Source organism: Agelaius tricolor, unplaced genomic scaffold (genome assembly GCF_023055355.1).
Source record: "Agelaius tricolor isolate 1412-34295 unplaced genomic scaffold, bAgeTri1.0.p SCAF_24, whole genome shotgun sequence".
Taxonomy (NCBI): Eukaryota; Metazoa; Chordata; class Aves; order Passeriformes; family Icteridae; genus Agelaius; species Agelaius tricolor.
The window spans coordinates 10,935,135-11,045,043 of NW_027269284.1; the positions used below are offsets into that span (position 1 = coordinate 10,935,135).

Genomic DNA, 109,909 nt, shown 5'->3' on the forward strand with positions numbered 1-109,909 from the left:
AGCCTGACCTCTGAATTTGAGAAACATCTAGTAGGCCAGGTTTAAAAAGAGTGTGAGAGAATGCAGATGAAATGTTAGACCACAAAAACACTCTGTGCTCAATGGCAAGCAGTAAGTCCTGCCTGGTAAATTTCTCCTTCCTTACACAACTTTTTCAGTGCTAACTAAACTACAAAATAAGTCTCAAGCAGAGGATTTTTTTTGGGGGGAGATTTTTGAACTTAGATTATATGTCATTGTGGTGATGTTCACAGGGGTCCCAGGATGAGAGAAGATACGAGGATCTGACTCCATGTTTCAGAATGCTTGATTTATTATTTTATGATATGTATATATATTATTAAAACTATACTAAAAGAATAGAAGAGGATTTCATCAGAAGGCTAGCTAAGAATAGGAAAGAATGGAATGATAACAAAATCCTGTGACTGACCAGTGAGTCTGAAACAGCTGGACTGTGATTGGCCATTAATTAGAAACAATCACAGGAGACCAATCACAGATCCACCTGTTGCATTCCACAGCAGCAGATAACCATTGTTTACATTTTGTTTCTGAGGCCTCTCAGCTTCTCAGGAGAAAAAATCCTAAGGAAAGAATTTTTCATAAAACATGTCTGTGACATGTCATTATATGATGCCTCCTTTTCTTGTGTATACACAGTAACCATCCTCCCATAAAAATGGCAGGTTATGTTTTGTACAGATTTAATGCTCTTTAATCAAAATAAATAAAAAAGCCAATCAAAATAAATTAAAAAATTAAATCAAAATAACCACAGTAATGCCTTCCAAAGTAAAGCACTAATTTTATTTTTTTTAATATGGTTCAGGAGTAAAATGACAGATATGTCTGCCCTGAACAAATCCAAACAAAGCCCTGAGTGGTCACCTACACCTTCTGTAAAAAAAAGTGATCCTGGTTTGCAAGAGACCAAGAGCAGCTCTGAGCTGCAGGATAATTATTGCAAGAAATAACAATTAATAGTCTTCCAATTTCACTAGGCTGGGTTGGTTAACATCCTCTTCCCAAAATATATATATATATTTTTTTTTTTTTTTTTTTTAATAGCATATCATTTACATCAAGTAGAATGGTACCACGGCACTGTCTGGTACTGGCCAAGGGACCAATGCTTACCCATCCCCTCAGCACCCTGGCTATGGTATTTGTGAGCAGTAGCTATGGATGGGTGTCTGCTGCTTGTGGAATATCCTTGGCTCAGCACTGGTGTCACAGTTTCCACCTGCTCCTCAAAGCCACAGGGGTTCCTGCTCCTCTCCAGCTCTGCCAGGTTTATGGCAGCATTAGGACTGTCAAACCTTATTTGCTATTCCCACTCAAACACCCACTTCATTAAACACCTACAGGTTGGCATTGGTAATTATGATGATACAGGAAAGATCCTCTTTCAAGGTCATTTTCTGTTGATGTCTCGCTGACAAAAGCTCAGGAAATACTAAATTGACATGACAGACTGTATTTGATTTTGGAAACACAACAGCAAAATACATTTTTTTCCAGTCAGGCAGTGATATTCTCACTGCAGAGTGGCTGCAGGGATGGGGCTTTTTATACTCCTTACATAAAAATTCATTCTCTTCCATCTGACTCCATCCACCTACTAATCTTTTGAATTTTCTCTCTTGCTCAGCTTTTCCTTCAAGCCAGTTAGAAACAGCAGTTCTTAGTGCTCCTTCCCAGTGCTGTAACTCCTCCTTTTTTCTGGTTCCAGCTGCACAAACTCAGATGGAAGTTTCCTCCTACCAATGTTTGCTCCACTTCCTTCTCAAATATGCCACATTGCAACGTGGTGTTTTAACAAACCCTCCAAACTGCAGACAGCACTCCCAGTCTGGTGGCAGCTTTGAGAACTGTCATGTTTCTGGTGTGAAACAACTCTCACAGAAATACTGCCAAGCAAGGGGAATAATCCTTAATGCAACAGAGCTGTCCTCATGGCATAAAGCACCAGTACTAATCCATGATCTGATCTAATCTAGGTGTTTAGAAGCATCTCAAGCTGCCACTTTCCCTTTATGACAGTCTTACACATTCCTCCAGACCTCCAACACACTGTTAGAAGAGCACAAAGGTTGCAACACGGTTTGATTTAAATTTACCCTATAGTGACTCCTCAAAAATGCAACAGAGAAAGCAAAATCACAGTGGAATCAGAGACAATGAAAAGTTAGGAGGTTTAAATTGCAGATGTATCCGTTCCAAGCAACAAAATCCTTGTGGCAACAGAGTCAAATTTCTATTTTCTCTTGGGAGAAGTAAATTTAAAAATAGTTTCTGACAAGAGGAAGCCTACAGAGCTAGTGACTGGCACATCCCCACATTTTGCCTCAGGCAGCAGTGCAAGGAAAGCAGAGTGAGAGTGAGCATGAGCACACGTGGTCAGAACTGTAATACCTGGACTGTAGAATGGCACATGGGCAATTCCCACAGGGAACTGCAGTGTTCCAAAGCAAACAATGCAAAAGGCAAAGAATGAGGGGAGAGCTCAGGGTCAACCTGTAGAAAGTGCTCCCTGCTTAATCCATGTGGGACTGTGTTCAGCTAGACTAATGCTATTTTTAACACACACACACACACACCCTGCATAAACTTTGTTGTTTGATTTCACTGGCTGGAAAAATAGTGTTTTTAAGTCTTCTAGTATATGTGCACTACAAGAAAAGAAAGGTGAAAAAAATCCCAACTTGCTCTCCAGTGCAGCTGATTTTTTTTAAACTGGTTGGTTAAGGTAGTAAAAAAGTTTTTTGTAACATTAAATGACTATTGAGAGAAACGTGTATCTTTTGAGACTCACACAGACACTGTAATGGGCTGCCCCTTTTGTTTGAAGAGGGTCTGTAACTCTGGCCAGAAACACTCTCTCATTTGAACTCAGGTTGAAAGCAGTTCAGGAAGGTGCAGGGACTAAGTAAAGGAAGCCAGCAAGTGAAGCCCCAAATTGTAGTGTATGGTGGTTAACACAATAAGAGATGTAACAACTAGTTTTGAATTCTTGGGGGGCAAAAAACACCTTAAAAAGACAGAAGAATACTATTTTTTCCAAACTTCAAATTTTCACAGAATGTCATGTATCTGTAGCAAGCAGTTTGAAATGCCACAACTATTCAAAGCACCAAAGCAGATACAGGCCACTCTAAGCAACGTTTCTGTCCTGTAAGTCTATTTATTCCATTAATCAGCCAATGTCTTATACTCATTCAAGTACAAGACAACTTACTGGTGTACTGATTGCATTTATTTTATAGTGCAGCTCTTCTTGTGATGGCATCCCCTTTAGCATTGCAAAGATACCTGGAATAGATGGAACTACTGAAAATCCTTAGAAAGACAAAATCATCAAGCAGTGTAAAACAATTTCTCTTTATTCACAACTTGATCTTCGCCTTCATTTTACAAATAATCTGCTGTGCAAAATAGTTTATAAAATACTAAAAAAAAGCTTTTATTGTAAAAAAATAAAGTTTCTAGATATACAGTTACTTCGCACTATCACAAATATTGCCCAGTATTTAACATTTAAATTCAATGTCACAATACTCAGGTCTTGTAACCCAATGACCCTACTGGTAAGAAAGCCACTACTGAAACTCAGGTTCCCTAGGGATAGGTTAAGCATTTTCCTCCTGTCATATCTACACCATCACACAGCTCTGATCACCCATGACTGGAGCTGTATCCATATCATGAACTTAGACACTGGCCATCCTTTCCTCAATTATTAGGTAAAAAAATTCCAAGTTAAATGGTAAATTTAGTCGGCAGCAAATTTTAGTAAATCTTGGCAATAACACAGGAGCTACACAGTGCAGTCACAGAACAACAAAGGTCCCCAACAGTGCATTTAAACTTTGCTGAGAAGCAGTGTAAATAAAGGCAGCCTACATGTGGTTCTGGGAACGAGCACTCTGATTCCTGTCACTGTCCAAGCGACCTGGCCTAAAAACTCTCTGTGCTCTCTCTGTGCTGCAGTGCAATCGCAACCACGTTAGCAAGAAACGCCTCTGAGAAGTTTTGGTACAGTCAGCTGAGCCCTCATTGCTCCAATTCACTTTCATTTTGCAGGGTTTTCATGGCCAAGCCCCAGAGGGTCATGCTGGAGAAGAAGGGGCCCTCGTTACTCTTGTAGGCGGCAGAGGAGGCGCGGCTGCCCAGGGGCTCGGCGCAGGGCCCGTCCAGGCCGGGCACGGAGGGGCGGATCAGGGCAATGCCCTCGGCCTGCAGGGGCTCCTCTGCTGCAGACACATCCACCTCTGGGTAAGCGTATGCTGGGGGCGCTGCTGGGGCCTGCTGGGCCTGGCCTTTCAGCGCTTTGGCAGAATCCACGGCGAGTTTCTCTGGGTTTGCCGAGTCGTGGTGCTGGATCATGGATCGCAGTTTACAGTAAGAATCCGCCGAACTGTCGAATTCAGGGGAGTTTCCAGCGGGATTAACGGGAAATTTAACAGACACTGGTAACAACGTAACAGACATCTCTGGGCCAAAGGAGTCCGAGCTCTGGGACTTGTCAAGGTCGGGCGTTTCAATCCCCGGTGTGAGCTCCTCGGAGGCGCGGCAGTGCATCTTGCTGTGCCGCCGCAGCACGGCCGAGCGCGTGAAGCACTTGTTGCACGTCTCGCAGGTGTAGGGCTTCTCCCCCGTGTGCGTCCGCACGTGCCGGCGCAGGTCACCAGAGCCCGCAAAACACTTCCCTGCAAGGGACCAGGGACACGTTCAGATATTGCTCTCAGCACAAGGGAGTACACGTGTTTTAGTCTTGGCATTTCTGCTGCTCAGAGTGACCCCAAGATACGTACAAGTCTCTTTTCCCAGCCCTGCAGTTGAAGAAGGAGTAAGGATTCTTCATTTCTCTAGTTCTCAAGGTTGTTTATTATTTCTTATCTATGACATTCCTTCTCTGGCCTGCCAAGGTCTGTTCAGCAGGTCAGACAGAGGCACACTGACCACCCTCGGAGGCAGTGTTGTCTTTTATACTAAAAACTACATGTACAAATTATTTACAATAATTTCCTATCACCTATGTTAGACAGTTTGTCTCTACCCTAAACCAATCCAAAAGTGTCACCATCACAGCAGAAGATGGAGGCCAAGAAGAAGAAGAAGAAGAAGGAGAAAGGCTGGACACACCCAGATTCCTCCATCTTGCCTCCTGAACCCCCATTCTAAAAACCCCAAAATTCTACATTTTCACCCTGTGATAAATTCATTATCATTCTACTTAAACTTTCGTGGCTTGCAGAGCCTCATATAAAGTTGGTAATTTTTTCTATGGATCAAAATCAAAGGCACAGGTGGTCTTGGGCTCTGTGCCAAGGTCTCTGAGCCCCCTGGCAGGGTCTCGAGTCCTTCAGGGCAGTCAGAGGAATTTCCTGGGTTCTGACATTTTAATTACAGAAACTATCAAGCAATAAGGTATCATATGTCCCATCATTTATCTAGAACAGGTTCAAACAAGTTTCATATATTTTTACAATTCCACTAACTTGTTTCTTCTTCTTGATCTGATTTTCTAACTTTTCTAACTTGTGTTTCCCAATGAATGGTTTTAGTTTTTGTCTCCAGAGACAGGAATATCCATTAGAACTTGAAAGCTGTGAGTGCTCTCAGTTTGTCTCAATCTTAACAGAGAAAAAAAAAAAATTAAACTATCAATTTAATTTGTCTGGAAAAACAGTATACTGATAAGCTTCTAAATATATTTTTCCAGTGAGAGCTGCATCATAGAAAGAAATGGTTTGTTCATTACCAAGGAACTACTCTCAAACTGGTGACAAAGTTAGCTTTTCTGTTTACTTTAGTCTAACATAATGCAGCAGTCCTTTTTTACATTCTGGCCAGAGAATGTGTGAGAAGTGTAATTTTTTATTGCTGTAAACATTAGAACACAGAAAAATATTCAACTGTTGGTCTATCTTCAAAGCTACAGACTCAAATAAGCTCAATCATCATATTGCTAAGAAAAGAGTCTGAAGCTGAACCAAGGCAAAGTGTAGGACAACAAGCAGAAAAAGAGAGAATTAATTTCCAGAATTGCCACATGATTCAGACACTTCACATTCTTTAAAATAGTAGAAGTAAACTTGTGATTTTTATCTCATTTATTTTGCAAGGACCAACTAAAATGAACCATTTTAAATGACTGCCCAATACAACTGCAGTCTCAATTTTCAGCAGCATACTGTTCATTTTGCTGCACAGATTTCTCTTCAGAACAGCCATTAAACATAATGATAAGATTAAAAATTACTGGAGTAATAGATCTGGATGTTTTGCATAGTGTGAATGATTTCTTAATGCTTCACCAGATCCTCTTTGCGCAAATCAAAAATATTCAAAAGACCACTACAAGACAAAATGAAAACAAGTCTGTTAATGGCAGCAACACAACTGTTTTTACTTTTGTATCCTGTGTATCTATTTCCTCATTCTGATGCAAGGCCTCCTGATAATATTGGCTTTTTCTTGTGCCTTAAGACAGTGCAAATAAAACATACTGCAGCTGGATTTGAACATAGGAAGCTACCCTCCTCTGAAACTGATTCCTCAGAACATGAATGAAATTCTGTCAAAATAACACATAATGGCAAAAAAATACTGTGCAGGATGCTAAGTAACCTATGAGATCAAGATATACCTGATCAAAAGCCATTTTCAGACCTCCTGGCAGTATGGCCTATCTAACAGATTTTGAAAATTGGTGTTCTGAAATATTGATCACGTTTTGATTTTATTCCAGAGGCTGAAGCAAAGTAGCAAAAGGTTGTTATTATCAAACTCTGTGGGTGAATGGAGTTAAAATCAAATGGTATGCAATTGGAAGAAAAGACCCCATCAATAGCCAAATGATGTCAAACCTAACTTCCCATCAGAATGGACTATTCTGAAAATAAACCTATTTTGAAGCAGCTACTCTGAGCATGTCTGTAGCAAACAAGTTAGCAAACACACACAATGTTGATTCTTCTTACTTCCTTTCTCTAATTTTCAATTGAAATTCTCTTTTAAACTTACAAGAAATAGAGGAGTTTATTACATCAAATGAAAGACTTAGAAGCATGCAAGACAGAAAATTTTGTGACTGACTTTCACAACGTGGTATTTCAACTTTAAACAGTTTTGATTAATTGTTACTCTGCTGACAAAGAAACTTTTGCTCATCATTTGGAAAGCAAAGACAAAATCAAGCAATGCACAGTGAACCTTACCACAGGCTGAACAGCTGTATGGTCTCTCTCCAGTGTGCCTTATCCTGTGCTTGACCAATTTTCGTTGCATATTGAATGACTTCCCACATTCATCACAGGTGAATACTTTATCTGCTGTATGGGTCTTTTTGTGCTCCTTTAAATTACTGAAGTTGCTGAAACCTGGAAAAATATGACAGGCTCTGAGATTAAAATGATTCCTCACTTTTCAGTCAAAAAGCCTGAGACAGAAGCTTTGGTTCTTACACACCTCTGCCACAGATATCACACAGGTGAGGTTTTTCTCCAGAATGAATAATTATGTGACGCTGAACATCACCAGAAGCAGCAAATCTGTAAGACAACACAGAAACCCAATCAGTGTCTTTATAAAGCCCTTACTTCCCTAAACTATCATAGGGAAATTGGCTTGAATGAATGCCTGATGTTCTGAACACAGACTATGGCCTAAAATACAGATAAACTGATGCAATTAAGAAAACATTTTTAAACTGGCAATGTCCAATTAAATTTATGCTAGGAAAAAACCTCCAAAAATATTTTTACCATTAATGTTACTAATTCATTCTGCATTTTATGCAATTCCTGCATTAGTGTATTTTCGGTCACCTCTCAGCTAGCAGAATCATTTAATGTTTTGCTTAAATTTGCCGAATTTCCCATACTTCAGAATTCCATAAAACATAAAAGTATCACCAAATAATGACAAAAATGTGAGGGAAAGGTACAAACCCACATGATTTATTGTGACTCACACCATTCAAAATACACAAAAAAATACACAACACAATACATATAACACAACAAAATACACTCCATGCTATTCTTATCTTCATACCAATACACAAAAAATTTAGACCACAAGCTCTGGTGACACTGATTATCTTACAACAAGTCAATTGCAAACATTTATGTATTTTAATCCCATCAGCACACATTTAAACCAGCATCTTCTGAACAAAACTGAGCAGCATGCTGCCTTAGCTCTTGGCTTGTAGTTTATCATGAAGATCAGCAGAAAACATGAACAAATTCTTTCATGTTAAGTTTACTAAGATGAACAATTCTACTCACCTTTTGCCACAGATTTCACAAATGTATGGCTTCTCACCAGAATGTCGACGTAAATGTGTCTGGAGATTACCTGCCTGAAGGGAGAGCAATTTAAACATTTAAATATTTAAATTCAGCTTGCCTGTTGCTGTATACAGATAAAAAAAATAATGATGGGAACTATGAGCCTGGCTTTTTATTCCTACTTCTAAGGCAGTGAGGACTACAAAGCATGTATGAACTCAGGCACTCTTATCTAGTAAAGACAGACTACCATGTACTTCAAATTGTTTATGTATGCAATTATCCATTGACAAGAAGAGAAATAGGGAAAAAAAATAAAAACAAGAAGCCTGAAATCAAATGATAAGAAAAAAAAAAGACCTATAATTGAAAGCAGATCCAATTTGAAGATTATACTATCTAGAATGCAGTGAAAAAGAAAACTTACTAACTTACTAGCAATATGGTTCATCTCAGTCTCAATTTCCCTGTGCTACAAATAAAATATTGTTACACAAGGATGTCTGAATTCACCTACCAGGTGGTTAAAAAGAAAAGAATAGGGTGACCATTTTTCTATCCATAAAATACTCAGATGGTCCAAACCTGAAATTATTTACTCATACCAAAATAAAATAGAATAAGAACTACAGAAAAGAACAAATGGGACTACTGCTAACAGTTGTATTACATCTTTCCTCTCTCAGTCCTCTAAAAATCATGCTAGTCTAGCCAGCAAGCCAGACAATGACTAGATAAAATCTTCTTACTGAGTCCAACTTTTTAAAAAATGTTTTAAAGCCACTAGTCCTTGTCAATGGCTACTCCACTGAGTCCAGCTCTCAAAGCACAAGACACACCTTGTAGAAAAGCTGCAGATGTTCCATACATGGTGCACACTTCCACAGTCAGTTTTTAAACCTTTCTGATTGATAATTGCCTGGGTTTTATTTATCTAAGGAAACATCAAGTCCTTTACATCGGGAAAGAAAATTTGGGATGCAAAGATTATCATGTCCTCATCAGTCACAGAAAGATAATAAAAATTAGACCCAGACAAATTCCTTCTGACTCATTAGATAATAAATTACCTGTTATAATCTATCACTGTTATCAGACTGTATAATATCCCAGAACTCCAGTACTACAGACACACACACACACACACATACACACATACAGAGGACAGCATTGAATGGATCAGTGTGGGAACCCTGAAAGAGCTTTCTTTAATCCCTGTACACTTTTTCAAATGGTGTCACTGAACAATTGTTTTCTAAGGCAAAACTTTCTAATACTGAAATCTACTTGAAGAGAGGCATTAGATACTTATTTCTGGGGAAGAAGAAGATGAATCATGGAATAATTTTTGCTTTTCAAAGACAAGGGATTTTATGTCACAGTGCATTTTACAAAAACATACAGAAAAAGAGACAGAACCTTTACTTCTGTCCATGTCACAAACAAACCCTATCATGGGCATTTGAAAGTTATTCCAGATAAAGACAAAGGGTGAATTTGAAGTGCAACAGCTATTTCCCACAAGGCATATATAGTAAGAATAAAAACATTTTACAGAAAGCAGCAAGTAGATCCATTTCTTTATTACAAGTATATGTCCTTTCCTCCTAATGAGGGCAAAGCTTGTTACTATCTGTGCTAAGACAAAAAATGGTAAAAACATCAATAGCTTGTATTCTTTCTTAAGCTTTAAAGCTGGCACACAACCTTGGTTAAAACATCACATGCCATCCCAATGGGAAAAAACCTAAGGGGACTTCTGCTTGCATTTCAGTGCAAGAAAAAAAATGCTCAGAAGAATCCTCTAAATGGTTGCAGAGACCTCCTCCCAAATTTGGAGACCACAGAGATACACCAGACTTAGTCCTTTTGTAAATGGCAAGCTTTCAAAGTGAAGCACCTTATGCAGGTGGGCCCCCAAAAGAATCTCTGCAGGAGGAGGTGAAACACAATACCCTGGATCACCAGCCAGAGAGGGTTCACATCACAACAAGCTGTGTACAAGCAATATGGGAAGATGAAGGCTTGGAAGTAAAAAAAGGAATGTTTTCCTCAAAAAATCAAAGACTTTTATGGCTGTTTGCTCCCAACTATGAGTTCCCACATCAATTTCCCCTACTTCTTTCATTTTCTGCTCCACATTCCAACACACAGCCCATCAGCTTCATTCAGCAGGGGCAGACATCCCACCAGGCCTAACAGCTGTACTGTCTCAAAAGCACAGAACATGAAGGCTTAAATAAGAAAAGTGTTTCTATTTCTGTGCCTGCAGACAGAGAAGATAAAGGACAAGATTGGAGATGGTATTTTAAGCAAAAAGTAGATAATTATCCTTGCATCTTACTTTCTGGTGAGTGGAATCTTATTTGCAGGACTCAAAAGCAAGTCCCTCAGCAATGTGCAAGACCCCTTTCTGAGCAGAGAAAGAGCTGCAGCCCAGAGGCTCTATGCTGAATGTGTAGGGATTGTCCATGAACACGTGTCTGCCTGCCCCTTCAGGCAAGTCAGGTCACAGGGAGGGAAGGGAAGCTGTTTGGGAGGGTTTAATTAAAAGGCAGAAATTTCCAGCTTTGTCAGGAGTTTTGTTTGTTTCTGTAATTAAAGCATATTGCATGAGAAGTGTGTCATGCCTGTCAAACACTGTGTGACACTTCCCCCCTCTTCCCCCACTGTAGTAGTACAAAATACCACTCTATTTGCCAAAAGTACTTTTAATGGAATTTGAAATATCCCTGTTTTTCTTTTAATAACTAGAAGTTCAGCCATCAAAATGAATGAAAATGCTGCTCTTTGCCTAGAAATAACCATGCCCAGTTTTGCTGAAAATTGCCCAATAAGCATGATGAAACAGTATTGTTCACTGGATGCAGTCTTATAATCATATTTGGCAGCAAGGTGGAGGACACAAAGGCATCAGATTCATGGGTCAAACAAGGCCCATGGTGGGCTGTGAAACTGAAGCAAGAGCAGCACAACCAGTGGTGTGTGGGTAGGCAAAAAGCACATAGCTCTAATTCCTAAACCAGCACCCATAAGAAATGCCAAAGCTATTCAACAATAATTATGTAATCTCAGTATAAAAATATGCACCTGTTTATTGTCTGCTGTTCTTACATGTGCAGCTCTCAACCACGAAATCAGAAAGGAAATAGACCTTTTGGAAATGTGAGACAACTAGGCACCAAATTTGTAGAAATACAAATTAATTGTTGTATCCAGCATAGGAAGTAAACACTGGAGGGCAAATAAAGCAGCTAAAGCTTAGGGCCTGTATGTAAGTATGGAATTTCACAAGAAGTTTTTTCTAAATCATAGCTGAGTTTTGTCACTTCTGGCAGGTGGTGGTTTCTTTCTCACTGAAACAAACTGAGCCCACTTATATGGATTTAAATTCTTTTTATCTGACTCAAGTCTACTTAATAATTTATGCCATTTAGGAAGATGAAACTGTATTGTGAATACAACATTACATAAAACTTGAATCTGCACTTTTTTCAGACACTGTAAAAATGCTATTCACAACATACCTTTAAGCATAAAGCAAAAGAACAGTTTGGAAATTAATGTTCTTTGTATTTCAAATATAGCTGTGGCTCTGTATACTTAAACATTCATTTGAATGTAAAACACATATCACATCTACGGAGAGCAGACAGAATCAAAGACATCTAAAACATTCAACATCTTGTTTTCATATAAGACATTTTAATAATTTATTCCTAGAGTGAATTGTGTCTTTGAACAAAAAAAAATCTGATCTTAAACCCAAAACTTTTAGAATCAACACAGAGATGCATTTCAAGTGTAAGTACCAAAATATATAAAATATTCCCACCTGTGAGAAGTGTTTCCCACAAATGTTACATTCAAAAGGTTTCTCACCTAAAAGAAGAAACATAGCAATAATTCTAATAGTTGCAGTGGAACAGAAATGTTTAAAATTGGTATACTTCCTTTTAAAACACGTAATGTAATAGTAAAAAATATCCCCAAAAGGATACTTACCCATCTATTTAAGGGGAAATTCAAGAGGGAAACACAGCTTTTACCACTGAGTTTGTAAGCAGACTTGCTCAGAATTTATCTTTCAAAACAAGCAGAAGAGTTTTGATATGAATGGGTGCAGGTTTTAATCTTTTTAAAATACTTTTGATTCTAAATGAAAGGAGTATCATAACACCAGGAAAAACAGAATAGAAGACAAGGCCCAGCAACAACAGTGATGGGAAGGGGACTTTTTTTTTCACTTGCACAGAGACACATTCTTAAAAAGGAGGAATAAAGGGAAGCTAATTTGGAAGACTTGTGTTTCCTGATTTTAATGTCTACCATGTATCTCTGCTCAGCACATAGCCATTCAGTTCCAGAAAATATATATTTGCCTTCAAATTCTCATCCTATATAGAAGTACCTGAAGATTACCTAAGTATTTTGCTCCAAAATTCTGAATTTGTACTTGTAAAACTGTTGTCCTTGAATCTCTAAAAACAGATTAGCAACTTTAGTAAAAACTGATGCAGTCCACTTTAGCTTTCCAAAATAACTTGACTCTCAATCTAGAATGTGACTGTACAACACTTCAATTCTCTCATTAATTTAAGACAAATATGTTTTTGGAATAACTTTTTCTCCTCTATAGTATTTCATATAAGTGTTTTTCAATTTCCCCTGCTTAATTCCTGGTTTCCTAGTTTGTACACTGTTGATAAAATTATAGAATTCATCTTTTAGAATTTTAAAAACAAAAATGATTAAATTCCATTCATTCAATAGCAGTCACACTTATCATCATCTTTCATGAGTTTAACTGCACATTTAAAGGACATTTGTGCAGGGCAATAAAACTAGTGTAAATCCATATGATTTTGAAAACAGAATATTTCCAAAGGGAAAAAAGAGATCTTAAGCTATGTTTCATCTTGATCATGATTAAAAAAATCTGTACAAAGACTTTTATTTACTTCTTTAATTTTAATTTTCCTTACTTCATAGAAGACCTCTTGGCTTCTCTTCCATTAAGTATTCTTTACATCAATATTTTTCCTCCATCCTTGGAAATGTTACAAGCAACATCTACCACATCCAGGTGTGGGAATTCCATTTCCCTTTCCTCCTGCCAAATACAGATGAAGTTCTTCCAACATATTTTAGGATCAAGGACTAAATGCAATTCTCTTTAGATTTAAGACACAGAGTAAACATACAGTTATGTTGCTTCACAGATTGCAACCTTGCAGTTAGTCTGACAGCTTGAGGCTTTACCTACTTTGTCTGCTTAATGAAGAATGGAAATCTTGCAGTTTTAAGAGCTTTCTTTCAATTAAAGAAAAAAATTATGAAACCAGTAAATCAACTATAAAGTCACTCAACTCTAAAGAGCCCTGAGGCTTGATTTCATTACGATTTTAAACTTGCAAAACACTAAAAATTCTGATACTGACAACACAAATGTAAATGAAACCAACAGGAAGCCAGATGTGTAGCAACTGGGAAGGATTCTAAAAGCCATAAAAGCATCAAGATAATATGAAATGGAGGATAAAAAAAAACAATAGCAAGAAATTTTTGCAGAAATTACCTCGACAAAAAAGAAGTCACTGGAGACCAAAATAATAGTATCTGAACAGGAATCCATTCTGAGATGACTAGAGGGAGAGGGAAGGAACTGGAGGCTCAAAATTCTCCAAACAATTATTGTAGGCTGCATGCAGCCTCATTCTAACTGTACTGATGTACAAAGAATTGGAGGTTTTCCCCCCAAGATAAAGATAAAACAAACAGGGGTTTTTTGAAAAAGAAACATCAAATGACTTTTTGGGCAACAATTTTGCACCTGCATAGAATTCCAAACCACTGGGCTTATCAAGTAACTAATTGCTCCAATTGCTCAGGTACAGTGAGGCAATTAGCCTCATTGTACCTGAGGGTGTATTAGTGCAGCTAATAAGCTGAAGATTATTCTGCTCTGCCTATCACTGGTGAGACCATATCTGGATCCTTCAGAAAAGAAGGCACACAGGAAATCTGAAATCTTACTGCTGGCTACAGGCTTGGGAGGGCAGATGCAAGCAGGTTGTTCCTGGTACACAGTCTTAGGACAAGAGGCAACAGATGCAAGTTTGATCATGACAAATTCAATTAGATATATGAAAAGAATCTTTTACTCCACGAGGGTGGTCAGACACTGGGAGTGATTGTCTGGATAAGTTGTGGAACCTCTGTCTCAGGAGGTGTCCAAAATTTTCACTACACAAGGTCATGAAGAAAACAACCCGATCTAATTTGATGTGCCTTGAGCAGGAGACTGGAGCAGATTACCTCAGGAGACCCATGCCAATTTAAATTATTCTATGATTCTACAACTGTCAATAAATTCCAAACCAAAAACCTCATCTGAGAACACCAGGATTGTATCCTTCTTGTTCAACACCCTGCAAGAAGACAAAGTACACAATAGTGGGATACATGGCTGGATCAACAGCAATAGAGAAAAACTGGGGAAAAGTAGTAACTGAATACAATTTAGACAGTGCTTAATCCAGGGGACTTTACTTTTAACCCTTGGCCTGGCTTGTGCTTTCTACCTTCTGTTTCATCCTATCTTGTTCAACATTCTGCAAGAAGAGGTGAAGATAAAGTACACAACAGTGACCAAAGCAGTGTTGTGTCAGCTCCAGAGGAGAAAGGCATGAAGGCAGAAGTGGTGTTCCTGATGAGATCACAAAGGTGAGGAGCTGTACTCACTAAGGCAAGGAATGCTGAAGTTGCTTAAGCCAAACTCAGAATGAAAAGGTTGAGGATCAACAATGTATTGTATTACATGGCAGTGCTACTCTGTTCCTGCTGCATTCCATCCTGCCAAGAGTTCTTTCCATGGGCGCGAGTTTGTTTTGGGTTGCTCTTTTGAGATGTTCCCTGAAAATACATAAAATACCTCAACAAAACCACTGGATGTTTCTGGACAGGTATGGTCTATATGAGATAGACTTGCTTCCTTTTTTTCAGACAAGTCAATATAATAATAAAGAACAAATTACAACATTCAGTCAAAATCAACCAAAGTCAGTGCAGTAAGCTCTGTTCAGAGATTCCTTTAAATGTCCATGATAATAATACAAATAAAACAGTCAGACATGCCAGCACAATGACTGTAGAACACAGTTTGGCTGCCTTCACATAGAAAGCTCATCAATGCACCCATGCTAACCTGTTAATTCTTTAGTGTTCAGGGGCAGAGAATTTCACATGTGCTTTTTCTTGACAACCAGACCACCACAGCACTTGTGTTTAAAGAATTGTCATTTTTGGGTTAAAAACAGGTTTGTCACTGTGACATGTCCATTTCAGCTTCCTCCATCTCTTCAGCAAAGCTGTACTGGGAGGGCTTTCAGTGAGCCCTGTAAGACTTAAATGCCTGCTAACCCTTCTGCTTAGCTCTAGAAAATTAATGCTTTTGAATAAAGTGATAGCTAGCAACCTGCTATGCTTTCTGAAGTGGCAGAAGAATAGAAATGGCTTTTAGCATACACTTCTATTACTTAACTACCAGTGTACCTAACAGTAACTATACAGATGTGCCCTGTACCTTCTGCTACGGGTCTTTCCAATATCAACATCCTACTCACCATCCACTGCAATTTCCCAAACACTCTTTTTGCACTAGTTGGGTATTTTAAAAAAACTTGACATGAATAACAGGGAAATAACAGGGAATAATTCCCAAAAATAACAGAAGCAAACAGACATTTCTAGTCATATCCTTGCCTCAGTTTTTCCATCCTTTGATGTGCTTATTATTTGTTAAACTTAGGCTCTTACATTTTTGTCATCTTAGCACATCCATAGAAGAATGCTAATGCTTTATTAACTAGCATTCAAGTCTGGAATTTTTGAAAACTACTGGAAGAAGATGGTATTTGGAAAGCAGCTGAGAATTCCTGAACCCTGGGGTCTCTCTAGCACAAACTGACATGTTACTGCAGTTAGCTGGGACTTTTCTAGATGCTCTTGTCACCTATCTGATCATCTGTTTTCCTGAAAAATCTAGGATATTAAAATAGACCTGATGATACCAGGTCAAACCAGATAATAAGAATACAAGGCAAAAAGAGGATCTAGGTAAGAGACATATGCAACTCTTTCACAGGAGAACAAATTTTAGAAAAAGTCTTAGCAACATGAATATACAGAAGCAGTTAAAGCCAACAACTGAGAACTTCAGGAAGCTAATGCAAAATGTTCACATTTTCATGTTCTGGGAAGATTTTTCCATTAATAAAATAGAAAAAGAAACTTTTAATTCTAAGGATCAGTTGACAAAATAAATCAATGTCTGCTAAGAGAGTTTCATATTTAGTGTCAAAATACCAATACGTGATCATTTCCAAAATGATGTTTATTTGACAAGATTGAGAGAGATGCATTTGTATATTTAATACAAGGAAAAAGAAAGGCAAAAAATATTCAACAGCTTAACCAGGAGTAATATCATCTCAAGGAGTTTGAATCAATGGTGGTTCCTGCCTGGTCAAGGTAATTCTTAAAAACTCTTCTAAAGAAGCATATCTAATAATAGGACATGCTCATTAAATTGAACAGATAAATTAAATAATTTGCAGTTAAACCACGGCTTGTTTTTCACTAGAATAAAAAGATACTTAGAAATAAATCTATGTTAGGTTTAAAAATATAACCTGTGAGTTTTTAGAACAAGGTACATTAATTCAAAATTCCCATTTACTCTGCAGCCTGCAAGAGCCTTACTCTCTAAGTAAAGACAATTAAAGTTGTTATAAGGCACATTTCTACAAGTTAAAAAAATGACTACCAAGCCAAATCACTTGTATCTTACAATGAGTATATGACCAGAGAGAACAGACATATTCTAGTATATTTATAGTATCATTTATTTGTTTACACGTTTTGTTGTCATTTGGCTTAAACATCTGGGCCACCTGACAAACTGACTAGAAATGACTCATCTAAATGCAGGACAAAACCAAAATTTTCATTGAAATTTCATTTTCATCAAATGCACATGATATTCTTTGAAAAAGCACCCAAAACCCCAAATACATAGAAATCTTTTCTACAACTCCCAGGAAAACTCGGTATTACAGTTCTTTATTTCTGTAAGATTATCCATTAAAAAAAAAAACAACAAAATAAGCCACAGCCTTTTGAAAGCAGACCCTTAACCAGCATCTCTAAATCAAGAGACACTGCAAGATATTCTGTGTAACTGAAATATTTGGTCTGCAGACCAAGTAACTGATAACTGTACCTGTATGAGACCTTTTATGTAGCTCCAAATTGCTTGGATGTTTGAAAGCCTTCCCACATAATTCACAAGTATATTGTTTCTGTGACTGAAGAGTCTGTGATTGTCCTTCTTGTTCCAAAGGACCTTGAGATCTTTCCACTTCAACAGTTTCTTCAAAATTCTCTGAATTCACTAAATCTTCAGCTTCTTTTTCATCGGTAACTCTAACATCTGTTGTGTTCGTGGTACTTTCATTTACAGGTTCAATTACTTCTGTTGTTCTACTGTCATCTCTTTGGGGCTGCTCAGGGGGCTGCTCTGTTGATTTCTGAGATCTTAGGAAATTTAACTTTTTGAGGTGCACTGCCTTTTTCAGCCGCATCTGTCTGGTGGGCTGCATAACTGTGCTCTCTGCATTTTGGTCTGGAGCAGCTTCACTTGCAGACTGAACCAGGAAGTTTGATGGTAAATGCTCAGAGGTTTCCAGAATACACTCAGAGTGATTGACAGTGCAAGAATTACTCTCCACTGTGTTTATTTCCGTGGATGTGCTGTAAGAAAAGGATGGTTCTGCTCCTCTCTCGTGGTCAGAGCAAGCGTTTTGTTTGTAGAACTGTTTGCTGTAGAAGTTGCGCAGTTTATAGTAGTAGTTTGGTTGTTTAAATGGAAGCTCTGTGCAGTTGCCATCTAAGGAATCTTGTGGTGGTTTCTGTCCATCACCTGAAGGGGTGTGCAGATGAACAGGCTGTGAGTGGTGCTCAGCCAAGCCTTTGTTAGTCTGTCTGTCAGATGAGCACTCAGGCAATAGGTTTGTCCCATAGGCATCCCCAGCACAGCTGGTATCTGTACCCAAAGTGTTCTGCAGTGAAAACACACTATTGCATGGCATGCTGGCTGCCTGCTCCACAGCTGTGGAAGACTTTAAAAAGGTGTGGCAAATGTTCAGCACATTTTGCACTTGGAGGCACTGTGCAATGTCCAGCATAGCTTGTACATTGTCCTGACTAAGATCCAGGTGGGAGGTGTACATGAAGTCCAGGATCTGGCCTATGCCACCTACGTTTTTGATGTCCAAGTGAAACACATCATTCTTCTGGCCTGAAGAATTCTGGAAAAGGGTCCTGATAAAATAAGGGAAATATTCGAACACAAACACAAATAATTCCCAAACACTTCAATAAGAAAAACATACATACATCTCAAATAGGCTGCTTGGTATGAAACAAGTTTGTACTCTAAAGATTGCTGTGTTTTTGATGATGAATTTCTCAAAACTGCTCAATTATTTGTCTTATATATTAGTCCTACATTAGTGCACTTGAAGTATAAATCAAAGAAAATGATCCTTTATCTAATTTTAATTCTGTGTTTTTTAATGTTTTCAAATAACACCCTGTGCTTGTGGTTTCTTATCCACCATTCTTCACATATTAGGTGCAGTGGTGTATTTATGGACAATTTGCAGAACTGGTTGACTCAGAATGGTTTCTCTCCTTTCATCATGGCAGATAAAAGGACATAAATTTTCTAGCAAAATGGAGAAGATAGACCTCAAAGTCAGCTAAACTCTTCTCCTCTCAACTGAGCTTGTCCATTGAACTCCATCAGTAAACCTATCAAAGGTCTTACCACTAGTTCTTTCTCCACAAATACACAAGAGGATGGCAATATTAAACAAGAAGATGGCATTATTTTCAATTTATTTTCTCCTATCAAAAAAGGTACTTTTTTTACTGGTACTGGATAAGAACCAAGTAAAAGGATAATGAAGAGTACAGGTACATAGTCCTAAAACAGCAGTACAACCAATACCTACTGAATTGTCACTGAATCCTTAAAATGCATGAATTTGCAACAGTTCTTACTGCTTGATGTAAAGTATTCTCAGCATCAGAGATGTAGTTCTTCACATGCACAAGCAGTCCTAGATTAAGTGGGTTCATACTTTCTCTCAGTCAAAAACCTTATACCAATTAAAATCCTGATACTCCCAACAGTAAACAATGACATATAAATGAGGTCAGGTCACTCATATGTAGTTGCTTTGCTACACTAAAAAATGCCCCAAACTTAATGAGATTTAGCCCACTCTTTGTGGGCTAAATCTCAGATTTGGGTTTGTTTAAAGGAGGGCATGATACCAATGAGCTCTAAATCTTAACAGAATGTAAGTCTATGCTGAAACTTTGGAAATGCAGGGGATACTCTGAAGCCAGTGCCCACATTCAAATCTTTTCATAAATCTAGACCGTCCTATCTAAATCAAAACTGGACAGATCTGGGTTGAGAGCCTAAATTAATTAGCCACTTATATCCTATTGAATTTTAATAGGAGCTGAGTTCTTAGTTCTTTTTAGCTACTTTAAAAATTTAGTCTTTGAGCATAATTGCACTTCATCAGCACCACAGCACTAGAGGAGAAAAAGGAACCTCTTATCTTTTTTCTCTGGTCATAACATAAAAGTAGGTTTCTTACAAATGAATTAGCAGTCAAGCTTTAGAGATGTTTCAAAAAACAAGTTCTAAAGACAGCCAGATCTAACAGCTTACTCATAACTAATATAAAACACTAAGCTGGGAGATCCAGCACCCTCCAAAATTTGGAGGCACAATTGAGGGCAGTACAGAAGAGTAAGAAAGCAGTGATGTGGTGCAATGGGCCATCTGTATACTTTAAAACACAGTTGCTGTCTCTGAGAATCTGAGTAAGCAGAGATTCACCAATAACTTATATAGTCACATTTTATTTAGAAAATGATTGATGAAACAAGTCCCATTATTTGGAAAGGGATAATGTTGTATAAATTCTATCCCTTATCTGGCTCTGTTCATATACTCTACTATGTTCCTTGTAAGCAGTTATCTTTTTCTGGAGAAATACTGAATGCAGGTCCATGCCAGAATCTATTATATGAAGCACTATAAGCAAGTAAGTCAAGAAGAGCATACTGTGAATACTTGACACAGCTTTATCTCTAGACAAACAATTTCCCTTTTCTCCTTATACTCCCAAGAGTTCCTGCGACCAACAGAAATAAATACCCTTCTCAGAGAAAACCTCAGCCAACAGCATTTAGCTAACTTTTTAAAGAGAAGAATTTTCTATCACATACCTGAAATATTGACTGAAAGCAGCTAACACATTCTTGTGGGCTTTGAAGCAGACACCCTTCACCACCAGCATGCAGTCACAGAGAAGCCCCTGAATGCGCTGTTCATGTAGCTGCTGCAGAAGATGACAGCTATGGCTAGCAACAGTATCCATGCTAGAAAACCACCTAAATTACCTATAATGATATAAAATGCTAAGGTGAATATTAAATTGCAAAAGTAATTTAAAATATTAAGAACATTTGTACAATTTATTTTAGCTTTCAAAGGAAGCAGACTTCAGCTTAGACCTGCAATTTGATCACTAATGCCATTTTTCTGGCTGGAGTCACAGTATTGCTCACCAACAGATACACAGCCATACACATCTGAAATACTGATTTTAACAGAGATTTGCTTACAACAAAGAGCATCTGCAAAAATCTAATGGTGCTGCCAATAAACTGGACTCCATAACCACAAAAACAATGCACCCTAATTTAGACAACTCCCACAATAATTAGATTCTAATGCAAAAGACACATTGCATGTACAAAATCAGTAGCATTTGTAGAGGAAAACCTCAGTTTCTTCATCCTCTAAACTCCAAAGGGAGAACATAGTATTAGTATTATTTCAGGCATTTGTTGCTGTTCTAGCTACAGACATTTCCACCATGGATCTGATTAATTAGACATATTAGCATAGTATTGTTTTCAATACAATGTAATATCTAAATGAAAAAAATCCCCTCTTAACAGGCTGAAAAGACAAGTCACATTCCAACACAACACATTTACATTGAATTCTATACTTCCTTTTTTTTTTCCCCTACCAAGGATGTAATGCTTCCCCTGGGCACTCGTAAACATGACAATTCCAACTATTAGGACAATCAGAATTTTTAGTCTTCTAACGAGGAATGATGGAGGAAAACCTTCCTATTCTAAGGAATGAAGCAGGAAAACCACCTTCTGTTAAGCATGCCCAGACAGTGGTCGCCCCATTCTCAAATCTCACGAATGATAAGGATTCCACATTAACTTATCCTGGTTTGCTCTGTGATTCCCTGTCTCTGACTGTATTACGTGGGTGGGGGCTATTATATTGTGCTTTTTCTCTATGAATGCTTATCATGTTTTGACCAGGCTTTAAAATAAAGAAAGCACATCAATTTGCTTTCCCTGTGAACATCTCCCATCACGGCATCCTGCAATTACTGTGACAGTGAAGTGCCTCTCATCCATCAGGTGCGTGTGTCCCCACAGAGCCGGCGGGCAGGGGGAGCCGCTCCCGAGCGGGAACCCCGGGCACAGCCGCTATTTACGGCTAAGCTCGGCTCAGCCTCGCCAGGTGGAGCCCAGGCTGGAGGTGCCGCACGGAGGAGAGGACAGAGGGAGGGTTTGCCTCACTGCGGGCCGGCTCTGCCCGGGGACGGCGCGGGCTCGGGGCCGCTGGCGGGCTCGGGGCCGGGGCTGCGGCGGGAGAAGCCCCCGGACACACAGCCCCGGGAGGGGGAGAACGCGGCGCGGCCTGGTACGGGCGCGACAGCAGCCCAAGGGCAGGAGCCGAACCGAGCCGGCCCGGCCCTGCCCAGCCCAGCGCTTACCGGCTCCGGCCACCTCCCAGCTCCATCCCCGCCAGCGGCCGCTTCCGCCGCCGCTACCGCTCCCTCCCCTTCCCCTTCCCGTTCCGGTGCGCGGGGCGGCGGCAGCGCAGGCGCGGGGCGGCGAGGCCGGAGGGGCCGGTGCGGCACGTGCCGCGCGGGGCGGCGGCGGAGGCGGCCGCTGCTGAGGTGCGGGGGAACGGGAGTTGGAATGGGAGCGGGAATGGGAGCGGCACGGCACGGCACGGCAGCAGCCGGCTGCCGCCCAGGAGCTCGGCTGACGGCCACGCCGGGCTTCCCAAGCCGTGTGGCCCGGCCACCCCTCAGCGCTACCGCTCGGTGGGGCCCGGCCGAGACGGGTGTGCAGCTGCGGGGAGCGGGATGGAGCAGCGCGGTCCCGCAGGGGAAGGGAGCGGGACGGGGAACGCCGCCTGCGCGTATCGGCTTGGGGCGGTACGGGGGTCACCGGTGCCGTCGTTGGCGTGGTGGGTGTGGGAGTTACCGGTGGTTTCTCCGTTCGGGTGATGGGTAGGGGGGTTACCGGTTCTCTGTTGGTGTGGCGGATGCAGGGATTGCTGGCTCCCGGGTACTGCTCTCCCCTGCGCTCACGGAGGGCATCAGGGGGAAAGAGCTCTTGAACGTTCTGCACCGGGCTGCTCACCCTGGCCGTCAGTGGGTGCACGGGTGTGTTTCGCTTCGGCCCTCCAGGTGTTTCTTTCAAGCTGTGAATTAAGATAATCGTCTTCTTGTATTCCTAGAGTTGTGCTTTTGTGGGAAGGAAGAGGCTCCTGACCACTCGCCAACATGGTAGTTTTCACATGCAATGCGTGTGGAGAAGCCGTGAAGAAGGCACAGGTTGAAAAGCATGTGAACATCTGCAGAAACTGTCAGTGCCTGTCTTGCATGGATTGTGGCAAGGATTTCTGGTATGTAAAGAATGGGAAATAACCTTGCTCACTCTGCAGACTCACTTGCTCACTCTTGTCACAAATGCAAGAGATGCAAGTCAGAAATTCTCACTGAAAGCTGTAGCACGACAGAAATGTCTGTGGTCTTAGAAGCATGTACTTTAAGCACATCACATTTTAATAATTTAAGTGTTGACAGTAATAATATTAAAATGATCCATTCATTTAAATAATCTATTACTTTAGCTTGTTGGTTGGCTAAGTGTTGCATAGTTGGAGGAGTGAAGCATTTCAATGACCTGTGGTTAAAAATCTCTTATGTTCAGGGGTGACGACTATAAGGAACACATCAAGTGTGTAAGTGAAGACCAGAAATATGGTGGGAAAGGCTTTGAAGCCAAAGCTAGCAAAGGAGATGCTAAACAGCAGGAGTGGATTCAGGTATGGTTTGTACTGCATACACCTACAGTAACTGTTGTCTGTAATTATCAAAGACAGAAAAGGGCCTGTACTGGCTCAAGCCAGAGATCTGTTTTTACCAATATCCCCAGCTGTCTTCTGGCATTTCCTTGATAAGTCTGTGTTTATCCTAGTAAGAAATGTGTCTTTTGTTTTGAATCTATCTCTTACTGGTTTGATTTAGTGTAATGTTCCCAACTGCATACAAAGAGACATTGGTAGTTTTCCATTTTTTCATGCCATTTATGCTTTTGTAGGTCTCTGTCAGGCACTCCTCCCCGTCTCATATTCTTTGTTCAAGGCTCAAAAATCCTACCCTGCTCAGTTGTTCTTCATGTGTAAATTAGATCTTTGGTCTTCTAAAATCTTCCCACTCTACTGTATGTTTGTGAAATGCTGTTCAAGATACAAGAGAACCATAGATTTACCACATGTCATGATTATATTTTCTGTGTCCTTTATTCCTTTCTGTTTTTTGTCAGTTAATCTACTTTTGAGTGGTTTTTATGTTTGGTTTTTTAACACTTCTGCTGATCATTGTGCTGGCATTTTCATGCAATTGGCTATTTTAACCCTGAAATATTGTATCTAAGCTCCAATGGTCAACTAAAGCCTGCCATTTTAGATGTGAAATTAGGATTGTTTTCCTTCCTTCTTGCTTTATGTGAATTTGTGTTGGATGTATTTCACCTTTTTATTAACTAGTTGCTCTTTTTCTTAAGATCTTTCTGGAATCCTCATAGTCCTCATCCTGAATAGCTTCATATCATTGGGAAAATTTTCTGTCCTCTTGTCAGATATTTTGTAAACATGTTGAACAGAAGAAGCTCCAGCATGGATAGAAATATCTCCTACTCTTTCTGTCTTTCACAAGAATCTACTCTCTTATGGCTTTACTGCAAAGGTTTTTGGAAGGACCTCAAACACATTTAAAACCCCATTAGTAGGAAGTTAGATCACATTTATCTATGGAATTGTTATTTCTATCAAGTAGAACACATGCTAAGAAGTTGCTAAGCTGTATGTATGCTTGAAGGTGTGATGAATAGAGTCAGAGATGAGTGCTCTTGTTGAGATTGAGCACTGTTGAGGACATTTGTAAAGGCAGCATGATGTGAGTGTTGCTTATGAGCGTGGGTACCCTGCCTCAATAGTAAGTGATTCCTATGTAGAAGGATGAGGAATTAGCAGTTACTTTCTGCTGACAGTCTTAACATATTCACAAAGCCTTTCAGTCACCAGATCTTCAGCAGTACAGGAAGGCTCTGCAGTGTCCAGTGGCTGCACTCTCTAAGTACTGCAGAGCCCAGAGCCTTTTCCCCCCACAAGCAAGCAGTGCTGTTCAAGGGGCTGCCATGAGACCCTGGTCTAATCTCTTCTGTCGTGCTGACACCCATAGCACAGGAATATCCAGAGCTGTCATATAGGGATAAATGCTTGTTGAAGCTGGCACTCTTGCCAGGAGAAATGCATGTCAGCTGTGGCATCAAAAGTAAGCCTGATTTTTCTAATTAACTTCAAAACCAAAAAGTTGCTTTTCTTAATGCAGGTCTTTTTCATGCTGCAAGAATCCCTTTTGTGATACAGTTACTTTAGTTTGAAATGTTTTTATTACAGTTTGTAACTTATTAATCAGAAAGCACTGGTGAGCAGTCCTGCTTACCTCTGCTTACTACATTTATACATAGGTATAAATGTTTATGTAGATAATTTTGACACATTTAACAAGCTATGATAGAGCCAAAGGTCAGTGTTTTTCTCATGTTTTTTGAGCATTTCTTATGAGCAGACTATACCAGCTACAGGTGCTGGGTGATTTCTGCCCAGTGTATTTCAGACTTGCACACCTGACATGTACCATTTGCTCCTTATGCTGCTTTGCTGATTTAATTCTGTTTTTCTTCATTCAGAAAATTCATGAGGTGATGAAGAAGCCCAACATAAGTCCCAAAGTGCGGAACATTCTGGAGCAAATACGTGCCTTTGATAACATTCCAAGAAAAAAAGTAAAGTTTCAGGTATGTTTTAATAAGGCTTTGCAGTTATCTGTGCAGTGAACACAAAAATAGACTTTTTTAGGGAACGCCACTCTCTTTTAACAAAGGTCGGACAAATTGCTTATTTGGGCATTTGTATAGATTGTGTAATAGCTGAATTTCAAATAGGCAGTGTGTGTAAAATTTGCTTTAAATGACTCTTGGTCTGCCAGTTGAATTAGGTAGTAAGCCAGATACTTACCTTTTAAGCTTAATCTCCATATGTAGGTTTGTTCTGTTTTCAATACCTTTCTTTTTTGACTATTTGCTATTTCTATTGAATGCCCAAATTCTTATACATACTTTTAAAGATTTCTTATTTCTTTGGCTTTGGTTTTTCTTCCTGAAGGCAAGGTCCTGTTTTGAGAGTTTTCCTGTTACTCAGTGTTCTGACAGACTCTCCTGCTCTGCATGCTTCACTAAAGTAAATTACAGATGCCAAGAATTTACTGTGGCTAAAGAATTTCATCAAAAGTGAATAATTACTCAAAAAGGGGCCTTTTTTCCCCCCACCTCTGTTCTGTGCATCAGATTGTGAGGCTGAGAGGAGATCAAGCTTGCTTCCAAAGCACTCAAATAGAACTTAATAGAGCTGTGGTGAAATTGCTGCTAGCAAGCTGAAGGTTAGACTATTTCCCTACAGGATTAATGTTGTGAGCAGGAAAACTAGTATTTTCCAGAAGCCTCTCTTTTTGATAAGATACATTGCAGTGAAAGATCAAATTTTTTTCAATTAATTATTCCAATTTACTAATGCACGTTTCCTGGGGTTTTTACTGCAATGCAAAAATCTTTATATTACATTTAACATTGAATTCCCCATTGCTAAAAGTTGATCTCTTGCACATAATGTGAACAGCATAATTTACTGCTATATTTTCATTTTCACCAGGAACACCTGCAATAACCCAAACAACTTCGAAATGTTTGCATTGAGCTATTTGCTTAAATTATACTTTCTTGTAATAAACTAAGGTATCCATTTAGGAGTGTGACCGTATATATAAGATCAGATCACTAATGTTTTAACTCATGGGAACAGTCAGAAGATTTGGTGGGACCTTAATGTAGCCATTTGTATCAAAATGCTTCAGGATTATCTTCTGTATATATTTGCCACTTGGGGAGGCAATGGAGATATATGGTATAGCCTCCTAACAGTCCCTAGACATTACATGAAACAATTTAGCAAAGAGGCTTGAGAGATTTAATAGGAGTAACCTCTAAGCAGATCTTAGTCAAAAGCAGTGATTCAGTCTTAAATGAAAAATAAAAAACAAGAACCAATTATATGGTAATGAAGAAATGAAATCAGAAGTGGATGTTTTCAGTTATAATTGTTTTTTCTATGCACAGAATTGGATCAAGAACAGTTTGAGAATAAATGACAGCAATTTGCAAGATCAGGTGTGGGGTGTTTTCTCAGAAGCAACCAGAAACGTAAGTTTAACTGGAGATACATTATAAAATGGGAATGCACTCCAAAATGTTTGAAGGAAAACCTTTCAGACTCCCTTTGTAGATGTGAGTGGAAACATTGTCTCCCACAGTTCCAACAGATTATGTTATGATGTAATATTTCTCAACTAAATTGTTAATTTGTGGAACACAGAACTGTTGCTGAAGTTGTTCATACTGAGTAGGTTGTGATTGAAAACTTGGACATGGTGACACAATTGTGCCATGATAATCAGGAGGCTAATTTGTGCTACTAGTACATAACAAAAGGAAAACCTCTGCCTTTATCTTTGTTCCAATCTTTTATCACACACTAAGATGGAATAAGACATCTTTCAGAGTTTATTGGTCTCAAATTTATATGTATTGGAGTGAGAAATTAACAAGCATATAGTTTACCTATTTCATTAGTGGGGAGAGAAATTCTCCAGTTTGTGGTGCAAATTCCTCCCATTCTTTTGTCCAAATTGTGGACTCACTCTGACCTTTTGTCAGTGCCTAATTCTTTGGTATTTCATTATATCTTAGTGTGTTTTGGTAGGGTGTTGTTTGTTTGCATCTATTGCTGCTACCCAAGAGCTGTTGGAGAAGCTCATTTCTCAGCTGATGTAAAGATGCTCTCCCCCCTTTTGCCCAAATTCTTTTGAGGAAGAGTGTAGGCATAGCTTTGGCATTAATCCCCTGTTAGTGATGCTTTGTGTTTCTGATTTGATGATTCCAGTTAAGTTTATTTTTTACTGAGGAATCCAAATGTAAGAGCCAAGAAAGAAAGAAATACCTTTACTAAAGGATAGGAACATAACATAAATTCTGGACACTGAAATACACTGTTTTACTGGAGCATTAATACTGAGTTTGTACGACTCCACTAAAGTCATAAGCAGTTCTCCCTTGACTTACACTAATTTATAAAAGCTCTTCAATCTGAAAACCTTTTATTTAAACACAAATGTAAACAATAACACTGTCCATAGAGCTTATCATTAAAATAAAATATATAACACAGCATTTCAATTCACTTTAAGAAATCTTAAAAAGATCTTAAGATATGATTGGTAATACATACCTTGAAGTGTATATACTCAATTGAAATTCTCAAGCAGGAGTGCCTTTTTTAGCATCATGTCATAATGGTTTGTTGTCCCAGCCACATCCAAGACAGGGAATTGGATGGCAAAAGAGATGATTACTCAAGGGCTGTGTATTTGGGAATAAGTTCTGCATCTTGCTGTAATGTGCTGTAGTTTTGTTTGTGTAAATTAAAGAGCTGTCACTTCCTTAATTACATTTAACAAATAATTTAAAACACAATAGACACTTACTTCAACTAGGAATTACATATGTTGTAAGATAATATTTCTCCTGTGATGTTCATTAGCATTTAGTCTGTTAAGTTAAAAGCATCAGGCACATTAGTTCACTGGTGCTGCTTCTCAGGTGACATCATATGTGAGCAATTTAATTGATTTCAGGATATCAGTGTTCTGAACAGTTACTGATGATCTATAGAGGAAAGTTGCAATGTCAAAAAGCACATGTGAAAACTGTAATTATCTTTCTTTCAACAAAAGACTTCAAATGAAAAGGAACAAGACAAGCCACAACAGAAGGAAGAGCAGCAGCCTGCAGAAACTGGGAAAAACACAAAGGCAGAAGAAAATGGAATTACAGATGAAAAAACTGAGAAAAAAAAGAATAAGAGGGAACGAAAAGAAGAGAGACAAAAGAATAAAAAGAAGGAGAAAAAAGATCTGAAATTGGAAAACCAGGAAGAAGTAAAAAAGATTAAAAAGTCCAAAAAAGGAAAAGAGAGTGTGGAGGATGAATTTGAAATAAATGGAAATGGCAATCACAGTGAAACAGAAGAGGAAACAAATGTAAAGAAACGCAAACATAAACATGTGGAAGGTATCCATCATACAACTTATATTCATGTTTGTTTTGAAGAGGCTTTTTCTCAATTCCAAAGCTCAATAAACTACCTAAGTAGAATTTAAAGTAGTGCATAAGATATACAAATTAGATTATTTTTAACAATGATTGCACATTTCTTTCATTTCTTTTATAAAATCTGAACCACTTTGCAAGTATAAACTCATGTTACAAGAACAAAAACTTAAGTCATGTTATTGACAAAACATGTGAGAACTTCTCATTTTGAGTCTTTCTTGTGTATGTTTTGTCCAATTCCATCTCTAGAGGAACCTCATACCAAAACAAAGAGAGTGAAAACTGAAAGCATTTCAGAAGACATGGAAACAGAAAATGTCAATGACAATGAAGAAAATGTGGGAACAGATAAAGGTATTCTTAAAGGAACAATTTAGATCATTACAAAACTACTCTGGAAAAGACCTAATGCATGATATAAGCACAGCTTCTGTAGCAAGCCATTGTGCCTCAGTATACATGAATGTGTATATTCAGTATACACATCTGTTCCAGAGTAAGTAGTAGCCTGTGCTACTCTTAACACCTGATAATGAATTACTTCTCTAATATGTTGTTTGAGCTGTGCTGGCAGCCTTTGGCTGTGCTTGATTCCAGTGGACACTGAGGTTTCACCACAGCGGGTCTCTTCCCTGCTGCCATGCACATTGGACAGCACAATAAAAAGGGTAACAACTCTTAGACCTCTTGGCATCTCTCATATCCCCATTTTTGCTCAGTGAATCATAAATTTGACTTCAGATACGTTGGACCTTAGTTTATGCTTAGATAAACCTACTTCTGCCTATCACCTGTCATGCTCTGACTGTGTTTGAACATAGAGATCATTTATTTGATAAACTACCAATTAATGACCTCTGAAGGTGGTATGGTCAAATTTGACTGCCTGTGATTTAAGTGTGAAGAGACAGGATCTTAACTATCCCTGCATTATTTAAGAGTTTCTGCTTAATAGCTGAAGTGCAGAAGTTAAGTAAAAATTGTGACCCCTGTTGCTCAAGTACTGTGTTGATTCTTCATCTCCATTTTATATTCAGGAACAACTGATGAATTTTATGCTTAAGACACCCTCCTGTTGTAGGGTCAGTAAGGTAACAACTGTTGTGGTAGCCAAACTGATTCCAAAATCAGGAGATTGATGGCTGGTTACTAGCAGAGAAGACTCAGAATAGCTCCTTTCACTAACAGTGTTGTCCACCTAATTATTTCCTAGGTAAATTCAACTGGAAGGGAACCATCAAAGCAGTTCTGAAACAGGCTCCAGACAATGAAATTTCAATTAAGAAACTAAGAAAAAAGGTACTGTACAACATGGTTTTTTTAATCTCCTATGGTCTTGTGAATTTATTTGTGTAATGCTGACACAGAAAATTCTGGATGACATAAACAAAAAGTTAACATTTTGAATGGAATATCAATTAACAGAATGTCAGCTGAAGGACAGGTTTTTTATTGCTTACTGAATTACACAAGAAATTCAGTGCTAGTTCTGAAAAGGAATAATAGCACAATAGCTTCCATGGCACTTTTAATGTAGTAATGTAAATGTATTACTGCTTACAATGGAATTATCTTCACAGACTAAAAACCATTTCTCTATCTTTGTGCAGGTGATAGCTCAATATTATGCAGTAGCTGGTGAACATCACAAAACAGAAGAGGACATCCTAGCCATATTCAATAAGAAAGTGAATAACAATCCTAAATTTAGAGTTCTTAAGGACAAAGTGAAACTTGTGAAATAAACAGTTTGCATACTTCTTGTGAAATAAACTACTTTGCATAGCTGTTGCATTTTAATCTTGCAGATGGAGTCAAACTCTTCTGTCAGCTGTACAAATACTATGCATTGGTATCAATTGAAATTGTGTATGTGAAAGCAGAATTTAACTTTTAATACTGGATCCCTCCCCTTTTTCTAGATTTATCACAGAACATTTTCAGATACTTTATTTTTTGATTTTATGGAAAATGTATATTTTTTTGTACAAGTTTTAAGAGGCATTGAAAGTAATTGCTGGCCTACTGTATTAAAATTCTTCCAGTAATGAATATAATTTATAGGCATGAATGTTTTTCAGGACCTGGGTTGTGTGGCTTTTTGCAGGAACTATTTTCAGAGCAAATAGGATTTTCATATTCAGAAACCCACTGTGGAATAAATGTTTTGTTATGCTAAAATTCAAAATGGTATGGCTGATACCCACTTTATGCACTGTGGATAGTGTATGCAGCCTTTAATAAACTGTTGATTCTGTGTTGTAAAATGCATAAATAAAGTGTCAGATTTGTGTATGCAATATTGCACATTCACTGAAAATCTAAAGACTGAGTTATCTGTATATGCATTGCTACTGAAAGTCTTGATTAGTAATGCAGCTGACTTCAATAGAAGTGGTTACATGGACTAAAAATTGACTGATGAAATAGATTACTTTAAAATACAAGTTTAAATATATGCATCTTGTCACTTTATAATTGCATAATAAATCCACGAATTATACATGCTTTGAAGAGGCTGTTGTATTGCTGTCACCAAAACAATGTAGCTAGGCTAGAAATGTTACAGGTATGTAAGAGACAGAGCTGCCTGGGGAAAGTTACTTGAAGTTTTGTAGGTTTTTACTTAATTGCAAAATTACTTCCATGTAGGAAGTTTCCTATTATGATATAGTCTGTTAAAAACAGCATTATAAAGCACTCAGTCATATGGTGTTTTTAAAAATTGCTTAGTGATTTCAAGCAGATACACTTCTATAAAACTCCACAGTAAAAATATCTGAATTTATAGAAATATTGACTATATTAAAGGTATAAATACTAAAAACTGGGTTCAGTTTTTTTGAGTACATATTTGTCTTACTGTAAAGGTTGCAAGAAAGGACATAATGAATTTAAGGTGTTAGTTGTTTGTTGAAGCTATGCAACAGTTCTTTTTATTCAGTCTAACAGATAACCAAAATCTTGGCTCCTATCACTGCAGAGTTCTGGTGTCTGATGCTCAGGGTTTACTGCAGTGATCACTGAATGAAGCAAAGCAGCAGGCTAAGTGTTCAAACACCATGGATCAGTGAAAGCTGGGAATAAGGAATATCAAATAAACAGTATGCAGATGACCTATCAGAGTAGGATGTGACCTTGTAATTTGCTTTTCTGCTTTAACTGTTATCATTCTTTAAGGTTCAAACAGTGTACTCCCCTGTGCATTGCCATGGTTGGATTAGTGCTGCCTGTGTGGAGTAATAAACATACTGTAAATTATTCTTCCCCTCTCTGTGTAAAGGGTAAAGCAGCACCAGCTGATGTTCAGCTTTTTCCTTCATGTTTTGGCACACATGAATCTAATGCTTGCCTCTCTTGGACAGTCATTAGTGGGAGCCTGTTGCAAGTAAGCCCTGTTGTAATTACAATAGTATAACCTCAGTGTATGTTGCTGCTGTAGTGTTACCTTTCCTGCTCTGTTGGCAGAATAATGCTTTGTAGGCATATTTTTCTTTCTGGGTGTTCCTGGGAATACTGAGTATGGTCATATATGTGTATTACATATATGTCATGTATGTAATATGGTAAGTGTGGTAAGTAATATGTAGTATGGTAGATGAGTCTATGCCTTTAATTGTAGAAGGCTTCAAGTGTTATTCTAGTCCATGCATAGTTGCATTAGTGACATGCAGCTCTCCAGTGAAAAAAATCCCAGACTTAGATGTTTTTTCATTAGACAATTAATAAAGTACTCAAGAGGATTCAATTTGACTTTTCCCCTTGCAACAGATCTGGACTTTAATTTACTCCTTGCAACTAATGATGTCTTGATCAGATTGAATTTACTTCAAATTTGGTGGTAATTGTTTCAGAGGGAGGCATAATCCCTCAAGAGATCATTGAGAATCCTTCAAGAAGACAGAAAAACAGCAGGACCTCTCTAATTTCTATTCAATAATTAAGCAGCATATTTACCAGTATTGTTTTAGTCCAGAATATGTTTTAGTGATTTTCTAAACAGCATAACATAGCTCCATAATTAAACCTTATTGTTAAAATTTTCTTTTCTAAAATAGTGTAGTGAAAAGTGAGTGTCTTTGTGGCAGGGTGAGGAAGGGAGAAATTAGAAAATTGTTTAAAGCTAGTAGCTTTCATTATAACTATAGCATAAGCACTTAAGCAGGGACTTTAATCACTCAAAGAAAAAAAGCTTCAAAGGACAGCTACTTATTTGTTGTGCTCAGCCCTCCACTGTCCTGGTGCATTAGAGTAGTTCATTCTTTCTCCAGTGAAAACTGATCCTCCCACCTGGTGCTATAATCCAATTGCATCAGGACAATGTACTCAGAGCCCTACATGAGTAGTGGCTCATAGCTGATGACCACAGGATACAGAGACCCAATACATTATTTCATTCACTAACTTTTAAGGCTGTAACACTTACCCTTATTAGGGAAATAAGAGAGCAAATATTAAAGTTTTTGTGCAAGATAAGTGAAAAAAGGCATATTGTTCTGTACATTGAGCTGTAGTCACAGGTTACAAGATATCTCAGTCAATATATTCAACATTTACCCCTTTCTTCTCCCAGATTAGCCTTTAAGAAAAAAACAGGAATAAGTCCTCTAAGTTTCTTTTCTGCTCTGTCAGCCAAGAAAAGCTGCATATTATGTTTCCCATTAGTACTTTTACAGGAAGTGTTACTTTATATTGAATTCTAAATTCCACTTGGACTAGAGGAAGTTTTACTAGTAACTTTCCTTTATACTTTTAAGATACAGTTCCTTTTACCCCTGGTAATCTACTGCTTCTCTTTGCAATTCTTGGATGTAATTCCTTTTGTACCTGAATCCTCATGCTTTTATGCTCTCAGACAGCAAAGGCTGAAAAACCTTCAAGCTTTTTGCTTAGATTGGACTTGTTTCTTCAAGACTGCAGATCACAGATCTTAGTCCTTTCCAAACGCATCTTTTTATAATCTTTCCTTTTTAAATCTATTCTGGAAGATTTAGAATTGTCCAGTCTTTTGTGTGTTTCACTTTTCTCATTAGAATCTTTTAGTAGAAGCTGCTCTTGCTACACAACTTCATACCTAAGCTACAGCAGAAGTAAAATACTGACTTCCCACAGAAGTAGTTTTATAGTTCATGAAATTACTTGAAAGTAACAGAAAACCAGAAATGACGTCTTGATGCCTGCCCACCCATTAAACCCCTCTTCTCAAGCTTCTATGTGGAATGCATTAGTACAAAATTAGTATAAAAAGCCTAATTAAGGCCAGATTACAGTCAAGCTCAACTCACATATATTTGGTTTTTAAACATCATGGGATCTTCCTCTCAGGCAGCATGAAATCCACTTGAAAGTATTCAGATCACTGCATCTCACTTAGGTGACAAAGAAAAAGAACCAGAATAAAAAAGAACCAGAATTCTGCCTGCATTGCAGGTGGCTCAAACCACACTGTGTTTCCTCCTGCCTTCTGTTCCTTGCAGTAGCCACAAAATGATCTTCCACCATCCAGCCATTAATGTATAAACTCAAAGCACTAAAAGTGCACCTTTACTCTAATTTTTTACCCTTCTGCTGGCCTTTTCTCTTGATAGGAAGGAATTCCAGGAGGAATACACACCTATGGACACTGTACAGTATCCATACATGACAAAGGCTCATGTTTTCTGTGGATGAGACAGGACCAGGATTTTCTCCTAGACTGTTCTTTCTTACCATGTTTTACACCATGAAAATATCTTTCCTCTTGCTTCTTGCTCCTACAGTTTTGTTCCAGGTGTTATGCCTTTGAAAGTTTCAGCTTTTTTTGGTGAACTTTCAGTACCAGAAGTGGTTCCAGAGGTTAGCACTGGGTAAGTTTTCCATGAGAAGAAAAAAATTGAGCTCAGCTGATGTTCTTAAGGACCTGTTTATGTTATGCCAGAACAGTAATGGGAATTTTACAATCATCCTCTAGCCAAAAATTCAAATTGTTGAATTTGAATTTATAAAGGAAACATCTTTCTTTTCCTGTCTGTCTTGGACAGTTTGATACTCAGTCAGTGTTCCTTCTAACTCTGTTGTCCAATTGATTACAATACCTGTTCAAAATACATGAAAAATTGACCCTACATTATATGTAAGTGGTAATGGACTGTGAAGGACAACAGTGAAGAAAACCTTCACTGTGAATGAAGCATGTAAGAGCTTTGTTTTGTGTTTATTTTTTTCCAAGACTCCACAGAAACAGCATGAGCTGAATCCCACAGCAAGGAGATGTTGCTATGCTGACCTGTACTTTCCAATCTTGTTAACAGTGAGAGCCCTGCTTTAGTACATCAGTCAAATCACAAGCAGTGGTGACACTAGACATCTCCAAAACCATAGTTAAAATTCTATCACAGCCTAAAATAATGCTAACCTCTGCCAACAGAGAAACAAAGTGTCACACCAAGAGAGGCCAATGCTTCTGTACAGTAAATGTTGAACGATACACTTGAATGCCCATTTCCACAACAGATATTTTTTTCCTGGGTGAATTAGATCTCACATTCAGTATTCAAAAACCATACTTTAGGATGTTCCTAAATGCCCTAAGAATGAAGTTCTTTTCATATTGTTACAGATGCATGGTTGCACAGACTTTTCCCTAAGTAAGAAATCAGTTTCAGTAAGTCCCAAGTGTTCTCTTTCCCACTCTCCCACATCTGGCCATTTGTTTTTGCCTCTCCACCACCCCCTGCATTTTTGCAGGCTTTTAAAACCAGATCAAATCCTCAAACTGAGAGGTATTATATACCACTACTGGGGATTGAGTAGTCAAGAACAATTATAGCTGGAGTATTGCTGCCAAGTGCTTTGTATCATTAAACTGTAGTCTTGGGAAAACATTTTGAGAGCCATTGTACCCCCTCAAGAAAGTAAGCATAGTTAAGTGAAACTAAATTCAACAAATGGTTTAGAAGAGAAAGAGCAAGAAAATTTACTTAGCTACTTGTAGGAGAATGGTTTATCCAGATTTATTTTGGATAAATAGGATAAGTTTTGGATATTTGGATAAATTTGGATAAATATTTTGGTTTTGTTTGCACAGTTAAAGATGGAAAGAACAGAACAGTGCTCTTATATTTGTACTGCTGATTATAAAAAGGCAAGTGTTGAACACTAAAAATATCCAACATCTTTAATCAGGATAATTGAGGGTGAAGATGGTCTTCTATCAAATAAATACTTCAGATCAGCTATTTTTTGGTAATTTGCTGACAACTTTCAAGGTGAGGAATAACATACCTACATAAATTAGATGTCTTTATGTGGTGCATTTTCTTCTGTTCTCCTAGATGCCCTCTTCACCTTCTAAACTGCCTTTATCTTTTCTGCTTTCTTTTTCTTCATGAAGTTCAAATGCTTGCATGCTTAAATATAGAGCCCTCTTGGTATCAAGCACACTATTCTATGTATTGTTTCCTTCCTAAAGGGTCACTCCAAGGCTGCACTGCAATTTAATACTCGCATGAGAATTCAGCTTGAGTTCAGGAGTTTGTATATGCACCACATCCAGTGTCAATTGAGTTTTACCCAGCAGTTGTTTTTCAGATCTGCATTAAGTTATTCACACCAAATGCTTTTAAGTCCTTTTCCATTGTACTGAATTTAAAATAGTTAAAAGAATGCAAGATGAAAGCAGGGGAATTGTTTGTACTATTTGGAGGCTTTTTTGTTACCTAGATGAGTCAGACAATGTATTTACTTTTTCACCCAGTGTAAAAGATGCACAATACTTTAGTCCAAGGACAAGGTTCAGAAAGGATTGAAAATCTCTACCCATCCAATCTTTTACTCCTGATAGTGGAAGATAAGCAGCAGATTACTACTGACTTTATTATTACTTAGTTTGTGAACAGAAAGCACAGACTATTATAGCACAATCATTCCTCAAAATGGAAAAATATGTCCATATTGTATCCAATCTACTTCAGCTAAAAATTAACATAGGAAGGAGCCCACCCTACTTAGATATGGAATGAAGAAAATTCCAATCAGGTGTTTTGTGAACAGATAATATTTGGGCTAATTTAGCTACTGATTTCTGTAATAGGGAAAAAGCTATGAAAATTGGCTTGAATATTAGAAAACTAATTTGACTTCCTAAAAGTGAGAATTTAACTGGGAATTCCAATTCTAAATTTTATATCTACCCAGTCACGAAACACAAAAAGCTACCACATTTGTGCCATTAAGAATTACTTGTAAATCAACATATAATCAACCAACTGCTAAGCAGCAAATATTCAGTGAGCAACAAGAAAATAAAATTCAAAATACTGAAATAGATTGTGAAATTCAGCTTATAACCAAAAAATCTGAATATTTAAAGACATTCAACTAACAAAGAAAGCATTGTTTTCTAGTTAGAATAAAAGAATGTGAAGGTGTTGAATTCAGTTCCCAAGATGTGGAATATTATGTGAGAGTCCGGGACTACAGTTCACAAAAAAATTGCTGCAAACTCTGCCCGTTGCACATTTCTTTCACTGAAACTTCAAATTCACAAATTTATTTCTCAGATTTTAACTAAAGTTATCACATCAAGCATCACATTTTAAAATACTTAACATTGATGCAAGGATTCTTAAACATTAACTTGGAAGAATTAATTATCCATAACAGGCCCGCTGATTAGATGCTTTGTTAATTATGTTGCTCATTTTGTGACAGTCTCGGTTCAGCTCCTGATCACTATCTATTCTTTGGCAGATTAATAATTTCTGAATCAGAGAAGCTCTGTGAAAAGATCACAGAAAACATCTCAGCTCTACAAACACAGAACATGAGCGGTCTCAGTTAAGGTCAATAGTGAGCCCAGGAAGGAAGCTCTTATTTCAGCTCTTTGCACAATACCTACTCTGTAGGTAAACAGAGGTGTTCAGTTTAACAACACTGACAGATCTTAACCTTTCCAAGCATACATATTTATTTAATTGCTATGTTTAAATCAAAGATATATCCTATGAATAGCTTTTGCAAAGAAAGTGCATGAAGATTTCCTTTGTTTCTTATTTGAATCACTAAGATGAAAGTGAAGGCTGAGGTAGTCATTTTACTCAAAGGAAATAAAACAAAGAAACCTCTATTTCATTGATAAGAAAGCAGAGCTCTGATCTCCCATGAGCTGCTAACTTCAAAATATTCAACTGAACTACATAAAGAATAATCCCTGTAGTCACTAAGGCATGCAATGTGGTTGGCCCTTATGTGATACATGTTCTAAGGCTGGGAAAACAATTTCTACTTACTATGACACCTCTCATATGAAATTCAGATGTAAATGAAGGCCTGTCTTTCTGCAGAGAATGATTTTTTTTTCCTGTTCTTGTATCTCTTAGGCTGAATTTACTTAAATTCAATGTGCAGTAATAAAGAATAACGAGAACCCTGTTTTCCCTTGTCCCTACAATCTCAGTCATTAATAAAACACACAATAGTATATTTAGGAAAATAGTTAGCCAGCAGATTTAGAACTGCTTAAAAACAGTTCAAGTCACAGAAAGTTTAGCTTTTACCCTAATTAGTTTCTACCAGTTAGTTTCTTCCCTTAGGATTGCCTAAAATTAGGGGTCTTTTTAGGGTTTTTTAGGGTTTACTGATAAAATACATAATTATTTATCCACAGCCTACATTCCATTCTTTTTTTATTTTCCTGTTTTCTCAACATAAAACTAGAAAGGAAGTATCTGCAAGGCATTTCTGTTGATAAATGCTGCACATTTACCATGCAAAGAATGCATGTGGTAAGTGAAAATTTAACACATTTCTCATAATCATTGTTTTAATGCAAAATATTTTGCCTTCTGAGAGGAAAAGTACAATCAGGTTATGAAACACTTGGATTTTTGAACTTTAATCTATATACAGCTAGTAAATTTGATTTTGGTAAGAAAAACACACATACTGAGGTTCTTGTTTCTTCAATCGCCCTTATAATAATCTGAGTTTTCTTGAATATTTCTACATTTAATCCCACTGTAAAGCTATACATAACAGCTGCTGTATTGGACAGGTACTTCCACATTGAAGTCAGCAGGATTTTTGCCTTAAGCAGAATGTTATGCCACAAAATTTTCTCTGAGAAAGCACAGGTTTTGTAACAATCACATGGAGCATCTAATTAACCTAATCAATCATTACTATTACAAAAAAAAAAAAAAAATCAATTTTAAAAGCCATGTTAATGGCTTAATCACTGAACACACCCCAGAAGATACAGCACACATATTCACTCTTAATATTCATAGTATTCTTACAAGGACCAGACCTAAGGTTAACCTTCCAGCAAAATTGGGTAGTTTTGAATTTGTCCATGTGAATAAACAAGAAAGCCCAATTGGTTTCAAGGTTTTGTTTGCAGAAACATGCTAATGTGACTTTGTATCTAGTTACGCAGATATCAACTACAGAACTGAAGCAATCTATTTTACCATTTTATTCGTTTATTTAACTTTTACATAGTTTGTCTTGCAAATATGTTTGTTATTTCCAGTTACGAGCTGCAGTCTCGAGTGCTACAGGATTCCCGTGGCTCTGGAAAGCTCCCAGAGCTTTGCATTTCACAGTCACAGAATATTCCGAGTTGGGAGGGTCCCAGAAGGATCACGGAATCCAACCCTTGAGTGAACGGCCCCTTCGGAGATCGAACCTCCGAGCCTGCTGTTATTAGCACCATGCTCCAATCATTTTTAACCTACACTACTGGTCAGTGTCACAGAAATTGAGATTTTCCTAACATCTGCCCTGAAGAACATCTGCTTGGCAGATGAGGAAAACACACCACAGAGTTTTTTGGGGTTTTTTCCTGAATCATTTCGGCACCACAGCCTTCAGTGCGGCACTCGGCTGTACGCGGCAGTGCTCCCCCCTCCAGGGGGGCTCAGCGATTCCCGAAGCTGTTTCTGGATCCCGGACCGGCGAGGCCTGGGCGCGGCCGCCGCCGCTGCCCCTCACGCCGGGGCGGTGGCGGCCGCCGCGCTCCCGCCCCGCCGCGTCACTGCCGGAGCGGCCCAACATGGAGCCCGGCGGCGGCGGGGACGCGCTCCCGAGGCTGCGGCGCCCGGGGAGGCGCGGGCCGGAGCCCCGGGACCCGCAGCAGCCGCAGCCGCCTGCCCGGGGCGGCGGGACGGCCGGTGGGTGGTGCCGGGGCGCGGGGAGCGGTGCCGAGCCCTGCCGGGCGGGCGCTGGGACGGCAGCGGGGCCGCCTCGGGTGGAGCGGCGCAGAGCGCGGCCCCGCTGCCCTCAGGTGTCCGCTCCTGAGTGCGAGCCGGGCGTGGGGGATGCGAGGGGCTGGCAGCCGCGGACTGCCTCATCTGCTTGATGCAGATGAAATGCTCGATGCTCCGGGCCCAAGCTCCAGTAGGATGAGGAGGAATGTAGGAAATGTAAAATAAAGCTGCCTGTAAGCTCCAGCAGAGCTGTGGGTACTCTCGGCTGGCGGCGGTGCGTGTGGAGGAATCGGCACATGTGACACTGCTGAAGGCACACGGGCCACCAGGAACTCCTGGTGATAAACTTCAGAGTGTGAGACATCAATACCGCCTCTGACACCTTTTTTTGACAGTGTGTATAAATACTGTCTTACGTGGTTACTGTCGGCACAAAAATGGCTTTCGCATCTCCTTGCTCTCTCTAAAACAGTACATGATAATGAGGGAAAAAAGAGAAGGTAGTTTCCTGCACAATGATAGTTGCAGTTTACCTGCTGAAAGTGTGCAGTGTAAGTCCAGCTAGCTCCTGAAACTGCAGCTGAAAATTTGTGAATTATCTGCAGTTGAAAACAAGAAAATTATGCCTGTGATCGTTTTGCAAATACTAAAATTCATAAAGAAGGGTAAAAGTAAATCAGTGATTGGAAGTAGCAACCTGAAATTCTATATGCTAAATTAATAAAAATTGTTTCATAAAACCGGGGGTTTTTCATTAGTTAAACAACCCTTACAAAATCTAGTCAGCTGTTTCCTAAAAAGATACACAGATACAGTGTTGTGCTGATTGTTACTGCTTTATCATTTTATCAAAGGATACCTTGCTTAAACTGTTTCATTTCAGTAAATGTTCAGAGGTCTTTAGAATATTTGTAGCACAAAGTGTATTATGATGAGTAGAATAATCTCCCGAGATAAATGAATTAAAAAGATAAAGTATCATGCTTTATGTAACTATAATCATACTTCATTTAATGACTGGCTTTAGTGCTATAATTATGTTCTTCTTTACAGAAGAGTCTACAGCTGTAGAGAAAACGATGAGGCCTCTTAACAGACTGAATATTCATTCTGCATTCTGGATTTTGGCATCAATAGCTGTGACGTACTACTTTGATTTTTTAAAAAATATTAAAGAAACTATGCAAGCAGATAGGTAAGGTATCTTTTCTTACAAAAAGGTTTGTTTTAGTCCTATAATCATACTCAGTTTGTTACATCTGGTCACTGTATTTTAAATCATGGATGAACAAGATCTGCAGTAGGAATAGAGAAACCTTGGACTGTTCAGCCTGGAGAAGAGAAGGCTCAGAGGCATTTTGTCATTGCATGTAAACACCTGAAGGGAGGGTGCAAAGAAGACAGAGCCAGGCTCTTTCCAGTGGTGTCCAGGACAGGACCAGAGGCAGTGGGCACAAACTGACATGGAGGAGGTTCCCTCTGAAGATCAGGAAACACTTTTTTACTGTCAGGGTGTCTGAGCACTGAACAGGTTGCCCAGGGAGGTTGTGGAGTCTCCATCTTTGGAGATATTCAAAAGCCATTTGGACATGATTCTGGGCAACTGGCAGTAGCTGAGCTTGCTTGAGCAGGGAGGTTGGACCAATATCACCTAAGCTGATATTATTATATAATTTTAAAGTAAATACAATGCTTACAGTTTGCTACAATTGTTTTTATTCTCTGTAAGCTCTACTGAGCTGTTTTTGTACATGCAAAGTTTGCTCTGATACCAGATATTTTAATATTGTACCTTCAAGTTTTCATTTAAGTCCAAGAAATAGCTGCCTGGTTTGTTGGAAGTATTTAGGTTTTGATTTTATTTTTTTATAACAAACCCCCTGAAATTAATCCTTAGAGGTCAAAGAGAAGTTCATTTCTCTAGAAGATCTGTAGATGATTTTGAGTAGGTCAGCAAAAGATTAGTGAAATAATTTCTGTGAGGTAATTTTTATTTCTAGTCTATTTCTTTTCTATTAAATTATTTTCAATGGGATTGATGTATGTTAAATGTTTTTAGATGGCTTCAGCTGGAAGTGCTATTAAAACACATTGCAGTTGTCATTGTTATATCAGTATGTGGAAGCTGCCCAGGGCTCTGTGCTGGGAGGTTCTCTGGAGCTGCTCTCCCAGGCTAGTTATACCTTCATACACCTGACTGTGAAAGCAAAACCAGTGACTCCAAGGTGTAATCAAAATCTGGGGTCAGGACCTTGTCTTCCTGCACTGCTTGTAGGCCATGGCTACAGTTCTCTTGGTGCAGGATTCTCCCTTGGTAGTAAGAGGATTTCAAAGTAGCATATTATGTTTGCTGTACCATTCCAGAACACGTGGTACCTGAGTAGGAAGATCCTTAATTACCCCTTGTAATTTAGTAATCAAGTTATTGTAAGAATTCATTTTTCAAAATTTTTATTTGTTAATACATGTTCAGATAAGATTTTATTAAAGTGCATCTTCCTCCCAAGTTGCCTTATCTGAACTAGTCTTGAAGTGTATCCTCAAAGAGGCTCAAAAGTGTGTCTTCCTAAATAATCACATACCCTGTGGTTTTTATTATTCTGAGTTTAAAATTCTGGATTTCTCCATGGTTTTCTTCAGTAGTTATAAATAATCTTCATGTTTCTTGTTAAATTTGAGACTTCCCAAACTGAAACCATATTAAAGCTTTCTGCAGCACTTCTGTTGCACAAAGATCACCAGTCTAATTTATAGTGAAAAGCACAGTTGGAGTGGAGCCTATTTTACTTTATTATTGACTAAGTGGTTTTGGTGTGGTAGTATAGTAGATTCTGACAAGATCTGTCACATTGAATTTCCAAAATACTTGAGGGGACAATATATGAAAGGAGTGTTTAACTGCAAAATTAAACTCAGTTTAACAGCTTTTAAGGGCAAAATTTGTAAGATTAATTTAAGGTAAAACCTACAGGAACTCTAGGCCACAATCTGTGTTTTTAACAGATATTGCCTGTTCTGTTTGTCGACTGAAGATTACTCAGCAAACTGCAGTGTGACTGTGCTAAACATGGCTTGATGTGCTTTTCTTCCCACAGCTGGTGGCTTTCCTGTGGCACTTGTTTATTGGCTGCATGTTTATGTGTTGCCTTTTATTGCATACTGTATCTTGAGTGGTACTGTGGAATTCAGGACTATGATGAACAGTACCCTGCACTGATTCCTATCACAACAGCTACCTTCATAGCAGCAGCAGTTTGGTGAGTTCAAACACTGTGTGCAAACTTCTGCTAAACCTGTGCTAGTCTGTGTGTTAATGGGCTCATTTTATAAGTATCATTTCTTATAAATTATAAGAAATTCTGTAATGAAATTCTATATGTAATTCTGCTTTGTGTATTGGTGACAATACCAGTTCTAGGTAGCATAATTTCTTGCACTTTCAACTTTCATCGACAAAGCAAGAGTTGCAACAGTTGAAACTTTATATTGTGTACTTAGAGATGTACTGGATCTTTTCTGTCTTGAAAATTCAGGGGAAAACTGAAGTTATCTTTGTTAGTGTAAATTTCTCATCTCTGGCAACTACTTGTGCAGTTAACAAATAAAGACAAAGGTGCAGTCTCTCTCTCTGAGAAAAAATTCAATCAGTTTCTGTCAGAGCTCTTCATTATCAAACAATATAAGTAGCAAACATACCCAAAATGCTAGACTTTTGACTATTGACATATGAGCTTTAAGGGTTTATATTTTGTCTGAGAATGGTACTTTTAGTAAGAGTTGCTTTACTTATGAGATTGTATGAGAACCAAGCAAATGTGAATGAAGAAAATTACATTGTACCAGTTAATTTATTTGCTTTCTGCATGAAAATTGATTTCCTCTTGTTTAGCTGTTGTATCAAGATATCAGTCAGTGTTTGTTGCAATGGTGAAAAAAAGGAAGATTGAGGAAAATAAAGGTTCCCTATGATTTATAATTAGTCAAATCTGTAATTCTTGTAAGTCAGTTGTAAAATTAGTTGGTTTTCCCCTTGTCTCTTCAGTTAACTGAAATCTGTCAAGATCAAAGCTCAGATTAAAGCTTCTCTCAGCTGCCATGTATGCCCATTGAAAAATCAAAGAGTAGGTAATTTTCAGGGGCTTCAGATACAGATTTTCTGAAAGTAAAAGGTATCTTTACCCTTTACCCTTGATGTGTTTTGTTTTCAGAAACAAAGTATATTTCCAGGTTAAGTCATTTAAATCTTATTTCTTCTTTTGACGTGTTTCCTTTGTATGCCTGATGTTTCTATAATGTGACAACTGAACTTACCAAATACTTTCTGCTTTTATTCCCAGTTTCAATGTTGCCTTGTGGCCTGTCTGGTCATTTTTGACACCTGTGTTGCTCTTCATTCAGTTCATGGGTATAGTGATGCTTGTGTCACTCCTGGGATAAGCCCTTCAGGTAAATAATTGAATTTTTTAAGCACATAAAAGTATTTATCCTGTTCTGGGAACTGCTTTGTTAGACATTTAATGATTGGGAGGCCCTTTAGGGGTTCCTTCTCTATGTTTTGTGGACATTCTTCAAATTGTGACATTTTGTGGGATATAGAGTGAACAGAGAACATGCAGTTATCAAAAGGAGAAGAATATCCTTTCCACTTCTCTAAAACTCCATTCTAGACATTGAAAAGAAACATTAGTGAGAATGGATGATTTTGGGATGTATAGATCAAAAACCTGCAGCTTTTACCAAGACTGGGGTAACTTCTTATTAAAGCTGTTTGACCTGATAGTAAAGGGGAGAAGATACCAACATCCATGGACAAAGGCCTTCTCCCTTTTTTTAAATTAAAAAATCTTTGTCATGTCTTTGTCTTCAAGTGTGCTGTTTTCATTTTCTGTGATGCACAGCCCATATCAACCTGCTGTGTGGAAAATTGCCAGATAGGAGAAGTTATTTGTTCTTTCTAAAAAGGACTTTTCAAAGGCCAAGCCATCTGTTTTGTTGACTTGCAAAATGCATTCTCAATAACTGCCACATCTTTTGTTAGGATATACTTATCAAATGAATGAATTTAGGGAAATGTAAAAGGCTAAGGAAGACACCAAATACAGATCAGTAAATAGGGTAAAGGATGTGTCCTATATCACAGGAGTCTCATGTCATCCAGGGCAGTTCCTCCTTCAGCAGGTCTTGTTTGTTGGACTTCTCAAGGGAATGAGGAGGAAGCCTGTTTGGCTTTGCTTGCCACTTTCTAGTGAGGTGATCCCTCAGCATTTTTAGGAGTGCAGCAAAAAGAAGACTGTGCTGGATTGCTGGGTTTAGAGTGTAGCCTATTGTACTGACAAAGATGTAGGCAAAAAGTGTTTAATGTCTGGGATGGTGAAACTCAGATTTTTTTTTTTTAATAACAAGCTGAACCACTGTTGCATTTTCTCCTCTATTTCTGAGATATCAAGAAACCTGATTTTTAAGGAGATAATTAACTTCTACTCTGACAAAACTCAGACTTCTGAAAAATACAATACTTAATTCAGAACCTTTACTGTGGCAAAATGTTGAGTCACACTTGCTGATACAACCATCTCCATGTTTGTTGGTGCTATCATTAGCCATGTTCTGTCTCTGCACTTGAAATATGTGGGGAAATTCTGTATTAGGTCAAATAATTATTTGCCTGATAATTAGGGACAAGTTATTACTTGGTGTTCCAAAATCACTAATTCATTTTTGATAGAGTTTGTGCAGTATATAGAACATTCAAAGATTTTTGTTAAATTTGTTTTTTTCTTTTCTTTCAGCTTCATGTGAAGGACTCAAGTAACTGTAGTTCTGCAAAGTGTATGTCACTTTTGTTACATCTCAGTACTTCTGTTGTTTCTAATACTGCCTGTTTGCTCTAACTAATACAGTAATTCTTAAGCTACTTGATTTATAAATCAATGGACACAACCATAGGAAAAAGCAACTGATTTGTCAATAATTGGAAGATAAATATATTGTACATCTCTTAGTAACATGAAACCTTTCATTTTGTAAAGCTTTGTAAAGCTTCTATTTATATTTGAGTATTAAGCACATGGGTAGTAAGTAATAGCACCATAGAATAGTTAGTGTTGAAAGGGACCTTTAAATATTATCTCTGGGGGCCTAGAGGTTACCTACTCAAACTTCCTGCTCAAATCATGTTGTTTGATTTGGAAGTGATACTTAAATCAAGTGTTGTGGGGTTTTAATACTATATTCTTTCCATTTGAATTGACAGGTAAAATACTGTTATCTGGAACCTGTGTTTGTACTTGTAAACCTACTTACAGGAGACATTTCTTGATCTCTGAAATTTCTGCTGTTATATTTGTTACCATGTAGGAAATACTTTATTATCTAATGTCTTGAATTCAAATCTGCTAGTGTTTAAAAAAAAGTATGGATAAGGGAAAGGGAAAGCTGGTTGACATTTGGCAGTGTCATCAATTAATTAAATAAATAAATAAATTCTACTATATGCTCATACAGTTTGTCCACAGCCAAAGGTGGATGATCAAGTTGTGAATAACCAGCAATACAATGAACAATATTAATACTACACAAGAAATTTGGAGCACACATTAAATTCTTTTGATGTATGCACTGTTTTTCAGTATTCAGGTTGTTTTTTCTTCTGTAAATCAAATTTTCATTCTTATCAGTGCCTGTTAATGAAGTTGCCATTTTCCTTACTCAGCAATGAAGAGGCTGATACTAACTTAAAAGCTACTAGTTATACTCAGTTGGGAAAATAAAATAGCATTTTATTTTTATTAAGTGTCTGTTCATGTTGGCTGAGATACTTAGCTGTCTGAAGACCTGGGCACCATCTGGTTGCTAGACCACTTTATGTAGGTCCTTGTGTAAATACTTTTCCATGCAGGCCTTTTGGAAAATAGGAGAATGTAGAAATTGGGTATTGAAACCTGTTAAAATCAACACTTGTGAGTGTTGCTTAAAGTCTGGACTGCCAAAGGATACTGTATTCTTCACTCTGACTTCCAAATTCACACCATTGCTGAACACATGGAATGTTTAGTGATGGCAGAGATACACATTGTCTTTGGTTGTTACTGTTCCATTAATGAAAAAAGTTGGGACCTAGTAGTATGTAATACTAAGAATCAGACAAACCAAAATAAAGTGCATTTAGCACCACTTGAAGTAGTTTTTAGGGTAAGTTAACAGCTTGATTTGTTTAAATGTAATATTTAAATTTGCCAAAACCAGTCATGCTTCACATCTTTAAAGTGCAAGTTGCTTATCTTCAGGTCTTCAGTTTTTAAAAGGTTTTACCAATTTTGTCTGCATACACAGGTACATTTGAGTAACTTTCTTTATTACAACATTTAAAATGCAGTATTGCTCAGGGATGGTTATTATAGCTGTATTTTTATTTGTCAGCTATATAATTGCTCTAGGTGTTTTAAGTTGCCTTGTAATCTGAATTAAAATTACTATTTGCTACAAGATTTTTAAAATTCATTCTTCTGAACATCTTAATAAACTTTGTACAAAAGTGATCAATAGTTGTTCAATATGTAATTGTTTAACCATCTAATTACACTTTCTTGGAGACTTCCACCCCATCTCATTGCTTTTTCTATAAAATAGATGTTCATGTAGATTTTAAATACTATACTTGGCTCAGAGTACCATTGTCTTTCATGCCCCTTTATCTGGGTTTATTGAAGGTGTAATAACACTCTGTTCACCTCTGGAGAGCTGTTTGCCTTCAGACTACTTTGATGTCTTTCTGAGAATCCCAGGTAGAAATGCTCATTGTACAGAGTCTTTCAGTAACAGATCTGAGTATCCAACACAATACTCATTCACTTACGTGCTCAAAAGGAAGTAGTGGCAAATCTGGTAAGAAGGTAAAACAATGCTTGTTTTAATTGTTGCAACCTGACACAATGCTGCTGCCACTTCTATGAACTCCTTGCTTTTGTTACTTTCCTTACCACCAAATAAAGAATTTAGGGCAAGGGAGTAGAAAGAGGTAGCAGTTGAAATCCCCACCTCTATTAAAGCTTGAATGTATTCTCTTGGTACAGGCCACCATAGGTATCTTCTGTATCCATTTACATTATTTCATTTCAGGATGAGAATGTGTACCAGCACCAAAGAGCTTTCGCTTACAGGTGACAAGGGATGCTCTTGGATAATTTGAAGTAAAATAGTCCATGCAGTGAAGATTATTTATCACAGTTACCCATAGAAGCTCTCTAAAACGGAAACATCTTCCTCAGTTATTCTTTAAAGGTTACATTGTAGGAGATAGAAGTAGGATTTGGCAATCCCACAATGCCATTTCTGATAACAATGGATGTAGCTGTGAGCTAGAGGTGGTTGAAGCCTGACTGTTTGACTAGTTATGCTTTTGATTTAACAGGCCAGACAGAAACAAAGGGCTCTCTTCCTGTTAAGTGCATTCTTCAATGAGAAAATGTACACATGGTCTAAAATACCTGTTTCTTGAGAACAGGGCAAAATGAATAAAGGGCAGGAACTACCTCTTTATGGTTACCTAAACAGGTGATTGTCCAGAATTCAGTCATTTCATCTTTCTGCCATTTTGTTTTACTTCCCTGTTATTTAAGAGGCTTGTGAATCCCAGACACTTATATGTAAGTTCAAAAGTGTCCTTTTTTTATATGAGAAAAAAACCCCTTTATTAATTTCTGGCTTCAGAAGAGAAAAAGCTTAAAAGGACTCCTTTGCCAGAGGAAGTGGAATAAAATAGATGCTGTATTTTCAAGATATCTTTTTTTTTCTTTTTTTTATTGTAATTGAACTAGTGGCTTAATTTCATGCAAGGTGTGGGTCAGTCACTGTAAAAACCAATGTTTTGGGTAATCAATATGCAATCAACAGGTACAGAGCAAAAATGTAAAACAGTAAGATGCACTTGGCCAGGACAAGGACCAGTCTATCTTGATGTTTGGCCTCTAAGCTACGCTCAGCATCCAAATACCTAAAGTTAAGAGAATTCAGTTTAAGTAGAAAAGGGTCAATACTGAAAGTGTGTATAAATATTGGGAAAACAAATATATAAGAAGGGGACTAAATTCTGCAGAAGGTTTTGCTACTTTGAGCTCAGTAGTTGCTTCTCCAGCTAGCAATTCCTATAGTACTGTGTTGTCAGAATGGGACTTTCTAAAAAACCCAAGGTGAATTACCGCTTTTGAAAGGTCTAGAAAATTCCTGAAAAACGAGGTTCTGTCCTACCAGTGAAAGTACCGATTGCTCAGCAGAAGATGCCTGTGGAGCCCAGAGTGTGAAGCACGTGTTCATCCCTCTGCCTGCCGTGCGAAGGAGCTCCATCTGCAGCTGCTGGCTCCTGGGCTGCAGGGCAGGCTCCAGCCTCACCAGCTCCCAGGTTCTGGCCTTTCTTCGGCCTTCCAGCCGTCGGGCCGGGGGTTTGTTCAACACACGGTGTCTTTAGCATTTTCCTGCCCAGGGAATGTGTTACACCGCGCGGGTCTCCCAACACGGACCATGTCACCAAAGGCAGCCGGGCAGAGCTGGCTCCGAACTAACTTTCGTCCGAGTCGCTTCTCCTCACCCTGGTCCGGACCCCAGCTGTTGTCAGTCTCAGGGAAGAACGTCCCGCAAAAACCTCAGCAGCCTTTCCCGGCTGCCAGGGACCCCCGCCCGCGGGCAGGGCACGGCCAGGGCCGGCGGTCCCGCTCCGCCCCCGCCGCGATGGGGGACGGGCCAGCAGCGCCCTCCGGGCTCCCCGGGGACAGCGGGGCCGCCTGCTTGGAGCACCTGGCCGGCGGCGTGGGAGATGGAGGAAGCCGCCGGGTGCCCCGCGGTGGGCGGCAGCTACCCGCAGAAAAACGCCGAGATCCTCAGCAGCCAGTACGGCATCAACCTCTTCCTGGCCGGGCTGCTGCTCACCTTCGCCTGGGCTGTGCATGCCGTGGGCATCAGCAAGAGCCACCTGCTCTCCTACCTCATCACGCTGATGCTCATCCAGCTGCTGTGGATGCTGTGGTACCTCTGCAGGAGCTGCACGCAGAGGAGGCTGATCCGGGACAAGGATACACACGCCGGAGCCCGCTGGCTGAAGTGTAAGTACGGGGGGATGGCACAGAGTGGTACCTACCGCACAAGGGACATCTGTGCCATCACCTGTGTCTGCTGCCTCTTTGTTACCTCTCCATCCCTACCGGTAGGCATCCTGGTCTTTGCAAACTGAATGAACATGCAGTGCACTCTAAAGTAAATATATGCATAAGCTGAACATACTAGAAGATTGTATTGGGAATCTGTTTGTTAAACATTCTCACTTTCCAACTACCATTTATAGTGCTGAAAGCTCCAGCACCTTTCTTCCTTACCAGGCTGGTTTGGTGAAACTTGAAAAATGAAATATAGCTAGTGGAAGAGGCAGGTTTTTTTGCTGTCTTGCAGCTGTTTTAGAGGAATTATCACCTTTTCTAGATGGTATAATGCAATTTACTTTATGATAGTAGCAGTCAGAAAGGTCCTGAAGCTCTGTCTATACCAACGTGTATCAGAGATTCCTGTTTATATGTGTACAGTGATGCTTCCGAAACATCTAGCGTTAGACTGTAGAGGACAAAATCCCTGACCAGATCAGTTTGTCATCAGTACATAAAGCAGTTAAACAAGGAATCTAAACTGAGCATTTGCTTGCAGAAAAAGTATACAAGTTTGCAAGAGTAGTGGTGGGGTGTGCTGGCCCTTATCTGCAGTCAGCTGTGTACCAGTGAGGATACAAAGGTATATTGAGAAAAGGTGTTTGGGCAGCACATCACAGAATTGCAGTGACAGGAATTTGTGTTTTCAGGTACCAAAGAAAAGAAACAGCCTACATCAGTGCTTGTGCAATAATAGGCAATCCCAGTTCTACCAGCCTCTTCCAGTCTCAGCACTGTGAGTGATGGATTGGAAAGTATTTAAGTGGAATGTTATGATAGATTTCCCCTAAAGTGTTTTCTACCTACTAACAATGAGACAACAGCTAATTTTCACAGCAGCTAATTAAACATCTAAATGAAAATTCCAAGAACACCTAACACCTGATTATTTTGAAAAGTAAGGTTGTGCTGTGGAAATGTAGTTCTCAATCTCAGTAATTATGTATAATTTATTTTCTTCGCAACTGTTAACATTTGTGTTTGAATTGCTGACAGAAAACTTATTTTCTTTTAATGTCTAATGTACAGCCATGGTCTGTAAACTCTTTCCTGAAATGTATGGAGTTCATGTACCAACTGTTGAATTGTTCCTCTTGATTATTTACTATTTTTCAAGGCAATGTTAATCTCTCAAGCATTTTTCATTTATTAGCTTATGTGGCTTACAACCTCCTGAAATTCATGCAAGGCTTAATAAGATCCTACCTTGGGCCAAGCTAAGCTTTTGTTACTCAGAGTGTAGTTTTCCCCTCCTAAATATGGAATAAATACTGCCTAGCATGGGTAAGTACAGCAGGATCCCCCACCCTCTTTTTTTTGGCGCCGCATTCACAGCATTTCATTTGTCCTACAGAATATAAGGAGTCACAGAAACTTAGAAATAAGAGCCTAGATTGAACTACAGAGTTACCATATCCATTTCTTTTACCAGCACAGGATGGCTCTTTGTCCTGACTTCTCAAGTACTGCGGGTTCCATGGCTTCTCTTAGGCTGCAATTCAACAAATTTGCCCTTAGGGAATGACCTACACTTTCCTATTCTTGGGAGTTTCTTGTAGTTACAACAAGGCTGTACAACTCCTTTATCCTCTATTAGTAAAAGAAAACTTATTTGAGCTAAGGAAAAACTCAGGTGGCAATTCCTCTGCCAAGATCCCCTATGCCCTCCTCTTTATCATGCTTTTGCCATAGAAGTCTTTTACCTTAGAAGTCCTTTTACCAAAAAGGAAAGGGGAGGATGGAGTGGGACAGACATATTTTGTTTGGGTTTTTCCACTGAAAGCTTTCTGCAATTTTTTTTACTAGCTCTATCAGCTACTTTTGAAGAACCTCTCTTTGCTGTAATTGTGAGAGCAAATGCCCTTGTATTAAACAGTAGAAAATGAATGTATTTTCATGAATCCTTTCAAACTGTGAATATCATTTCAGTAAAAGTGGTGGCAATTGCCTGCTTAGACCATTTTGCTCTGACAAATGTTGAAATGGAATGATTTAACAAAAACCTCCTATAACTGATTCTTTGTACATGTTTAGCAGCACTAGAAGGACAGATGACCAGTTTGCAAGAGCTGCTCACAGGAAGGTTTCCTTGAGCCTTTCTGCACCAAGGTGTCAATGTGTGAACCCTTGAGTTTGGTTGTCTTCCCACCTGTGTGGTTGACCAAGAACCACTCCTGGAGTCTGAATGTAGGAAAGGTTTGTGGCAGAGCTGTGTCATTAATACAACACAGTTATCCTGACCCAAATAACCACAGGGAGCCTTAGGAAGTCTTTCCTTTACTTACTCCAAATATTATTCTCCTAAGTATGCTCTCCTGCTAGGAAAAGCTCTCTGACCATTTTTTGGGAAAGTTCAGAGAAGTGAGCTAGAGAACTCAAAATGAAAATCAGTTGGCTTCACAAACAGCTTTATTTTATCACATTCTTTAGCAGCACAGTTTCTGTTTAAAGCATTGACAACTGGTCAACTTAAAAGCTCTTGACAGACTTCAGCTTGTATCTTTTTACTGCCTGCATTGAACTGCCAATTATTTGAACAATATTTTAAAGTGAGAGTGGTATTTTTGCAACTGTATCATTATGTTTTTCTGATCTTCTTGATGGTTACCAGCAAGAAATGAGCCAGCACTTAGCAATACTTAAAATCCTATTATTGATCCCTTAAGACACAGAGATTTCAATGAATGTTTGAAAGGAAAAATAATGAAACAGTGCTCAATTGCAATAATTTCACATTTCTTACAATTTTAAATGAAAATAACTAAGTAGTGGAATTATCTTCCTTGAAATTACTGGTGTCCATTTAGTATTAGTACATACTACTGAAGTTTCTATCACAAAAAGTTGTCAGAAATACTATTAACATACCATATGCATGGTCATTATGGTTGTGGTTTGATTTTTGACTAAGAAAATTAGTACAATCATTCTCTTTTGAAGCCTATAAATAAGCATGTTGGACACTTTGTACACACTTGTAGTGTGGCCACCTGGGTGATTGCAGAAATATCTAAATACCATTTGAATAACTGAAACAGTCTAAAATTAAGAGTAATATGAAGTCTTCCAATCCTTGGAGGTCAGTAGTCTATAATCTTTTTGCTTCAGAAGATAGTTTTTGCCTTCTTATTGAAACAATCATAACACATGTGAAACTGACTCATTTCAGACAAATAGGCTGTTTCCTGCATACGTTGTAAATAAATCATAAATCACAAAATCAATCTTAGAATAGTTCAGGTAGGAAGAGACTTCTGAAGTTCATCTAGTCTAACACCTTGCTCAGGCATGTCTAGTTACCTCAGGCAGAGTGATTTATAACCAGCTATATTTATAATTATATAATCAGAACTAGAAATTCTAATTTATTTCATAATTATTAACATTCTTTAGATAAGGAAAGAAACATATCATTTGATCTCAAGGGTAGCCTATAATTTTGTATTTTGTAATACCATTTAGTTTCATACACAGTACAAATGGCACCTCTAAAAACGTGGGCTTCAGTCCTGTTATGTGTGTGAGAATACAAATTAGCTGACCTAAGAAGCATAAATTTAAAAGAACTATATGGGATTATATACATGCATGAAGTGCAGAGCTGAGGTTTTAGGTTTTGCAATATAAAAGCAAAAGGTTTTAGCTCCTGGTAGAAATTACACTCAATTGGTAATTTTACAGTGTTTTTATTATAGAGAGATTCTAAAACAGAAGCATAAAATCCTACTGGAATTCATACCCTTGTGGTTAAAAAGGTTTCTGAAGTCTATTTTTGTTTAAAGAGTCAATGAAATAATAAACAAAATTATAGTGTGTTTATATAATTTCTACTTAATTTTTATCAATGCAACTTTGACAATAAAGATATTAATTAAATAAATTTTTAATGTAGTGTTACTTTTTTATTACCACATGTCAAGTAGAACACGTGGTATTTGTAAAGAAGTTAGGTTGTGGCCCCATATAAAAGATAAATATTCATCCAAGTCAACACTAGTGATGTTATTTACTCTGTGAGGAATTGTAAAGATTAAGTTACTGATGCTGGCTTATATCATGAGGTCTGGTTAAGGTCCATGGATAAATTTTTACCTAGTCTTCATTCAAATAAGTCCAAATTAAATCCAGTGAAAACTTGCTTGAAAAAAAGCTTAAAAAAAGGAAAAAAAACTCCACCCAACCACAAAAAAACCCCAAAAAACCCCAAAACAAACCCTCAAAACAAACCAAAACCAAGGTCTGGTTCAGTAATCTTGTAGCCAATTATGCTTTGTCGTACAGGTACAAACCCAATAATAACAGCAACAAAAAAATGAACAAAGGGAAATGTATTTCAAAGTTCTTTAGGGTATTTAGAGTAATATGTTAGGATTTTTTTTTTGTGTGTGTGAAATACAGATACTGAAATTAAATCTGTGGTTCTTTATTAGGAGAACAAACCTTACAGCTCGTTGTGGTCTCTGAGTCACAGCGCGACCCCCCAGCCATGCTCAGGGAGGGCACACCAAGTGATTGTGTTACTTCCACTGTGCAGGTGTTGGGCTGGGGGATGTGAGCTGATTGTTCAGCTCCCAGGAGTGCCCATCTTGCTGTGGGGCTGCTGAGGGCTGTAATTCCTGCCCTCCATGGCTGCTTCAGTGCCACTGTCACCTGGGAGCCTGTCCTGCCCAGAGCTGGGCACTCTGCCAGGGGCTGGATGCCCTGGGCAGTGCAGGGCTGGCAACTCCTCCCTGGCCATGCAGGGGCTCTCCAGTGGTGATCCTGGTTAATGTACTGGGCAGAGGCTGTCACAAATTAGAGGCACTTAATTCATAGAGTCAATTATCTTCTTGAGCATTGATCTAATCTTATTTCCCTAAACAAGAACACAGATATTGATCAGCTTTCATTCCCCTAAAGAGGTTTTTGTATGTTTTACAAATAGTTCCTAGACACTATAACTATACATAAAATTTTCTAATATCTTTTTCATTCGTAGGTGGGATTACATTATTTGCAGTGATTACTTTAATTTTGGATTCCTTTAAAATTGGATATTATATTGATTTTTCAAACTGTTTATCACCAACTGAAGGCATTTTTCCTGCAACACATGCTGTCCACACCATCTTACAGGTAAAATTCACTGGTTGCGCTTTTATATTAATCTTTGTTTCTTTTCAAAAATATATTTTATCTTGTCATCAGTGTATTTAACAATAATTTGATTTCTGAGCATATCACAGAATACTTTTGAGGACTAAATTCTTTTGCATGTATAGTAAATTCAAGCTTTGCAACCTGAAGTTGCTTAGCCATAAAATTCATGGGTTTCAAACATGGGTTTGAAAAAAAGGATAATAAAAAACTGTTCTCCTGTAGTTGAAGTTACGTGACCTTTTTGTTTAGTTGAAGTTACATACAGAATTTTCAGGCTGAAATGAGTATTTTGGCTAAAGACAATTCCCTTGTTTATGTATGTAGGACTTGCCACACAAGTTCAATTCCATCTGTCTAACCTGATGTTCCTTTGTGGTTAGAGGCTGGGTAAAAAGGGACAAAACTCTTCCTACCTGGTCCTAAAACACTTGCACAACTTTCCTGTAAAAATGAACATGGATTTTCCTTCTAGAAGCATTTGGTTACTCTTATCAGTGGCTGCACAGAAGCAAACATAGTCAGTGACTCCTGTGAAATATTCCAGCTGCCTGTTTGTTGTTAGGCTTTGGGTCTAGAGTGTGTGGTGACACTCCATAGCTGATTGTTTCTCACATTAACTCCTCTGAACCCCTGTCAGCAGGTTTGTAGGGAAGAAGGAAAGAAAAAGCCACTCAGCTGAAATAATCATAGGCAGGCACTTTTATGAATTTTCCAAGGGGTTTATATCATTCAGAAATAAAAAGAAATGTTTTTCTAGCAGTTGTGATTGCATGTAAATGAGCTTTTGAACAGCCAGCATTTTTCTGCTTTCTTCAACAGTAAAAAAAAAGAAAAAAGTGCACTGAAATTTAAACAGTAACTCTCACCCCATCTATGTTTTTTTCTGAAATTCTGAGTTGGTTGAAGTCATCTTAGTTTTACATTCTTGTAATATCCACTCTCCATGTCTTGCAACTTCATTCTTTCATCTCTGAAAAACAAACCAATGAAATTAAGCTCTTCTGTATGCTGATCTGAACTCAACATTCTTCATTACAGCCAGTGACCCAGAGCTGACAAGGCTGACCCAGCCACCATGAACTGGAGTGTGGAAGAATAGTGAATAAAAATGCTGAACAAAGTCAATAAGAATTCTAATTTAAATTTTACATCACCCAATGTCACTGAATTTATCATTTACAGAGCTTAAAATAATGAACAGTTGAATGTTAGCCTGAGAAATCAAAGAAAAAGTTAAATTTAAAAAGTAATGAACCACATACGTCTTACCTAAGACAAATCTTCTTGTGTCTTCAAAACAGTGAATGAAATCACAGCAGAGAGCATCCCTAATATGTGTCATCTAAAAACCAAAGAATTTGTTTTCTAACGGATATGTATCAGATTCTGTTGTCATTTACTCAAAGTGAGGCATCCTGATACACGCCATGAAATGAATATATACATTCTGCACTCATGGATGAGCTAACATGTACCTGCCCTCCCAGGGCAGGCTGTGCATTATGTTCTTCTGCAGGCAGAAGTCCCCTTGAGGCAATGAGTATTCTGTGAGCCAAAAACTGGATTTTATGCATATTTTATTATTTTATGCTTATTTTATTTCTGCACTGAGTTTTCCTATTTCTTACCACTATCTTGTATCTGAACAGATCTTCAACAGATCTGGTTTCATATCTGCTGTCAGATTTTACTGCATTTATCCCAGGATGGGAAATTCAATATGGCATTAGAGACTAAGGTAATTTCAATTTGATTTCAGTTGAAGCCTACACAAAATATTTTAGTCTTTATATCTGGGATTTTACAGTGGCCACTCTTCTCATTGATAAATGCTTCATTAGAAGAATTGTTAGTGCTGGGTAGCATAGTTGAGCCATAAAGAACTGCATTTGCCTAGCATTGATTGCCTCAGAAGCAGTGACTGTGAAGGCATCCTACAGTAATGGATGCTGTGGAAAAATGGGCTTCCAGTTACTCTGGCTGCTGAAGAAGAACCCAAAGTTTTTATCACTTTTCAGACCATTTCAGGAATACCAAACCAGGCAGGTTTCTAAGAGAAATCTTAGGACTCTTTCTTTTCTGATAGTTCAGCTACTGATGAATTCAGTATCCTAGGAACTATTGGGAGTTAACAGACTGTTAGTGTCACCCTAACATCCCTGAGGAATATTGGTATAGTTCTTCTTGAACCTTCCCACACCTGGCTTTGTTTCAGTAGCAATCCCTTTCTGAAGTCTCCATTATGCTGTCACAAACAGAGAGTTCCAATTTTATTCCACTTACCTTGACTTGCTAACTTATTATTGTTATCTCTCTCTTTTGTTCCTTGTTTGAGTTTTCTGCACTATCCTTGAGTGCAGCTGCTGTGTTCTTTAATGTGGTTGTCTCTCATGCAGTTAGTACAAACTTTTCTCATGTGTCCTGGGAATTTGTTGTTTTATTAGTCAAGTCTGGCATCCTTTCATCAATCTGTTTCCCTCCACAGAATTTAATATATTTCATAAATTATTCAAACTTAGCATCACCATGCTCTGCAGCAATCACACCTCTATCCACAGCCAGTGGCTTTATTTTGTTTATCATTGAAATAAAAGTCTCTTCAGATACAGAAGGAAAATATGTTTTAGTGAGTGATACTTAGACTTTCTACTGTTAAGCAACTGATTTTTCATGAAAGAAATATCAGGTTTTGTGTAAATATCACATGAAATCATGAGCTCTTTCACATGTGTGGAGATGGAGCTGCCTCAATTTGAATCATCAGAAGTTTTAACCATTTGAATGTCTATCTACAGATGCATATTCCTTTCTGAATGTTACACATGTGCATTAGTGTAACAATATTTCTCTGTATTTCTTCTATTTAGGTGTATTTTCTGTGGTGTCATGCAAAGGATGTTATCCAGTCTTTCAAAACACTTGAAAGGTAAAGTGGATCTGATCCTCATCTGGCATGTTAATAGGTGTAGGTCTGTACAGTGCTTTAACACCAAAGTTTTATTGTATGAGAGACAGTGAAAATATACAGAGATTGATTCTCTTCTTGATTGCATTAAGTAGAAAGTAACAGAACAGTTAAAGTAACTCCATTTACCCATATTTAACCTGCCATGATATTTTGTAATACAAAATAGTGTCAGAATACATATATTTTTCTCATGAGAGAGGAAAATGGTATCTTATTGTGGTATCACTATTTGATACCACAGAGTCACTTAAGGAAGGATCATATAAGTGTTTTAAGACTATGCAATATATTATGTTTTATTTATTTACCTACTGAAAGGGAACCTGTATCAGCAACCTGCAGTCAATGCAATGTAACTGAGGTATTTTATATTGATTTTATGGAAAGCTCCTTTTTAAAACTAGATCTTAGACTCATAGAATAGTTTGGGTTGGAAGAAACCTTTAAAAGCATTTAATCCAACCCCTCTGCTATAAGCAGGGACACCTTTAACTAGATCAGGTTGCTCAGAGGCCCATCCAACCTGACCTTGAATGTTTCCAGCCCTTGTTGATGCTGGGGCTTGCCCTGACCCAGCTGCAGGACCTTCACTTGGCCTTTTTGAGCCTCATAAGTTTTCATAGGGCCACTTCTTGAGCTCATCCATGTCCTTCTGGCATCCCATCCCTCAGGCATGTCAACCACACCTCACAGCTGTGCTAGATGCAGCTGTGCACATGCACTTGGAAACACAACCTCCCTGGTGGTATCCTGTGTACCAAATCAGCCCCAATGTGTTTTCTAGTTTTCTAGTGAGAAGGTGGATTAATGTATAGTAATCTGTCTGTATATAGAACATAAGTAAGCAAACATGGTAATTTTCAAAGTACATATTTAAAGTTATCAATGATCTGACCAGTTTCTATAGGAGGTAAAATAAATTTGCTCAGAAACATCATCTGTGGTGAAGGTTCTCCATTTGTTCTGCTCTCCTGGGTAAGTGTTGAAACCCCATGGTCAGGAAGAGAGTGATTACAAAAGGCTGTGCAATGTCAGCTGGTGCTATCAGCTCTGTTTATATGTAGATTTAAAAAATTTCTAACTGCAAGTTTATCACTGAGAAGAGTGCTGTAATAAAGAACTGTTTCTTGGTGAAGAAACATGAAGAGCCTCAGGTGCAGGAAATCACCTGGCATTGGTAGGTGAAAGGATTTGTCTAGGAAAGAGATAGGTACATGATCTCCTATTAAAAAGGGAACTGCTTAGCAACAGAGGACTTTTTTTTTCTGGATTTTATTAGAAAGAAAGTTCAGAACCATTAATACACTTCTTTCTCCAATGCCATTCTGTTTCACCAAGCTGAAATGGCCTGTCAGAGGCCAGGAGCCTCAAAAATGCATGGAGACCTACCCACATTTGCAATAGTACTTTGAATGGAATAAAGCCCTCTGTTAGCTTCAGCTCTCTCCAGAAGAAAAAATGCATGGGCAAGAAGTTGGAGAAGTTGGTGGTGTCTGTGAAGAAAGATCAGACAGAGAATATGAAGAAGCACTGCAGAAGGCTGTGAAATATGGTTTGCAAACATATAATCCTGTTCAGATTGTTCAACCACTAACATTAAGCTTGTCCAGCCCAAAGAATAAAACCCATCACATAAGAGAGCATAAGAAACAATAAAAGAATTCTATTAATTGTTTAATGCATTAGGCCATTTAATATATTGCATTTCTGTAAGATTTTGGAAGACTGATTTAAGTGACTGCAGAACACCTTTAGAGATTGGTGATGATTTTTCAACTCTCCCCTTGCATTGACAAATAAATAGTGCCATATAGCTTGTACACAGAAAGTTAATCAATTTAATTTCATTGCACATATTTAATGAGATACAGTCTGTGAGGATTCCTGCAATAATCACTTTGTTTTGTAGGTTTGGTGTTATCCATTCTGTTTTCACAAATTTGCTCCTGTGGACAAATGGCGTGTTAACGGAGTCAAAACATCAATTGAATGAACATAAGGAAAGACTAATCACACTTGGTTTTGGGAACATAACTATAGGTAAGCAAAAGGCTTGGTGCACTGTGAAATTCTTGTTCTAGCACACTCATACAAAACACTGTCACTGGAGGATTTAGCTAAGTCATTCATGATTATGTCAGCATAGTCATTCCAGGGTACATGGTAATTAGCTGATACTGAAATGTTATATGATCATTATCATGTATGTGAACAAGGCAGTAATTTTCTTCTAAGTTCCAAACAAATAGATTTTTTAAGAACATTTCAGGAATAGCATCACTGAGGAACACCACTAAGGAACCACTTTATTACTAAATCACAGTAATATATTAACATAGCAGTGTTAAAAAAGAGTTTACTACTTACTAAGTTATTTGTAAAAAACCATAATCTTGCAAATCTTTCCGAGGAGAGTGATTGCATGTAGCCTGTGGTCCTACAGGATTCAATGGGATGGCTCAAAAGAATATAAGCTGTCCATTAGTGCTGTTTTACAAGACAAAGACTTGGCTCTGGGTGTTTTTTACTAATGAATCATTTTCTCCATTGGCAAGATTGTGCAAGTTGTAGTCAGCAAATATTCAGGGTAAGGAGGATATAAAGAAAAAGTTCTTCACTGTGAGGGTGGTAAGACACTGGGACAGGTTGCTGAGAGAAGCTGTGGATGCTCCATCCCTGGAAATGTTCAAGGAAATGTTCATGGGGCGTTGAGCAGCCTGGTCTAGTGGAAGGTTTCCTGTTCATAACGGGAGGAGGAGTTTGAGATTCATGATCTTTAAGGTCCCTTCCAACCCAGGCCATTCTATGACAACTGCTGGGGATGCCTTCTGCTTTCAACCCCCAGTGAAGCATGGGTAAGCCTTTTCTTAGGTGGGTAACTGGGCGTTGTTTGACTGAAGTCTTACCTTTTGTGTTTCAATATTTTATTTATGTTTTATTTATTCACATAAAAAAGGAACCTTGATAATGCACATAACTGATCTCTCCTTCTCCTTTAGTTCTAGATGATCACGCACCTCAATGCAATTGCACAACAACAACTCTCTGCTCAATATTTTCTCAGGGAATATATTACCTATATCCCTTTAACATAGAGTACCACATCCTAGCATCCACAATGCTCTATGTCCTGTGGAAGAACATCGGTCGGAAAGTTGAGCACCACCAGCAAACCAAAACTCCATTCAAATTCCATGGCATAACTGTTGGAATGATTTTTGGACTAATTGTGTTAACTAGCACAATAGCCATAGTTGTTGTGTATTTAATTCAGATTGGAGGCTCAAAAATTAAAAGTGAGTTAGCACTCACTATGTTTTACTTGCACGCTATCTTCGTGTTGGCTCTCATGTGCACGGCTGGAGTTGTCGCCCTTCTCATCTACAGACTGGAGGAGAGATCACTGGATAATTCCAAGAACCCTGCTCGAAAACTGGATGCAGAACTGCTGGTGGGCACAGCTGCAGGGTCCTGGCTGCTCTCCTGGGGCTCAATCCTTGCCATTATCTGTGCCCAAGGTCATCCCAAATACACATGGTATAACCTACCCTACTCTGTTCTGGTTATTATTGAGAAATATATTCAGAACCTCTTTATCATTGAATCCATCCACCGTGAGCAGGAAAAGGTGAATGAGGACATTAAAACTCTTCGAATAGTGACCATATCTCGGGGGAGCACCTTGTCCCTCAGCCCCTTGTACAAAGAGATTTACAACGGCAGAGCTGCTCGCGACAGCGGTGACATACCCTGTCTGTTTAAAGGCAGCATCTGTGGGAGAGAAAGCGATGGTGCTGGTGTTGCCAGAGAAGAAACGAGTCAGGACAATAGTTTGGTCATGCACTCGGCCTCAGATTTCTCATTATACAGCAGAAACTCAGTTACTAACAACAAGAGGAGAATTTTGAAGAACATCGCTGCATTTTTATTCCTCTGCAACCTTTCGGTAAGACGTTTTGATTGTAGTTCACAAGTTAATACCCAAAAGCTTCCCATCCTTTCAAGTCTGATAAGTATATTAAAATTGCATGCTCCTGTAGTTTTTAGGCAGAATATTTTACTTCTGGAAGAAGTGAATATGCTTTTGGGGAACAAAGTTTATTTAAATGAGGAATATGGGAAGTTCCTTTCATTTAACTGTCCAAAAACTGTAGCAACAGCAGAAGCTGAAACCCTCTTCCACCAGTGTGCCCCCGTAGCAACAGGGAGGGATTTCTTACGGACTCCTGAAACCAGTTTGCAGCACGGTGAGTCACAGTCATTAAGGGCTATTGACTTGTAGGGCTGGTGATTAATACTGGCCTCACGTTCTTTCCCTGCAGCTGTGGATACCACCGGCGTTCGGGTGCCGCCCGGAGTATGACAATGGACTGGAAGAAATAGTTTTTGGCTTTGAACCCTGGATAATTGTTGTGAACCTTGCGATGCCTTTTTCTATTTTCTATCGGATGCATTCAGCTGCCTCGCTCTTTGAGGTCAATTGTAAAACATAGATCATATACGGTCCCTCAGTGAACAATTGATTGAATAATTAATTACATAAATAACAGTTGAAAGAGTGGATGAATGGATGAGTGAATGCAGCAGCTGCCCAATAAATAGAAGATTCAATAATTTTTTTTAAAGAAGGGACAATAGCTAATAGCATGTAATTTTTTTTCTTTCCACATGTTTTGTTATATATGTGTGTTATTGTATAAATACACTTTTCAGAATCATATTAGTGTTAATATGATTAACTCTACATAGTAAAGTTAATTCAATCTCATTAATCTTTGTTTTAGTCAACTGGGATTTGTTCTCTATACAATTTGTTCTCTATGGCTTTGTTTTCATTCACTGTGATTTGTGAAAGGAGTTTACAAAAAATTCTATATGGCTTAGAACAGAAAATCCCAGAAAGAGCTTCTCCTTAATCACAGAGATATTAGGAAAACTTCAAGTCTTAATTCATAGCTTTGGGGGTTTTTTTGTAGTAAAATTAAAATAATTTTCAAATATTAATATTATTATTAATGTACTAAAATATTTGCTAGAAAATTGGGGTGTGGGAATTAGTTTAAATTTCCTTATTACAGATGAAAATCAATATAGAATTATTATTTTGTGGATAGATATAGATAGCAAGACATCCAGATGAGTAATATGTATTATTAGATATAATGATGTATATAATTTTTCTGATAAAATATATTTCTATTAATTAATTAATTAATTTTCTTGTATTTACTCTATGACATAACTGAGAAATAAAATTAATCATTTTACTTAATTCTTTATTCAAATATTCTTGAAATGTTTTAAGAGAAAAAACTAGTCCTATAGCTCATATTTAGGTATATGTGTTCCAGTGCCAGAATGGTATGTATTCCCTGCACAATCTTTTAATGAGCTACTAATTTCATTGTAGATCAGTGTCCTGGTTGGAAAATAATCACAGGTTTTCATACAGAGGTGCTGTAAAGCAAAGCTGAAGCCTCTAGAAATCTGGAGGGCCTTTGGTCAAGAGTTTTCTAAGTGTGGTTTAAAAGATGTTAGAATATATTCTCAAAACCCTGTGATATTTAGTTGCTTGAATTCTCACAGAAAGCAGTGAAAGATTGGGTGCTCGAACATTCTTATAGTCTTCACCTCCAAGAGCAAAATCAATTAATTACTAGATAACCCTTGCTAATTTGTTGATGAGCTAGTCTTAAGTCTGGGGGGTCAAGGGCTGAAAAATTTCTGCTCCTGGTTCCTGAAAGGACAGCTGTACACTTATCACCACCATCATCCCGAGAGCAGGAACATTTCTGTTTGGGAGAGGTTTGCTTCTGAGATAGGAGATTTCAGCAGCTGCCTCTGCCCTCATGCAGCAGGAAAAAAAAAATTTGGTTTTGTACCACTAGATGGCAAACACAGCCCATTCGATAAATTACCTGATTGCTTTAGGTCGCTTCAGGAATTGCTTCACATCATAATTAATCTTCAGTTCCATTTTGTGGTATGCATAGCCATAACCTGCTTAGGAATTTTTACTACTTTCTTTACCTGTTGCAGAGCCCAGAGCAGGTAAAGAAGTATCAGTATCCATCTGAAGTCTCAGGTGAAGTCTGAATTAGATGAAGCATCAGGAGACTGAGTAAAGCAGTCTTCTGCAAAGCAATTTCAGTTGTTTGATTTTAAGTGGTTTTTAGAAGAGATGCTATTGTACATCGCTGTAATCTCTGCCTGTCCCTAGGGCTGCTTGTCATGCTCTTTCATAACATCTTTATGGCTCTTCTATTCATTCTTAGACAACATTTTTTATCTTTCTGATTCAACTCAGTAGCTTGATCTCACCTAGTTCCATGTAAATACCACCTCTCACCACTCAGTTGTCTCTCTACAATTTGAGTAAATAGGGTCATCGAGATAATGAAATAAAGCTTTAATCTTCCTTCCAAAGCAATAATCAATCTTTCATCCTGCACAAACTCTACAGCTAATTCCAGCATCATTAAAAAAATTAATTTCACTAGGTAGGGGCAAAAATTCCATTTCAACCTTCAAATGCTCATAAAAATGGCTAGAGGAAGCCTGTTTCTTCCTGTGGGATGGGTCCCATGTCATTCTTTAGCTAGAACTGGTGTTCTTTAACTGATTTCCAGCAGTTGTGTTCAGCCAAAGCAGAGCTAGCTCTAAATCCCTAAGGCCAAGAAGTGGCCATATGCTCTATTACAAACATGTAGCACACATCTGGAAGTTTCAAAAATAAATAGCATCCTTATTTAGTTATATTTCATTTGCAATTACTTAGCCCTTTCTACTTCTTCACATTATGATTGAAATAATTTCATTTGCCCACAATATTAAATTGCTTTTGAGTGCTGAAATTGAAGTTTATTCAGAAAAGTGAATTAAGGTAGCACTCTGGCAGTGAGCAAATGCTTTAAACATGCTAATGGGCAAATTCTATTCCAAGCTGCACTGATGAAATCCTGCTGACTGAAATGGTTCTGTTTCGGGACCAGAGACTTGATTTTGACCTGACATGCTTAAGAGGTTTTCACAACAGGACTTCTCTCAAAAAATATTGTTTCATCCAAATACAGACTGTTTTATGGAAGCAGCTCTTAGCTTAACTACTCTCTAAGCAATAGTGAGTCACGAAGTTCTGAATATTTGAGAATATACATTTTTAAGAAATATTGATTTTTGAACCAGGAAAAATAGAAGCATGCATTTTTAAGAAGCATAGATTTTTTGGACAAGGAAAAATACTTAGATTAACATAGTTAATATAGTGTGACCTCTAACTCTCTGCTCAATGCTAAACCTGGGCTTTCTCCAACAACTGTTTTCCAATTGTTTTTCACTAGTATATGTTGACAATACTGATTTATGACAGGTTTGAAAAGATAATAAATAGCACAAATCTACCCTATTTCTGCCTACCTATCTGCTTGAGCATGTGACAGGAGGCACAAGAGCCTGCTTACCCAGGAGAGAGGTCTAACAGCTGCTCATTTATATTCTCCTGAGGTGCTCCAATTTAATATTACTTTAAAAGAGACCTTTTTAAAAGGGAATTTCTTTAGTGAAATGCACTTGATATGCAAAAAATTCCAAATTTTTGCTGCATAATCTTAACCAGAAAGTTATTTTCTGATGTTCATCCTTCTGTTAGGCTCTTCCACTCCTTCCCTTTATTCATTGAATAATTTTATCTATTCAATAATTCATGCTTTGATTATATTTAAACTCATATGTGTACAGAATTAAAGGCTGCTAAGGTGCAGAAAGAGCACTACAATACTCAGTTTACCTGAAGAGTCAAACTTGCATGACCACAGATTTCCAAGTTTTTTTTTTTTGTGTCAATGACACTGAGATAGAAGAAAATGGAAGACTCATGGTTGAGGCCTTCTAAAAGTTAATTCCTTTTACTAGTATTTCTCAATACTTCGAATTTCCTTTTTCAATCATGCAAAAAATAATGTCCATTTTGATAATTTTGGAAATATTTGTGTGTTATATTGTCCACTTGTGTTCCATAGACTTTGAGTGGACTATATAAGAGCAGAGGAATAGATGGCTCCAGAGAACAGCAGAGAGGGAAATTACCCAAGTAATGTAAGTGCATGTTTCTTATCACTAGCTTAAATAATTCATTCATCTTCACCAGAAATCCATGAAATAAAAAAGATTCCCAAACTTCAAGATTTTAATAATCTAATAATTTTTATTTTCCCCACCTCACTCTGATTAGACATGATGTGTGTACAGATGGCTCATTGGATCACTTATTCCCTGGGAACCCTTGTCCCCAAGCATTTGGCCTCATTCTATGCATGCATGAATAAAATGAGATCTGGATTTAAACAGAATTGAAGCAACAGCAATTGTTGAGGAGAACTTTAAATAAGAGGTTTGGCTCTATTAGTTTCTAAGGGATTAATTTCATCTTAAAGTTGATGATACTTTAATGTCAGTAGTCAATGGTTAGAGTATTTTTTTGTTGTTGCTTTTAGTTGGTTGCCTTTTGGTTTTGTTTCTTTAATTAGGAGGTGTGTCATGTCCCATAATGTTAATTTGGCTGACATTTAAAGCAAAACTTATAGTTCTATATGGCATGCCTCCTGCCTTCCACTATTACTGTTCTTCACCTAAAAGAGAACTGAATTTCATCTTTAAAAGATGGTAAAATCTTTACCAACACATTTTTCATTTTCTTGCCAGAAGCAAATGGACCACAATTTATGCCTAAGTACAAATAAGGATGGATGCAGTAGGTAGAAATTTTTGAAAGAACAGGGGTTGCAGGAAAACCAGCTGCTATCTCTCTATTTCATTTGTAACAAAGCAGTGGGTGTTTTATGTTTAGTTTCCAATAAATCTTTGCTTGAATGTCACTGCAATACACCTGGAATTAAAAGCCATATTGTGAAAACCACACGTAGAATCATTAATTCTGGTGAACTACATCAGCATTTTAATTTGAGTGAGGAACAGCTCCACATGTGCTGCTTTTGGCTGGGATAGAGTTAATTTTCTCAGAGCAGCAAGTGTGGGGCTGTGTTTGGGCTTTGTGCTGGAAGCAGAGCTGGTAACTCAGGGATATTTTAGCTATTGCTGAGCAGCCCTTCCACAGAGCCAAGGCCTTTCCTGTCCATCATCCCACCCCAGCAGTGAGGAGGCTGGGGCTGCACAAGGAGCTGGGAGGGGACACAGCCAGGACAGCTGACCCAGGGATATCCCACACCATATCCCACACCCTATGGCTTTGTGCTGAGCATAAATCTGAGGGAAGAAGAAGGAAGCAGTGGGGGAGGGGACACACATTTTGAGTGGTGGCATTTGTCTTCCCAAATCTCTGTTATGTGATGGATCCCTACTTTGCTGGGAATGGCTGAACACCTGCCTGCCCACGGGAAGTGGTGAATTAATTCCTGGTTTCACTTTGCTTGCTCACATGCCTTTTGCATTATTACCTGTTAAATTGTCTTTTTCTCAACCCACAGATTTTCGTACCTTTACTGTTCTGATTCTCTCCTCCATCCCACTCTGGGGGAGGGAGTGAGTGGCTGGCCAGGATTTTAAATGATACCATAACTTCTTTATTCTAATTTATTGTGCTATCAAATATTTTCCAGGCTTATCTGAAGATTAGAATCCTCTTAAGAATGAACAGATACAATTAATATACCTAAGGCTAAGTCCACACTTTGTGTCTGAAATTTTCTGAATTTAGTAATTTCACTTCTAGCAGGCAATGACTTTTGTAGGAAGGTAGCAACCAACAGCAACAATGCAGTAAGCAACAGCTTTGTAACAACATCTCAATGGTGGCTGGTTCCATGAACCCCCTTCCTTGCCCCTGCTGCTGCTCCTCTCCCAGGTATGGGAAGCATGCCTGCAGTGCTCCCCAGGCAGGGTTTTCCACCACTGCCTTCTTGAATCTAATAGTTTAATTACCAAGAAATAAATTTAAAAGATGTATCACTAGCCAAAGAGACTTTTGAAAGTGTCCTCGAGTCCTTTCCAAGCATCAGAATGTCTTTCTTCTCTCTAAACCTTTAATTTTATTTTCTTTGTTCTCCATTTTGGAAAACCTTTCCAATCCAAAAAAAGTCAAGAACCCAAACTTCACTATATCAAGAAGAGCTGGCTGTGCCTGCACTTTCAAACTTTGTTCCACTGCAGCAATACATTGACCTTGTGCTGAATTTGGGGTATTTGCCTTGGCTTATTTGAGCATATGCTTTTCAACCTGTATGTTCCCTCCTCTGATTTGCAGTGCACCAGCCAGGTCCTAAAGGCATTACAGGGATGCTTGACACTCTCTGCACTTGAAATTCCTTTGACCCTCATTATGTGTATTGGAGAAGAAACCAGAAGGATTCTAAATGAGCATGTTATTTCAAGTACTGCTTAAGGGCGGGGGGGGGAAGGCAGAAATAAGTAAAAGTTGCAGTTTATTGCTGTTTATCTCAAAGTAACAAAGTTGCTCATCCTTACCACTAATGTTTAAAATTTTGAAGCTGGAATTCTTTCTCCAAATAAATCCTGAACTACAAAATCTAATGCTGGTCTTACACAACTCTAAAATGTATGGATTAAAAACCCTGTCAGCTCTAACTGTTGGCACACTTGTAAAATTACCTGGCTCTGCAGTTTTCTGTGTAGCATTTGCAACAGGCTCTTCTGCAAGGATTCAGCTTTCCCACAGTGCCAGTGAAACTGCTGAGGTTTGGGTGTCCTGCTCCCAGCCCCATTCCCTGCCCCATTCCCTGTCCTGCTTCCCAGCCCCGTTCCCTTCCTTGCAGCAGCTGCCTTCTGGGAGGAGGGGAGCCCAAGGATGAGTCACTGTCTGACCCTAGGAGACATCATCTGTGTTCCTTGAGAGGCAGACACCCAGCTGCTGACTTCTGTTTGCTGAGCCCCATCTTTTCTATCAGACTTAACAGTCTTCACAATAGTGTCTGATTTCATTGCTGAAATTACTCTTTGGTTCCATGAGGGATTTGGTTTTCCTACCCATTTCGTGAAAGATAATCTCATGCTATGTTAATGGACAGGGTAAAATCCTAAGATAAATGATGCTGTTGGTAAAAGTTCCAATAAAAATTATTTCACTAAAAAAGCCTATATTTTACACGTTCAATATAAAATTCATAGATCCTCCTAATGTGTGGTAGATTAGAGGAACAGAGAAATCAGAACACTGTAAAGAAATTTGTTTTGAAATTACTCCACAGGGCATATTGTTACACTGTTGAAGTCAGATACAGAATTACAGCAGCTTCTTGGGGAATTAAGCCCACCTGATTTTTATTTTCAGTTTGATAGTATCGTTGACAAAAGATAAAATAAAAATCTTGAAATGTTCAGCATTAGAAAGTTAAAGTCACCTTTTTCATCTTGATTATTCTCTCAGGACAGTTCTTCCCCTGGGATATGGCCATGCACACACAGAGAATAGAAATAAAATTCTCGAATTGTAAAAAACAGGGGTTTCCCTCTTTTTATTTATCTTCTTTCAAATGTGACTGATCTTTAGTAGTTTTTTAATCATGTGAAATCTTGCTTTATTAGAAAAAATGATACTATTTTTAATACATGTTTATAAATCTCTAAAAAGAAAAGATACTATTTTATAAGACAAAAGCCCCAAAATTAATAAAAACAATACAGTAGGAATCATATTTACAAAAATGCTGTTCCTTTCCTTTTGATCTTGACCTTGGCTTGCATCCATCCTTTATCTCTTACCATAGGTTTAAATGAAGTCAAGCCTGGTATGAATTAAAAAAAAAAAATAAAACTGTGGAAATGTCTTCTGTTAGCATCAGTTTTTTCATGATTTCCCTGAGTGATCCATGGCTGATGTAGGAACCATGTCACACTCATTACAGACCCTGCTACATATTGCTAATTGTGTCAACAAAAACATAAACAGGATTTAAGGCCAGTGGGGGTAACTGGAGCCATTGAAAACTACTTTTCCCACAACATGGGCTACAGAGCACTCTTTGGTACCCTTGGAATGAAGACAGAGCTGAGGGATGAGCTGAGGCACAGCCTCTGAGAAATGCATTTAGCCTTGGCTTTCAGACTGCAAATGATGGCAAATCTATTACAATCCAAAACCAATTGTTTCAGCCATTAATCATCCTTACTGTTAAAAATGTGTACCCCACCTCTACCCTGATTTCTCATAGATTCAGTTTTTAGCCTCTGAAATTTTTCTAATTTTACCTAAAATATTAAAAGCCATCTGTTATAGAAAAGTTTTCCCCTTGTCAGATATCACCAGCTGGTTCTAACCCTCCTGTTGCCCTCTCCTCAACTGAGGAAGTTTCCCAGACATAATTCCTGTAATACATTTCTGATCCCTTTCCAATTGCTCATATTTATTTTTGTTTGAAACATGAACAGCAGAACCCAACCCAGTCTGCATGGATTTTTCTGTACTCCATGAAGTGGTGATACCAGTTATCTCCCTCCTTCCTCAGGACTCTCCCATGGCTATATATACACCTGCACCTGTGCAATAAAAAAAAAGCATCAGTGTCAGTGAGTAAAAGTGACTGACCTTAAGCATGGGTTAAATGCTCCTAAATACAGCTCCACTTGAGCATCCTTCTACACTTAAGCCTCTATCACTACCTCTTCTTCTCTGGTTTAGAGAGAAGTAATGGGAGGTTTTTGATGGGATGCTTTTACAGCCTAAACCTCAGTGGTACACCTGTGTCTCTGTATTTCCTTTCAGCTTTAATTATTTTCCTATCTCTTTACACCAAGTGTCTCTCAAATGAGAGAATGTGTGAATTTATGCATGTTCATGATTTTTAAATAAATATTATTAGGCAGAACAAGGGTGTTTGTATTTGTATTTTGAAGTGGAAATAGAAAATGTGGCAATGAAGGGAAAGAGCTAGTAAAACATACATTCCTAAAATCAGGAACTGAAAAGATTTTTTTTTTGCTCAGAACCATTGCAATAGCAGATAAATTCCATTACTTCCCATCTGCCAGCTGTGAGAGAGAACTGCAATTTTAACAGGTGAATAAAAAAAAAGAAAAATGAGGCAAAGCTCTGAAGGAAAAGCACAAAAGACATTAAAAAGATGATTTCAGGATGAAAAAAACCCCACCCCAGATCTCTCAGCAAGTGACAGCTGTGGGTTTAATGGACTATTCTTAAAATGAGATTTATATGCAAACTGCCTACAGAAAGTTAAAAAAGGATGCTAATAACCTATAAATGCAAAAGGTTTTTATCTCAGGCTTAAAAATTTTTGATGGCAGTGGATGGAATGTTATAACAAACCATAAATGTCCCCATTAAATGATTGTTTCTGTGACCTGATGCCATTATGAATGATCCCATAAAATCACAAAGCAGTTGTCCTGTTGCTCTTTCCTGCACCACTTCTTCCCAACTCACTGAGTCTGTCAGCATGGGGGTTTTAGTCTCACATGCCACCCCATCACAAACTAGGATTTCTTTCTACTACCACTGAAAATATTCTTGATCTCCTAATGCATTCCTTTGCCTTGAAAGAAAGTTTTGAACATGCATGCATGAAATGGATCAGAATTGGAGACTCTGCCACTGATGCACCCATTGACAGCTGCACCTTTGGGTGACAAATCTTCCCCCAGCTCACAGCTGGATCTTTATCCACAGGGAGCTTTGGGGAACAATATCAGTTCACACCAGCTGGAAACCAAGCATGATTGCCAAATATTAAATAGGTGGGAAAGGACATTGCATCCTCTAAATTCTGAGTTACAGGCTTCACACAGCCAAATACAACTCTTCACCAATAAATGGAACACTTTGGAAGGTCCTCCACTTTGGGTCCACCTATTGCAGACAGTGAGGAACTAAGCATAGCAAAACTTCATTCTTTAGACATCTGACAAGTGTGCTGTTATAATTTTTGTTTCAATGAGTTATGGCATCTTTCCCATCTGCTTGCACCTCCTCTGTGCCTGACTCCAGCACAGCCGGCAGAGCTGGCAGGAGATAACACACACCTGCACCTCTGATTTGTACCAAGCTACCAGTGTGGGCAAGGGGCTGCTGAGTTGTGAGCAGGCTATGTTTTATTGGGCTACTTTTGCTATTAAGACAGATACCTACATGTGTGTTTCTTTAAATAGCTCATGCATACTGGCAGCACACGTGTAAACACACCTGTAAACATACAGATACCATATTACAAGCAAATGCACACACCTCTACATTGATGAAGCAATGAATATAAGCTAAACAAGCAAACTGGACCATTGCTTTTTGGAATAAAATGTCCCCATTAACTACATTAAAAAATATATCCATGACAAGCAGCTCCAACAGGCATGTGCACAAATACTTGTGCAATCTGCTTCTTCGTTTAGAGAAATTGTAGGAGGCATTGCTTAGGAAAGGAGAGTTTGTGCAAGCAACACATTGCCTCAGCATCAGAGCTTTAGTCACACTGTTTAGAATTCAGTGGTGACAAAAGCTAAATTCTTCCTACAATATTAAATATAACTCTGCTTAAATGTGGAAAAGTAGCGCCAATTTCTTAAGCGAGAGCGAAAGTGAAGCTTCAGTTTTCTTGTGACAATTTTATAAAATTACCTAAAAGGTTTCAGAATTAGATTTTTTTTTTTCTTTTCCCTCTGTATTTAGTAACTCTAGCACTTAATCTTCCTTCATGTCACTGCAGATCCAGCAAGGTGTAGTGATTCTTGTCCCTCCCAATCTGCCTGGAGAAGCAGCTGGAAGGTCCCTGGAGAGTGTCAGTTCAGCCCTTTCAGTGCCAAAACCCGTGCTGCTGAGTCAAGAATGGGCTTGATCTCTGACAACCGTTTTGAAAAGAAATTAAGTTTTAGAGAACTAAACCAATTGTATTTCCAATAAAAATAACTAAGACGTTCTCTGAAGAAACTCAAGCATGACATTAGCACGCAGTGAGTCCAAGAGCATTAACACCTGTAATGCTCACGGTCATAGTCTGTTTCTAGTTGTGCTGGAGCCCTACCGAGAGGAGTGATTCATCCCACAGAGCTGGAAAGAGAGAGAAGCAGATTTTCCCTTGCCGGGCTTTCTGCCTGTAATACATCTCAGCCATCCAGCAGAAGCCACTGGAATAAGTACGGAGGCACACTCTATTTCTCATCCCTGTAGAAGACACCCAGCCCGTCCCGCTTCCCACACCGCACCTTTGAGCCCCGTTCGCTCCCAGCGAGAGGCCGGCCGAGCTGCGTCCGTGCCCGTCCTGGACAGCCCCTCTTGCCCCGGGGATGCTGGGGGTCATTTCCCCGCTCCCCACGGTGGGACCGCGCTCTCCTCTTGTGCTGCGCAAAGAGCCGGTGACGGCACCGAGCAATTGCGAGGGTGACTCGGTCTTGGAGGGAGGGAAGGAGCGGGGCGGGCGGCTGGCCCGGCTGCACCTTTCCTTTCCATTCCGTGCCGTCCCGTCCTCGGCCGGCCGCGGTGCCCAGCGGCCCGGACGGGGCGTCCCTGGCGGCGGAGCATGCTCACAGGGCGGCGGGGGCGGGCGGCCCGGCCCGGGCAGCGGGGATCGGGCGGGCAGCGCAGGCGGGAGCGCCGCTCCACTGCGCTGGGCGCCCGGGCGGGCACGGGGCGAGCGGAGCCGCCAGCCCGGGCGGGAGCCGCCGGGAATCGCGGGGGCGCGGAGCGAACCCAGAAGGAGCGGGCGCGAAGCCGTGTGTGCCACGGGCAGGGTACGCGCTGAGCCGCGAAGCCTGGCAAGAGAGGAGCGCGCTGAGCTGCGGAGCGGGAGCGCAAGCGAAAGGACGCGAGGCGGGTACCCAAAGCGGGTCCGCGGAATAGAGACCGAGCAAGGGGACACGCTGAACCGCGGAGCTGGAACCCCAGGAAGGAGCCGCGGGGCGGAGACCTCGAGCAGGGGGATCTGCGCTGAGCCGCGGGGCGGGGATCCCCAGCGGAGGTACTTGCACTGAGCCGCGGGGCGGGGATCCCCAGCGGAGGTACTTGCGCTGAGCCGCGGGGCGGGGACCCCGCCTGGGGTCCCCGGAGCGCGGGAGAGGGACCCCGGCGGGGCTGGCGCCGCGGTAGTGGCGAGCCGCGGAGCCCGGAGCGCTCTGAGCGGCCGAGCGGGGCCATCCGGCGGGGGTGGCGGTGGGGCGGGGGGGCAGCGGCCCCATGGGGCCGGGCGGCGGGGCGGCGCTGGCTGCTCGGCGCATCCCGGCCGGAGCCGCCCCGCCGCCGGCGGGAGCCGCCAGCGATGCTGCGGGGTGGCCGGAGCCCACTGCCCCCGGCGACGGGGCCCCCCAGCGCGGCGCGGGACACGGCGGGTTCCCCCGGGGCAGCGCAGGTGGCGGCGGGCAGCCTGCTGGCGCTGCTCATCCTCTGGACTCTCTTCGGGAACGTGCTCGTGTGCGCGGCCATCGTCCGCTACCGGCACCTGCGGAGCAAGGTTACCAACATCTTCATCGTGTCCCTGGCTGTCTCGGACCTACTGGTGGCCCTGCTGGTCATGCCCTGGAAGGCGGTGGCAGAGGTGGCTGGGTACTGGCCCTTTGGGGCTTTCTGCAACGTCTGGGTGGCCTTTGATATCATGTGCTCCACGGCCTCCATCCTGAACCTGTGTGTGATCAGCGTGGACAGGTACTGGGCTATCTCCAGCCCTTTCCGCTATGAGAGGAAGATGACCCAGCGCTTGGCTCTGGTGATGATCAGCGTGGCATGGGCGCTGTCTGTGCTCATCTCCTTCATCCCTGTCCAGCTCAACTGGCACAAAGGCGGGGATGTTGTTGCTGCTGCTGATATGGAAGATGGATTTGGCACTGCCTGGGCAGCAGCAGGTGCTGTCACCACCTGGGCAGAAGATATGAGTACCACATGGGTGGCATTAGCGGCAGTGAGACCCTCTGATGGGACCTCTGGCAGCAATGATACCCTCACTGGACCATCGGAGAGCTGTGACTCCAGCCTCAACAGGACTTATGCTATTTCCTCCTCCTTGATCAGTTTTTATATCCCGGTGGCTATCATGATAGTTACCTACACCCGAATCTACCGCATTGCCCAGGTGCAGATTCGTCGTATCTCTTCCTTGGAGAGGGCAGCCGAGCATGCACAGAGCTGCCGGAGCAGCCACGTTGACTGCCACCATCACACAAGCCTCAAGTCCTCCATCAGGAAAGAAACCAAGGTGTTAAAGACGCTCTCTGTCATCATGGGTGTCTTTGTGTGTTGCTGGTTGCCATTCTTCATCCTGAACTGCATGGTTCCCTTCTGCGAGAGCCCACCCAGTGACCCCCACGCCGGCCTGCCCTGCGTCAGTGAGACCACCTTTAATATCTTTGTCTGGTTTGGTTGGGCTAACTCTTCTCTTAACCCCATCATCTATGCCTTCAATGCTGACTTTAGAAAGGTTTTCTCCAACCTCCTGGGATGTGGTCAGTTTTGCTCTGGTACTGCAGTGGAGACTGTTAATATAAGCAATGAGCTTATCTCTTACAACCAGGACACCCTTTACCATAAGGAGATAGTGACTGCTTATGTTAACATGATCCCAAATGTGGTTGACTGTGAGGAAAATCGTGAGGACCCTTTTGATAGGATGTCCCAGATCTCCCCTGACCATGAGGTTGCCACTGACTCTGCCTGTGAGCTGGACTGTGAGGGGGAGATTTCGCTAGGCAAGATAACACCTTTCACTCCAAATGGTTTACATTAAATTGTGTCCTGGTCTGGTCAGTTCTTCTTGCAATATAAAAGAAAATATTAGCCCTGAGTGGAAGCACCTGCTTGATGATGTGCTGTAGCTTGGTCAGTCAGTTTATGCTAAATTCACTTCTGAGGGTTGTACTTTGCAGGGTGTAGACACTGTCATACAGGGGCCTGGCAGCACAAACTGAAATCAGCACTTCCCCAGGCTGAGGGCAGACCAGGCAGTTCTGGTGATTAGCTGTGGTGAGTTATTGTGGTATAATTGCAGTCAGTTCATGTTTATAATGTGTTTGCAAATGAAAGGTGCCATTGTCACTGCTAAGTATTATGACTTCTAAAATCAGGGACAGATGTGGCTGGCATAGACATTACATTTAAAAAAATTCTGGGCTGTTTGTTTGTTCAGATCTTATGTTTCTTTTTCTCCATTTTTTTTTTGTTTGTTTGGTTTTGGTTTTTTTTTTTTTTTTTAAGATAGAGATAGTGAGGTGGTGATTTGGATGATTATTTAAATGCGTGTTTCTGCCAAAACAGTTTATGTGAAATCCTTGTTCTCCTAGGCGGCGTTGTTGCCTATGATATCCTCTGTTCCTGGATGAATAAATAAAAGTTATATTGATCAAGGGTTTATTATCTTTCATTTGTCACCCTGAAAGGTTTTATAACAAGTATTCCAACTAATGTTTCTATATGAATAGTTAAATGACTAACAGCTTAACCCTATCATTTTAAAGGCAAATAGTCTGTATGGAAAGTACAGTTTTTGAGTAAAAGCAAGGCTCATAGGAATTCTTGACATAAATGAACTTGTTTATATGGCTCTTACAGCTAGATTTATACCTTTTTTTCTTTAATATTATGATGCTATCCCTTTCTGTAGCCAAGAATACCAAGTATACATATGGATAAGCTATTAAAACTTTCCATTTAATTCTGTACTTGAACTTTGTTAAAATGTTATTGATGTCAAGAGTTTGATGATAGCATTAGGAGCTGGGTGTGTCTAAAAACAATAATTATGGTTGAAAATTCTATTAATAATCATTATTTCCCATTGCAGACACTAGAGAACTCATTCACACAGAGAGAAGAAAACAATTCTGAAAATGATTTTTTTAGTTACTTATTAACTGGAATTTTAAGGTGCTGTAAGTGCAACTATACTAAACATTTGAAAGCAATCTTTACAACTAAGAAGAGTATCTTCGACTCTGTTTGTATTGAATCATTTATATCAAATGGAATATTAGAAACAGTTGTAAGCTTTCAGCTCAGAAATCAAAACTGATGCTATTTCCAAAACGAGTGATCAAAGGTAGTAAAAGCAATACCAATATTTATTTCAAGTTTTGGCTCACAAAGTGAACAACACTTGGATTAATTTACCCTTTAGAAATACCTGTGCCATGAGCTGAGCAGATTTAAATTGAGTGGTAGGTGTAGATTCTGCAGCCCTCCCTCCTAATGGCCCTGAGCTGGGGCCTCCCATCCTGCCTAACTGTGAGCTGAAGGCCCCTGTAAGATGTATGGAAGAAAAGTGGAATCTGCATTATTTCAGGGGAAATAATTTAACCAGATGCTGGAACTTGTGAATGTTATGGGCTTAGTATTGAGGCTGCTTGGAAGTTCAACCCTTCATGCTGGTTTGGGGTTATCTTCTACCCCCTGGGGATGTGGGGTGGGAGAAGCGCAGGGGGCACGTGATTGAAATCCCTTTGTGGTGGCTCTGCTGCAATCTGCTCTGCAAGCAATGTTTTATGTATTTAGTCTTTGATATTAATTAGTTGTGTCATCTTGGATTACCTTTTCAATTGCTTGTCACTGAAGATTGACATCTACCTGAGCATTTTTTTTTCTGTTGATATGAAATCCCAGTGTGATATCCCTTTACAGCTGTCCTTAGGGGAAGGGTCTTGTGACTGTGGCTTAGGGAAGCTTGAAAAACAATTCTCATGCCCATAACCAGGTTCAACCTACTAATGGCTTGACACTGAGAGTGAATACATTCTTATGCTAAAGCAATCATATGTTGTTAGAGTTAACCATAGTTGTAGCCCTCCTGATTAGATAAACTTGCCCAGAATAAAATAATTTGCTCAAACGAGAATCAAGGAAACTGCTTCCAGTGGTGCAGAAATGCATTATCCCAACCTGAGTTTAGATTTTTTTTTTTGCATTTTCTAGTTACTACTCCAGTGTTGAGGCTAGTACAGCATTTTAAGCTGGATTTGTGCAAAAAAACAGTGATATCAGATGCAAGAGGTGCAGGCACCTGGTGTTGATTCCAACTCCTGGGGCAATGCCTGTGTTTTATCCAGTTTTTCTGCATTAAATCAGAAGCAGCCTGGGGAAATGGGGATGGGAAATCTTGCTCTCTCCCTGAGCACCTGTGTGCCAGCAGGCTGTGCAGCCTGGTGCTGCCTGTTCCCCTGCTCCAGTGGCAGCACAGAGCATTAGAACAGAGGGTGTCCCCTCACCTGCCCATGTGTCCTCTCTGCTTCCCAGGGATGCCTGTGCAGGGCTGTGACAGCTCCCCTGGATCCAGCTCACTGCAGGTGTGGCTCAGGGGTACAAGTGTACAAGATGCTCCTGTATCACCCTGACCAGAGCTCTCCTCATGGAGGCTTCACCTGCCTGGGTGTCTGGAATCAGTGAGTGGGCTGGCTCTGGGATGCAAGAAGACATCTCCATCAGTGGGTTTATGTAACAGCTTTGTGCAGAATATTAGAAACAGTCCTTAGCTTAGATCTGAAGGGAGGCGTTTTCTAGCCAGCCCCTAGATTTTGTGAGCATGGTGAGGGCAGTACAGAAAACTGGCCAAATTGCCACTTTCCATTAGTAATTTTCAGTTTATGACTTCATTTGGTAAATGATTTCTGGTGGTGATTCTATGATAATAGAAATATGTGTCTTGAAATATGTGTCTGTCAGGGGGTTTCATCTTTCAAAGCCTGAGAGCATCAGAAAGGCAACATTTGTGCTTCAAAAGACTCACAGAAGGTACTTTCTTTGCTGGAAGCAGAGCTTGACCTTATGGATCTTAAAGAAAATATTTTCTTAACTCAAAGGGACAATTTGTTGCATTTTAATATGCCTTAATTACTTACCACTGACAAAGCTAGAGTATTCAGAATTAGTAAGATAAACTTTTAAAAGAAATGTGTATCTTGCCTTGAACTATAAAAAGGGGCAGCCCCTTTTAATGAAAACATCCCCAAAAGGATTGTTCTAACTTGTTTCCCTCAGATGAAACTGCTGCCCTACTTTTTAATGGTTTCCCTCTTAAGGACTAATGCATCTGCCTGTACAAGGAATGGAGTTCACTGGAAGTGCATGTGGGTTTTTACAATCCTCATATCCCTGTAGTGTCTCTCTGGAACTCCTCTATGCTGATAGTTCTGTGCCTCTTATCTGCCTTTTTTTTTTTTTTTTTTTTTTTTTTTTGGTACCTAAATTATTTGATTTCATGATACAGTTTGACTTTAACTTAATCTAGTCCTGAGTGGTGGCTGATTTCAAGGTCCCAGATCATTTTCAGTTTCTGTTTTGTATTACTTTTAGAAATCTTACCTTGCAATTTGTTAAACTTTTAAATTACCTCTTAGGCAGCTGGATCTGTTAGTCCTGGATAGCACCATACCTAAGGAGGGTCAGTGTATTTATAATTTTTGTGTGTATCTTTGTGTGTAATTACAGATGAGGCATTTTAAGGACTTATGGGAAAATATCTTAATTTTTAAGAAGCTGGGACATGGAGAACATGAAAGTTCTGTTCTGTGTTCGTTGTAAAATGTGCAAACACCATATGAACTCTTTCACTCTTCAAACCCTCAAAGAGCTTTTAACAGCTCTGGCTTTTCAATGGATGTTGGGTTGTCTAGTGATTTTGTTTTTTTTCCACAAGCTAAAGAAATGTAGGTGTCTTTCTGAGAGGTGAACACAAATAAAACACTTTCCAAAGGGAGGAAAAATACTGCAGTAATTTTTGGTAAGTCTGGTACTTTATTGCTTTGCTTTCATTGTATTTTTTGCTTTTGCCAACCACATCTGATGTGTGTCTGCAGGGAGTCTCCCGACCGAGAATTTTTGCAACATGTAACAAAAAAAAGGCTTTAAAATTAGGAAGCTTTCTTGTGGCACTGACACTGAGCACAATCTCACACCATTTAGGAGTCAATCATGTACATACTCAGCATTCAAGACTGACAGGACTGGAGGCAGTGTTCAGAACATGCATCAGGCTGGAGGTTTGAGAGGTCACGAGTTCCTCAGCTGTTTCTATCTACCAAAATCACCACTCTTAATAAGGAGGCCATTTTTGTCACTGTCACACAGAAGGCAGGGTACACATCTATGTCAGTGCTAGTAATAATGCAGAGATTTCTCTTTCCTCTGAGGCCATCTTCACTACTCTTTAATTGAATTCATAAGATCTTTAAAAATATGCAGTGCCTATTTAATTCAGCAGAAGACCTCAGGGATAGATGTGTGCTTAGGTCATGGAGCAATGAAATTATTTCTCCTTGCTTCTTATAAATATTGCCACTGGTATTCTCTGATAGTGGATGAAACCATCTTAAAGTCAGCACACTGAACAAAACATTTCACCTGCTGCAATGCAGAAATATTTTTTTTTACTCAGATGTATTTGTTTGTTTTCAAACATTGGAAGACTTTTCAAACTTCTCAGAAGCTTTATGAAGTCTGCACTGAGAATCTCCACTTTGATCATAGATCAGCAACAGCTATTTTGAGTCTTGTTAACTATATAGTGCACTAAGTATTTATTGACAGGATTTTACCCTCCAAGTTTAATTTTTTTTTAAAGATAAGGGTATACTTATGGTTTAAAAAACAATGATGTGCACAAAACAAACTATAAACGAGGATATTTCTGTTAATGGAGGATCAAAGATATGTCTCTTCAGCCTTTTGTTTATTGTTGCAGTGTTATCATTGAGTTGATGGTAGTGAACAGTAATAGCATTAGGTGTGTCAAGAGTGGAAATAGAAATAATATCATTTGATGCAGATGATGGATTGTTTTTTTCGGAGAACCTGCTGTCTCTCCCAGGATAGTTTAGTTTAATGGAAAATTTACAAGATGATTTTATATTGTTATATGTTGAAATCCATTCTTAGTTGTAAATGGAGATAACAGTCAATAATATTTATAGTAGGCAGTTACTTAAGGAGGATAAATACTTTTATGGACCTAATCTTTATATCATAGCCATCACAGTCACATTTATGAGATTTATAAAATACTATGCAGTAATCATAAAAATTAAAAATTCCAGTATGTGAAAAAAAAATCTTCCTATGAATTATTCCCTGCAGTTAACAGCAAATACTTGTTTGTATTGAGGACTGTGCCCTCACTGCTACCAGAAGCTGGAAAGCTCTGAACCCATTACTATTAATCTACTGATTCATGGTAGGAGTATCTTGCCTTGGAAAGAAATGGCAAAACAAGGAAAGAAATGGAAAAATGGGTTCTGTTTCCATGAAATCAGTGTGGTGTCAGCCAGCTGGTGCAGGGGACTGCAGGGAGCCTTTCCTGACACACAAGAGCCTCACCCTCCACCACAGGTGCCTTGCTCCTAAGACAGGTGCTCAAAACCTGCATGTGATGCTTAGGAAATACGAATTTTTAAAGCAACAGATGTTTTTTGGTTGTTAAAGAAAAGAGAAACCACATTTTCTTTTCTGAGGTTCTGCTCTGAATGAAGTGGTTTCAAGTGAGATCTGCTTAGCGTGGCCTCTCCGGCATAGCTGTGCCTGGCTGTGGCTTGAACGGATGTGGCTCCGAGAGCTGCTCGGGGCTTTGCTCTCTGAGCTGCACGTAGCTCACAGTTTAGGGACCCAGCATTGAGCTGAAGACATCCAATCCTAAATTTGTCTAGTTTTTCCAGAGGCCCTGGTAGCTGCATAGCAGAGATGAGCCTTGACCACAGCTTGAGCTTGGTTGCTTCTGAGGAATTGAAGAAATCTGGTCTGCAGCTCACCTGATGCAGTTTTGAAAAAGTCCCATCAATCAAATATTAACCAGGAAGTTCAGTGTACTTGCTTTTACCCTCTGACCTTGTTTTTCCAATCTGAAAGGTTTTCAGTAAGATTCAAAATCCAAGTTTCTAGCCTTTGGCCTTGACCTTTTGCTTTCTCTGTTGACTTGATATAATCAGTCTCCTTTGGTGAGCAGAAGCTCCTGGCATGGAGCTTGCTGCTCAGGTACCTCATTGTCCCCAGATCTGGAACTACCTCAAGCTACACTTAAATTACATTATTTCTCTGCCCAAGGGGAAGCTCACAGGTCTTGTTGTTGTTAGTTAGGTTTTTTTTTTTTTTTCCAAGCAACGTCTCCTTTCTCAACACAAGATTATTCACCAAAACCATAATTTAGAGGACAAGAGTAAATGAATTTTTTAAAAAGCTCTTGGGGATTTTGCTTGAAAATACAAAGTGAGAATGGATCAGTATTAGACATAGAGGTAATGGAGTTTTTTTCTACAAAAGGTTTAATTTTTTGGCTTTTCTAGAAATAAAGGCTGAATATTTTCATTGTGAAGAGTATATGCATTTGATTTTTATGTACTTGCATGTGTACGTTCTTTTAAATATATTTAAAAAAACATTTCAATCATATTTATAAGGTAATTAAATATATTTTTCTCTATAAAAGTAAAATGTACAAATTCATCCAGAAGAAGCAAATCAGGTCTTAACATTTTATTATCTTTCATTACAAGAATAAAATACTAGTTCACAGTCTTCCCATATTAAACATCCCAGGGCAAATTTCTTTCAACTAATTTATATTCAAAGCAGTTCTATGTTGATTTGCTAATCAATCTTTATCTATAAGCATTCTGAGACAACAAGAAAAGAAGACTTAGAAGTACCTCGAGGTCTCTCAACAATGGATATTAAACAATGCTTTTTGTCTTTCTGGATCAGTAAAACAAAGATGCAAACTTCTTCACAGTGTGCAAAGAATTTCTGCTTCATCAGAAGATAAAATGTTTTGCCTAATCTCCAGACATCCAACTGAGGTAAGACAGTGTCTGAATATTAAATGTCTTCTTAGATAGAAGTGTTTTCTGAATTAAACAATTACTTTGATAAGTCAAATAATGCCATTCTCTTAAAAAATAGTATTTGCAGACAGAGTTTCATAGATAAAATGAGATATAAAAGTGCAAATTCCAGGGCCAGCTCAGTAGCCCTGGGAAAAGTGGCAGGATTGAAATTCCTGGCAATAGCAGAGCTCTTGTCTGAGCATGGGAAAGAAAATAGCTGGGTAGAAGGGAAGGAGAGAATTTAAGGAGGAATTTGAGAAACTAACTGAGAGTCCATGAATCCACAAATTTGGTGGTGGTTGAACAAAGGAAGGGACCAGGAGGAAGTGCTCTGGTGCCTGGTGGCTGAGGCAGGGATGATAACAGAGGTCAGTGGGTTTTGGAGCAAGCAGGTGAAAGGGGACTGGAAGGGGTCAGGATGGGGCCAGGGCAGGGACTGTCCCCAAGGGCTCCTGGGACTCAGGGAGGCCACACAGAGATGGGTGAGATTTACATGGAGAAGCCAAGAGAGAAGGGCTGAGTCCTGTCCACCTCCCAGGATCCACAGGCTCTCCTGCTCTGTGCAATCCTCCTGCCACTTCTGAATAACTTCAGCAGTGCCATAATGATAATTCATTTTATCATTAAACACTTGCATCTCAAGTGTCTGTCTGCTGTGTGCAGCAGATGAAGAGCAGTCACACTTATTCCATTGTGGTACAGCTTGGAAAATAACTTTCACAGCAACACTCTGCATTATCCTGCAAGGAGTGCTGTCTCAGGGAGGGGAGAGCAGACAGGGGTTGCTGCTTGTGCTGTACAGTGGCAGGGCACTTTAGAGGTTTCTTCTGCTGGACTGCTGGAAGCAAGTCTGCCTTCCAGAAACTTTCTGAAGGTGCCTAATTGAAATCTCAGGTAGAATGGCCCTCGGTATGTCAGTGCTCTGATTTCTTTGATCTGTGCAATTAAGGTGCATGAGGAACATAGTCAAATTGTGGTGCTATGTATTAAATGCATATATTCATTGTGCAAAGCTGATCTGTGGTGACTTGTAACACAATGATACAGAGGTGACTCTTAGTGACTCAAGCCTAAATCTGCCAACGTGTCAGTACAAGAGATGTGGGGGCTCTGCTTTCTGCTAAATGAAAAGTATTAGCAACATTTTTTCAATATAGAGGTACAAAGTTCTGCTATTTTTGCCTGTTGAATAAAGATAGTCTTGTACAGTGATAGGACAGCTGGAATGGGCCTAGGACAGAAAGCTTAACTTCATACATAAATATTTACATATCATGTAGCACCTAATAGGAAAATTTTAGTATATAAGGTAGCAATGCTCGTGCTGTTTTTCATCTTTGCAGAATGTGTCTTCTTTTTTTTTTTATCTTTTAGTGGCTTTAGTGCTATCTTTCAGGATATCCAGGTGATGGTAACAGCCTGCAAAGATCTGCAGAGCAAACTCCAAAAAGTAAATGTTTTACTTATGTACTGTTTGAAAGAGAGGTGATGGTACCTCTGCTTGAATGTGTTCCCATGCTAGCACAAAGACCTGCACCTCAGCTCTGCACTCCTCCTGGATCTATGCACACCACAGTAGTGCCCCAGGTTGGAGAAGAGGAGATAATGCCCCTGCTCACCCTTCTGCTCATCAGCTCTCCTTGGAGGCTGCAGAAGCTTAGTCTCTCTTCAGCAGGATCTCTTAACCACCAGAGTGTGATACACATTGTAAATAACTCTCCTTACTGGATGTTTCTCAGTCAAGCTAAATGTCAGGTTCTGAGTGTGCTCACTAAATGCAGGAACACCTGGTCTGCAGGTGCCAGAGCTGGTGGGGAGGTGGCTCAGCAAAAATGAAGAGCACTGGGGTGTATGTGATGGCACAGGTTAAGGCATGTGGAGACAACATTGCCTTAAAATCATCCGGGTGTGGAAGCGAGATTTTTTCAAAACTGTTGTCTTGTCCTTAGGCACCTAAATTCCCTGTAAATGAAAATGTAAGAACTTTAATGCCTTCTAGGTTACAGATGTATTTGTCCATGTACACCTGCAGATGTTGCAGATGAATCTGGATCCCATCTGGTCAAGATTTTAAATGCAGCATAAGTGTATGTACAAAGTGGATGAGTTTGAAAATTTGGATTGAGCAGGATCATTCCTTCTCACTTGTGAGCATCACCTGGTTCAGCACCTGATTTAAATTCTCTCACAGTAAGCTGAAGCAAACCACTGCCTCCCACATACTGCTGCACTGAATCATGTACAGGGATTATTAAAACACCTTGGAGCAGGATTTTGCAGCACTGGGATGCAAAGGATGCAGCAAAGGATGTAAAATGAGGACCATTCTATGTGATGTGCTCCCCAACTTGAGCTGGCTGAAGAACAGCTTGTGTTACATCAGTGCCTCTTTGCACAGCATTCAGGCTGCCTTGGGGAACCTAAGAGATGCCTTTAGCTTCACATTTCTGGGCTGAGAGGTTTATTTTGTGACTCAAAGAGGCACAGCTGACTTCCAGTTGCTTTTTTGAAAGATAGTATGCTTCAGTGCCTTGTGTATAAAAGCAAATGGAATGAACACACTGATGGCAGCAATACAAACTTTATAACTTTAATCTACTAGGACAGATCATTCAGTGGTGAAGCTGATTTAAAAGGGGTGGCTGCCATTCTAAATTTGTCTCTCCCTCTCCCTCTCCCTCTCCCTCTCCTCTCTTTCCAAGCATATTAGTTGGAGCACTAGAGGCAGTTGTTTGGTACAGGAAGAAAAATTTTTTCTACTTTATCAGATATGATTAACTGTTCTGAAAGTGTCAAATAATCTCCTTAGGGGCTGCTAATCAGTAGCTGGAAGAAACATACCTTCCAGATCTTTCCTCTAGCCAAGGTGCCATCTTTCTTCTTTCTGTGCTCCCTTCTTCTTTCCAAGATGACTTCTTTTTTGGAAACTCTACTTTTGTGCACCACCTCTGCTTTCCAGAGCCCCAAGCACCACAGAAGCATATTGCATGAGCAGCCAGTTGGGACTGGTTTACACTTCTTTATTTCTGGAGGATTTGGGAGGTGGCCCTTTAGTTCAGTCCAGGTTTTATCAAAATTCATCTGCCTGTATTGGTGTCAGTATCAGGCTTCTGCTTGAGAGTTGAAAGTTTGGAATCAGATACTGGTTCTCCATATCAGTTTTCTGCAGCCTATTGATGTTCAAACTGAATTTTCTTCTTTCAACTTCAACAGCTAGAAAGGATTCTCTGCTTGGAATTATCCTTCACAAATTCTTTTTCCTTGTGAAGAAACCCCAGATTCAGAGGAGGCTTAATTCTGCATGTCTCATTCTGTGTTCAAGTCAGTAGCTTCCAGGTTACATGAGAACTCCTCTTTGTGCATTCTTTCTGGCTGGCAAGCAGTGACAGTCTCAGGCCAGACTGGAATTGGGTTTCTGGCTGTCCTGCAACTGACTTGTGGCTGAAGTGAGGATGGAACCTTCAAGGTCCATCAGGGTTGTTCTGTCCAGTACTATATCCCTTTAGGAATCTGTTCTCCTTTGAGAAAAGAGGAGCACATTTTCCTGAGCCCTTGGAGGTCTCATGTGTTGCTTGTGTCTGGTTATGAAGTTCCTGCTGCTCTCATCTATTCAGTGAAGTGACTCTGACTCTGTTGGAGGTGGTGGGACCTGCCCCACCTGCCTGCACTGTGGACTCAAATTGTATCCATCAAGGCTCTGAACAGCGGAGATGTCTTCTCATGTGCCCCTTTTTTGCCTTCTCTACAGGATAATCAGCATAGTATGGCCAGTCACCATATTTGTAAATTAAAGTATGCAGACACAAAAAGATAATACACGAAAGGAAGATGAAATATAAACCAAAGTTATTAGCTACACAAAGACTTAACAATTTGTGGTCCCAGCACCCCATGCAAGACTGGCTTTTCATGAGCTGGCTACACCTGTGTATCTGCTTCCTTCAAGGACAGGCTTGGGGCCAGCTCCCACCCAGACTAACTTTGGCAGCAATTCTCTGTCCAGCTCTCCTCTCCCAGTGGGCAGAGCTCAGGGAATCCTGGTGTAAATAAGGTCTTTTGCAAGTTTGGTCCAGCTATGGTTCCCACCTGTTCAAAGGCTCAGCCCAAATCTAAAGTCCTTGATATAAATAGTTGTCTGATATTCCCCTCCCATAACTTCCACTCATTTTTGATTTTCCAAAACTGAGAGTTAAATGGAAATTGTAATGCTTTTTTACCCTCTTGTCTACTGTGCTGTTCAGCCGATGTTGTGCACACCACTGGCTTAATTTCCTCCCTACTGGTAAACCTCTGAACTTGATTAGAAGGAAAGATGAGATGTCCTGGCTGACAAACCTACACTTAAAAAGTTAAAGGGGAAAAAAAATCCCAACAAAAAATATTGTAGGCTTAGCAAGCAGTAATTGGATTGCTTTCTGGCTTCATTTCAGCCTCAGCTGCTTCCTCCCACTCCCACCTCTTAGCCAATAATTCATACAACAACACAAAATATCCAAGAAGGTGGATTATACAAAATATCTCTGTATTTGGCCTCTGGTTGAAATCCAGACATGGTTTTAGTGATTACAGGATCAATGAAGTCCATTGAGTGATCTATATAAGATAAATCATTGTACTCCCACAGCATGAAGTTCTTCCTGTAGGGAGACATGGAGGAAAAGCTCCAAAAAGGGACTTAAATGTCACTTGTCAAACTTTTAATAAGCCCTAACGTGGGTGTGGTGAAGTGTTAGTTTTAACTTCTTCCAGAGTTAAGTACGTTTATGTCCTGTCTGCCAGTCTGGTATTGAAGGCATTGGAAAATGAGCCAATAATTCTTTCCTGGGCTGGGGATGGAGGTTGCTGATGTCTTCAGGAAGATCTTGCACTGAAATCCCAGACAAAAGGAACTGTTACCCTTGGTAAGTTGTGTGCATGGTTTGTCTAACACCTTCAAATACTGTAACTCAAAATGAAGACATTTCCTTTTCTATAGCTGCTCCTTGTTAAATTCTGCTTAAGATTCTGGTGTCTGAGGCATGAAGTGTTATACTCCATCCATGATTTTTGTTGCCATTATTATAAATCCCTAAAAAGCTCTGATATGTTCTGTCTAACCAATACAATAACAGTTACATTTCTGGGAACAAAAACCCTGCTTCTAAAGGTCTAAAGTACTTTGCCTCTATATCTAGTGAAGCAACTTGTGTGTGCTTAAAAGTTTCTGTCATAGAGGATAAAAGATATCACCACCTGCTACAAATAGTGCTGTGTTTGTAGCCCTGATGAGCAGCGATTCCTCTATAGTTTTAACTATCACTGAAGGTTTTGTACATACACAAATTGGTCTTAAAAGTTCACTACAGTTTCCCTTTCAAATCTGAGGATGTCAAACTGAAGAATTAGTTGCTGTCATCAGCTTTTGATTTACTGCCTTTCTGTTTCATCTTATGCTTCCCTATTTCTTATGTCACATGGCAAAGAGACCAAACCCTCCCAGTCTAGTGTATTGTGAGCTTCTGTGCTTGTTAAATAAATGGTTCCAAATTTTCAGTTACACTTTACCATGGAGTTGTTGATGACTCTCATAGTTCTTGTGCAGAAGCTGTGCCCTACTACAGTTCTGCCTCCCTAGTTTATGTAAAGCATTTTGTGCACACTGCAGGCCTAATTTGGTGGTGAATTATGGCACTTTTACACCATCTTAATGTGTAATGTGTAATCTCAGTAAAAACACAGCTGTAAATTTGCAATAGATTACTAGGAATCGTTAGTTGATAATAAAGCTGCAGGAAGAGAAGTAAAACAAAACAAAAAAAAGAGAAGCAGGGAATGTGGTTCAGAGAGAGTCTGACTCACTGATGCAACTCAGAGATATTGAACAGAGAATTGTCTTATTTTTCCATGTATTTTCAATCTTAGGGAAGTTTTGAGAGTAACTACCTTGCCCTGTGCAGATTTGGGAAAACACTGAAGTTCTTTTTTTAAATTATCCATCTAGGGGGTGAAAGGCCAGATAAAAGAAAATGGCAAATTTTATTTAATATCCCCATAAATCATTAACTATTCGAGTCAGTGCTGTGCAGATAACATGTTATTAAAAACCCTTCTTCTGCCAGTGTTCTTTCCTTGCCTGGAGGATTATAGCTGCAGGGTTTAGAGGGAAAGGAAGAAGTGTTAGGCTGAGGGAAGAAATGAAAGGTTTTTAATGACAGAACAGTGTCCGTGCTGTGGATGGGCTGCTGGGAGTGTGAGTGGCAGCAGTGGCAGCAGCCACATGTGTGTGGCTCCCTGCAAAGGCCACCTGGTGTTTGCCTTCCCACAACTGAAACGTGGAAGACTATTTATTTCAGTGTTAAAATTTGGAGGTAACTACAACAACAAAAGAGTAAGTGCAGCATCCTGCTCTAGTAGGAGTAACTGACTAGTTTTGTAACTGAGTGGGTTTTTAATTTCCATATCCTTCTTAGGACAAATCTGGTTCTAAAGCTAGTGACAGATGACAAAAGTGAACATGTCATGTATCCACAGATTTGGAGGTGCAGCTGACAGCTGAGATCTGATGAGTCTAGAAGGTCTCTTCCCCATTCCCAACCGAAATCACAATAACTCGGACTCCAAACAAGACGTTGAAATCTGAGGATTCAAGTAAAAATATTTCACTCAGGCGCATCTAAAGTAATTTGTATTTTTCCAGTTGATGGCCAAGTTGTTAGGAAATTCCATCAGCAGCATTATGTTTCCCCTAGCTCTTTTCCTCCCTCACAAAATACCACAAGTTAAAGACAAGACTGCTGGGTTGCAGCTGGGTGGGATGGTCCCAAGCCCAGGGCTCTGTATGAAATGAGTGGGGCTTGCAGAGCCCCCCACGCTCCCATGCTCAGGCACAGGCAGCTGGGACTGGGGAGGGCAGGGCAGTGTCTCTTACCATGAGCTGCTGGGACCTGTTCCATGCTGGTTCTTTGTGGGCCCTGTCACTTTCCTGCTTGTACCACACTGTATCTAATCTTAGCCCATCATCCTGCCAGAACTGGAAACTTGCCTTAAAAAAAGAAAAAAGAGACTGAGAAAGGGAAGAACTGATGAGTGGTGTCTTTTGCAGGTGGGAAGAGCGAGATGAAGGAAGGCTGATTTAAAAAATTTGCTGTTTGCATGGATGATCTGATGAAATGCGAGTTTTTGAATATGCCCCACATTTTTAGGTCATTATTATGCCTTTAGTGATGGAGACATTTGTCTGAGTATTACCTTCAATCATGCATTGAGAGATACTTAATGCCAGTGGAATTATCATTATGTTACAAAAAGAAATCTTCTCTATTTCTTTCTCCAATTTGACTCACCATTCTGTTAAGCTGCATTTGTTCTTATTTAGGAGCTATTTTTCAGGTACACATTTCAAATCCAAGTAAAAAATTATTTTCAAAATTTTCTTTCCAATTCAGATAAAAACGACACAGGCCGACAAAAGTAGACACATTTCCAGGTAAAGCTTGTCTTTCTATTTTAACTAATCCCCTGATGATACCATTGTTTTCCCCTTAGCTGTTGGTCACTCTGTAGCCATCATTGTGGGTGAGTTTACTGAGCAGTAGAGGAGGTAAAGCACTTGTTTTATTTAGTGCAGTACCAGGGGCAGAGGAGACTGGGTGGGTGAGAGCTCAGACATCTTGTGCAATCATGCAGCTTCACAATGAAGTGCAAATAAAAAGTGGACTACACACCTCACATCTATATCTATATCTATATCTATATCTATATCTATATCTATATCTATATCTATATCTATATCTATATATATCATCTATCTATCTCTATATCTATCTATATCTATAAATCTATATATCTATATATCTACACATCTACATATCTATATCTATATATCTATATCTATACATATATCTGGTAAATCCCACACTGGTTCTTAAAAAATAAAAAAAAGCCGCAGCCAGGACAGAAAAACTCATCAATTTTTTTTTATTCATGTCTATTTTTTTCAGGTTTCTACAGACAAAAAAAGTCATGTTCCATGGCAAGATCTTCTGAAAAACGGAAGTGATTGCAGGATGCCACCCTAAAGTTGAGGCTTGTGAATGATCCCAAACATTGGTCATTTTACATGGGTGCCATCACACTGACCTTGGTCCTGGGGCTACAGATGCTCCTTGGGACACCAAAGGACTGGCTGAGGCTTGGGGGATCAGGGTGGTTCTTTCTCCCTTCAGTGTAAATTAGGGATGTGTTCATGGCCAGTGAGGAGGTGAAGGAGGGAGGAAGAGGAGGGAGCAGAGTGTGGCCCTCAGCTGAAGGATTTGCTGATGGATTGGCATTGCCAGGGGGTTCACTTGCAGGCAAGGAAGAGTATGGAGGAAGACAGGGGGTAAGGCACACTGGAGGGAAGAAACTAAGAAGGAAACTAATCAAGTGAGTAATTGAAAATTACTGTAATTTTCTTTTGAAGAGAATAAAAGTAAACTCACCCTTTGTGCAATTAGCAAGGAAACATGTTAACAGTTATCACAGCTGTGTGGGAAAGGGAGGTGAACTAGAAAGGTAAAGAGACTAGTGATGAAATTTGATAATTTTTTTTCACCATACTAGCTTCCCCTAGACTAGAAGGGGATATTTCTGTCTCGTGATTGTCAGGTTTGAGTCATGATCTGAACTTAAGTGCTGGCAACACAGCAGTTCCTAGATAGGGCTAGAAAAACACATTTTTTTCCTTTAGTTTGAGGAGATAAAGATCAAGAAGACACCTGGGGCATGTCCCCAGAAGCCTAAGCAATGTTGTGGAAATGTTTAGCAGCTTTGTCTAAATTTCTCCTACGAAGTTGAAATTTGAGCATCCTGTCTCACACAAAAGTAAAGCAATAAGTCCAGGTCTTTGTGCTGTGCTTTAACCAGGTTTCTGTATGCCAGGTGAGAGACAGATAAGGGAATGGGCTCACAGGAGCTCTTTGACATGTTCCCAGCGGATCTCAGTCCCTGGATCCCAAAGCCTGAAAGCTCATCACCCATCCTACAGGTCAGAATTGAGGTCCAAGCTTCATTCCAAGAACATGTATTTAGCACCAGCTCTGGACAACTCTCTTCCACATCCTGTGGGCTCTTTGTGTATCCCTTCTGGGGAGTCCTCCCACAGTCTAGAAGGTTGATACCTGTGGGAACCCAGGAAATTCCTCTGGCTGCCCTGGAGGGCTCAAGACCCTGCCCAGGGGGCTCAGAGACCTTGGCACAGAGCCCAAGACCCCTGTGCCTTTGATTTAGCCCTTGGAAAAAACAATTCCCAACCTTTATATGAAGGATAGTTTAAGTAGAATGATAGTGAATTTTTCCCAAGGTGAAAATGTAGAATTTTGGGGTTTTTAGAATGGGGGTTCAGGGGGTAAGATGGAGGAATCTGGGCATGTCCAGCCTTTCTCCTTCTTCTTGGCCTCCATCTTCTGCTGTGATGGTGGCACTTTTAGATTGGTTTAGAGTAGAAGCTCACTGTCTAACATAGGTGATAGGTATTGGAAAGTAATTGTAAACATTGTACAGGTAGTTTTTAGTATAAAAAGGTAACACTGCCCCGGGGCAGGCAGAGTGGCTCAGGCTGTCCTGCTGAGGGGACCTCGGCAGGCCAGGAGAAAGAATTTTATAGATAAGGAATAATAAACAACCTTGAGACCGAGAAATGAAGAGTTCTGACCCCTTCTTCGACCCCTGGGCTGGGAAAAGAGACTTCTTAACATTTCTTGGGGTCACTGACCAGCTAGAGACCCTGAGAGACACCTGTTCCTTTGTATTTCAGCCTGGAGGCCAGGTGTGCTCCCTCACCTGGAGGGACAAAGTCCTTCAGTGGCCTTGGACCATAACAGCTCAGGTATGTCTTCCCTGCCTATATATAAAATATCCCTGGATATTTTATACTCAGGTGCTGGCCATTAGAAAATCTTTCTATGACGTAAATTTTGTATTTGGGATTTTTGATGTTCAGAATGAAGCAAGCCATGGCTAAGAGGTACGGAATTGTTGCTGAATTTATTCTTAGTATCTGGTCTAGACCTACTCTCTTTTAGTTTGAGGCCATTAAAATGCCCCTGCAGTACATGCTGCTCTACCAAGGATGGAAAAACATAAGTTCATGACTCACCTTACCAGGTAGGCCTGCTCCATAACAGGCAATTGACAGAAGACATGTACCTCATAAATGGGTTTTCTTTGTCCACTCTGTTTTACAAAATACCACTTGGCTGTGTACAACTGCATGAATTTTCAGCTTGGACCTGTGGAGAGGCTAAAAGAAAAGCTCACTAGACTCCTGCTTGTGCACATTTTGCTGGCCTTCTCTATATCACAGGGCTTATATGTATTTGGGAAAAAACTACATCTGTGTATCTAGTTGTCATCACGTCATTCACTCACTTGCTCTGGAGCTGTCCTCATCCATGCCAAACTTTCTTTAGTGAAGCTGTCTGCAAATTCTTTGTCCTTGGTCTCTTGCTCACTGCTATGTCTGCGGCAGGAGGGGCTGTCCCTCAGCCTGACTTCTCCAGCTTGGGCAGCCACCTTAACCTGCAGTGAGCCTTCATGGGATGGTTCCTCTAATTTAAGATAAAATAAAACTATGCTAGTTCACAGTGCTTCCACCTCATCAGCATGAAGCATCAACTACGGCAGCAGCACTGCATTACTAATGAACTTTGGGGAAGATGTTTTTTTTAAGCTATTTACTTTGAAAGACACAGTGGCTCTTTGAAAGCTGCTGACATTTTGAAATGTTAACGATGGCTGGAATGGAAGATAGATTAGTAAGTGAAGACAAAAATGCCCAGAGGGCCAGTAAACCATATTTATTACATAGTTCTTGTTACAACTTTTTACCTGTTAGCTTGTTTTAGGATGTTACAGATAACTTCCTATATTCTTCCACATTTTGTTCTTTTGGGCTTGTTTTAGGATGTTACAGATAACTTCCTATATTCTTCCACATTTTGTTCTTTTGGGCTTCTTGTGCAACAGGAAGTGCATTCCTACTGTACACAGACAAACTGATTGATGCTGTGCTGCATTTCTGTTTTAAAGCCGTGTTTGTTTCTGCCCAAAATGTTGGTGTTTTACTTTGCTACACCCGAGCAGTAATGTAGCCTCCCCCCGGAGTGCAAACTTACCTTTCTAGAAAAGTTGATTTTTCTTTACCAGGGTGTTGAAATCAAACCAGGAAATGTTCTTGGAAACATTATCATTCCATGTCATGGCTTTCAGAAATATATGAATGTAATAATTTGATTAAAGGCTTGAGAAGAGACCACATCTTACAAGATGTAGAAAACTTCACTGTCACCAGACAGTACCTTCAGCTGGTGATAGTTTGCCTGTAAGTCTGTTTCCTCAGAATACCTTCTCCAGGAATGTAACTGGTTGCTCTGCATTGCTCTCAGCAAGACAGATGCCCATCTGAGAGATGAGTCATCTCATTTTGCTTTCAGGATTTTGATTTATGCACCATTGGAGATACTGTGGAGAATGGCTACAGCTTTACTCCTAGGGAGCAGGCAGAGTTGTTACCACCCCTCTTTTATTTTGTTAAAAACAAAATCCTCGTCTGTTTTTTTGGATTAATATGATTCTGCTCTTTTTCTTCTGTGAATGCAAATGCCTTCCTTGTCAGTTCTCTGTTTTGCTCTCCATTGTGTTTTTCACTGGCCTGACCTGTGCTTTGCTGCTCCTGGGCTAAGCAGAGATGCAGTTCAAAGTCTGGTGAAGAGCTCTTTCTACTCATGCTTGTCAAATTGAAAGTCATTTTTGGAATGCTGAACTTGAGAACTTTGGCATTTTCTTTCTTGGTTTTTTTTTTTTTGCTAGTTCAAAATGAGTCATCTCCTGCCATTTAACATCACAAAGAATTAAGGCAGTTGTCTTTTAGGGAGCTTCAGTACAGGATGAAAAATGCAGAGAGCAGAAGGGCAGCTCTCCTCACCCTCAAACTGCAGTACTGTGCTTGGACAACTGGCTTTACCCAGAGTCTGGTCACTGGGGCATCAGCTGTTACTTCAGAAGGTACATGGAAGTGTCTAAGAAAAGCAATTTTCCTGTCAGTGAGCTTTGTGTCCTACAAGAATCTGGAGTCACTGGAAAATTTTTAGGGACCAGCAAACAGGAAAACATTGGTGAGTGTGAACCTGGAAATTATTTTCTGTTTTCCTGCTCCGTATTGAAAAAAACCCAACAAAAAAACCCAGAAAGTTTTACATAACTCTTTTCTGAGAGATATGAGGGTGTTACACACAAACATGTTCTCCAAACAGTGGGGGAATTTGACCTATTGTCTAGATACAGGAACCCATCACACTGATCTCCTGTAAGGAATGACAGAGAAATGAGAAACAGTTTGTCAGGAATGGTTCTTGGCTTGTCCCGACTCCCAGACTCTGCCTGGGAAATTTTTGGCCCATGCTGGTTAGCATGGGCCAAACTGAGCCAGACATGTCTGTAGTGATTCTGTGCTAGACAGCTGTAAATTGAGAGTGTGTCTGGGCATGTTCCCTTCCCATTTACAGGCCTGGGCTCAACTGTCAGAGAACATAAGGAATATTATTATTTTTCGGCCATCTCACTGAGATGAGTGCCATTCCTCTGTGCAGCTCTGCTGCCACCTGACCCCCGTGGATGTGCAGGAAGGTGTGTGCATGGAGGCTGTGCAGCCAGGAGGAGCCCCTGCTATGGACCAGGAGCAGAGGCAGCAGGGGCAGAGGGTCCCACCAGCAGCTCTGTTGGGCTGTGTGGAGGAGCAGTCAGTGAGCAGCAGTGAGCTATGGCAGGAGGCTTCCACTGGAGACCAGGCAGCTGGTGTGAACATCACCTATTAGAATTTCAACTGAAACACAAATCCTGGCTCTGCAAGAAAGGTGCAAGTTGGAGAGTTAAATGGGACTTGTGTGCAGACCTTTGTGAATGTCAGGCTTTGGACTAGAGCCTAATAAATACTGACTTGTTTAGGAACAAATTTAGGGGCTAATATGTTTACCAACAAGAGGGGCAAGGTGATGGTGTCCTCCAGAGTTTAAATATAACCTGCTACTCTACTGGAGTGAAAAGAGAGATATGCATTAAGGGAGACATTTATCTCCTTTTCTGGCACAACAGATTCATGTCCTCTCTGAAGTGATCTGAAAAGTAGCTTCCAATACACGATAAATTTTGCCTTTGTTTATTATTTTAGGAATGGACTGGGCCAAACCACAGCATTTACCATCTTTTACACTGTTTTTGTTTTGAAGCATGTGGGAAATTTACTAAGATAGAATTTAATCCTAAAGGACAGGAAAATGATTCCAGAAATTACTTGTGTTATATTGTATAGTAACAGCGTGTGCTTTGGGAGTTGAATTCAAGCCTTTGTAGGTAATAAATTGTGGACCATAGTGCACATTGATTACATTGTATAAGATACTTTATGAAATTATAAAAAACATGTTTTTTTCCTGGCAGCTGTAATGTTACAATGAAATCAGTTCCAGATAGCTGGCTGTTATGCCTGAATTAGCTTGGAAAAGCCAGGATGTCAGTTTATTCCAGGTGTTTTAAAGTCTGTGTGTACATTAATCCAATGCATATCTTAATTTTTAAAAAGTCTCTAGCTCTGAAATATTTGAATTTTGGCTTTCCAGGAACAGCATGTAGGACCAGAGACCCAGAGTTTTGTGCAATGCTGTGTGGATGTCAGGACTTAGATTCACTTACTCACAGGAACACCTTAAAATAGATTACAGATACAGTGATAGGACAAGGGGAATGATTTTAAGCTGAAGGAGGTCATATTTATATTAGATATTAGGAGGAAATTTACATGAGGGTGGTGGGGCACTGGAACAGGTTGCCCAGAAAATCTGTGGATGCCCCACCTCTGGAAGCGTTCAGGTCCAGGTTTGATGGGGTTTTGAGAAACCTGGAATAGTGAAAGAGTCCCTGCACATGGCAGGAAGTTGGAATTTGATGATCTTGAAGGTAATTTCCAACTCATACCATTCTATGTTTCTATGATTTTTTTTTCAACTTCAGAGAGATGATTAAAAAAACTTACAAGACATATTCTGTGGTGTGAGAAGAGGGAGGAAAAGGGACCAAACAACACAGGTTCATGAGACCTGATCCCAAAAATTTCAACTGTGTTAATAAAGACATGTCCACATATTCAAACCTACATCACTCAAATATTTACTTATTTCATTCTTGCTTATTTATTGGTGCTCACTGAAAAGCACATGATAGCAGAAAAGGTATTTTATAGTTGTGAAAACAATACTAATTATTCCTTTGCCAAACTGTTTTAAAAGCACATTTAGATAAATGCCATAAGTAGATGGGGGTGGTTTTTCCTGAAAACCAGAAATCTTGTGCACTGAATAGTTTGATCATCTCTGCTTGCAATGGCAGTAATTACCATTACACTTTAGTGTCTGCTTTCAACAGAATCAGCAGAACTTGATTTAGATTAAGAATCAACCATAAGATCCAGGAAGAAAAAAATGGCATCTGGATAAATCTATAATTATCTAAAGAAAGAGTACATGGAAAAAAAACCCCAAAAACATAGATTCATAGAATGGCTTTGATTGGAAAGCACCTTAAAAATCATCTGGTTCCACCCCCACTGCCATGGGCAGGGATACCTTCCACTAGACCTGGTTGCTCAGGAGCATGGGAGGAGAGGCTGGAGTTGGGGTTCTCTCTCCCAGCTCATCTCACTGGGGCTGGGCTGAACTGTCAGGCCATGGATAAACCAGGATGGGATGGGGCTGCCTACAGGTCTGTTCAAGCATGGGCATGGCTGTAACCCATGCAAGACCAGGTGCTCATTAATCAGCTGCTGTGTAGCTCTGATCTTCTGACACCAGTTTCCCATGGATCACTGAAGAAGGGTTGCACCACTTTGGCTTTGTGGTGGCCCACACTTACTACACTATGTGTACCCCTTTGTGAGGCAGTTTTAGAAAATAAAAGGCTCACTTTCAGCTGTTGTGGCTCATTTCCTTGGCTGCCCTATAGCCCAGGGAGGGAAGGATTCCCTAGGACACAGTCTGAGGCAGGCAGCCCCAGGACTGAGTGCAGCCTTTGTGGATGTCTCTCAGTGCCTTGGAAAGCCTCTAAGTCTTTTCCCCCTATGAAAATCCTTTGTCAACAGGAAAGTTTCAATTTTTCACATTTCACCTTAGCATAAAATTTTCATTTCTTCTTGGAGGTGTAAAAGACCAGGACTTTATCACCATTATAGTGATATACACCCAGGGCCAATATATGCAAAGTTACATAGGCACAATAGCAGTTATAGTCTCATCAGAATTTAGAGGATCATTTTTACTTCAGGAAAATACTATTTAATTTTTTTCTTTTTGTTTTTAAATTATTGATCTAAAATTTCATTTTGTAACTGTGGAAACAAAGCACTGCATCCAGCCCTGGTTACAGCTGGGGCAATACTTTTGGTGGGAAGCAATGTAATGCTATCATTCACTTATCACCATGGCATCCAGGTAGTACTTATTTTTCTTAATCTTTCTGCAAACTGCACACATTTATCAGCTCTCCACCCTGATATTCCTGGCACAAAGTGATTAAAGGTGTGACTCCAGCAACCCTGGTATCTCTGAAAGCTAGGCAATGTCAAAATGGACAGGGAAAGAATAATTTAGATAATTCTCAGGTTCATTTCTCTCCCTGTCAGTCATATCTTTCTATTTAAAAGTAATTTGTGTAAGCTGTAAAATTGGAAGGCGATTATTAGATTACTGAGCAGCTGGGCAGAAATTTGAATGAGGCAGATTTGATAACTGCAGGAACTATGCTACAAAAAGCTGGCACTTGAATTTACTTCCTTAAAGAACAACACAAACTGTAACATTCAAAAACTATTTTGAATAATTTAGAAGAGACAGATTTCAAACCCATTCTGCTTGCAGACCTTTTCCCATTGCTCAGGTGCTGACAGAGTAGCCCTTTTTAAAGATGCTCATGGCCCAACTTTCCATACTGATTTAATGTCAAAATCTAGCCATCTCTGTCTGTTATTGCTCATATGCTTTTCAAGGTCTCCTGAAAAGCCTGTCCTTTATCACTAGTATTTTATAAAGAAAAAGTCCAACTAATTAAAAATTGCCAGTCACTAGTGTTGCTCTGTGAGCAATGGATTAACTGAGCACAAGAAATGTCAGTCCAACAGTGAGATTTGGGCTCTGGGTGGGAGGGAACAATTTTAATACTAGCCCTTGTTTTTCTTATACTGTTGGAAGAATGCTTTTAGACTTTATGAGTGTAAAACTCAGGCCACTGCCCTGATTTTAGGTGTCCTCTGTTTTCTTTGTGCAATCAAAGTTGTTGTTTCAGTTGGGTTTTTTTTCCTGTAGTTTAGTCATTCAGATGTTTTAGATAAGTTGTAACTGCCCAGGATGAGACATAAAGTATGGATTTGCTACTGTTTCACTGCAAAATGCCTTTTATAGCAATAATAGTGGAAAGACATGACAGAGAGACAAGGCAGGCCCCTTCTACCACTGGAACTGGATGTCTGGCTTTCAATTTCATTTAAAATTGAACATATATAATATATAATATATAATATATAATATATAATAATAGGCCTGCATCAGGGACTTCTAGAGCTTGGGAGATGATTTTGGTGAAATTTACATGCCAAAAAGTAAGCTGGAGATGTTGGAGGTCTGGAGGGGTGTCCTGGAGGGTGCTGTCCTCCCAGTTCAGAGTGGGGCCGGAGCCAGCCGAGTCCTCTCTGCCTCAAGCACTGCTGCCCCTGCAGTCTGTGCTGCATTTGGTTTTATTCTGCTGCTCAGAAGCACTCTGCCTGTGGTAGGCATGGCCAGCTTCCCTGCCTGCTTCCAGGCTCATCTGACAGTCTTTACAAGGGGAAGACCCATCAGTTGTCCCCATGCCTCCAGATGCCCTCTGTGACGGGACAAAAGGAGCCTGGGCAGCCGGGTGGAGATGAAGCAGCTCCTCGGGGGTCCTGGGGCTCTGCTCTCAGAGGAGGAGCAGCAGCATCTGCAGGTGGGTTCCTGAGCTCTCCCAGCCTCCCTGCAGGCACATTTCACCCTTTACTGCTGCTGCAGCTCTTGCAGCAGTAGAACTCATTGCTTGCTGTGTGGTGTTAGCCATTGCCCCCGGGCCACCTGAGGAGGTGCTGGGAGAGTGGTGGGGCACAGCTCACCCCGAGGCAGACATTGTGGCCATGACCACGTTGATGCTGTTGAAAGGTGATCCTTAAGATGTACTTCATGGGGTGTCTCTCTTCCAAGAGAGCTATTTAAGGTAAAGCATTATGTAACAACTGGAAATAGATAGTCAGCTATTCAAAGTTAATTACCTCTGCTGATGAAAGGACTAATGTTCAGCAACTGTGCAGTGTATGTTTATTGTGGAGCAGATGTTGGGAAATTGGAGTATATATTGAAGAGACTCCATTTTCTGTTTATTTTCAACATGTGTGAGTGTATATTCTTGTGACTTGTTTGGGAAGATAAACTTGTGCCTCCCAAGTTCCAATGCCCAGCAAGGCACCTGGGAAGTTTTCAATGGGTTTTGGTAGAGCTTTTTCATTTAACATTGCCTTAATGAAGAGCACATTTACACCACCCACTGGTTCCATCCAGATGACACAAACTGGAATCTCCTGCTCCAGAATATCAACACAAATCACTGCTTCCACTAAAGTTGGGCCAAGAGAATAAAATGATTTAGCAGCAACTTTATTTTATTTTTTTGCCACATGGCTTTAAAACACAGTGTAACTGAGTGTTGTGGCATTTCTATATTGTGATTCTCAGGTGTTATCACTAGAGACTTTCCAGACTGATGCGTGCAGCATTTTGAATTTTAGATGTTAATTAAAACTTTTCCCCATTCCTATTGATTTTCCTTTTTTGCTCTTTTTCTGTCAGCTAGGGGGAGCACAGTTAAGCCCTGGCTCTGTGCATAATGTATGGATGAGAGCAGGCAGCCCTATTTTGCAGAGCTATTATCTAGAAGTGATACACTCAGTATGACTATGGCTTTTTCTCTGCTGCACTGTAAAAAAATTCAGGGTGAAATAAGTTCTGAGCAAATAAAAACCCTCTCATCTGTATAGAATGGTTCTGCTGGAGACAGAAATATATGGATTAATGGGAGAGAGGCTTTTCTGGGTGAAGTCACTCAAAGATTCAACAATTATCTCTTGTTTTCTGTCAGTTAAGAAAATTGCACTGAAAGGCTTTGATTATAGTGTGGAAAAAGAGAAAAGGATGAAGAGAGCTGAAGCACAGATTATTCCAGGTGGAGTTAGAAACACCTGTGTCTGCATATTTCTCACTCCCAGCCAGGGTTTGGGGATTCAGGGCACCTATAGAGTAAGAGAAATTGTCATTACATTACTGCTCACTATGTGATTTCTGGCTGTTCATAGTCTTGTTGTGATAAAGGTTTTATCTTGTCTTGTATCAGGTTGCCAATGATTTAGTCCAGAAGTTTTAACCTGTGAGCACCAGAAAACTGCTGCAAAAGGCCATGGGAGAAGCATGGAAGTAACCTAGTGCCTTGTTAGAGAGGGATTAATTGCAACTAAGTCACCTCTCTGCCATTTATTCCTTAGCACCACCAGACAAAAACCTTTCCCAGCTTCCACAAACATCTACTATACTGTCATGCTGACCTTGCTGGTATTAAAAAAAAAAAAGAAATTGCAAGTGAACCCCACTAATTCTTGAGGAATCCAGCAAGAAGACAGTTTATGTCTTCCATTTCTGCAGCAAGCTCTTCTATATGTGGCTTTTCTCTGTGTGGTGGATTTCTTTAGGCTGAGCCCTAGTTCTTTCATTCTTCAGAGGATGATGTATGTCAGCACCACAAAACCTTCTTCCTCAAAATTTCTGAGGTGAGACTCAGCCACTTCCCTGGGCAGCCTGTTCCAAAGGGTTGTCAGGGAAATGGCAGAGTTGTCACCCCTGGAAGTGTTTCAAAGACATGTAGATGTTCCAGGTTTAGTGTTGAACCTGACACTGCTGGGTCAAGAGTGGGACTTGGTGGTCTTAGAGGTGTTTTCCAACCTAAATGATTCCATAAGTGTTGGATTCTGTGGATTGGTTTCATTTCTCACCAGTGGAGCTTCAGTTTGTGACCAGCAGGACTGAACTGCAGCTTTGGTTTGTGAGCTGCACCTCCTGATGAGCCCTGAGCAGTGGCTCAGCCACACTTGTGGTGGGCTTGAAGGGGGAGTGAAAATGTGTAAATCACAATCCTCATCAAAAGCCTGCAGGATCACAGACCTGAGAAATGCTGCTTGCACCAGTGGTGTATAAGCTGATAGAAGGCAGAAAACAATGGAATTGATGGGTAGTATGGGGAGTGGGCTGGAACTATGTAGGGAGTGAAGGTGCTGTGAGAATTGTGCTTAGAGAAGCAGCTGAGACTAAGGAAAAGGGTAATCTCTATGTCTTGGTGTCATTTTGAGTCAACAGGTAGGCTGAATAATGTGATTTTTCCCCTCTGTAACCTTAGCAGTGCCCTGAAAACACTCATCAGAAGCCAGGATTTTGACCTGGTCAGGCAGGCTGAGAGCACCCACTGAGCAGCTCTAAAGTTGTTTGGCAAATTCGAACAAGGAGACCAGTTCCAGTTTGTGCAAAAACAGTGGAGTCTGCTTGGAGACTAAATTAAAAAATGTTTCACTGTACCTGAGCCATCTTGTCATGTATAAACCCAGGCTTTAGCTGTCAAGCCCCAAAAACTCTGAATCACACATGTTATTTTCTACATACATTTTGCTAGAGTACATAAAAAGATGCAGGCATCAATAGATTAATATAACTCCCCATTCTACTGCCAACATAAACTAAGCAATATAGAAAGGACTCCACTATTTCAGTATTAACAAGATCATAAAAATTCATGAGGCATTCAAAGCTGCTAGTTAAGCTGTGTGAGAATTTCTGAATATGCTCTGTGTAGGACTTGACTGAAAATAACTCACAAAAACTTAGTTTCAGTGGCTTTTTAAGCTGCTCTAAGTTCTGCACAAACTATGATTTGCCTTTTGTTATTTGTTATTGTTATTTGGCCCTGGATGTGCACAGACAGCTCTCACAGAATTACACAGATATTACAAACTTTACATCAATAACTGGGAGTGAATGTAGAAAAAGTCAAAGCAGCAGGGACCTGGAATCCCTCTTCACTAATTGTACACAGTTGTATTTCTATTTGAAGGACTAGAACTATTCCAGTGATGATTTCTAGAACTTCTCCTTTCTAACTAAAGAGAGCAAATCACTAAACTCTTGACAGATACATAAATAATTTATAAATCTGTGAACTGGTCTGGAGAAGGGCTTCAGTTTGTGCAATTTAGTAAAGACATACATGATGCAAGGAGATACAGCTTACTGAACTACTGCCATTAGAAATAGAAAAAAATGTTTACTATTTTACAGCACATAAAGCTGTATTTTATATGTCTTTGTGTGTGTGTGTATATATGTATAAAATCATCTAAATATAAATAACTCTGCATGAAAATACATATATAATTATTCCCCTATGCTGCATATGATTTCCATTATTCTGGGAATTGATTTACTAACTGAATACAATTATTAAAATGAAAGGATTTTTTTTTATACATTCCCTGTTTTGAATAAAAAGATCTCTGCACATGTAATTTTGGGAATGAATCACATAGCTGCACTATTGACCCATAAACAAGACTCCCCTTGAGTCTGAGGTGCTTGTTTCTCTGTGCATAACTATTATTTGAATTTATTGTGGAAGAAACATTTGGAAAGAGCAATTATCTGAACATTGTTATTTTATAAGATCAACTACCATCATGACAGAAGAGATATTTAAAGTCTGTGAGCATTCTTCATACCCTGCTGAATGTATACAAGGAATAACTGACTAATATCTGGCTGTCTACTCTTTGTTTTTCCTTCTGTTTTGCACTGGGATGCATCTGATGCAGAGTCATTAGTCACTGCAGTGACAGACCTCTAGTTGCTGCACCAAATAACAGTGAGGTCTAAGCAAACTGGCACATGACTGCAGTGCCACTGGCACTGGGCTGTCATACCTGAAGAAAACCCAACTTTTGAGCGTTATGCATGATTTTTTTTTTCAAAGCAGGGGTTTTTCCTTGGGCTAGAAATGTTTGCAGGCACGTTTGCTGTGTGTTCAATTTAATGTGCCAAGGATGCACCTTAGGTTGCAGGGTCAGCTGGCAGAGCCTGGCTGGGCAGAGCCTGGCATTTAGCTGCTATTTCTGCTTCTCACAACCCCTTCAGAGTTTGCTTTTTGCCTGAGCAGCTGTTGGAAAGATAAGCAGAATGCAGCAAGGGAGGGTGGTGCTGCTCCCTCAGGTGTGTGGTAGGAGCCTGCCAGCCCCAGGGCTGTCCTGCAGGTGAGCTGGCTCCTTCCAGGACAGCAGCAGCCAGAGGAAGAGGAACTCTTCCAGCTTCAACATCTTTGTCAACTTCTATCACATTTGCTCTTCTTCCTTCCTCTCTGATAGTCCCCTCACTATTGTCCAGCTGACAAAAGCATAGACTTTGAAGTGGGCTGTGAAAATGTTATTCAATGATTTATTAAATAAATACCATGCAAGATTTTTTTGGTTTTGTTTTCTAATGCAAGAGAATCTGATCTCTCATGTTTCTAAATCTCGGGAAGAGGCAAGGGTGGGACTTTTTGCCATGAAAAACACATATACAAATAAAGAGAACACCAACAATTACAGAATAAAGCAACTATTGAGTTTCATAAATATGAAGCACAAAATGTCATAGAGCAGATTAGGCATTTACCATGTATCATCTCAATAAATTGTAAGATTTTTATCCTTTAAGTAACTGAAAGGACTAAACCAAGCACTGCTGCCAGGCTGAGGGGAAGGGGTGGGTCTGTGACCTGCTGCCAGCAGTGACACTGTGTAGGAGCTTGGTCAAACCCAGCCAGATCCTGAGCTGGTCGAGTTGTGCATGTAGGTCAGATGAAATATTACAGATAAACACCCAGAGCAAATCTGGCCATTGTAATAATTCCTGCTGAACATATTCTCAAAGCAGAAAGCAACTTATAGAGATGGTTTTAATTTCACTCTTCTTAGGAGGCAGCAGTTGTATCCTGCTTAGCTACACAATGAATCTTTAGGACCACAGACTGGGGAGATTGGTAATAGCTGCTGTTTACTGAACAAGGACCCAGTCCTGCTAATTTTGAACCTTATGACTAGCTCTCATTTTGTTGCTTATCAATCATTTTCTCACCACCGAAAGTATTTATGTGACTATTCAGTGCTGTGTAAAGGTTTCTGAGTGAAATCCTGGCCTGTGATGACAGGGAAGGGTAAAATGCCAAACATTGCCTACCTCAGATCCCACCTGCAATATTTAAAGGTAAAACCTCTCCAAGAGCTATTGTGTGGGGCTCCAGAGAGAGTGGCTTTAATATTTGACTATTTTGGCATTTTTCTTTTGATTCTGAAATATGAACAGCCTAAAAGACATTGCATTATCTACTGGAGATGGAAAAAGCTTTCTACTGTTCACCTAGTGAAGCTGTTCATGGTACAACTGATGAAAAGTGGCCATCATAAATGCCCATGAGCTAATATTGTGTACAGAAGAAAGCATTGTCAATGTCTTTCATTTGAAAGATAAAAGAAATGTCTTTGCCTTCAAAAATCTGATTTTTAAAGTAGTATTGAGTAACTTAATGACAGTGAAAGCATGTATGATGTGTTACAATATTCTGTCACTTCTAAATTTAAACCAAAAATTGTCTTAGAGCTGAGAACAATTTTGAATTCCAGAGTGATCATCTCTTCAGCACCACCCACATCCTGAGTGCCAACGTCACCTACTCCATTTGGACTCCAGCTCTTCAAGTCAGTACTTTGGAGTACAAAGCTGACCCTATTTAGTAAATAGTTTGAGAATATTTAGAAAACCTACTTATTAAGTTTTTACAATTTTAAGTAATCAGAGCCAGCTGTCCTGGTTCATAGTGAACACACAAGCTTGCCAGACATGTTGATTCTCCTCCTACTCTTGCTGAATTGTTAGAATTTTTTTTTTTGTCTTACTAACATTCATTTCTCATGCTGATTAGCCAAGGCTGTGAACAATGAGAAGAGGTTGAAACTTCTACCAAGTAACAGCTGTGCAAAATCTGAGTTAATAAAATGTAGCAAAGGTTTTAAAAGAGCTGAAGAAGTTCAGAGCACAATCTCCCAATGGTTATCACTAGACATAATTCAAATTTAATATGAAAGCTTCCTTGTGTGGAAACAACTTAAGGCTTGGGTTTTGGGTTTTTTTGAAACAATGTGAGAGTTCTATGCTAATTTGCTTAAATTTATTTTGAAGCATCAAAGGAAAACATCAAAAGTCTTTTCATCCAACTAGAGAATAATTTGTATTGAAGATCCTCAAGAAGCAGCATGTATTAGCATAGTGCTCAGGCTGGCCCAAGCTAAATATACTCTTCTAGGATCTAGTGATGCATTTTGTACACCAGAGTCTCTCAGCCTTTCAGTGGGGAGCCTCATTGCCACCCCTCCTTTCTTTTCCCTCCTCTATCCCCCACCTTCCTCAAGTGTTATTTATGTATTTTTTGGGTAGTACTGGGGTTTCCCCACTTCTATGGTCAGTAAATAGTGCTCACTGCAACCTGTAAGAATTGTGACAGCATGCCTGAATGGTGGTCCAGAAAAGCAGCATCTTGTGTCCATAATTTATCTGTACATCTGAAAAGAAGATGGAAGTGTGTTCTAATGGCCAATTATAGGCAATTCATCTCCTTAGAGAAATTTCTTAGCTGTTATTAGCTACAGCTTTTCTTTATTCCTAGTGCCTAACCTAAATATGAAAGTTATCATTAATTTAAATATCTACTCCTATAAAAATTCATTAATTCTAATTTGTGCTAATGAATTCTACGGCTTTGGTTATGCATTTCTGAACTTTTCTATTACCTTTAAATTAATTTTTAATTGCTCATTGAATAGGTGTCATGTACTAAAAATTAAACCATCTGTCTTGCATCCCGTTTTTCTTGGCCATGTTTATTCTTAACTGATATTCTGTTAGAAAACTTATTTTGTAATATTAAATTTTTCTTGTGATGTCCACTGTTATCCCTTTGGCCTTTTGTTTTCTTTGATTACTATTGCCAAGTGAGCAGTGCTTTTACTGTCATCTCAGAGTGATACTGCAGGTGCCCACCTACATGTTTCTTACTGATTAAATCAACAGCAGCAATGTCTAAGCCACTTGGATGATTTCTCAGGCAGAGATTTCATCTGTCAGCAGCTGCCCAGTCACAAACTCCTGAGTTTCTTCCACCTTCCTTGTGGTTGCATTGCTCATGGCCTATTTAAAGTCCATAAAAGAAGTTTAAAAGTGCAGCTGTACCTGTCTGCAGGAGAGCCATGGTTGCATCCCTTTCATCCCACTGAGAGGTGAGACCTCCTTTCTGCCTCTTTATGTAATTTTTGGGTGGTGCAGGGGCTTCCCCACTTCTGTGGTAGTCTGGATCAGGAAATAATGCTCACTGCAACCTGTAAGAATGGTGACAGCATGCCTGAATGGTGGTCCAGAAAAGCATCAGCTTTTCTGATTCTTTCAGTTGATGAAAATGCTGTTTCTAAAGATGTGCTGGCACACCTAGAGGCAAAGCACAGCCCATGTCAGGGGAAGGTGGAGATAGAGGAGAGAAAAGAAGGGAGGGGTGGCAATGAGGCCCTCCCCACCAAAAGGCCGAGAGATTCTGGTGTACAAAGTGCATCACCATATCCTGGAAGGGTATATTTAGCCTGAGCACTATTCTAATACATGCTGCTTCTTGAGGGTCTTCAATCCAGTTGGATGAAAAGACTTTTGATGTTTTCCTTTGATGCCTCAAAATAAATTTAAGCAAATTAGCATTATAGTCTCTCCCTAGCAGTCTAGAAAAGTGGAAAGTGAAGACTCTAAGCCTGGCCAAAAGGAGACAGCCTTGCTAGGCAATTTTTCCAACCTTAAGATGATGCAAACTTTATCTAAGTTTATTAATGCAAGTGTCTGAGTCCCAGTGTGTCTGACCTGTCCAGTTCACAACTTGATATAGTATCCAAAAGGTCCAATTTATTTTATGTATAAGAATTATAACTGCTGAACTTTTTCCATGGGATAACATAAAAGTCTTTCTATATATACACATATACATAGACAGTAGATTTTAATTCAAAGAGATGAAATTATATGAAATTTGGATTTAAGGGATTAAATCTTGAATTCATCTTTGAAAATGCCAGCCTGTAGAGAAAATTGTACTTATCACTTTTGTAATCTTTGGCATGTTTGCTTTTCCTAAGTAACTATTGCTTTCTGATTTTCAAATGTGAACTGTAAAAATTTTTATATAATTGGGTGGAACTAATCAGAAACAAAAGGTGGAACAAATGTAGAGATGAGCATTGCATTTAGCTTGACTGACTTTTTTAACTGAGAGGACCAAGAGAAAATGAAACAAAAATCAATGTCTCTGCATGGTACCTTACGCATCAGCAGACAAATTACCTCCTACATTTGCAAGATCATGCTCTTAATGGATTGTGTTTCAAGGGTGTGACAGAGTCATATTTGTCTTTATACCTTTTGGGAATAATCTTAAGGGAATCAACAACTCCAGCAGTCTCATTCTTGGTACTCTGCTTTGGTGTATGAGCCAGACTGAAAGTGTTCTCTTAAAAAAAACCTCAACAAATCTCCAACCTACCAACCAAGCCCCTGCTCCCAAATTCAGAAGAAATGCCTCAGATTGGTGCTTTTGCAGCCTCTGAATTATATCATTATTTTCCTAGACTGAGAGAACAAGCCACTGGCTTGCTTTCTAAAGAAGATAAAAATGTGCCAAACTTAGCATTCCTGTACATATAGCATGTCTTTCTTGGTACACTTGTGGAGTTGAAACCACTGGAGAAGATTCCTGTTGACTTCACCACTCACTGTGTAATGTCCCCTGAAAACTTTTCTTGTGTACTTTTTTTTTTAAAGTCAAAATCCAAGTTTAAAAGAGTTTAACTGTAGTGAAGCTTTAGCAGGAGCATCTCAAAAACCAGCTCAATTATCCACTGCCCATGTTTGTCTTGGGTCATGGCAAAAGCAAGGTTAATGCAGCTTAGCCTGCAAGGAAGAGGCTCTAGTGACTCAGGTTATTCATGATTGCTTACTGAGCTGTGATAACTTGATTAGGAGTCCAAGTCCAAGAAATTCACCTTTCCACTGAACTCACTTTCAAATAAAATCACTTGAAGAGAGAATTAAGTATGGAGTCAAACCTGAATGTTTTAACTGCACAAATGTTTACCTTAACCAACCTGCTTCGGTCTGGGCCTCTGTGTTTCAGGGTTTTAGATTTTATCTGAACTCTGTTTACTAGAGTTAGACTGAAAGGAAAAGTCCACAGGAATTTCCTAAGAATGCTGTACTTGGATTTGTTCTTCCTGCTGTGTGATGTGAGCTCCAGTAGTTTATATGGTGATGTCTTTAAGGAAAAGCACATAAAAATAGTCAAATGAAAGAAAGCAAATTTCAAAGGGTTGATTTTAGA

The 109,909-nt window shown here is 39.6% G+C and overlaps 5 protein-coding genes across 6 annotated transcripts; 4 read left to right on the forward strand and 1 right to left on the reverse strand.

Annotated features, from left to right (window-relative positions):
- Positions 1 to 3,370: 3,370 nt before the first annotated feature.
- ZBTB49 (zinc finger and BTB domain containing 49) lies at positions 3,371 to 22,352 on the reverse strand. Its single transcript, XM_071447204.1, has 8 exons — positions 22,265 to 22,352; positions 20,679 to 20,852; positions 17,587 to 18,686; positions 12,139 to 12,185; positions 8,301 to 8,374; positions 7,477 to 7,559; positions 7,227 to 7,388; positions 3,371 to 4,712 (listed from the first exon to the last, which is right to left on the reverse strand). Exons 2-8 carry the CDS (start codon positions 20,828 to 20,830, stop codon positions 4,057 to 4,059), a joined length of 2,274 nt encoding a protein of 757 aa, XP_071303305.1. The 5' UTR covers positions 20,831 to 20,852; positions 22,265 to 22,352; the 3' UTR covers positions 3,371 to 4,056.
- Positions 22,348 to 31,586, forward strand: LYAR (Ly1 antibody reactive). Its single transcript, XM_071447205.1, has 9 exons — positions 22,348 to 22,450; positions 23,020 to 23,187; positions 23,496 to 23,610; positions 25,539 to 25,646; positions 27,021 to 27,104; positions 28,694 to 29,030; positions 29,322 to 29,426; positions 30,286 to 30,371; positions 30,683 to 31,586. Exons 2-9 carry the CDS (start codon positions 23,066 to 23,068, stop codon positions 30,815 to 30,817), a joined length of 1,092 nt encoding a protein of 363 aa, XP_071303306.1. The 5' UTR covers positions 22,348 to 22,450; positions 23,020 to 23,065; the 3' UTR covers positions 30,818 to 31,586.
- An 8,410-nt stretch (positions 31,587 to 39,996) lies between these two features.
- On the forward strand, positions 39,997 to 47,799 carry TMEM128 (transmembrane protein 128). 2 transcript variants are annotated; one of them, XM_071447338.1, is made up of 5 exons: positions 39,997 to 40,225; positions 41,318 to 41,456; positions 43,357 to 43,518; positions 44,599 to 44,707; positions 46,051 to 47,799. In XM_071447338.1, the coding sequence occupies exons 1-4, from the start codon at positions 40,108 to 40,110 to the stop codon at positions 44,696 to 44,698; spliced, it is 519 nt and encodes a 172-aa protein (XP_071303439.1). In that variant the 5' UTR covers positions 39,997 to 40,107; the 3' UTR covers positions 44,699 to 44,707; positions 46,051 to 47,799. The 2 variants fall into 2 exon arrangements, with proteins under 2 accessions (XP_071303439.1, XP_071303438.1); XM_071447337.1 differs by having other exon boundaries at positions 40,077 to 40,225; positions 41,315 to 41,456.
- Positions 47,800 to 49,777: 1,978 nt separating this feature from the next.
- Positions 49,778 to 63,296, forward strand: OTOP1 (otopetrin 1). Its single transcript, XM_071447270.1, has 7 exons — positions 49,778 to 50,355; positions 51,099 to 51,184; positions 55,427 to 55,563; positions 58,455 to 58,513; positions 60,465 to 60,595; positions 61,555 to 62,501; positions 62,878 to 63,296. Exons 1-7 carry the CDS (start codon positions 49,778 to 49,780, stop codon positions 63,046 to 63,048), a joined length of 2,109 nt encoding a protein of 702 aa, XP_071303371.1. The 3' UTR covers positions 63,049 to 63,296.
- An 11,129-nt stretch (positions 63,297 to 74,425) lies between these two features.
- DRD5 (dopamine receptor D5) lies at positions 74,426 to 76,858 on the forward strand. Its single transcript, XM_071447448.1, has one exon. The coding sequence runs from the start codon at positions 74,785 to 74,787 to the stop codon at positions 76,240 to 76,242; it is 1,458 nt and encodes a 485-aa protein (XP_071303549.1). The 5' UTR covers positions 74,426 to 74,784; the 3' UTR covers positions 76,243 to 76,858.
- Positions 76,859 to 109,909: the final 33,051 nt, after the last annotated feature.

What these genes read in the sequence shown, in the direction of transcription:
- OTOP1 (XM_071447270.1), top strand. Translation starts at nt 49,778, where the DNA reads ATGTCACCAAAGGCAGCCGGGCAGAGCTGGCTCCGAACTAACTTTCGT. An exon ending in CGGAGCCCGCTGGCTGAAGT is followed by an intron (nt 50,356 to 51,098) that starts GTAAGTACGGGG and finishes TTGTGTTTTCAG; the next exon opens with GTACCAAAGAAAAGAAACAG. An exon ending in TTTTGGGAACATAACTATAG is followed by an intron (nt 60,596 to 61,554) that starts GTAAGCAAAAGG and finishes CTTCTCCTTTAG; the next exon opens with TTCTAGATGATCACGCACCT.
- ZBTB49 (XM_071447204.1), bottom strand. Translation starts at nt 20,830, where the DNA reads ATGGATACTGTTGCTAGCCATAGCTGTCATCTTCTGCAGCAGCTACAT. An exon ending in ACATAAAAGGTCTCATACAG is followed by an intron (nt 12,186 to 17,586) that starts GTACAGTTATCA and finishes TTCTTCTTTTAG; the next exon opens with GTGAGAAACCTTTTGAATGT. An exon ending in GTGTGATATCTGTGGCAGAG is followed by an intron (nt 7,389 to 7,476) that starts GTGTGTAAGAAC and finishes ATATTTTTCCAG; the next exon opens with GTTTCAGCAACTTCAGTAAT.
- TMEM128 (XM_071447337.1), top strand. Translation starts at nt 40,108, where the DNA reads ATGGAGCCCGGCGGCGGCGGGGACGCGCTCCCGAGGCTGCGGCGCCCG. An exon ending in GAAACTATGCAAGCAGATAG is followed by an intron (nt 41,457 to 43,356) that starts GTAAGGTATCTT and finishes TTCTTCCCACAG; the next exon opens with CTGGTGGCTTTCCTGTGGCA. An exon ending in TTCATAGCAGCAGCAGTTTG is followed by an intron (nt 43,519 to 44,598) that starts GTGAGTTCAAAC and finishes TTTTATTCCCAG; the next exon opens with TTTCAATGTTGCCTTGTGGC.
- DRD5 (XM_071447448.1), top strand. Translation starts at nt 74,785, where the DNA reads ATGCTGCGGGGTGGCCGGAGCCCACTGCCCCCGGCGACGGGGCCCCCC.
- LYAR (XM_071447205.1), top strand. Translation starts at nt 23,066, where the DNA reads ATGGTAGTTTTCACATGCAATGCGTGTGGAGAAGCCGTGAAGAAGGCA. An exon ending in GATTGTGGCAAGGATTTCTG is followed by an intron (nt 23,188 to 23,495) that starts GTATGTAAAGAA and finishes TCTTATGTTCAG; the next exon opens with GGGTGACGACTATAAGGAAC. An exon ending in AACAGCAGGAGTGGATTCAG is followed by an intron (nt 23,611 to 25,538) that starts GTATGGTTTGTA and finishes TTCTTCATTCAG; the next exon opens with AAAATTCATGAGGTGATGAA.